Here is a 120,906-nt window from a genome sequence, read left to right on the forward strand (position 1 = left end):
CATGTGATTTTGATGAGCCATTGACACTTTGGGAATGGAGTTTGAGGTGTTACTAAGTTTCGGGGGACCGGATACTCGGGACCACTTTACCGGTTGCCTCTAGACCGAAATGGCGGAGAAAGGAATCTACGTCTTCAAAGATCTGCTCGTTGGTCAGAAAAATGGTGGAAACCTTTTGTTAGCTCTTGACATCACTCAAATCTATTTCCATGTCTTCTCTAAAGGCTTCACTTCCAGTCCGTCATGTCTCCATGAGGTTGCGCATATGGTAGATTGCACGTAGAAGTCGGATGGGAAGAAGGAGATCCTTCCCGTTTTCTTCGATGTGGAGCCGGATGATGTCAAAACCAAACTATATAGAGATACCCTGTCTATACATGAGGAGAAGTATGGCTCCAGTAAGGAGAAGCGCTGGTAAACCGCTCTAGTTGAGGTTTCAACTTGAGTATCTTGGAAGCTGGAACGAAAAGGGTAAGTTTTTCCGCGACCTGTTCTACGTTATTAATTTTAATATAATCTGCGAGAACTCTGCGTGTTGGATATGGTAAGTTCCAACTAGGGCTCCTAATTTCCATAATTTCCTCTTAATCACTGTTTAAACCCAGTAAATGAGAAAATGGGCAACAATTATTTTTTAAACCTAATTATAGAGAATCTGGACAACGACAACAACTAATTCTAGGCCTTTTATTATGATTTAGATTACTTTCATTGCAACTTGAGATTGTTATGTTTAAAATGGAATCAGATTTGTTATATGAAAAGCTATCATCTTTTGTAATTCGGCCTTCATAAATTTAGTTTATGCTATTTAAATCTCGTATGCTTGAAAGTTAGGAATAGTACGCTGCCCTCATTCTCTCATTCTAAATTCCTGCACCATCGCGGTCTAGCAGGAATGGGGAGTTTATGAAATCGATTGTTCGGGAAGTTCTTCTTAAGGTGAAGGGGAAGAACATACTTTTTCCCGATTATCCAGTTGAAATGGATGATAAAGAATGTATAGAGGGATTGTTGGATGTTGACTCGGATGATCATGTACTTTTCGTTATAATCCATGGGAAGGGCGATATTGGTAAATCAACTCTTACTAGCATTATCTTCAATCATTCAGATTTGAATTCAACTAAAGTAGTTTCCTTGAAGATGTCTAATTGGATGCCTTCTAGACATGCAAAAGAAACTACTATCTAAAACACTAGGCTCAACCTCTACTCAAGAAATCTCTGACACCAACAATGGGATCGACCGCATAAAAAGATGACTTGGCAAAAAGAAAGTTCTAATTGTTCTAAATAACTTGGACGAAAAGAAGCAACTCAAGAAACTTGTAGGGAGATGTGATTGGTTTGGTTCCAGAAGTAGGATCATTGTCACGGTTAGGAACACAAGGACAATATTAGATGAGGACAATCAACGAGCAATTGCTTGGCCTACCTAGTAATGGAGATGCCATTGGGTTGAGCCATTTAGCATGCATGTCTTTAGAAGCAATGCTCCTCCAGTGATTGCTACAATTTCTCGGAACAAGTCGTTTCAAGCATAGAGAGGCTTCCTTTGACTTTGGAAATCGTGAGTTCTCTTTGTGCCCGCAGTGGTAGATCTAAGTGGAATGAGACATTGAGGGACTTAAAGCAAGTCCCGTGCAGAGAAGTCCTAGAAACATTGATGACAAGTTTGAACCAATTGAACTGTAGACAAAAATTCTATTCCTACAGATAGCATGTTATTGTATAGGGCAAGATAAGTCAAATACGTATTACATGTAGGATGATTACGGATATTCTCCACGCAGTGCGATTCATGTTCTTCTCCTCATGTCGCTAATAAAGATCGATTAGTACATTTCTAGATGCATGATGAACCTCGAAATCTAGGATGGTACATTATCAAGGAAGAGAATTTTAAAGATGCTGGAAAGCGTGCTTGAGCGTGGATTAATGATAATACTTTAGACATATTTAGGAGCATCGAGGTAAAAGTTATCAAGAGTAGAAGATACAATCAATCGAGCAAAATATTTCCTAATGTGATTTAAAATTGAGAATATCAAGGTTGATGACCTGCTTTGTTTTCTAATTTATTAAAGCACCATTCGGTTAGTTGAAATTTTTTTGTTTCGTGCTTCAGTGAGAATGAATTATGAGTTTTTTGTTCCCTTGAAAATTTGTTTAAAGACGGAAAATTCGACATTTATGAACGTTTTAGACTTGCTTCATTTTGTCTTATTTTCAAATTGGTAAGGGGAAACAGGTGCTTGTTTTGTTACAACATGCATTTGATTTATTTAGTTTTTGGTTGAAGAACTACTCACATTATAGACTAGTTCCTTCACTTACACTACAAAAAAACAATGTTTTAGCCACGAAATTTTGGCAAAATTCGTCGCTAATGGATTTTGCGACGAATTTTGCCACAAAAAAAAATTCGTGGCTAATACGGCATCGCAAAAATTAGCGACGAAAAAATGAAATTTCGTCGCTAATTTGCGACTAAATTTGCAACGAATGTTGTTCGTCACCAATTTGTGACGAAATCCTATCATCACCGATTTACGATGACATTTGCGACGAATTTACTTCATCGCAAATTTGTGACGAAATTAAGTTTTTCGTCCCTAATTAGCGACGAACTTTGCGACGAATAAATAATTCATCGCCAATTCGTTGTGGCAATTTAGCGACGAAAAATTAAAGTTCGTTGCAAATTTGCGACAAAATTTGCAACGAACTTTATTCATTGCAAATTAGTGACGAAAAGTATTCGTCACTAATTTGAATTTGCGACGAATCAAGTTCGTCGCAAATTTCGTCGATAATTTAATTTGCAATGAATGTGTTCGTCGCTAATTTGCAACGAATTTTTCTATGTCAAATTAGCGACGAAAAACTTGTGACGAATTTATAAATAATTTAGCAACGAATTTTGCTACAAATGTTATTCAGTGATGAAGTTTTATTAATTATTTAGCGATGACTTTTGCGACGAATATTGTATTAAACGACGAGATTTTGTTTTTGTCATACATTTTTAGCGACGAATTTTGCAACGAATATTGTTCAGCGACAACTTTTGGCGACGAGTTTTGCGATAAGATTGCACACAACAAAGATATTAAAGAATATTCAAAACGTGGGCGGTTGCGCCATAGCTAGGAGAATCTTTTATATACGATCAAGTGAACAAGAGGTCAAATATGCACACTCCAACAATCCAAAAGGCATCCAATGAAAAATGAAATACTAGTAAATATGAGAGGACAAATATGCACCCTGTTTCAAAAATATATACTAGTAAATACCATGTCAAATGAAAAATGAAATCAAAAGAGACGAACCCCCTATAAAAAACACAAACCAATGACTAGCATAAGAAGTTCAATATGAGAAGCAAAAGTACCTACTGAGCAAAACTAATGACTAGCATCGGGACCTTAGAATTGGTATTAAAACTGTCGAAACCTCCTCTATTTGATCCTGCAGGATTTGTTTGATAGGTAGGAATTGGAGTCATTGAGGGGACGCTACTAGAAGAGGTTGGGATTGGTCCACTCCCAGGAACTGTAGGAAGGACGTTGAATGCAGGAGGCCTTGGCATGCCATTCAGTTGATGGATAGAGGGAGCACCAGGCGGTGGAACCATTGAAGGCATCGTTGAAGGATTATAGCCTGCCAAAAGAAGAAAAAAACTATAAAATAAAATTCATGTTTCTCCATTTATAGCCATTTTATACATGGGCGAGAAAGAGACATATATGAGTAGATGTAGATGACACAAGCTTACCAAAATGATATCAAACTATTGATGAGAACATATATGGAACTGCTTGCTTGTCAAAAGATCTCCCACATCCAATGCAATGAGTCAAAGCATTATAATAAAATGGTGTGGCATGGAAAACTAAAAAAAGAAAAACAAACTATAAGTCAAGCACATATAAGAATCATGGGTGCAAATAAGATAAATAGAGCATGTACTTATAATAAGGACTAATATAAGAATCAGGGGTGCAAATAAGATAAATAGAGCATGTACTTATAATAAGGACTAATGAGTATCCATAACACAATGTTTTTAAATCCACTTAGATGAGTCAAATTGGTTTTGGAAAAAAAAACATTAATCAAGAATAATATGATGTCGTTTGCCATGTAATGATTATAATTGACTTGTATGTTAATCAATCGTCCTCCTTGCCTCTTAGGAACTGAGTATTAATTTACATGTTTACGTAAAATAAAAACAATGAACCTCTATAAGATGGGTATTATTATGAGTATTTCATTCCTTGGCAACAGCTGGATCTTAATCCTAATTCAGCTCCTCCACCTACTTGACCAACTGAGCAATTTTCAAGGGAAATGGCACATGAAAACCTGTTACTTGTGTCCTATCCTTTTGCTTGTAACAGACAAGGAGGGCCACAATTGGGTAGTCATGAAGTTTAAAGAGAGAAATCTACTAAGGCTTGCTGTCAAACCCCGCCGCCACTAAATTAATGATACTCGTAACCTCAACAGAATTATATCTCAGCATCTGACTTCCACACATACAAAAATCACCTATCACATTTGTAGTATGTTGACTGTTTGTTTGACCTTTTATTGAACCCCTAATACTGATCAAGGATTAATACCAAACATTTACCGTCGCATAAAGGTAAGAACTCGTAATTGGATATGATGACCAGAAGTGCCTCGGCAATTCTTGTATGGACGGCCAATGCTGTCATAAAAAATAGTTGCAATGACAACTAAGAGAATATGACCAAATTTGCATCAGGAGACATCGAAATCAAATTGCCTTTAACAAGAGCAGTAGAGACAATGTACCTGATTCACAACAAAGTCCTTCAACATATTTAAGAAGTCTGCATGCCTTTCCTTATGCAGTCGTTCAAGTTCAGTCCAGTTATTTTCCTGCAATAATACTGCCTCAGTTAAAGGTGACAATGCTAAAAACTGAAAATATACTAGTGGCCCTGCCTTCAAGAAAATATCAAAAACAAATCCGCATATTTTAAATTCAACCTCCCTCTACGCAAATAAGTTTCTTAGGAGGTACTAAAGATACCCTAACAGTTAACAGAAGCTTGAAACTCAGAAACAAAACCAGAAAATTCAGCAGCCCTTGCGCTTGTTAAAGTGCCCATCTCTTGGAATCAATTAGTGGAGACTCAATACGATCACACGAAGACGAGTGACTAATGATGCACATGTATTCGGGGTAATTCATTCACCTGAGAACCTGAAGAGCATGCTCTTTTTCCTAACCAGAATTTTCGTGAAAATAAACACAATAACAAAGAAGAATAAGAAATGAAATGAGGCTAGAGTGCACAGATTCTCAAGGCAAATGTGAAAAAAGAGAACTTTGTAAGCCATCTCGATCAGAAGGACACATAAGGAGCAATGTCATGACAATTGCCTGCATTCTCCTGACTTCACTAGAGTAATGGAACATTTTGCATCTAGAATTATTTCTCGTATATAATCTTGGAGATCATCAAGCCAGTGGTAGAATTATTGAACAATTTTTTTAAAAAAAAAGCAAAGTTCAACTACAAGAGACATACTAGGTTAAAGAGCTCTTGACACACAAATTAGAAGCACAAGGCTTGTTCCAGTGTTAGAAAGGTTAGAGACTGGCTGGTTAACCAGTTACAAAATGCAAATTATAAGATTTTTCTAATTCCAAATTTAACCAAACACTTGGTCAACCTAAATGTCAAGTACTCTCAATCACAGCATTTTTCTATGTGTACAATGAAAAAGAGTTATTGAGGGCTTGTGATTCCACTGAACAACCTAATTTTCATAATCATTTAGAAATGCCCATGTCCATATAGACATCTTCTTTCGTTTGTATTTTCGTTAAGAAGATATATATACAACCTACCAGAATAGAGAGCAAGTTTTGTTGATCAAAATAACCAGCAAGGGAAAAACAAAATATTGCATTGAAGACCAGCCATGTTTGATTTCAATTGAACATCTGATTTCAATGGTTCTTTTTGCACTTTCTACAATAGATAGAACAATAAGCAAATACCTGCGTACTAGTATGTATGTATTGAAAAGAGAACATCACCCCACAACAGGATAAAAACGTAGAGCTTTAGGGATAATGAACAAAGAAAGAAGTTACTGAAGTCTGATGAATACAACAGAAACAACATGAAATAGTGATGAATTCCAATAACAAATAAAGTAAGCCTTTTTATCAGCACAACAGCCAGAACAAGAACAGATGATTATCCACATATATTTCATGAAAAAAAAGAACAATTTCCAAATTTGTTTCAATTGAAACAAAGCATAAGCATGAGGGATCAATAGCACGAACGTCTTAGCTGCACTCATGAGCTCAGTGACCAAGTATAAGCAATCCGACCTGACATTACGAAAATCACCTAAATGGGTACGTGAGGCATGGATTCCACAATGACGAATTGACTCGAGGCTCAAAATCAACCGCACCCACATACATTTCAACAACCCAATTCGACCTTCGGACACATTGAACGAACGAAATGCGACCCCGAGAGAGATGGGACCTTGGAGAGAGAAACGGCGAGAGAGGCGGCCTTCTTGGCAGTGGCGAGCTCCTTATCGTCCGACATGGAGGCGGAGGAGACGACCAAAGCCCGAGAGGCAAAGGAGGAGGGAAGAGAGTTGAGGCTACTGACCGCCTGAAGCCATCCACCAATTCTCCACGGCTGTTTTGGCAAAGGGAGTTGAGGCGCGGGGCCAATTGGTTGGGGATGGAGAGGGAAAAGGAAAAGAAAGAACGCGGCATAGATTAGGTCAAAATTAGCAACGAACCTTTATTTGTGGCCATTTATTGTCACAATTAGCGACGACAAATTTTGCGACGAATAGACTCCGTTGCTAATTAGCAACGACTATTACTTTCGTCGCTAATTTGCTAAATTCTTTGCAACAAATTTGCGACGAAATTTGGTTTTCGTCGCTAAATGCTCAATAGAGTTAGCGACGAAAAACACTGTTCGTCGCTAATTGTTATTATTATTTTATTTATATCATATTAGCAACAAATAATACGTTTCGTCGCTAAATTATATTAGCGACGAAAACTAGGATTCGTCGCTATATAGTGCTAATTTTGCGACAAACGACAATTTTCGTCGCTAACTTTTAAAAAAAGAATTTGCGACGCAAAACGTGGTTCATGGCTAATTAGTGATGAACAAGGTTTTCGTCGCTAAATGCTTAGCAACAAATTTGCGACAAAGTTTGGTTTTTGTCGCTAATTGCTTAATAGGAGGTTAGCAACGAAAAACATTGTTCGTCGCCAATTATTTTTTTATTTTTATTTTTATTTTTATTTTTATTTTTATTTTTATCGTATTAACGACGAATAATACACTTCGTTGCTAAATTAGCCACGAAATTTTTTATTCGTAGTTAATTTTAATTTTTTTCTTTGTTATTTTTATTCATAATGCTAATTTCGTGACGAAAATAACAGTGTGTCGCTAATTAGTGACGAATGTTGATTTTCGTCGCTAAATTTTAAGAAAAGAATTTGCGATGAAAAAGGACGTTCGTGGCTAATTAGCGATGAAACGTGGCCTTTCGTCGCTAATTAGCTACGAATCCTATTTTCGTAGCAAAGGATATAGCAACAAATAATATTTTCATGGCCATTTTCGTCGCTAATGTGCGACGAAAGTTTTTTTGTGGCCATTTTCGTGGCAAATTAGCGACGAAATCTTTTTCGTAGCTATTTTCGTTGCAAATTAGCTACGAAAACTATTTTGTGGCCATTTTCGTCACAAATTAGTGACGAAATTTTTTTCCGTCGCTATATTCGTAGCTAATTAGCGACGAAATGTTTCATCACTAATTTTGTCACAAATAGCGACGAATCTTACTTTTGTCACTATTTTCATCGGAAATTAGCAACGAATTTTTTTCGTCGCAAATTTTTCGTGGCTAAATCCTTTTTTTTTTTTAGTGTTATCTTTATACTCTACCGCTTTCGGTAGAAAAAATCGGGTGTACAAGCACTTAGCTTGGGTATTAGTTCTAACTTAACACTTGAAGGATTAGTCTGTTTCTCAAGCCTAAGGTTACTTGGATGGAAAAGAATGAATTTCGTAAGCGACTTCGACAATCTTTCATAGTCTACGACGGTTTCTTGGCGTCATTCAAATCTTTCAGCAACGAATCTTCACCCGATAAATTTGGTCATGCACAACCTTTTCTAGAGCAACATTACCCATGACTAGGGCGGATGGAGGCAAATCGAGCTACCGACACACTTTGCTCACAGTCACTTGAAATTCTATCAATTGAGCTTTCACTAGCAAATTATATGCTACTGTTTTCTCTATTTTTCATTAGCATTTGATTCGCAATTTTATTCCACTGCAAATAATGAAAAAGTTGAAATTTCTAGATTTGATGCTTTGCGAAGAGTTACTCAAGACACTTGATTTTTCTGAGTTTGGCAAGTTGGAAAAATTGATTCTCACATTGTGTGTGAAATTGTCTACTATTATTAGCTCAATTGGTAAGCTAAACTAATCTTACTTTGGATGTCCGAGGATACCATTTCCTCTGAGGGTTGCCGGATGAAATCGATTCTCTAGAATGCTTGTCAAAAATTTATATGCCCTTATAAGGCAAACCGCTTTCTGAGACTCTAAGCAATCTAAACTATTTGACAAAGTTTGAAATTCGATTTCATTATGGTATCAGCCTACTTCTTCACTCCATTGGAAGGTTAATGAATATCACAAATTTGTGTTTGCGTGCATGCAAGAATCTACGTGAAATTCTGAACTCTATTGAGGAATTATAATCTTTGATCGAGTTGGATTTACAATTATTGAGATGTCCATTCTCCCTAATTCCATTGGAGGTCTGAATAGATTAAAAGTCATTGGAGTGGGACACACAAAGATACGCACCATACCTTATGCTCTTGAGTGCGTGGAGACACTTGAAGTGATCGATACCTCGTTTTGTCCTTATCTTAACAATGAAATCTCCCAAGATATGAGAAGCCTAACTCGTTTGAGGTTCCTGGACTTATATGAGACCCCCATCACTAGAGTGCCGGCAAAGATCGGTAGTTTTTGGAGCCTCCAAGAGCTTAAACTCTCAAGTTCCCGGCTTTGGCCGTTGCCAGAGCTTCCTTCAAGTGTGAAATGCCTTGTAGTTGAAGTTGCTCAATATTCTGTTCTTCCCGACCTCTTGAGCCTAGTTCGTTTACATCATCTCGAAGTGTGTAGAAGCGAACTAAACTTTGCATTTACGAGCAGGGACGAGCATGTCTAGCCAAGGGAGGACGAAGAAGCTGGGCATATTCTCTAACGCAATTTGCAAAATTTTTAGACTCCATCAACCAAGGGTGGTCCGTACACTTGCCTGCCCTTGAATATTTGGAGAGATTAAGGGAATTAACGATATCGAGATACGAATTGCTAGAGAGCACACCTAAATTTGTTGCGCTTGAAAAGGCTGCAAAAATTGCAGCTCAATGACTTGTCAAAATCGATAAAGATTTCAGGTTTGGGGGAATTCGAATCACGAGGTGTTATGCAATCCGATGATTACCTAACCCGTGAAAGTGGAAAAATATGCGGTATCTCAAGCTAGATGGTTGTCGACGGCTAAGAGCGGTAAACGATTTGAATGAATTGGATTCTTTGAAGAAGGTGGAGATCAAACAATGCATGTTGCTTAAAAGTTTATTCAATGTACCTACATTTACCAAGATGGAGATAGATTGGGTGCGGTTAGAAGTTGCAGAGCATGGCATTTAGCCGAGAAATCAATTGTGACTTTCGAAATAGTAGTTATTATGCTCAATTCATTTTGATTATCCCAGTCATACTTTGGAGATGAATTGAGCATAATAACTTCATTCATCACAAGAATTCCTTTTCTCGGCTAAATGGTGTGTTATGCAACTTCCAAGCTCACCCAATCTATATCCATCTTGGTAAATGCCGGTACATCGGGTAATGCAGGTACATCGGGTAAACTTTTCAGCGACATGCATTGTATGATCTTCATCTTCTTCAAAGAATTGAATTGATTCAAACCTTCACCGCTCTCATCCGCCAATGACCATCTAACTTAGAGATACCGCAAATTTTCTAACTTTGACAAGTTAAATAATCGTTCGATTTCATAACTAGAAATGCCTAGAAACTTCATTGATTCCAATTCCCTCAAACCTGGAATCTCAACCAGATTTGATAAGTCACCGAGCTGTAACTTTTGTAGCCTCTTTAAGCGTGATAAATCAAGTGTGCTCTCCAGCAATTCCGAACTCGATATCTTCAATACCCTTGACCACTCCAAATATTCAAGAGTGATCAAGCGTACAAGCTAGTGTTCGTTGATGTAGTCTAAAAGTTCTACAAATTGCATTAGGGAATATTCCCCAGCTTCCTCATCCTCCTCCGGCTAGACATCCTCATCCTCACTAGTAGATACAAAATTCGGTTGGCTTACACACACTTCAAGATGATGGAAATGAACTAAGCTCAAGAGGTCTAGCAGAACAAAGTATTGAGCAGCTTTAACTACGAGGCATTTCAAACTCGAGGGAAGCTCCGGCAAAGGCCAAAGCTAGAGATTTGAGAGTTTAAGCTCTTAGAGGCTAGATAAACTACCGATCTTTCCGGCAATCTAGATTGGGATCCCATATAAGTCCAAGATCCTCGGACGAGTTAGGCTCTACTTATCCCATGGATACCATCCTTGATATACGGTCAAATCGAGGTACCAATCACTTCAAGTGTCTCCACCCCTCCAAGAGCACAAGGTATCGTGTGTATCTTCGTATGTCCCACCCCGATGACTTTTAACCTCTTCAAATTTCCAATGGAATCGGGGAGGATGGAGATCCTCGATAATTGTAAATCTAACTCGATCAATAATTTGAGTTCTCCAATATAATCTGGAAGCTCATGTAGATTCTTGCATGCACGCAAACAAAAAATTGTGAGATTCATGAACCTTTCAATAGAGCGAGGGAGTAGGATATTACCGTAATGAAATCGAATTTCAAATTTTGATTTTTAGATTACCTAGGGTCTCGTAAAGATTGAACGGTTTACCTCCGAGGACATTGATTTCAAGCAAGCATTCTAGAAAATCGATTTCATCCGACAACCCTTAGAGGGAATGGCATCTCCGGATATCCAGAGTAATTGGCAGCTTTAGCTTACTGATTGAGCTATCAATTATACACAATTTAACACACCATGCGAGAATCAATTTCTCCAACTTACCAATCTCAAAAATGTCAAATGTCTTAGTTAACTCTTCGCAATGTGTCAAATCTAAAACACTCAACCTTTTCATTTTTCTGTAGTGGAATAAAAAAACCAATCAAATGCCAATGAAAAGTAGAGAAAACAGTAGCATACAACTAGCTAGCAAAACTTAATTGATAAAAGTTGAAGTGATCGTGAGTGAGATGTGTTGGTACCTTGATTTGCCTCCATCCGACCCAATTGTGGGTGATGTTGCTCTTCGAAATGTTGACCATGACCAAATTCACCAGGTGAAAATTCGTTATCGAAAGATCTGGCGAGTAATAACACCAAGAAAGCCATCTCAAACTGCGAAGAAGATTTTTGTAGCCGCCCATGAAATTTATTGCTTTCCCTCGGAGGAGCCTTAGGTTTGGGAAACAAGCTAATCCTACAAGTGTTAAGTCATGACTTAGTGACCAGCCTATGTGCTTGTATATCCGGTTTTTCCTTCTAGAAGCAATAGAGAATATGAGTGTTGAACATAGAAAGCACTAATCCAAGAAACTAGTCTACAATATCTGTAGTTCTTCTTCGACCCCCTAAACTAATTAAATCAAATGCATGTTGTAACAAAACAATCGCCCCTTCTCCCTTTATGTCATTTACAACAACTTTATATAACCAACATACGGACTTGTCATAAACTAGTAAAGTGACATAAACAAATTTGAGGGGACAAACAAACGAGATAAAACAATGATTCAATTCGAATGTCAAAATACACAGTTAGTCCAACAGAGAAAAAGATCCAGCATCCTAGTCCCACATCCACGTCGGACTATGCGGGCAAAATCATACTTGTTTCGGGGTCAAAATCTATTAACGTAAAACAAGCTCTGAAAAAAATACAGTTCATAACAATCTACCAGCATTATCACAATTAGTCCACAAGGAGTATAAGTTGTCATCTCGTGTAGTTTTAAAGTTGCCTCTTTTCCAAAAATTCGAATGCACTTCATTATTTTACCGAAGAAGAAAATGAGAAAGAATATAGATCTTTAAATCTGTTTCCCATTTACACTCCAAGGAACACTGGATCTCACTCCCCGTAACACGGGGCCGTGGGTTTCTTACACAATTCAATAAAGAGTTTAGACAATACCATTTCATAACTTGTGTCACTCCTATCGAATTCATAACCTCTTTAGTTATCACATTTTTATCTCAACATCGTAAGGCGGGCCTGCAATTATCGATGTTCTCCTCGTGGTCATTATGTATTTTTCTTACCATTCACTAAAAGATATGGAAACATATTCATTCGCGACAAGATGTGCTCGTGAAAGATTGATGATAGTAACCATTCAATTAGATGATTTCGGAAAACAAGCGAACCCGAGGAATTATATTCGCATGCCTATTGGACCTCATTTTTTTTTTTTGTACGAGACCTCAGTTGAAGGGGTGATTTTTTTTTTTTTGGAACCAATGTTCAGGCATCAGAGTTGCTTCTATTTGCTCATAATGTCAAACTGAATTTGATTTATAAAGATCAAATTCGAGATTGCAATAAAAGATACTTGCTCCTATTTGCCCCCTAGTCATTTATAGCCCCACCTAACAATTTAGGTAAATAACGGACCGAAGTTAGGCTCAGTATCCGTGAGCCTACCTCATCATCCATTCTCTTCTAGTTCCCGGACAACAATATCTGGTGAAGGTAATGGCTTCGATTTGGACAACATCGACCACGTCTTCGACCTCCCGAACGGCTTCTTTTGTGCCGTCATGGATCGAAGACATGGAGCCACACCCCTCAGAGGGAAATCGGGTATTGCCAACAATGCCCTGGCAAGGTCTAATGGACCGACCACGTCGGTCCAAAGCCATCTCTCTACTTCAACGAGGGCATGTTTGTGTACCAGCCAAACCTCAACACTTACCACGATTTGCTAGGAACCCTCAAGATCACACCTTCGACTCCATTTGTAGAACAAGACTTCTTGAACATGTACTTCAAGGACATCTACAAACCAATTCCTAATGTGTAGAACCTCGTGCTCGTGATGCTGTGACGTCACCCCGAGAACATCGAATTGGACAAGGTGAAGGTCGTTCACTATTGTGCCGCGGGGTCGAAGCCATGGAGGTACACGGGCAAGGGAGAGAACGTGGACCGGGACGACGTCAAGATGCTGGTGAAGAAGTGGTGGGATATCTATGATGACGAGTCTTTGGACTATAAGAATATCATGGCCAGAGATGAAGCGGCGAAGCAAACGAAATGGGATCGGTTCCTTGCGGCCTTGGCGAAGGCCGGAGCTTTCCTCTTCATAACCGCCCTGTTCGCAGCCTAGCTGTTTGGAATTAGGGTTGTGGTTTTAAGTGTGTAGAGCAATTATAGAGACAGACACGATTGGAATTGGTTGCTCTTTTCGTTAAGTCAAACGGAATTTCAAATTAACATGTATGTTATACTTGTATTGTATATGTGGTAGTGGAATTTCTCTTTAAGTGAAGTAAATTATCAATAGGGACCATTATATTAAAATAATGGAGACCTACGTCTATAGATCATTTACCCTATGTTTTCTTATGTAATTTGGAAATCTTGGAAATTTGGACGACTCTTTTGTAAATTATGTTTATGAAGTAGCATGTATTATTTATTCACGTTCCGTATATATGATTCATGCATTCATATCATTTTATGGGTTGTCACATCATCTCGAAATCGGTTTTTAAAATCAAATCGAAAATAGAATTATCTAGATGATAGTTCAACGTTCACGAGAAAATTATCAAAATAATCACACATCTATTGAATTGGGACATCTTAAATATTTCAATTATGACAATTCAATTCTAAATATTTTACATATTTTTCAATTCAATCCTATTGATTGGAAAAGCTCGACATGGAATATTTAGTTAGCGCCGACCATCCCAAGTGGCATGGTTAGAGCTGGCGTGATCGTCGAAAAATGTTAAAAGTAGTGTCTTTCATTACCACCAAAAAAAAAAAAAAAGAAACTCCAATAGGAAATGCTGTCATTCTCCCTTTTGGCTCCGATTTGGATTCGATCAATATCGCGAACCCTAAAATCATGAACAACCTGAATTTCTTTCAGTTATTCTCCCAAATTCGAGCACTCCTTTCCATTTCCCTCAAGCCGAGTTCTTCTTCCGTCGCCCACACCCGCCCGACCCGAGAAAAAGAGTTGTGTACCGGCGTCGACAACAATCGGGCCTTGGCTTGCAGTAAAAGGCACAAAGGTTGGGCCATTTTCAGATTCTTTGGGCCTTGATCAAGAACGGGCTCAACTGCAAAAAATTGGGCCCATTCTCATAAGTTTCGGGCCTATGATTTAGTCCCGTTCTGTAAGTTCGGAGATGGGAATAATTGCAAAATATTAAAATAGCACTTTTGCCCCCCAAAAGTACACTTTTGTTCTACATTGCTCTTGGAAATTCATTGGGTCTTACTTTTACGTCCTCCACAGCCACATTCACGGCATACCCATCGGTGAATTTTCTTCGCAATAAACTCCATACCTCAAATCAAGTGCACTTTAGTCCAAAGATATTCATTTGTGCTAATCTTTTATCATCGAGAGCATCATCACGCCCTTAATCCTATATAGCCGTGAAACAACAATAACTCTCGATCGTTAACCCCGAATTCACAAAATATCTATATAAGCGGATATGTATTTTGTGTAGATTATTTCTTATATCAACAATGGGGATGATTCCTTTTTACACCCAATGAGCTCCTTGGTTCGTCAACCGAAAAAATAATAATCGAAAGTAGCATAATTATACTAATGGTAATACCACCTTAGTTGTTTTTTTTTTTTTTTTGTGAAAATAATACCACCTTATTAAAGACACATTAAATTTGCCTTAAGAAAGATTCACACACTCAATCATTATCTCATGGTAATTTCTTTTTCACTCACAAAAGTGGAAATCAAGGCACATAAAAGTTCAAGCATGGACTTGGTTGACAATTTGACCATTGAGTTACCTAGGCGGAGTTGATGGCGTTTCATCCCTTATTTCCTACACAAGATAAGCTCATGTAGGCTTATGAGTATCGATTCCGCCGTTTGGCGGGTGGCCTTGTGCGGTCACTCTTGATGAGCGAGGATGAGAGGTTTTGTGTTTGTTTGGCATAACACTCTTTTGGACATTTGAAGTCAACGCAGAGATTTGTTGAGTTTTGACTTTCAAATTGGGATGAGGGTACTTGTGCTTCGATTATATGCATTATATCTCATGAGTTTTTGGATTTTACTTTCATCCTTTGTTATTTATGCTTCGATTGTGTATCTTTCGATGTTGTTCCGCAACAGATTCACGCCCGCCAACGCCCATGCACATGCCGGGCATCAAGGATAAACTTCTGACCATCTTCAAGACTGCAGTTGCTTGTGTGTCTACTCGAGCCGTAAAAGGGCATGGTTTTTCAAGCGCTATCAGCTCGTTCAATCATTTTCCATGATGTTCAAAATTCACAATCGCCTATCGATCCTAGAAGAGATGCAACGACTTCAAGCCGTTCATCGGATTAATTTGTAGAGGATGTCGTCTGATAAAAGATGTCGCTCTCTCAGTCAATCACATGCAATTTCTTTAATGAGAATTAGAGTCGTTGCAACTATTTCGTTATGTCTCAAGCCTTTTTCCATTCTGCTTTTTTGGATTTTCTTTTATTTTTTAATGCATTCTTGCTTTTTTGGAGAATGCGGTAATTAGTGCCCAGGTTGTAGGGGGCATTCTCCTCATTTATTTTAGCAATATGTGTTGATTACTTATCGTCGTTTCATTTGCCAGGCCCTCCTTTTACGTGTGTTGATTTCGCGATGGTAAAGACCTTGGAAGTTTCGATCTCGGGACCGAGACTAATGAATCGTTCGAGCTTGGAATCTTAGGAGTCTCGTCGATAAATGTTCTTGGAGCGCGTGTAGGGGCAGAGTCAACAGTTGACCGCGAGGGTCGAAGTCTAGGACGACGACGTATGGCAGAGGATGTGTTTCCATCGCAAACGTGCGCCGTCTTCCTCTTTTGCGCCAATGGCGGCCGGGCAAAAGGCACGTTTGCTCCCCAACTCGCTGAGCTGGAACAAAACATCGGATTTTTTTGTCGCGTTCACGGCGATCGCGAAGTTCCAGCTTGGGTCTTGTGGTTTTTTTTAGGGGGGGTTGGGGGTCAAAATACCGCTATCCACGTGGATAGAAAGCACGTGGATAGAAAGCACGCTTTCTATCCACGTGGATAGCGGTATTTTGACCCCCCCCATAATGAGTGTGGCATCTCTCCCAATCAGCGCCCTTCAAATGATAAAAAGAATATCGGGATCGTTCCCCAAACATTCTCGTCAGTATAAATACCGACAATCAGCAATCAGACTCCATCGCAAACATCTCTCTCCCTCCCTCTCTCATACATTTCTCCTTCATACGCACACTCTCTCTCAAAACCATCCTGACGAGCAGAGATCATGGCGTCCAACCCTCTGGTGATAACCATTTTGTCGGTCGACAACCTCAGGGCCCACGATTTCCGCCTTGTCGTCTCTCTCTCCGGCGACGAGAAGCAGTGCACCCCTGTGCACAAGAAAGGCAGCACCACCAACCCCTGGTCGGGCCACAGCTTCGAATTCACCGGGGAAAAGGCCGCGCTTCACGACACCCGCCTCGAGTTCAAGATCGAGAAGGAGGAGCCCTTCTTGAAGCACACCTTCTTCTGCTGCATGAAGGGGCCCTTCTCTCGCCGCAAGACTACTTACGTGGTCGGCAAGGTGGATGTGCCCGTCAAGGATCTGCTTGAGAAGGGCTGCGCCGGCGACATGGAGGCCAAGTTGCTGAGCTGCCAAGTGTGGACCAAGGGGAAGACCATGGCAGTTCTCGAATTTTCCTACAAGTTCAGCGAGCAGTTCCCCGTCGAGGTGCCCCCGGAGCTGGAGGAGGAGACAGTCACGGCTCCTCAAGCTGCAGCGACGCCGCTTGAACCATACGTGCCACCCATGCCCCGCCCTCTGGTTGCATATCAGCAGAATGCCACGCCCAATTTTCTGGCGGCGGACCCGTACCCGCCACCCGCACCCGCACCGCACCATCAGACGGCATATGTGCCAAACGCCACTCCCACCTATTTGCTCCCGGAAGTATATGGGCCAGCAGCCCCCCCGCCGCCGCAGCACCCCGGCTGGAACTTCCTGGGGAGGGTGGGGATCGCGGTCACTGTGAACGCGATAACGAGTGCGTTCAATAACCTCGGATTTGATGGTGGGGATTTCACCGATGCCTGGTTTTGAAATGTGAACTGAGTGTTCTTGCTCGCTCAGAAATGAGTTCATTTGCATGCGTATTTGTTTTGTTTTAAGGTATGTTAAGTTGGTTTGAGTTCCGTGTCGACTTGTTAGATTTGGATTGTTAAAGAGATTTTGTCCGATCTCTTATCGTGCTTAAATTATGACGAGTTTTGATGCTGTCTTGCTACTTCTCGATTCACAAAGTTATCTGAAACTTGAATTTTCCAATGTTGGTTTTCACTTGGGATTGTTGTGAGAGCGGGATCAAACCTTGGTCGTCTACTGTGGTTTCCTATTCTGAATTCACGACAAACTCCGAGCTCTCTCATAGACTCTGTTTATCCCCGAGGTGAAATTGTTCTGACATGTTTTGCGCAAATTGAGGCAACATAAGTTCACTGCACTGAAAAACTGAAAAGATGGGGGTTGGTTTATGGTGAGCTAAGCCATAGATGAATTTACCATTTCTAACTTTGACATGGGCACTTAGCTTTCACTACGATGGCCGTGCCCTGATTAAGACTAGGTGCAGAAACAATTTCGTGTGCCTGCCTGGGCACTGGTTTCTGGTTCCAAAATAACTTGAAGAAAGGATCTCCTTTTGTTTCAGGTGAACTACCTTATTTACTATGAATCCAACCTCTCTTTGTCCATCTAATCTTGATTTGCTGTAAACAGACGATAGTGTCGTGAAGTCGTATGCCGACAATAACGAACCAGCCGTTATGCCTCAGGATCGCCAAAGTTTTGTCCCGAAGTTGATCTTGGATGCTCAATTTTGCTCTTTTCGGTTGATGCGCACAGTTTTACAGAAGAGTCACAAACAAAGAAACCACATTTAGAGGTTCATGATTATGTAAAATTGCATCAACAAAAAACCTCTCCTGAACCTGAAGCACTCTGCAGTCAAGAATTACATCAATAATCAGCCATAGCATCACAGAGAATACTTCCAACTGAATTGCGCCAAGATCATTTACCAAAAACAAAATAACGTTCCTCCACACAATCCCCAGTTTCTCTGAATAAGAAAGCCTCCGAGTTAGAACCACACCGTGAATTAAAGCACATCACGCCCTCACTTCATAGTGCCCTGCTTGAGTGAGAGCTCTGAAACCTTTGTAAGGACGATGAGCGGGAGTCGCGAAATGAGGCTTCCCCCAACCCAGAGCTTCCGATTCGGACCGGTTCTGGTGATTTTGTGGATTCCAAGGCTTCTCCGCCGGTAACCAGCGAGAAACAGAGAGGAGAATTCGGTGAAGGAATCGTCTACGAAAGGGGACAGCCATTCGAGGTCGGCCAAATCATCATCCTGCAAAAAAAACTTACAACTTTGGCTCATCAACCACTGACCACTTCAGAGAAAAACCCAAGCATAAGAAAAAGGTAAATAAATGAAGAACCCATTTTTAGGCAACGATAGAGGATTGTGATTGTTACCGGAACGCTGAGTTCACTGGCGAGCAAAGGCCCAAGTTCGTCTTTTTCGGCTGAAAATTGCTCCCTCTAAAGCGAGAGAGCGACATCCTCCCGTCGCTTTCCACTAAAGCAAGCTCCCGTCGCTTTCCTCCCTCTCTCCATATATAGAGACAACCCCCTCTCAGTCCCTCAGAGACCAAATTTCTCGTTTCTCCTTTACAAACTCCCTCTCTCTCTCAAAACCATCCTGAAGCGCAGAGATCATGGCGTCCAGGCATCTGGTGACAACCATTAAGTCGGTCAAGTGCCTCAAGGCCCACGGTGTCTACCTAGTCGTCTCCCTCTCCGGCGACCAGAGCGACAAGAAGCAGCGCACCCCCGTCCACAAGAAAGGCAGGACCACCAACCCCTGGTTGGGCCACACCTTTGAATTCACCGTGGAAGAGGCCGCGCTTCTCGACGCCCGCCTCGAGTTCAAGATCGAGAAGAAGAACACCTTCTTCTGCTTCAAGAAGGGGTCCTTCTTTGGCCGCAAGACTACTTACGTGGTCGGCGAGGTGGATGTGCCCGTCAAGGATCTGCTTGAGAAGGGCTGCGCCGGCGTCATGGAGGCCAAGCTGCTGAGCTGCCAAGTGTGGACCAAGGGGAAGACCATGGCCGTTCTCGAATTTTCCTGCGAGTTCGGCGAGCTGTTCCTCGTCGAGGCGCCCCTGGAGCTGGAGGAGGAGATAGTCACGACTACTGAAGCTGCAGAGCGCCATCAGACGGGGAACGCCACTCCGCCGCCGCCCCAGCATCACCCCGGCCGGAACTTCCTGGGGAGGGTGGGGATCGCTGTGGCCGTGAACGCGATAGCAAGTGTGTTCAGTAACCTCGTATTCGACGGCGGGAATTTTACCGATGCCTAGATTTGATACGTGAACGAGTAATTCTCGTTCATTTGCACGCGTGTTTGTTTCGTCTTAAGGTATGTTAAGCTGGTTTCGAGTCCTGTGTCGGTTTGTTAAGTCAGGTTTGTTTGGAAGAGATCTCATCCGATGATGAGATTGATGTTTGTCTTGCTACTTCTCGATTCCGAAAGTGATATGAAAAACTTGGATTTTAATGATCCGACACATGTCGCCTGATCGGGCACCGGCTTGAGTCCCGAGAAACCATTTCACAAAATCTTTAAGTCCTACAAAATCTGTGTTTTTTATTCTGACCAAAAGAAGAAAAAAAAAAAAAGCTAAGGTGGTATTATCGTTAGTATAATTATTCTGCTTTTTTTTTTTTTTGGTCGACGAACCAAGGAGCTCTTTAGGAGTAAAATGGAATTTTCCTCATTGTTAATATAAGAAATAATCTACGCAAAATACATATTGGCATAATATCTTGAATAAATGGGTATATAGATATCTTATGAATTTGTGGTTGACGATCGAGAGTTATCGTTATTTCACAATTATATAGGATCAAAGGTGTGATGATGCTTTCGATGATAAAAGTTCAAGACAAATTAATATCTTTAGATTAAAAATGCATTTGATTTGAGGTATGGAGTTTATTGCAAAGAAAATTCACCGTGGCAGGAACTTGGGGTAAAACCTATGTATACGTCGTGAATGTGGCTGTGGAGGACGTAAGCGTAAAGACCCAATGAATTTCCGAGAGGAAGAAGGGATAGAAAAGACCAAAAAAAGATGAATTTGGGACTTGAACGGAATTTGACAAAAGATTGGGGGTACAATCGCGAAAGTGAAGAATTATTGTTTGTGAGATTTAATCGTTTAGAGCTAAGATACGAGCAACAGAAAGACCTCGTGAAAACCTCTTTAACATTTCACCCTCAAAATCAATTCTCTCTCTCTCCTTCAGGAGCGTCAGATTTGTTCATGAAGATTGCCGTTTGACCGGAGAAATCAGCCGCTGATCCTTCTCTTTCACCCTCTCATCGTTCGCCATGGATCCCAGCCAGGTGAGTCGAGTCGTCTCTTGTTCTTGTTCGTCTCTGAGTTTGATTTCTGTCGACATCTCCGGGGTCGATTTGGTCGATTTTCTGTGCTTTTGCCCAAGTTCGGTTCTCGAGCGTTTCCGTAGGGCGTCGTTCGTGCTTTGGATGTTATCGGTTGGCTCGGTTTTGCATGACAGCGAGATCTGCCTGTGTCGCGGAGTTAGAGCCAGGTCGTTGAGTTGCTCCTTCAATTGAGTTCGATTTGAATTTGCGTTATATCGTTCAGATGTAGGCACAGGGTGCATTCGTTGGATCTGGAATTAAAAGTAAGAAGGAGACAAGGAAATGGGGAAGATTTCACCTGAATTTTATAATCTTTCAGAGTAGAAGTTAATTGCTACCTCTTCCTCTAGATGGAGGAAGCTCCTTAAGCTGAGAACTGAATTTAAGCCCTTGATTAAGTATGTTGTCGTTGGTGGTAACACAATTGCTTATGGCTGGATCCTTGGCTTCCTATGGAGACTTTTGTTGGATGTGTTTCCTCCAAGGATAGTCTATGATGCTGGGTTATCCCTCAGTTTGAAGGGATCCGATGTGACTGGGAAGGGGGCATGGCACTGGTTTAGAAATGTGATTGTGATTGTGAAGAGCATCCTATGAGGTGTGGCCCTCCCAGGTGTTAGCGGTGCTGCCTTTCTTGTGGACGGGGGTGCGCTGCTTGTTGTTGCTTTCGTCGCTGGAGGGACCGGCGGCTCATATGAGGTACACTGCTAACTACAGACCTAATGTCTCTGAACCTGAAGAGAGATATTGGAGGGACCTGGAGATGTGTTCGCAGGTCCGTCTTTATGGTCAGCAAGATCCAAATGTGTCTACAAGAAATTACGTGGCGGGCCATGATCCCGGGTATGGCTTTGGACTCATGGGTTCCATGTCTGTATCGTCCCAGCGAGGAGATGTGTCTGCGATGCAACGATATGCTCCCCGTTTGGATGAACTGAATCCAATGAGAATGAACAATGTGAGGCCCGAGGCACCCCTGATTCATAGAAACGAGTACCTTGATCCTAACAGGGGACTGCAATCTGGATATCGAGGCGATGCTTTTGGTTTTGCTGCTGGTCCTCGTTGGCCATACTCTCGATAGAATACTTTTGGCTGGCTTCAAGAATAGGTGCTTGCAGAAGTGATACTAATCTTTTGTTTTCTTCTTTAAGTGAATGCCTTACGCACTAAAGTTATGATTGGGTTGAATAAACCCCCTCCCCCCTTCTTTTGACTTCGAATAGTGTATGGCTGAAGAAAACCTCCCCTCTCCCCATCTTTGGACTTCAAGTTGGCTATGCGTGGAATTGGCTCGTCTTTTGCATTGATCTCCCTCTTCTGTCGGATTTCAGCTCCAGTTTAGTCATCGCGAGAAGGATTTTGAATAGTTCAAAAGTTGGATCATGTGGAATCGGCTCATTGTTTCTGCATCGCCGATTCCAGCTTTGTCTAGCATCAGTTCAAGTGCTAGAATATGCGAAAACTGCTCTTCACTCATCTTCTGCGCTGATCGCTCTTATCTCAGATTTCAGCTCTGTAAACAGTTATTAAGCCTTTGTTAATCACGAGATGGATGTGCAACTATTCCTGCGGGAATTGGCTATTTATGCTAGCTTCTGTGTTGATCATTCTTCTCTCATTTTTGCTTGATATTGCACTTAAATGATCATTTTTCTTCAATGCGACACTCTGGAGCAAAGTCTTGGCACTAAAGCGAGTGTCGTACGAAAATTTTGACATTTCTAGTGTCTTTTTCCCTTTTTATTATATGTTAATGTGGTTATATTGAATTGGAGCATAGACTATACGTGTCATGAATGCTATGAGTTTATTCGGCTTGAAGAGAACATATAGGGTACTAGCTAGGATCTTAATCAAGGTTCATGGATCTCTCGATTTTCGCATGTTTCATCATGCTGGACTTACTAGGACTGGTTTATGAAATTGATCTATTAAGTCATGTGTCAAATTGCGAGTGGTCTTTTAAACAAGTGGGTCATATTCAATGAACCAATCACGGACACATTACTTCGTAAAAACCGAATTCATAAACTAGACTTAGTAAGTTTAGCATTGCTTTTTGTACTTTGATGAAATAATACGTGTAATCCGAGGAAAAATCCGCGTATATGTGGAATGAATATATAGTAATGCTGAATGAAAAGCTTATTCTTGCAAATAAACGCCCAGTGGCATTTGTTAAGCAACCAATTAAGTAAACTTTACAACTTGTTAAGCAACCAATTAAGTAAACTTTACAACTTCCAATGCCATTGATTGTCCTCGCGTCACGCACAATCAGTGCCTTGAAAGTTGAATAATTTCAAAGAAGATATGCTGCTATCAAGACCACACAAAAATTGGTGCCATTTCACTTGTTTAACATGAAGTTCCCCGAGAAAAAGCGAAATTTTGTTGTGGTAAACATAAAAAAAAAAAACGTAAAATAGTTTTTCGACCGAAGGAAATGCAAAATAGCTTGTGCGATTTCGGGATTTGTATATTCCTCCTTTTATACCGAAATTAAAGGATGAAAGATGCTCCAGAGTCCAGACTACTATCTTTGAACTCCATAAAAGAGTTCTAACGGAGGCATTCTTGATCATAGAATTACATCAATTCATCAGAAGAAGAAGAAGAAGAAGAAGAAGAAGAAGGGGTTAGAGCAATGCATGAGTGGACTGGATATGCAGAGTGATTCATGGTCGTAGTGGGCTCAAATCTCGAATAATTAGTGAGGAATAAATGATCTCAAATCTTTAGTGTCATTGGTTTTGTTAATTGAGCAGCCCAAGCATGGTCTTCTTCTACTTTACTAACATAAACAGGACGGATTAGTTCTGATCCCAAATCTTTTAAAGTGACAACTTCCTTTCACTCCACAAGTCAAAATGACACATGACATAGATAGATCCAATGGCTCGAAGAACTCCTCTATGAGACGGACAGAATGATTCATACCGGGACTCTTGTAATTGCTTTCCAATTCAAACAAATCCGTAACATAAATATTCACGAAAATATTTAAATATAAATTATTTAAAATTAATGAAATTATTATTATTTTATTATTTTAAAAAAAATGTACGCCTGCAATTCTTGATCCAAAGAGAATATCAGCTCAGCTGAGAGATATAAGTGGTTACCGTCCGTTGGTGGCTGATGTGATGAGCTGCAGCTCCAGGTTGTGGTTTTGTAAGAAGAGGGAGAATGTCGCTGCGATTGCCGCTGACGAGTGCTTTTGTGGGGTCACAATCAACAATCGAAGAGAGTGCCACTATGCATTGACTTGGGAATAATCCCAGGTCAAGGTCGACGATTGCAGTAGGATTCGTCGGTCTCGCATGTATTTTGAGGCGGACAAATTGCAAGTCAGGAATGGTTAGGTTCCTCTCCAATTGCCTCGGCGAAATATCCAAGTGCAGCGGAAGCATCGCGCCCGTCCACCCGATCAATCCGGTTCGGTGAATCGCATCGTTTTTTTGTTCAGTGAATCGCATCTTTTCTTTTCTTTTATTTTTTATAAGAGAGAAACTTCGCCGCGAGGTTTTTCCTTTTCTTTTTTTTGGTCGGATTCACCGCGAGGTTTAGGGCGTGAATGATAACCATTCTGTTTCAGAAATAGATTTACGGCTAGAAATAGTTTTTTCTATTTCTGTTTTTGGATGAGTTTCTGAGCAAAAAAAAGTGTTTGATAACAACATAAAATTTCTACTTCTGAAAAATGTGTCGGCCGGCGGGAGGGGGCTGTGGAGACCGGCGCCGCCGGCGACTTGTCAGCGGCGGTGGGTATTTGAGAAAAAATGAGATTTCTATTTCTGTTTCTTGGAAAAGTAGAAAATTTTTGTTTCTCATTTCTTTTTCAAATCTATTTTCGAAACAACTTTTTGTTTCAGAAATAAAAAAATAGAATTGCGTTACCAAACGGATTCCTGTTCCAGAAATAGGTTTGAAACAGAAATTCTGTTTCGGGATGGATTTTATGCACCCCCTTACTAACTGGATAGATGGTCATGCGATGCCCCGAGATCACTTAAAGATCAATGTTTTGTTTAATCCAATCCCGAGAATTCAACTAGCCTTTGTATATGGAGAGGACTTTAAAAAAGAAGGAAAAAGAAAACCCTGTGTAAGGAATGGAATTTATAGAAGTTATGAAGGTAGGGATAAGGATACTATAAGTATCATAATTTTAGTACGGCGCTCAATTAAGTGTAATATTTTTTTTCGACCATTGAAGTGCCATAAATTCTATAAAAAAAAAAATTCACTTGAACGCTATATCTTTCAATCGATCATTAAAGTGTTAAATTTTTTTAAAAACGTAAACTTAAGTGTTGGGAATCTTATGTAATATAGCACTTGTGGTAAATGTTTTTTAAATGTTATGGCATGGCGCTCAAGCGATCGATTGAGAAGTTATGTAGCACTTAAGTGATTAGGAAAAAAAAAGGTTACCGCACTCAAGTGAGCATTGGACATAAGCTATGACACTAAAGTAGTTGAGAAAAAAGTGAGCGCCGTATAAAAGTTATGGCACTTATGATGTCATTTTTCCTCGGATTGTGTCCATCGCGCGATCTTTTAAAGCTGAAGAATATATTCTACCGCGACTTTCTTCTTTTTTAGGATTGTCAATGTCAATCACATTTAAATGATCATTTTTCTTCAATGCGACACTCTGGAGCAAATGATATCTGGTTGGCTATTTGTGCTTCGATTGTGTATCTTTCGATGTTGTTCTGCAATAGGTTCACGCCCGCCAAAGCCCACGCACACGCCGGGCATCGAGGATGAACTTCTGCAAGACTGCAGTTGCTTGTGTGTCTACTTAGGCCATAAAAGGGCATGATTTCTCGTGCTCTATCGGCTCGTTCAACCATTTTCCATGGTGTTCAAAATTCACAGTTAGCCACCGATACTAGAAAAGATGAAGCGACTTCAAGCCATTCACTGGATTAATTTGTTGGAGATGTTGTCCGATAAAAGATGTCGCTCTCTCGGTCAACCACATGCAATATCTTTAATGAGAATTAGAGTCATTGCAACCATTTCATTATGTCTCAAGCTTTTTTCCATTCTACCTTTTTGGATTTTCTTTTATTTTTTAATGCATTCTTGCCTTTTTGGAGAATGCGGTTGTCTCTGAAAAAAAAGTAAATAATGCCCAGGTCGTATGGGGCATTCTCCTCACTTATACCGCATTCTCAAAAAAAAAAAAAAAAGCAAGAATACATAATAAAAAAAAATCCAAAAAAGCAGAATGTCTTTTCGCTCTTCATACCGAGGGAGTTCGTTCAGTATAATTACCCTCCGGCCAAGAGTTCAATCTCCATCGCAATCTTTTTCGGATAATTCGTTCAATTCAAGGATAGCTATAATGCCTTGAAGTTCTTTACAACGTCGTTGTAAAGTTTGCTTAACTTTTCGTGCAATTTCATAATATTCCTCACTAATTATTCGAGATTTGAGCATAGTTGACCTTGAATCTAAAGGATCTATTGCTGAATAGATCCATTTAGCAGCTAAATCCTCTTGATATCGGAATGCATTGATTCGTGTCAATGTACCTCTCAAGGGCACCGTCTTGAGTCACCATATTCCAACCTGTCGGATTGTTTAGGCACATTCGTGTCTATGTACCTATCAATAGAATTTCTTCCATGTGCATTATTTTTCATTTTTTTTTTCAGTTTCCAAATTTTCACGTGTACTAGGAGTATGCTTTATTTATTTATTTATTTTTGGTAACGTGTGTGTTTTGTTTCCTGGTAAGAGAAAATAATTAAACCAGCATTCGTTGGTTAATTAACCATAGTTGGTACTCCACCCGTGTATTTATACAAATTGCAACCATTTCATTATGTCTCAAGCTTCTTTTCAATCTGAATGCAGGGGATTTTTGACAGGGGACAGAATTTGAGTGCTTAAACCCATATCAGCATGAGTACCGAGGATTCCATTTCGTTCATGCCCAAGCAAATATAGATCTGCCTTTTGTTCCAAAAAAAGTAAAACCTGAATTTTCTGGCATCTCGATTCGTTGGTTGAGAGAAGACAGCTGAACTCTAGTGATACTTCCAAACTGTTTCTGCACCTAGTCTTAATCAGGGCACGGCCATCGTAGTGAAAGCTAAGTGCCCATGTCAAAGTTAGAAATGGAAAATTCATCTATGGCTTGGCTCACCATAAACCAACCCCCATCTTTTCAGTTTTTCAGTGCAGTGAACTTATGTTGCCTTAATTTGCGCAAAACATGTCGGAACAATTTCACCTGGAGGATAAACAACGTATATGAGAGAGCTCGGTGTTTGTCGTGAATTCATAATAGGAAACCACAGTAGACGACCAAGGTTTGATCCCGCTCTTAGAACAATCCCAAGTGAAAACCAACATTAGAAAATCCAAGTTACAGATAACTTTGTGAATCGAGAAGTAGCAAGACAACATCAAACTCATCATTATTTAAGCCCGATAAGAGATCGGACAAAATCTCTTCAAACAACCCAAATCTAACAAATCGGCATGAAACTCAAACCAACTTCACATACCTTAAGACAAAACAAATACGTATGCAAATGAAATTCATTTCTGAGTGAATAAGAACACTCGTTCACATATCAAAACCAGGCATCGGTAAAATTCCCGCCATCGAATCCGAGGTTATTGAACGCACTCGTTATCGCGTTCACGGCGACCGCGATCCCCACCCTCCCCAAGAAGTTCCAGCCGGGGTGCCGCAGCGGCGGCGGGGCTGCAGGCACATATGCCGTCTGATGGTGCAGTGCGGGTCTGGGTGGTGGGTACGGGTCTGCCGCCGGAAAATTGGGCGCGGCGTTCTGCGGATATGCAACCGGAGGGGGGCGCATGGGTGGCACGTATGGTTCAGACAGCGTCGCTGCAGCTTGAGTAGCCGTGACTGTCTCCTCCTGCTCGCAGAACTTGTAGGAAAATTTGAGAACGACCATGGTCTTTCCCTTGGTCTTCTTCCAGGACGAGGACCACACTTCGCAGCTCCGCACCTTGGGATTCATGTCGCCGGCGCAGCCCTTCTCAAGCAGATCCTTGACGGGCACATCCCCCTTGCCGACCACGTAAGTAGTCTCGCGGCCAAAGAAGGGCCCCTTCATGCAGCAGAAGAAGGTGTGCTTCAAGAAGGGCTCCTCCTTCTCGATCTTGAACTCGAGGCGGGTGTCGAGAAGCGCGGCCTCTTCCACGGTGAATTTGAAAGTGTGGCCCGACCAGGGGTCGGTGGTGCTGCGTTTCTTGTGGACGGGGGTGCACTGCTTCTCGTCGCCGGAGAGAGAGACGACGAGGCGGACATCGTGGGCCCCGAGGTTCTCGACCGACAAAATGGTTATCACCAGAGGGTTGGACGCCATGATCTCTGCTCGTCAGGATGGTTTTGAGAGAGAGTGTGCTTATGAAGGAGAAATGTATGAGAGAGAGAGAGAGGGAGAGAGATGTTGAGATGGAGTCTGTGCTTGGGATGGCTCTTGGGAATGTGAGGAGATCTTCTTATATAGGCATTGCCAGTACCCACAACTAGTAAGAAAACTACTAATTTACTAAAACTGTATCTACATATCAGGAAACGACTCTGTTCAAGTGACCCCCTAATTATTATTCGTCAACGGGCTGGCAAAAATGTATAAAATATCGTTCAAGTGACCCCTCAGAAGCTTCACTCTCTCTCTACACTCTGTCTCTGCACTTCCTCGTCGCTCTCGTGTTTTGCTGCAACACCTCGCCAAAAGCCAAGGCGAGAGGAGCTGGGGAAAAATTGCGGAAGCAGAGAGGAAGCAAAGCAGAGCATGTTCTCTCTCTTCTTCCTCCTCTCTCTCCCTCTCCTCTCTGCTTCCACTTCCACTCCATATCCATACGGTAAGCTCAACTCTCCCTCTCTCTCTCTTCTCTCTCTCTAACTGTAATTAACTGACTCGCCCATTTCTCCATTTGCGCAGGCAATGTCTCCTACCACATAGACTGCGGCGGCCACACCCTCGCGGTCGACTCCTTCAACACCACGTGGCTCCCCGACCGCTTCTTCACCGGCGGGGCCGCCGCCGTCGTCTCGGAGCCCCTCCACTTCCGGCAGCCCCAGGAGAAGACCCTCCGCTACTTCCCCCTCTCCTCCGGCAAGAAGAACTGCTACGTCGTCCCCGATTTGCCCCCCGGCCGCTACTACGTCCGCACCTTCATCGTCTACGACAACTACGACGGCAAGTCCCACTCCCCGAGCTTTGACGCCTCCGTCGAAGGCACCCTCGTCTTCAGCTGGCGCTCCCCCTGGCCCTCCGCCATCGCTCGCGACGGTGACTCGATCATTCGCCCCTTCGCAATATCTTAACCGCAGTGGGAAGTGGAGGCCGTAGATTTCTAGACTCAACGACGGTTAAGAAGCAACCCAACCACGGTTAGCGCCCCCACCTACGCCCTCTCATAAAAAGAAGCTCCCCACTGAACTCTGCAATCGCATCGCCTCTCGCACTCAGAACTGGACTCCATGTTAGGCGAGTGAAAGATCGCGAAGAGTAGGAAGAAAGAGGAAGCGGAAATGATGATGATGACGATGGCCGGCGACCACCACGCCCGCGCACATCCGACCGTCCAGATCCCCCCGTGGGAACCCCTCGATGAGCAGGCCTCCGGCGGGCCGTACTCTCCGTATTCCCCCGCCGGGTTCGGCGGCAATGCCGGGGCGGGAGGGGAGTGAGGCTACGACCTGACGGCGCTGAGGCGGTACCTGCCGTCGAACGAGGAGGAGGAGGAGGACGTGCGCGGGCCGGGGGAGGACGGGGTGCTGGGTTGCGACGAGTTCCGGATGTACGAGTTCAAGGTGAGGAAGTGCGCGCGCGGGAGGTCGCACGACTGGACGGAGTGCCCCTACGCGCACCCCGGCGAGAAGGCCCGCCGCAGGGACCCGCGCAGGTTCCTCTACTCCGGCACTGCATGTCCTGATTTCCGCAAAGGTAAGAAAAATTAATAACATGGGATATGGGAAAGGGAAAAAAAAAAAAAAAGAGAACTATATTTGCTTGCGTAGTTTTGTTTGGATCTGCAAATTATATTTGGATTCAGGTGCCATATTCAGGTGCCCTATTATGGCTAGCAGTAGATCCTTTAGATTCATCGTCAACTATGCTCAAATCTCGAATTATTGGTGAGGAATATTATGAAATTGCACCAAAAGTTAAGCAAACTTTACAACGACGTTGTAAAGAACTTCAAGGCATTATAGCTATCCTTGAATTGAACGAATTTTCCAAAAAAGATTGCGATGGAGATTGAACTCTTGGCCAAAGGGTATTTACATTGAATGAACGCACTCGCCACTCGGTATGAAGAGCGAAAAGACCATTCTCGCTTTTCTCGGGACGAATCGGGAAATTCACTAAAGACCATCTTTCTCGACGGATGGTCTTTAGTGAATTTCTTCAAGGGTGGGGAAATGGGTAGTCTTCTCTTCGCGAACACAGAGACAGTTGACGAGAGAAGAAATTGGGACGGACGGGGGCGTGTTCGCGCGTGGAAACAACTCGCTCGCCACACCACAACTTGATAGAAATGAGGATGGCTGGAGCCTTGCTGAGAGATAGTGACTTCTTCGGCCTCCTCGGTACTCGTGTTGATATGGGTTTAAGCACTCAAATTGTTGATATAAGAAATAATCTATGCAAAATACATTTGTCTGCGCAGATATTATCATATTGGTGATGCGACCATCCGACAAGAAGAGTAGGAAGATGTGATCACATTGGTGATCCGCGCGGATATTATTATAAGAAACGTTTGATTTGATCACAATGACTCCGCATTTTACAAGATCCGTTATTGTCGGATCGCAATGGTGCCAGCAGGAATAGAGCCGTAGTTATCCTATCGGTGGCGTGATCGAACCTATGCCTGCGGATGAAGGGGTTGTCGGAAGTCGGGAAGGGATCGGGGAAAATCGAATCTATTGATCGGGAGATTCTTTGCATATTTGAGAGTTATCACCGGGCGAACCGCTGCAATTTCGAAATCGAGAATTCCTTAGTCGCTGAGGAAAAGGGAAAGGAGGAGGAGGAGGAGGATGAGGATGAGGAGGAGGAGGAAAGGGGGGGAGGTGTTGACGAGTCCTAATTGGCATTTTTCGTTGTCAGCATCTTTGACTATGACTGGGGCTTTGCCAGCGCACGAGTCTCACAGGCCATTGGGACGCAACACTCGGCCGCACATACAGAACGGGACTAAAGCATAGGCCCCGAAACTTATGAGAATGGGCCCAATCTTTTGCAGTCGAGCCCGTTCTTAATAAGGCCCAAAGAATCTGAAAATGGACCAACCTTTGTGCCAGTTTCTGGAAGCCAAGGCCCGATAGTTGTCAACGCCGGTACGCAACTCTTTTTCTTGGGTCGGGTGGTTGCGGGCGACGGAAGAAGAACTCGGCTCGAGGGAAATGGAAAGGAGTGCTCGAATTCGGGAGAATAACTGAAAGAAATTCAGGTTCTTCATGATTTTAGGGTTCGCAATATTGATCGAATCCAAATCGGAGCTGAAGGGAAGAATGACAACATTTTCTATTGGAGTTTTTTTTTAAATGTTTTTTCGGTAATGAACGACACTATTTTTAACATTTTTCTGACAATCATGTTAGCTCCGATCGATGGTTAGCACCGACTAGACATCTCACGTTAGACTTTTTTAATCAATAGGATTGAATTGGATAATATGTAAAAGGTTTATGACTGAATTGTCACAATTGAAATATTTAAGATGTACTAATTCAATAGATATGCGATTATTTTGATAATTTTCCTGTGAACGTTGAACTATCTTCTAAATAATTCTATTTTCGATTTGATTTTAAAAACCGATTTCGAGATGAAGGGACAGCCCATAAAATGATACGAATGAGTGAATCATATGTGCGAAACGTGAGTAAATAATACGTGCTCCTTCATAAACATAATTTACAAAAGAGTCGTCGAGATTTCGAGTATTTCCAAATTACGTAAGAAAACAGAGGGTAAAAGATTTATGAACACAGGTGATCCCATTTCGATTACACGAAGCCATTGGCGGCAGCATCGGAGGCGATGATCGGAGCCATTTCTATGGTAGAAAGATTTGTGATTTTCTGTGAGTGGAATGGAGAGTTTGCGTTTGAGAAAGTTTCACAATTGCTTGGCTTGGTTTGCGTTGATAAGAAAAGATTGTGAAGTATAATTTATAGTGGGAAACCAAACCCACCTCCACAAAACGAAAAAAAGGCCAAAAAAAAAAAGGGATATATTGATTAAAAAAAAACGTATGGATTTATATCGTCCCGCCCTTTTATAAGGAAAACTTCGTCGACGAAAGCGATGTAAAGTCAAGAAGCACATTAGTTAGGAAAACTAATGTGCTTCTTGACTAGTTAGGAAAACTAATGTGCTTCTTGACTAGTGTGCTTCTTGACTAGTTAGGAAAACTAATGTGCTTCTTGACTAGTTAGGAAAACTAATGTGCTTCTTGACTTTACATCGCTTTCGTCGACTCCTTATAAAAGGGCGGCAGCACACAAACTCAGTCCTCACGCACTCTAGCTCTCTCATTTCTCGTCCTCTGCCCATACACAAAAACTCCCTCTCTCAATACTCCTTCACATTCCCAAGAACCATCCTCAAGCGCAGACGTGATGGAGTCCAGGCCTCTGTCGATTACCCTGATCTCGGCCAAGAACCTCAAGGCCTGCAATGTCCACCTCGCCGCCTCCCTCTCCGGCGACGAAAGCGACGACAAGCAGCGCACCCCCGACCACAAGAAAGGCAGCACCGCCAACACCTGGTTGGGCCACACCTTCAAATTCACCGTGGAAGAGGCCCCGCTTCTCGACACCCGCATCGAGTTCAACATCGAGAAGAAGGAGGCCTTCTTGAACCGCTTCTTCTGCTTCAAAAGGGGCTCCTTCTTTGGCCGCAAGACTTCTTACGTGGTCGGCAAGGTGGATGTGCCCATCGAGGATCTGCGTCCGGATGGCTCCGCCGGCGACACGAATCCCAAGGTGCTGAGCTGCGAAGTGTGGTCCTCGTCCCCGAAGAAGACCAAGGGGAAGACCGTGGCCGTTCTCGAATTTTCCTACAAGTTCGGCGAGCGGTTCCCCGTCGAGGCGCCCCCGGAGCTGGAGGAGGAGACAGTCACGGCTACTCCAGCTGCAGAGCGCCCTCGGACGGGGAACGCCACTCCCGCCTATTCTTTTGGGCCCCCGGCAGGATACGGGCCCGCAGCCCCACCGCCACTACGCCGCCCCGGCTGGAGCTTCCTGGAGAGGATGGGGATCGCGGTCACTGTGAACGCGATAACAAGTGCGTTCAATAACCTCGTATTCGATGGCGGGGATTTTACCGATACCTGATTTTGATATGTGAACCGAGTATTCTTGTTCATTTGCATACGTACTTGTTTCGTCTTTAAGGTTTGTTTAGTTGGTTTTGATTACTGCATCGACTTGGTAAATCTGGTTTGTTTGGGAGAGATTTTGTCGGATCTCTTATTGTTCTTAAAGGATGCACGTTATAAACACTTCGGCATGTAACAGGATTTTGCATCTGCATAAATCTGAAATAAACGTTACAAGAGAACTAACACTGGACAAGATTTTAGACTTGTTATCAATGTTCCATTTCAACTTCACCCGAACCCTTTCGCATTTAAGATGATATACACCACATATATCGACTTTACATCCATATGAAGGTTATATTTTTTCCAATTCTAACCTTGACATGGATACTTAGCTTTCACTACGATGACGGTATCCCGATAAAAGTCTTGGTGCGGAAACAGTTTGAAATATGACTTGAGTTCGACTGTCCTCTCTCTAAAAACGAATCGAGATGCCGGATAGTTCGGGTTTTACTTTTTCCGAAACGAAAGGCGGATCTATATTTAATTGAGCATCAACGAAATGTTACGTATGTCACGAAAATTCCAATATTAGACGATCCAAATCTCGGATGGAGTACCAACTGTGGTTAATTAACAAACTATGGTTAATCAACCAACGAACGCTGGTTTAATTATTTTCTCTTATCGGAAAACAAAACATACACGTTACCAAAAAACAAAAAAACAAAAAAACAAAGCATACTCCCAGTGGACGTGGAACTTCGGAAACTAAAAAAAAAAATTGAAAAATAATGCACGTGGAAGAAATTCTTTTGACGGGTAGATCGACACGAACGGGCCTAAACAATACGACGGGATTGGAATATGATGATGACTTAAGATTGTGTGCTTGACGGGTCCAACGACACGGATTTCTCTAATCAGAAATCAACTTCTATTTCTCAATGAGCTTAAATTTCAAGATATGAAGCCCAATATCCTACTGAAAGATAGAAACGTTTTCCCATACCCAACCCGATCGATTTAACTTCTCGTTCCGAGGTCCTAAAAGAGTCGCGCGATCGGCGGTGCTCCACGATTCCATGCTCCAACTTTTGGGATCGATTAACAAAGAAAAAGAGTCGCGTACTGAGGTTCCAAAGGAAAAATGGACAAAGCCTTCGTGTAACCGTCGATAACTATCGGGCCTTGGCTTCTAGAAACTGGCACAAAGGTTGGGCCATTTTCATTCTTTGGGCCTTGATCAATAACGGGCTCGACTGCAAGCTGAGTAAAAGGATTGGGCCACTCTCATGTGTTCCGGGCCCATGCTTTAGTCCTATTTTGTGAGTTCGGAGATGGGAATAATTGCAAAATTACTAAAATTGCATTTTTGCCCCCAAAGTGTACCTTTAATCTACTTTAATCTCGGGAATTCATCGGGTCTTACTTTTACGTCCTCCACAACCACATTCACGACAAGTATGAAGTATCATTTATTTCTTATGTCGACACCGAGGAAGATTCCTTTATACCCAAAGAGCTTCTTGGTTCGCGGACAAATAAATCGAAAGTAGCATAACTATAATCAATGATAATACCACCCTATTTAAGATACCTTTAATTTTCCTTAAAAAAAAAAAAGGTGCACACTCAATCATTTTTTTTTCAGAAAAAAAAATCATAATTTTTTGGTAATTTCTTTTCACCCACAAAAGTGGAAATCAAGAAAGGTAAAAGTTATACGATTAATTTTTTTAAGAGTAGACATGAAAATCAGAATACTTGTTACCGGTACTAATATAAAACGCGAGTGTTTTGCCGATTCATGTTTCCCAAAGCCACGTATTAACGGGTAAGTAGGGTTAAATGTTTGACATATTCTAACACATAATCCAACCGACCTGATTTGGTCGAACTCGATTGAGACACTTTTGGCCTTTGGGGATTTCTCTCGAAAAATCTTCCTTTGAGGCGAGTAGGAGAATCCAATTGTGCAAATCTGTAAGTTGAAATATTTTCAAATTCGGGATGATCCAGGTGTCTTCAAATAAAAAAAAAATAATAGAGCGAATCTACATAAATTTGACGATTTGAAACCGCATACTAAAAAGGAAAGTTTTCAAATAAGGGCACGAAATACCTCATTTTTTTTTTCAAATAAGGACGTGAAATGGACAAGTGGAATGTTGTTTTCGGGAAGCCAGGCAGAAGGAAAAGAGGCTCTTAGCTAAAGGTAGCTTGTCTCGCCTAGAAGGTGGGACACCTTGGAAGTCTCCTAAAGAAAGGAAAGTCCCTCATGGAGAAACTTTTGAGCTTGGCCAAAAACCTAAATATCGATGCCAATGTTGGCCCATAAACCCTTTCTCAATGAATGGAGAGAATGTTCGCAAATCACCTTCGTTTGGATCGGAACTTCGTGAACTAAATGTTGGCAAAGCCAATTATTCCATCTTTGGTTTTATTTCAAATAAGGATATGAAGTGCTCTCATTATTTTAAATAAAGGCTTACAATGGACAATATTTCAAATAAAGACATGAAGTGATCGTATCAATCTCAAGAAGGATCTCAATAAGGGGCTTGACTCACCGGTTGGTTAGGCATTTTCGTCCTTCATTTTTTTTCTTTGTTTTTTCCTTTTTCAATTATCTAAAATAAAAAAAATTAAAATAAAAGAAACATAGGCGATGGGGCCGCCTCTCGCCAATGGAGTGGAGTAGCGACGATGGCCATCGGGGTCGTGATGCCAACGACCCCGCTGTTAGAGGTGAGGGCCTACACCGGCGGTGTGGCGACGACCATTGGCGGGAGGGCAAGCATTTCCACCGTATTTCTTTTTTCTACCGCAAGTATTTCCTTTTTAAATTTTTTTTAATTTTAAATTTAATTTAACCAAAAATATATTGAAATTATATTTTAACGAAAATATCCTTAATTGACCGGCGAGATCAAGCCCCTATTTGAAACAAAAACGATCGCTTCAAGCCCTTATTTGATATAAACATCACTTCTTGCTTTTATTTAAAATAAAAGATATTCCGAGTTTTTATTTGAATTTTTTTTTTATTTTAAGAAATTTTCCCTATTGAAAATCATGAACGGAAAGCAGAATTCCACCGGTTCCTGACACGGACATAGACATCCTCAAAGGACAAGGATCTCATGGTTTTCACTAATTCGAAGTGAGAGGTGAATGATGATCTTCCGAGCTGCGAAAATGGCAGACTGGCGCAACTTAGCAGAGATACGATTAATTATCACTCCAACGTCTCTCTCTCTCTCTTCGATTCGCACAAAATCCAACTCAAAAATTTCCAAAAGAGTAAAGTTTTTTTTTTTTGGTCATGCAAAAGAGTAAAGTAAGATAATAGCAACTGACCCCATGAAATTAATGTAGTAATCGATAAAATTTAAACAAGGATTACATTTAACAAACTTGAATGTACTTTTGACAACACGAACTATGAAAAATAATAAATAATAATTTACGATCTCTTTCTTTTAAGAATTTATGGCTTGCGATATGATGTTATTCTCACGGTCGGTTAAAAAATGGTTACGTTAGGAAAGTTCTTTTTAAAAATTATTTAGCAATGAGTTATTAGAATCTGATCATGTCTCTGGACGTCTCAATTACGTAAAATAGCGGTAAGATATATTAAGGCATTATTCCCTCGCAAAAAGAAGGAGCGAGATGAGAAGTGACTGCTGCTGGCATAGGAATTCGAGTCACCGGGAGACCACCGGCTATTTCCGGTAATAATTCGTGGGGGGAACTCCTCTCCAGCTGCCCCTATCTCCTGACGCAGGTTTCCCTAATTGTCGTCTTGCAAATTTTGCAGCTCCCTTTTTTTTTCCCTTAATTATTGCAAGTCTTCTCTCGCCCGCTTTTTTTTTTTTTAATTTTTTCGTTTTTTTTTGTGGTCTGAGAGTTCTCTTACCTTTTCCCCCACCCCCGCGGCTGAACTCTCGAAGTTCTTTTCCTCAGTGGGAATCCCAAAATTGGGATTCCCAATCCCAAATTGGGGAATCCAATTTGGCTCCTTACGCCCTCATGCTCAACGCCTTGCTCAGATAGCTGATAGCGAACGGTTTATCGCACGTTCGGAAGCTCCGAGGAACCGGGCACCAGCTCTCGATTCTTCCTTTAGCCGGCCGAGAAAGCGATTGAGAAAGCCAACAATTCTTTTCGGATCTTTTTTCCGAATATCTTAGATAGAACCTCACAAACCTTATCACCGGAATTCACAACTAACTCTCGACCGATAAGAGGCTCCATGTAATTGACCTCGATAGTCTTGAATGCTCCTTCCATCTACGAAAATGAATCCCAGCCATATTTAGATTTAGATGTTCAACCGGAAAAGCATCTCGAAAAAAAAAAAAGAGAAGATTATCGAGTGAGCCAATAAGAAGCTCTTTTTTATATGATTAAGACAAGACATTGAATTGGATCTCTATTCTCGGGGAGAATCCATGCTCTGTCAACCAGCTTACTTAAGGGTTCAGATTGAGCTAGTTCTAAAGTGGAAAGAAGGGAAATGAAATGGACTACTTTCATCCTATCCTCCATGGGGCGGGCTCTCGTATAAGAAGGAAATGGCTGCTCCTAAGGAAGGTATGGATTCCCAAATTGGGATTCCCACTGAGGAAAAGAACTTCCGACTTCACAGTCATAATCTTAGAGTTCAACGGGATTCCTACTGGAGAAAAGAACTTCCGACTTCAGAGTCATAATCTGAGAGTTCAGCGGGGGATGATGTGGCTACTCGTATCTTCGGTGGGGAAAAGAACTTCAGAGTCATAGTCTGAGAGTTCAGCGGGGGATGATGTGGCTCGCTCGCTCCCTCTCTCTATATATAGAGACAACCCCCACTCACTCCCGCAGAGACCAAATTTCTCGTTTCTCCTTTACAAACGCCCTCTCTCTCTCTCTCTCTCTCAAAGCCATCCTGAAGCGCAGAGATCATGGCTTCCAGGCTTCTGGTGATAACCATTAAGTCGGTCGAGTGCCTCAAGGCCCACGGTGTCTACCTAGTCGTCTCCCTCTCCGGCGACGAGAGTTACAAGAAGCAGTGCACCCCCGTCCACAAGAAAGGCAGCACCCCCAACCCCTGGTTCGGCCACACCTTCGAATTCACGGTGGAAGAGGCCGCGCTTCTCGACACCCGCCTTGAGTTCAAGATCGAGAAGAAGAACACCTTCTTCTGCTTCAAGAAGGGCTGCTTCTTTGGCCGCAAGACTACTTACGTGGTCGGCAAGGTGGATGTGCCCGTCGAGGATCTGCGTCCGGATGGCTCCGCCAGCGACATGAATCCCAAGGTGCTGAGCTGTGAAGTGAGGTCGTCCTCCCCGAAGAAGACCAAGGGGAAGACCATGGCCGTTCTCGAATTTTCCTACGAGTTCGGCGAGCAGTTCCTCGTCGAGGCGCCCCCGGACCTGGAGGAGGTGACAGTCACGACTACTGAAGCTGCAGAGCGCCATCAGACGGGGAACGCCACTCCGCCGCCGCCCCAGCATCACCCCGGTCGAAACTTCCTGGAAAGGGTGGGGATCGCGGCGATAGCAAGTGTGTTCAGTAACCTCGTATTCGGCGGCGAGTAGTATTCTCGTTCATTTGCATGCGTGTTTGTTTCGTCTTAAGATACATTAAGCTGGTTGGTTTGTTTGGAAGAGATCTCATCGGATGATGAGACCGATGTTTGTCTTGCTATTTCTCGATTCCGAAAGTGATACGGAAAACTTGGATTTTACCGATCCGACACATGTCGCCCGATCAGGCAGTGGCTTGAGTCCCGAGGAACCTATTCACAAAATCTTTAAGTCCTACAAAATCTGTGTTTTTTATTCTGAAAAAAAAAAAAAAAAACCAAGGTGGTATTATCGTAAGTATAATTATTCTGCTTTAGATTTTTTTTTTTGGTTGACGAACCAAGGAGCTCTTTAGGAGTAAAATGGAATTTTCCTTATTGTTAATATAAGAAATAATCTACGCAAAATACATATTGGCATAATATCTTGAATAAATGGGTATATAGATATCTTATGAATTTGTGGTTGACGATCGAGAGTTATCGTTATTTCACAACTATATAGAATCGAAGGTGTGATGATGCTTTCGATGGTAAAAGTTCAGTACAAATTAATATCTTTAGATTAAAAATGCATTTGATTTGAGGTATGGAGTTTATTGCGAAGAAAATTCACCGTGGCAAGAACCCGGGGGTAAAACCTATGTATATGTCGTGAATGTGGCTGTGGAGGACGTAAGCGTAAAGACCCAATGAATTTCCGAGAGGAAGAAGGGATAGAAAAGACCAAAAAAAGATGAATTTGGGACTTGAACGGAATTTGACAAAAGATTGGGGGTACAATCGCGAAAGTGAAGAATTATTGTTTGTGAGATTTAATCGTTTAGAGCTAAGATACGAGCAACAGAAAGACCTCGTGAAAACCTCTTTAACATTTCACCCTCAAAATCAATTCTCTCTCTCCTTCAGGAGCGTCAGATTTGTTCATGAAGATTGCCGTTTGACCGGAGAAATCAGCCGCTGATCCTTCTCTTTCACCCTCTCATCGTTCGCCATGGATCCCAGCCAGGTGAGTCGAGTCGTCTCTTGTTCTTGTTCGTCTCTGAGTTTGATTTCTGTCGACATCTCCGGGGTCGATTTGGTCGATTTTCTGTGCTTTTGCCCAAGTTCGGTTCTCGAGCGTTTCCGTAGGGCGTCGTTCGTGCTTTGGATGTTATCGGTTGGCTCGGTTTTGCATGACAGCGAGATCTGCCTGTGTCGCGGAGTTAGAGCCAGGTCGTTGAGTTGCTCCTTCAATTGAGTTCGATTTGAATTTGCGTTATATCGTTCAGATGTAGGCACAGGGTGCATTCGTTGGATCTGGAATTAAAAGTAAGAAGGAGACAAGGAAATGGGGAAGATTTCACCTGAATTTTATAATCTTTCAGAGTAGAAGTTAATTGCTACCTCTTCCTCTGGATGGAGGAAGCTCCTTAAGCTGAGAACTGAATTTAAGCCCTTGATTAAGTATGTTGTCGTTGGTGGTAACACAATTGCTTATGGCTGGATCCTTGGCTTCCTATGGAGACTTATGTTGGATGTGTTTCCTCCAAGGATAGTCTATGATGCTGGGTTATCCCTCAGTTTGAAGGGATCCGATGTGACTGGGAAGGGGGCATGGCACTGGTTTAGAAATGTGATTGTGATTGTGAAGAGCATCCTATGAGGTGTGGCCCTCCCAGGTGTTAGCGGTGCTGCCTTTCTTGTGGACGGGGTGCGCTGCTTGTTGTTGCTTTCGTCGCTGGAGGGACCGGCGGCTCATATGAGGTACACTGCTAACTACAGACCTAATGTCTCTGAACCTGAAGAGAGATATTGGAGGGACCTGGAGATGTGTTCGCAGGTCCGTCTTTATGGTCAGCAAGATCCAAATGTGTCTACAAGAAATTACGTGGCGGGCCATGATCCCGGGTATGGCTTTGGACTCATGGGTTCCATGTCTGTATCGTCCCAGCGAGGAGATGTGTCTGCGATGCAACGATATGCTCCCCGTTTGGATGAACTGAATCCAATGAGAATGAACAATGTGAGGCCCGAGGCACCCCTGATTCATAGAAACGAGTACCTTGATCCTAACAGGGGACTGCAATCTGGATATCGAGGCGATGCTTTTGGTTTTGCTGCTGGTCCTCGTTGGCCATACTCTCGATAGAATACTTTCCGCTGGCTTCAAGAATAGGTGCTTGCAGAAGTGATACTAATCTTTTGTTTTCTTCTTTAAGTGAATGCCTTACGCACTAAAGTTATGATTGGGTTGAATAAACCCCCCTCCCCCCTTCTTTTGACTTCGAATAGTGTATGGCTGAAGAAAACCTCCCCTCTCCCCATCTTTGGACTTCAAGTTGGCTATGCGTGGAATTGGCTCGTCTTTTGCATTGATCTCCCTCTTCTGTTGGATTTCAGCTCCAGTTTAGTCATCGCGAGAAGGATTTTGAATAGTTCAAAAGTTGGATCATGTGGAATCGGCTCATTGTTTCTGCATCGCCGATTCCAGCTTTGTCTAGCATCAGTTCAAGTGCTAGAATATGCGAAAACTGCTCTTCACTCATCTTCTGCGCTGATCGCTCTTATCTCAGATTTCAGCTCTGTAAACAGTTATTAAGCCTTTGTTAATCACGAGATGGATGTGCAACTATTCCTGCGGGAATTGGCTATTTATGCTAGCTTCTGTGTTGATCATTCTTCTCTCATTTTTGCTTGATATTGCACTTAAATGATCATTTTTCTTCAATGCGACACTCCGGAGCAAAGTCTTGGCTAAGAAGAAGAAGGGGTTAGAGCAATGCATGAGTGGACTGGATATGCAGAGTGATTCATGGTCGTAGTGGGCTCAAATCTCGAATAATTAGTGAGGAATAAATGATCTCAAATCTTTAGTGTCATTGGTTTTGTTAATTGAGCAGCCCAAGCATGGTCTTCTTCTACTTTACTAACATAAACAGGACGGATTAGTTCTGATCCCAAATCTTTTAAAGTGACAACTTCCTTTCACTCCACAAGTCAAAATGACACATGACATAGATAGATCCAATGGCTCGAAGAACTCCTCTATGAGACGGACAGAATGATTCATACCGTGACTCTTGTAATTGCTTTCCAATTCAAACAAATCCGTAACATAAATATTCACGAAAATATTTAAATATAAATTATTTAAAATTAATGAAATTATTATTATTTTATTATTTTAAGAAAAATGTACGCCTGCGATTCTTGATCCAAAGAGAATATCAGCTCAGCTGAGAGATATACGTGGTTACCGTCCGTTGGTGGCTGATGTGATGAGCTGCAGCTCCAGGTTGTGGCTTTGTAAGAAGAGGGCGAATGTCGCTGCGATTGCCGCTGACGATTGCTTTTGTGGGGTCACAATCAACAATCGAAGAGAGTGCCACTATGCATTGACTTGGGAATAATCCCAGGTCAAGGTCGACGATTGCAGTAGGATTCGTCGGTCTCGCATGTATTTTGAGGCGGACAAATTGCGAGTCAGGAATGGTTAGGTTCCTCTCCAATTGCCTCGGCGAAATATCCAAGTGCAGCGGAAGCATCGCGCCCGTCCACCCGATCAATCCGGTTCAGTGAATCGCATCTTTCCTTTTTTTTTTTTTTTTTTTATAAGAGAGAAACTTTGCCGCGAGGTTTTTCCTTTTCTTTTTTTTTGGTCGGATTCACCGCGAGGTTTACTAACTGGATAGATGGCCATGCGATGCCCCGAGATCACTTAAAGATCAATGTTTTGTTTAATCCAATCCCGAGAATTCAACTAGCCTTTGTATATGGAGAAGACTTTAAAAAAGAAGGAAAAAGAAAACCCCGTGTAAGGAATCGAATTTACAGAAGTTATGAAGGTAGGGATAAGGATACTATAAGTATCATAATTTTAGTACGGCGCTCAATTAAGTGTCATATTTTTTTTCGACCATTGAAGTGCCATAAATTCTATAAAAAAAAAAAAAATCACTCGAACACTATATCTTTCAATCGATCATTTAAGTGTTAAATTATTTTAAAAACGTAAACTTAAGTGTTGGGAATCTTATGTAATATAGCACTTGTGGTAAATGTTTTTTAAATGTTATGGCATGGCGCTCAAGCGATCGATTGAGAAGTTATGTAGCACTTAAGTGATTAGGAAAAAAAGGTTACTTGCACTCAAGTGAGCATTGGACATAAGTTATGATACTAAAGTGGTTGAGAAAAAAGTGAGCGCCGTATAAAAGTTACAGCACTTATGATGTCATTTTTCCTCGGAATGTGTCCATCGCGCGATCTTTTAAAGCTGGAGAATATATTCTACCGCGACTTTCTTCTTTTTTAGGATTGTCAATGTCAATCACATTTAAATGATCATTTTTCTTCAATGCGACACTCCCGAGCAAATGATATCCGGTTGGCTATTTGTGCTTCGATTGTGTATCTTTCGATGTTGTTTTGCAATAGGTTCACGCCTGCCAAAGCCCACGCACACGCCGGGCATCGAGGATGAACTTCTGCAAGGCTGCAGTTGCTTGTGTGTCTACTTAGGCCATAAAAGGGCATGATTTCTCGGGCTCTATCGGCTCGTTCAACCATTTTCCATGGTGTTCAAAATTCACGGTTAGCGACCGATCCTAGAAAAGGTGAAGCGACTTCAAGCCATTCATTGGATTAATTTGTAGGGGATGTTGTTTGATAAAAGATGTCGCTCTTTCGGTCAACCACATGCAATATCTTTAATGAGAATTAGCGTCATTGCAACTATTTCATTATGCCTGAAGCTTTTTTCCATTCTGCCATTTTGGATTTTCTTTTATTTTTTAATGCATTCTTCTTGTTTTGGAGAATGCGGTTGTCTCTGAAAAAAGTAATTAATGCCCGGGTCGTAGGGGGCATACCGAGTGCGTTCATTCACTATAAATACACTCCGGCCAAGAGTTCAATCTCCATCGCAATCTTTTTCGGATAATTCGTTCAATTCAAGGATAGCTATAATGCCTTGAAGTTCTTTACAACGTCGTTGTAAAGTTTGCTTAACTTTTTGCACAATTTCATAATATTCCTCACTAATTATTCGAGATTTGAGCATAGTTGACGTTGAATCTAAAGGTTCCACCGCTGGATAGATATCTTTAGCAGCTAAATCCTCTTAATATCAGAAAGCATTGATTCGTGTCGATGTACCTCTCAAGGGCACCGTCTTGAGTCATCACCATATTCCAATCCCGTTGTATTGTTTAGGCCCGTTCGTGTCGATCTACCCGTCAAAAGAATTTCTTCCGAGTGCATTATTTTTCATTTTTTTTTTCGGTTTCCGAATTTCCACGTGCACTGGGAGTATGCTTTATTTTTTATTATTTTGGTAACGCGTGTGTTTTGTTTCCTAATAAGAGAAAATAATTAAACCAGCGTTGGTTGGTTAGTTAACCATGGTTGGTGCTCCACCCGTGTATTTATACAAATTGCAACCATTTCATTATGTCTCAAGCTTCTTTTCAATCCGAATGCGGGGGATTTTTGATCGGGGACAGGATTGGAGTGCTTAAACCCATATCGGCGTGAGTACCGAGGATTCCATTTCGTTCATGCCCAAGCAAATATAGATCTGCCTTTTGTTCCGGAAAAAGTAAAACCTGAATTTTCTGGCATCTCGATTCGTTGGTAGAGAGAAGACAGGAACTCTAGTGATTCTTCCAAACTGTTTTCGCACCTAGTCTTAATCGGGGCACGGCCATCGTAGTGAAAGCTAAGTGCCCATGTCAAAGTTAGAAATGGAAAATTCATCTATGGCTGGGCTCACCATAAACCAACCCCCATCTTTTCTGTTTTTCGGTGCAGTGAACTTATGTTGCCTTAATTTGCGCAAAACATGTCGGAACAATTTCACCACGAGGATAAATAGAGTCCATGAGAGAGCTCGGAGTTTGTCGTGAATTCAGAATAGGAAACCACTGTAGACGACCAAGGTTTAATCCCGCTCTCGGAACAATCCCAAGTGCAAACCAACATTAGAAAATCCAAGTTATAGGTAACTTTGTGAATCGAGAAGTAGCAAGACAGCATCAAACTCATCATAATTTAAGCACAATAAAAGATCTGACAAAATCTCTTCAAACAATCCAAATCTAACAAATCGACCCGCAACTCAAACCAACTTAACATACCTTAAGACAAGACAAAACAAATATGTGTATGCAAATGAACTCATTTCTGAGGGAATAAGAACACTCGTTCACATATCAAAACCAGGCATTGGTGAAATCCCCGCCATCGAATCCGAGGTTATCGAACAAACTTGTTATCGCGTTCACGGCAGCCGCGATCCCCACCCTCCCCAGCAAGTTCCAGCCGGGGTGCTGCAGTGGCGGCGGCGGGCCTGCAGGCACATATGCCATCTGATGGTGCAGTGCGGGTATGGGTGGTGGGTACGGGTCCGCCGCTGGAAAATTGGGCGCGGCGTTCTGCAGATATGGAACCAGAGGGGGGTGCATGGGCGGCACGTATGGTTCAGACGGCGTCGCTGCAGCTTGAGTAGCCGTGACTGTCGGCTCACTGAACTTGTAGGAAAATTTGAGAACGGCCACGATCTTGAGGGAGGAGGACCACACGTCGCAGCTCCGCACCTTGGGATTCATGTCGCCGGCACAGCCATCCAGAAGCACATCCACCTCGCCGACCACGTAAGTAGTCTTGCGGCCAAAGAAGGGCCCCTTCATGCAGCAGAAGAAGGTGTGCTTCAAGAAGGGCTCCTCCTTCTCGATCTTGAACTCGAGGCGGGTGTCGTGAAGCGCGGCCTTTTCCCCGGTGAATTCGAAGCTGTGGCCCCACCAGGGGTTGGTGGTGCTGCGTTTCTTGTGGACGGGGGTGCACTGCTTCTCGTCGCCGGAGAGAGAGACGACGAGGCGGACATCGTGGGCCCCGAGGTTCTCGACCGACAAAATGGTTATCACCAGAAGGTTGGACGCCATGATCTCTGCTCGTCAGGATGGTTTTGAGAGAGAGTGTGCGTATGAAGGAGAAATGTCTGAGAGAGAGAGGGAGAGAGATGTTTGCGATGGAGTCTGATTGCTGATTGTCGGTATTTATACTGACGAGAATGTTTGGGGAATGGTCCCGATATTTTTTTTTTTACGTCAGATTCTCTTTTGGGGGGTGCTGTGATCCGCTACAACCGGCCTCATTTCTCGCTCTCTGCAACTGCTTACTTGGAGCCGACGAGCTCACGCCTCGCAATGCATAGACTTTTGGGGGGTGCTGTGATCCGCTACAACGGCCTCATTTCTCGCTCTCTGCAACTGCTTACTTGGAGCCGACGAGCTCACGCCTCATTTCTCAAACGAATAATAATCATGACGAACCATTCATAAATTTCACTTATTCATGACACTCAGATATCTACGCAAGCAACGGATCGAAAATTCTTCACCATCCGCCCCTCCATGCAAGTCGAACTCTCAATCGAACCGCCCATATAAACATCGATGATTCGTGCTAAAACCAATGACAAATGAACAACCTAGTGATAAAAATAAATAATTACTTGCCTGGATCACGTACGAAGAAGAATGACGCTCGCATTCTGCCGGACAAATCATGGGTCTCCTCCACTAGTTTCGATCCAGCTCAATTTCACGAAATTCTATTCGCACGTGTGAGCCGAATAGGCATTCATGTCGAGCCACCAAACAAAAAAGCATGAAGAGGATGGAAAAAGCGGTCTAGTTATCGAAAGCAATGGAGAGAAGATGGTGGTAAGATTGAAATATCATGAAATGCGGTTTTATCGAGTATTGACTTTGCCTTCATCAACTTCTCGAAAGTGCTAAGAAAGTTAGAACCACACGATTCGATCGAACTTAGTGTTCGGTCGTTGCCTGGAACAAAACCTAGCCCCGTGCTCTCAGGATTTGACCCGCGACTTTGTTGCGGACCCTTCGTTGGGAACTATAACAACAACCTGCAAAGGAAGGGGGTGGGGGTTGACGAATCATTTCTGCGTGCCGATCCCCAAAGATGTGTGAATATTTCGAAGCGCACGTCTCTGGCTTGCCGAGCCAATGAAAAAGCTTCCGAGAAGTCCAACTGCCGAAGTTGAACCGACCTGCTTTTATTCCTTTTGTTTCGATGGAAGATTCTTGGACATTTGTGATCTAGTTCGAGATTCTTTTGTTGGTTGGAAGGCTGTCCTCGAATTTGATTTTTTTCATCACGTGATGAGAACATTCTAACGATAATCGTTTATATCGAGAAAGGGCTTTTATTTTTCGAGATTCACGTTAATCATCGCGGTACATGTATTTTCTAAAATATATCATTTTACTCCTTTTTAAACGCTTAAAATCGACCAAAAATCAAACTGCTCGAACTCACTAAAATAATTCTCTGTAGTTAATTTTAAATGCCCAAACAGGAAAAAAAAAAAATGAAACCTTTTATGATATGCATGTCCATATTTGTATTATGTACAATTCGAACGTCTCGCGGGTGCCATGTTAAACGCATGTTAATATGTTAGGAAGAATATTCAACTGCCCCACCACAACAAAAGTTTGGGTTGACAGAAAATATAGACGACCAAGGTTTGATCCCGCCCTCTTGAACAAATCCCAAGTGAAAACCAACATTGGAAAATCCAAGTGTTTCAAATAACTTCGTGAATCGAGAAGTAGCAAGACAACATCAATCTCATCATCTGACAAAATCTCTTCAAACAGATGAAATTTAACAAGTCGACACCGAACTCAAACCGACTTAACATACCTAAGACAAAACAAATACATATGTAAATGAACGAGAATACTCGTTCACATATTAGATCTACATCCGTACCATCCCCTTCATCGGATCTGAGGTTATTGAGCACACTCGTCATCCAGTTCACGAGGACCTCCCTCGCCACCCCCTTCGGGAAGTTCCAGATTGGGTGCCGTGGCGGTGGCCCATAAAAATAGGTGGGAGTGGCGTTCGGCACATGTGCCGTCCGATGGTGCGGTGCGGGTATGCGTGGTGGGTACGGGTACGCTGCCGGATAATTAGGCGCTGCGTTGTGGTGATATGTTGTCCGAGGACGGGGAGCTGATGGCCGATACGGGCACGGGTACGCCGCTGGATAATTGGGTGCTGCGTTGTGGTGATATGCAATCCGAGGGTGGGGTGTTGATGGCCGGCACGGGTACGGGTACGGGTACACCCCCAGATAATTGGGCGCTGCGTTGTGCTGATATGCTGTCCGAGGGCGGGGCGTTGATGGCCGGTACGGGTACGGGTACGGATACGTGTGTGCGCGTGTTTGTGTGTGTAAGGCAGAGAACGAGAAATTTCATGGAAATACCGTCCCCCATTAATTCCCACAATTCAGCTTGGTCATGTGGGGGGTACCCACATTCATTCTTTGGACCATAGTGCAATTAACAAAAAAATAAATATTGATTGTATCACATCTTTGTATATCTTTTATTATAGGAATAGATCAATTAGTGGAGAAAATCTCTCCATCAATTAGGAGTATTGATTGTATCACATCTTTGTATATTTTTTATTATAGGAATAGATCAATTAGTGGAGAAAATCTCTCCATCAATTAGGAGAAAATCTCTATAACTTTTGTATATATATACCCATTCTGAAGTTTAATAAGAATCATCCGATTACACTTTTTCACAATAAATAAATCAAGATACAGTGGCCATTGAGTATGCCAAATTAGCGTGCTCCGCAATCATCTCTAAATACACCTTCATTAATAGTTTCAACAGCAGTTTACCGCGTTCGTAAGCCCAATTTTGCGGCAATTGGAAAAATAAAACCTTACACTTCTCCTAAAGTGTTCTACCTCTTTTGCTTCCTTCTTGCTTCGCTCTCCCTCGGATTGGCAACCGACCAGAGGCAAGGGCCGACGAGGTCGGCATCGACATCTCACCGCTCGGCATAGCCGACCTCACCATAGCCAGTTTTGATATGATCTTTCATATCATTAAGTGCGAAAAATTTCGTGTTTCAAACATTTATATGAATTTCATTCCATTATGCCAAACACAATCAATTTGTTCATGTATAATCGTCCACCATTGATTTGGATCGATTTTTTCTGACCTTTTACCTAATTAAAATGTTGTCGCCCATGTATTTTGACCTTAAAAATCGAGGCATTTGAAATATTCATTCGTATATCTACACATGAAATTGAGCGAGCATGTGCGCACGACAGATATTCAATTGATATTTTTAAATTTCCAAAGGACAACTTGCTTAAACTGAAGTAAGCAATTGTTCAGGTTTATTCAATTTTCCTACTGAAGTTAAGAACTACGGAAATGGGAGCTAAATCTTTGACAAAAAGTCAACAAACTAAAAGAAAATATTGATCTCCATTGATGGCCAGTCAAACCATCATAGAAACACAAGACCAAATAAATAAATAAATAAATCTTCCGAGTCTTCTCCCATCATCTCTCTCATGGTTTCTCTCTCCTCCCTCCTCCTCGCAGTTCCCTCGCCTGAAGAAAACAGCAATGAGAAATCTCTGTTTTCTGGCTTATTAGCATCCCTTTGATCTGCTTCTTCTAAAGAAGACGCTAACTTAGTGGCTAACGTAAGATTCACAAATACTATATTTAACACGTTTTTAACGTTGAATTTATACGATAGAAGGGAAATGCAGGAGCCGATTCCTATTTAGAATCAATTGAATTTTGAATTATATGTGCACTCTATTTTTTATTTTATTTTTTAAGAAATGTCTTCATTTGTGGTATGTCAGTGCAAATAAGGTAGATACCACTTGTGTCGGTTCTATCGAATTCGTGACTCCTTTAGTTATCGCATTTTTATCGCAGCATGGTAAGACGGACCTGCAATTATTGATGTTCTCCTCGGGGTCATTATGTATCTTACTTACCATTCGCTAAAAGATATGGAAACGTATTCATTTTCCACAAGATGCGCTCGTGAAAGATTGATTATATTAACCATTTAATTAGATGATTTCAGAAAACAAGCAATACCGAGGAACTGTATTCGCATGCCTATTGGACCCCAGTTGAAGGGATGATTTTTTTTTCGAACTAGTGTTCGGGCATCAGAGTTGCATGCTTCTATTTGCTCATAATGTCAAACTGAATTTGATTTATAAAGATCAAATTCGAGATTGCAATAAAAGATAACTTGCTCCTATTTGGCCCTGTCATTTATAGCTCCACATAACAATTTAGGTGAATAACAAACTGAAGCTAGGCTCTGTATCCGTGAGCCTGCCTCATTATCCATTCTCTTCCGGGTTTCTGGATCTCAAACACATTGAACAACAGTATTCGGTGAAGGTAATAGCTTCCATTCGGACAACATTGACCGCCTCTTCGATCTCCCGAACGGTTTATTCTACGCCGTCCTGGGCTGCTTCTGTGAGAAGACATGGAGCCACGCCCCTCGGTACAAAATTGGGTATTGCCAACAGTGCCCCGACGAGGTCCAATGGCTCGACCATGTTGGTCCGCAGCCGTCTCTCTACTTCAATGCGGGCATGTTTGTGTAGTAGCCGTACCTCGACACTTACCATGACTTGCTGGAAACCCTCAAGATCACACTTCCGACTCCATTTGCTGAACAAGACTCCTTGAACATGTACTTCAAGGACATCTACAAACCGATTCCTAATGTCTACAACCTCGTGCTCGCGTGGTTGTGGCGTCACCCCGAGAATATCGAGCTGGACAAGGTGAAGGTCGTTCACTATTGTGCCGCGGGGTCGAAGCCGTGGCGGTACACGAGCAAGGAGGAGAACATGGAAAGGGAAGATATCAAGATGCTAGTGAAGAAGTGGTGGGATATCTATGATGACGAGTCTTTGGACTATAAGAATATCGTGGCCAGAGATGAAGCCGCGAAGCAAACAAAATGGGATCGGTTCCTTGCGGCGTTGGCGGAGGCCGGAGCTTTCCGCTTCATAACCGCCCTGTCCGCAGCCTAGCTATTTAGAATTAGGGTTGTGGTTTTAAGTGTGTAGAGCAATTATAGAGACAAACACGATTGGAATTGGTTCCTCTTTTCGTTAAGTTAAACGGAATTTCAAATTAACATGTATATTATACTTGTATTGTCTACGTGGTAGTGGAATTTCTCTTTAAGTAAAAGTAAATTATCGATAGGGACCATTCTATTAAAATAATGGAGATCTACGTTTATAGATCTTTTATCCTCTGTTTTCTTATGTAATTTGGAAATACTTGAAATTTGGATGACTCTTTTGTAAATTATGTTTATTAAGTAACACGTATTATTTATTCATGTTCTGTATATATGATTCACGCATTCATATCATTTTATGGGCTGTCACATCATCCCAAAATCGGTTTTTAAAATCAAATCGAAAATAGAATTATCTAGATGATAGTTCAACGTTCACGAGAAAATTATCAAAATAATCATAGATCTATTGAATTAGCACATCTTAAATATTTCAATTGTGATAATTCAATCATAAACCTTTTACATGTTATCCAATTCAATCCTATTGATTGGAAAAGTCTGACATGAGATATCTAGTCAGGGACGACGATCGATCGGAGCCGACGTGGTTGCCAGAAAATGTTAAAAATAGTGTCGTTCATTACCCAAAAAAAAAAAAACTCCAATAGGATATGATGTCATTCTCCCCTTCGGCTCCGATTTGGATTCGATCAATATTGCGAACCCTAAAATCATGAAGAACCTGAATTTCTTTCGGTTATTCTCCCAAATTCGAGCACTCCTTTCCATTTCCCTCAAGCCGAGTTCTTCTTACGTCGCACGCACCCGCCCGACCCGAGAAAAAGAGTTGCGTTCCGGCGTTTGACAACTATCGGGCCTTGGCTTCCCGAAACTAGCACAAAGGTTGGTCCATTTTCAGATTCTTTGGGCCTTGATCAAGAACGGGCTCGACCGCAAAAGATTGGGCCCATTCTCATAAGTTTCCGGCCTATGCATTAGTCCCGTTACGTGAGTTCGGAGATGGGAATAATTGCAAAAGACTAAAATATCACTTTTGCCCCCGAAAAGGGCACTTTTGTTCTACATTGCTCTCGGAAATTCATTGGGCCTTACTTTTACGTCCTCCGCAACCACATTGACGACATACACATGGGTTTTATCCCCAAGGTTCCCGCCACGGTGAATTTTCTTTGCAATAAACTCCATACCTCAAATCAAATGCACTTTTAGTCCAAAGATATTAATTTGTGCTAATCTTTTATCATCGAGAGCATCATCACGCCCTTGATCTTATATAGTTGTGAAACAGCGATAACTCTCGAAATTCAACCCCAAATTCATAAGATATCTATATACCCATTTATTCAAGATATTATGCCGATATGTATTTTGTGTAGATTATTTCTTATATCAACAATGAGGAAGATTCCCTTTTACACCCAAAGAGCTCCTTGGTTCGTCGACCAAACAAAAAATATAATCGAAAGTAACATAATTATACTAATGGCAATACCGCCTTAGTTGTTTTTTTTTTTTTTGGTGTGAAAATAATACCACCTTATTAAAGACACATTAAATTTGCCTTAAGAAAGGTTCACGCACTCAATCATTATCGTATGGTAATTTCTTTTTCACTCACAATAGTGGAAATCAAGGCACTTAAAAGTTCAAGCATGGGCTTGGTTGACATTTTCACTATTGAGTTACCTAGGCGGAGTTGGTGGCGTTTCATCCCTTATTTCCTACACAGGGTAAGCTCATGTATGCTTACAAGTGTCGATTACACCGTTTGGCGGGTGACCTTGTGTGGTCACTCTTGGTGTCGAGGATGAGAGGTTTTGTGTTTGTTTGGCATAACGCTCTTTTGGACATTTGAAGTCAATGCATAGATTTGTTGAGTTTTGACTTTCAAATTGGGACAAGGGTACTTGTGCTTAGATTGTATGCATTATATCTCATGAGTTTTTGGATTTTACTTTCATCCTTTGCTATTTATGCTTCGATTGTGTATCTTTCGGTGTTGTTCCGCGACAGGTTCACCCTTGCCAACGCCCACGCACATGCTAGGCATCGAGGATGAAATTCTGACCATCTTCAAGACTGCAGTTGCTTGTGTGTCTACTCAAGCCGTAAAAGGGCATGATTTCTCGGGCGCTATCAGCTCGTTCAAATATTTTCCATGGTGTTCCAAATTCACGGTCAGCCACCGATCCTAGAAGAGATGCGGCAACTTCAAGCCGTTCACCGGATTAATTTGTTGGAGATGTTGTCCGATAAAAGATGTCGCTCTCTCAGTCAACCACATGCAATATCTTTAATGAGAATTAGAGTCATGGCAACTATTTCATTATGTCTCAAGCTTTTTTCCATTCTGCTTTTTTGGATTTTCTTTTATTTTTTAATGCATTCTTGCTTTTTTGGAGAATACGGTTGTCTCTGAAAAAAGTAATTAATGCCCAGGTCGTAGGGGCCATACCGAGTGCGTTCATTCTGTATAAATACCCTCCGGCCGAGAGTTCAATCTCCATCGCAATCTTTTTCGGATAATTCGTTCAATTCAATGATAGCTATAATGCATTGAAGTTCTTTACAACGTCGTTGTAAAGTTTGCTTAACTCTTTGCGCAATTTCATGATGTTCCTCACCAAAGATTTGAGATTGGAGCATAGTTGACGTTGAATCAAAAAAATCTACTGCTGCATAGGTACCTTGAGCAGCTAAATCCTCTTGATATCGGAATGCATTGATTCGTGTCGATGTACCTCTCAAGGGCACCGTCTTGAGTCACCATATTCCAATCTGTCGGATTGTTTAGGCCCGTTCGTACCGATGACGTTGAATCAAAAAAATCTACTGCTGCATAGGTACCTTGAGCAGCTAAATCCTCTTGATATCGGAATGCATTGATTCGTGTCGATGTACCTCTCAAGGGCACCGTCTTGAGTCACCATATTCCAATCTATCGGATTGTTTAGGCCCGTTCGTATCGATGTACCTATCAAAAGAATTTCTTCCACGTGCATTATTTTTCTTTTCTTTTTTCAGTTTCCGAATTTCCACGTGCACTGGGAATATGCTTTGTTTATTTATTTATTTTTGGTAACGTGTGTGTTTTGTTTCCTGGTAAGAGAAAATAATTAAACCGGCGATTCGTTGGTTAATTAACCATAGTTGGTACTCCACCCGTGTATTTATACAAATTGCAACCATTTCATTACGTCTCAAGCTTCTTTTCAATCTGAATGCAGGGGATTTTTGACAGGGGACAGAATTTGAGTGCTTAAACCCATATCAGCATGAGTACCGAGGATTCCATTTCCTTCATGCCCAAGCAAATATAGATCTGCCTTTTGTTCCAAAAATGTAAAACCTGAATTTTCCGGCATTTCGATTCGTTGGCAGAGAGAAAGCTAAGTGCCCATGTCAAATTTAGAAATGGAAAATTCATCTATGGCTTGGCTCACACCATAAACCAACCCCAATCTTTTCCGTTTTTCGGTGCGGTGAACTTATGTTGCCTTAATTTGCGCAAAACATGTAGGAACAATTTCACCTCGAGGATAAACAGAGTATATAAGAGAGTTCGGAGTTTGTCGTGAATTCGGAATAGGAAACCACGGATCAAGATTTGATCCCGCTCTCGTAACAATCCCAAGTGAAAACCGACATTGGAAAATCTAAGTTTCAGATAACTTTGTGAATCGAGAAGTAGCAAGACAACATCAAACTCATCATAATTTAAGCACAATAAGAGATCTGACAAAATCTTTTCAAACAATCCAAATCTAACAAATCGACACGGAACTCAAACCAACTTAACATACCTTAAGACAAAACAAATACGCATGCAAATGAACTCATTTTTGAGTGAACAAGAACACTCGTTCACATATCAAAATCAGGCATCGGTACAATCCCCGCAATCGGGTACGAGGTTTTTCAACGCACTCGTTATCTCGTTCGCGGCGACCGTGATCGCCACCTTCTCCATGCAGTTCCAGATGGAGCAGCGTGGCGACGGGGAGGCTGCAGCTTGACTAGCCGTGACTGTCTGCTCCTCCCGCTCTGGGGGCGCCCCGAACTGGTAGGAAAATTTGAGAACGGCCACGGTCTTCAAGGAGGAGGACCTCACTTCGCAGCTCAGCTCCTTGGGATTCATGTCGCCGGCGGAGCCATCCGGACGCAGATCCTCGACGCGCACATCCACCTCGCCGACCACGTAAGCAGTCTTGCGGCCAAAGAAGGAGCCCTTCTTGAAGCAGAACAAGGGGTTCAAGAAGGGCTCCTTCTTCTCGATCTTGAACTTGAGGTGGGTGCCGAGAGGCGCGGCCTCTCTCACGGCGAAGTTGAAGGGGTGGCCCTCCCAGGTGTTAGCGGTGCTGCCTTTCTTGTGGACGGGGGTGCGCTGCTTGTCGTCGCTTTCGTCGCCGGAGAGGGAGGCGGTGAGGAGGACGTTGCGGGCCTGGACGTCGGTGGCTGAGATCAGGGTAATCGACAGAGACGCCATCACGTCTGCGCTTGAGGATGGTTCTTGGGAATGTGAAGGAGTTTTGAGAGAGAGGCAGAAGACGAGAAATGAGAGAGCTAGAGTGCGCCCTTTTATAAAGAAAAGTTCGTCCAGCACAGTCCTCCCCGGAGGACTGTGTGATGTCGACAGGCAATCACAGAATCAATTTCCGAACTTCGTCTTTCGGTTCGGAAATAAGAAAATGTGAGCGAGATCGTGGACGAACTTTTCTCGGAGAACACAAGTCCTCCGGAGGACTCTGTGATGTCGACGGGCAATCACAGAATCAATTTCCGAACTTTGTCTTCCGGTTCGGAAATAAGAAAATGTGAGCGAGATCGTGGACGAACTTTTCTCTCTCATTTCTCTTAAATTCTGTCCCCTGTCAAAAATCCCCCGCATTCAGATTGAAAAGAAGCTTGAGACGTAATGAAATGGTTGCAATTTGTATAGATATACGGGTGGAGTACCAACTATGGTTAATTAACCATCGAACGCTGGTTTAATTATTTTCTATTACCAGGAAACAAAACACACACGTTACCAAAAAAAAAAATAAAGCATACTCCCAGTGCATGTGGAAATTCGGAAACTGAAAAAATAATGAAAAATAATGCACATGGAAGAAATTCTTTTGATGGGTACATCGATACGAATGCGCCTAAACAATCCGACAGATTGGAATATGGCGATTCAAGACGGTGCCCTTGAGAGGTACATCGACACGAATCAATGTGTTTCGATATCAAGATGATTTAGCTGCTAAAGGTATCTATGCAGCAGTAGATCCTTTAGATTCAACGTCAACTATGCTCAAATCTCAAATCTTTGATGAGGAACATTATAAAATTGCGCAAAGAGTTAAGCAAACTTTACAACGACGTTGTAAAGAACTTTAATGCATTATAGCTATCTTTGAATTGAACGAATTATCCGAAAAAGATTGCGATGGAGATTGAACTCTTGGCCGGAGGGTATTTATACGTAATGAACGCACTCGGTATGCCCCCTATGACCCGGGCATTAATTAATTTTTTCAGAGACAACCCCATTCTCCAAAAAAGCAAGAATGCATTAAAAAATAAAAGAAAATCCAAAAAAGCAGAATGGAGAAAAGCTTGAGACATAATGAAATAGTTGCCATGACTCTAATTCTCATTAAAGATATTGCATGTGGTTGATCGAGAGAGCGACATCTTTTATCGGACAACATCTCCAACAAATTAATCCGGTGAACGGCTTGAAGCTGCCGCATCTCTTCTAGGATCAGCGGTTGATTGTGAATTTCGAACACCATGGAAAATGGTTGAACGAGCTGATAGCGCCCGAGAAATCATGCCCTTTTACGGCCCGAGTAGACACACAAGCAACTGCAGTCTTGAAGATGGTCAGAAGTTCATCGTCGATGCCCGGCGTGTGCATGGGCGTTGGCAGGGGTGAACCTGTCGCGGAACAACACCGAAAGATACACAATCGAAGCATAAATAGCAAAGGATGAAAGTAAAATCCAAAAACTCATGAGATATAATGCATACAATCTAAGCACAAGTACCCTTGTCCCAGTATTCAATGGCGGGGATTTTACCGATGCCTGATTTTGATATGTGAACCGAGTATTCTTGTTCATTTGCATACGTACTTGTTTCGTCTTTTAAGGTATGTTTAGTTGGTTTTGATTACTGCATCGACTTGGTAAATCTGGTTTGTTTGCAAGAGATTTTGTCGGATCTCTTATTGTTCTTAAAGGATGCACGTTATAAACACTTCGGCATGTAACAGGATTTTGCATCTGCATAAATCCGAAATAAACGTTACAAGAGAACTAACACTGGACAAGATTTTAGACTTGTTATCAATGTTCCATTTCAACTTCACCCGAACCCTTTCGCATTTAAGATGATATACACCACATATATGGACTTTACATCCATATGAAGGTTATATTTTTTCCAATTCTAACCTTGACATAGACACTTAGCTTTCACTACGATGACGGTATCCTGATAAAAGTCTAGGTGCAGAAACAGTTTGAAATATCACTTGAGTTCGATTGTCCTCTCTCTACAAACGAATCGAGATGCCGGATAGTTCAGGGAGGCAGATCTATATTTACTTGAGCATCAACGAAATGTTATGTATGTCACGAAAATCCCAATATTAGGCGATCTAAATCTCGGATGGAGTACCAACCGTGGTTAATTAACAAACTATGGTTAATCAACCAATGAACGCTGGTTTAATTATTTTCTCTTATCGGAAAACAAAACATACACGTTACCCAAAAAAAAAACAAAGCATACTCCCAGTGCACGTGGGACTTCGGAAATTGAAAAAAAAAATAATGCACATGGAAGAAATTCTTTTGACGGGTAGATAGACACGAACGGGCCTAAACAATCCGACGGGATTGGAATATGATGATGACTCAAGATGGTGTGCTTGACTGGTCCAACGACACAAATTTGCGTGTTTCGATATCAAGAGGATGTAGCTGCTCAAGGTACTTATTTAGCAGTAGATCTTTTAGATTCAACGTCAATTATGCTCCAATCTCAAATCTTTGGTGAGGAACATCATGAAATTGTGCAAAGAGTTAAGTAAACTTTATAAAGTGGCAACAAACTTTAGGATATTATAAATATCCTTGACTTGGACGAATCGAAAAAGATCACTTAATCATAATAAGAGCATGAAAAATTGAGCGTTTCTTATCCCTGAAGTTGCTAGCTCTAACACCAATGTCCAGAATAGAAAGTTGAATTTGACATGGGTCAACTTAGAATGTATATGGTAGCACTTTTAGAAATGAATATTTGCTCAAAAATATGCTTTTAGAACAGAAATTCATTTAATAAAAGATACTATGATTTATTAAAAGCGGGACTTCAATGAAGGCAGGAGAAAAACACACGCACTCTCTCTCTCTCTCTCTCTCTCTCTCTCTCTCTCTCTCTCTTTCTCTCTTTATGGGGGTGGGGTTGTAAGCGAGAGTTCATTTTCTCTAGGGCGCTTTTTCTTCTCTTGTCGGGGCGTCCGCGGAGATGAAATCCCACTTCTGCCCCTACCTTTCCTCGCCTTTCCCCGAGGTCAGTCCCAGTACCTTCCGAGACTTCTGGGGGCCCCGCGTTTGGAACGCGGGTTTTCTCTATCCGTTCTCCGGAATAAAGATAACTCTCCGCCCGGAGCGTTATTCCTCAAGTCCGGTTTTGATTTCCGACTTCATTTTATTGTCACCCACAACCGCCACCAACCGCCCACCGCCGGCACCGCTGGTCGCCGCCGAGTCATTATCTCCAGCTGCCAAAGTAAAAGATAAATAATATTTTTTAATGATAAAAAAGTATTTTTAAAAAAAAATTAAATTTTTTGAAAATGAAGTAAAAAAATTTTCAACCCCCAATAACAATTTTTCATAAAATATTTTGTTTTAATAATGTTTCAGAAGTGAAAATATTTAACTGTTAGCAAACGAATTTCTCTGATCGTAAATCAACTTCTATTTCTTAGTGAGCCCAAATTTGAAAATATGAAGCCCAATATCCTCTTGAAAGATAGAAACGTTTTCCCATACCCAACCCGCTCGATTTAACTTCTCGTTCTGAGGTCCTAAAGGAGTCGCGCAATCTTCGGTGCTCCGTGATTCCATGCTCCAACATTCGGTATCGATTAATCGAGAAAAAGGGTCGCGTATCGAGGTTCCAAAGAAAAAATGTACAAAGCCTTCGTGTAACCGTCGATAACTATTGGGCCTCGGCCACCAGAGACTGGCACAAAGGTTGGGCCATTTTCATTCTTTGGGCTTGATCAATAACGGGCTCGCTGCAGGCTGAGTAAAAGGGTTGGGCCACTCTCATGTGTTCCGGGCCCATGCTTTAGTCTTGTTTTGTGAGTTCGGAGATGGGAATAATTGCAAAATTACTAAAATTGCATTTTTGCCCCCAAAGTGTACCTTTAATCTACTTTAATATCGGAAATTCATCGGGTCTTACTTTTACGTCCTCCACAACCACATTCACGACATGTATGAAGTATCATTTATTTCTTATGTCGACACTGAGGAAGATTCCTTTATACCCAAAGAGCTTCTTGGTTCGCGGACAAATAAATCGAAAGTAGCATAACTATAATCAATGATAATACCACCCTATTTAAGATACCTTTAATTTTCCTTAAAAAAAAAAAGGTTCACACTCAATCATTTTTTTTCAGAAAAAAAAATCATAATTTTTTGATAATTTCTTTTCACCCACAAAAGTGGAAATCAAGAAAGGTAAAAGTTATACGATTAATTTTTTTAAGAGTAGACATGAAAATCAGAATATTTGTTGCCGGTACTAGTATAAAACGCCGATTGTTTTGCCTATTCATGTTTCCCAAAGCCAATTCATGTTTCCCAAAGCCACATATTAACAGGTAAGTAGGGTTAAATGTTTGACATATTCTAACACATAATCCAACTAACTTGATTTGGTCGAACTCGATTGAGACACTTTTGGCCTTTGGGGATTTCTCTCGAAAAATCTTCCTTTGAGGCAAGTAGGAGAATCCAATTGTGCAGATCTGTAAGCTGAAATATTTTCAAATTCGGGATGATCCAGGTGTCTCCAAATAAATAAAAAAAATAGAGCGAGTCTACATAAATTTGACGGTTTGAAACCGCATAGTAAAAAGGGAAGTTTTCAAATAAGGGCACGAAATACCATCATTTTTTTTCAAATAAAGACGTGAAATGGACAAGTCAAACATTGTTTTCGGGGAGCCAGGCAGAAGGAAAAGAGGTTCTTAGCTTAAGGTAGTTTGTCTCGCCTAGAAGGTGGGACACCTTGGAAGTCTCCTAAAGAAAGGAAAGTCCCTCATGGAGAAACTTTTGACCTTAGCCAAAAACCCAAATATTGATGCCAATGTTGGCCCATAAACCCTTTCTCAATGAATGGAGAGAATGTCCGCAAATCACCTTCGTTTGGATCAGAACTTCGTGAACTAAATGTTGGCAAAGCCAATTATACCATCTTTGGCTTTATTTCAAATAAGGATATGAAGTGCTCTCATTATTTTAAATAAAGGTGCGAAATGGATAATATTTCAAATAAGGACATGAAGTGATCGTATCAATCTCAAGAAGGATCTCAACAAGGGGCTTGACTCACCGGTTGGTTAGGCATTTTTGTCCTTCATTTTTTCTTTGTTTTTTCCTTTTTCTATTATCTAAAAATTAAAAAAAAGTTAAAATAAAAGAAACATAGGCGATAAGGCTGCCTCTTGCCAATGGAGTGGGGTAGCGATGATGGCCGTCGGGGTTGTGATGCCAACAACCCCACCTGTCGAGGTGAGGGCCTATACCGGCGGTGTGGCGACGACCATTGGCGGGAGGGTAGCCTTTCCACCTGTATTTCTTTTTTCTACCGCATGTATTTCTTTTTTATTTTTTTTAAATTTATATTGAAATTACATTTTAACAAAAATATCCTTAATCGACCAGCGAGATCAAGCCCTTATTCAAAACAAAAATGATCTCTTCAAGCCCTTATTTGATATAAAGATCACTTCTTGCTTTTATTTGAAATAAAATATATTTCGAGTTTTTATTTGAATTTTTTTTTTATTCGGAGAAATTTTCCCTATTGAAAATCATGAACGGAAAGCGGAATTTCAACCGGTTCCCGACTTAGATTATACCCAAACCTAAAGTGTTTACAAATAAAATAATTTGATCGGATATATAAAACTCACGAAGCATAAAATTGAATCGCGTTCAGAACTCCTCGCAATCAAAGAGAGAACCCAAAGAAGAGCTTCGTCCTCTTATCCTCGCAAGGCGAACCTGCGGTGCAGCTCTTGTCCTCTCAGTCTCATCTTAAAAACAAGCCCACAAAAGTTCCTTTCTTTTTGTACGGCTTCTACCGGCGCTAGTGGAAGCCAAAAAAAGTAAAACCCTACTTTTTACTTTCCTTCTCTTCCTCCATCATAGAAAAAATATGTGAGTCCCTTTTTTTTTTTTTTTTCCTGTAGCGCCAATGCTTATCTACAGCAGAAGTAGTCCACCGCACGCCAATTAAAAGATATCCGAAGTCAAATCGTTCAACAAGTGAATATCTTGTTCAACAGAATCAAAACATATCCTTTAATTAATTATTTTTGGGCTCAAAAGCGAGACATAATTTTAACAATACTTTTGACAACATGAGCTACGAAAAATAAGAAATAATAATTTACAGTCTCTTTCTTTCAAGAATTTATGGCTCGCGATTTGATGTTATTCTCACGGTCGGTTAAAAAATGGTTACGTTAGGAAAGTTCTTTTTAAAAATTATTTAGCAATGACCTATTAGAATCTTTTCATGTCTCTGGACGTCTCAATTACGTAAAATAGCGGCAAGATATATTAAGGCATTATTCCCTCGCAAAAAGAAGGAGCGAGATGAGAAGTGATTGCTGCTGGCATAGGAATTCGAGTCGGAGTCACCGGGAGACCACCGGCTATTTCCGGTAATAATTCGCGGGGGGAGCTCCTCTCCAGCTGCCCCTTTCTCCTGACACAGGTTTCCCTAATTGTCGTCTTGCAAATTTTGCAGCCCCTTTTTTTTTCTTTAATAATTGCAAGTCTTCTCTCGCCCGCTTTTTTTTTTTTTTTTTTTTTTTTTGTGGTCTGAGAGTTCTCTCACTCTGAAGTTCTCTCACCTTTTTTCCCCTGCTGAACTCTCTTTCTGAAGTGCTTCTCTCTCTCTCTCTCTCTCTCTCTCTCTGTCAAAACCATCCTGAAGCGCAGAGATCATGGCGTCCAGGCATCCGGTGATAACCATTAAGTCGGTCAAGTGCCTCAAGGCCCACGGTGTCTACCTAGTCGTCTCCCTCTCCGGCGACCAGAGCGACAAGAAGCAGCGCACCCCCGTCCACAAGAAAGGCAGCACCACCAACCCCTGGTTGGGCCACACCTTCAAATTCACGGTGGAAGAGGCCGCGCTTCTCGACACCCGCCTCGGGCTCAAGATCGAGAAGAAGAACACCCGCTTGATCGAGAAGGGCTGCTTCTTTGGCCGCAAGACTACTTCCTGGGGAGGGCGGGGATCGCGGTGGCCGCGAACGCGATAGAAAGTGCGTTCAGTAACCTCGGATTCAACGGCGGGGATTTTACCGATGTCTAGATTTGATACGTGAACAAGTAGTATTTTCGTTCATTTGCGTACGTGTGTATTTCATCTTAACTCTTAAGGTATGTTAAGCTGGTTTCGAGTCCTGTGTCGATTTGTTAAATCTGGTTTGTTTGGAAGAGATCTCGTCAGATGAGATTGATGTTTGTCTTGCTACTTCTCGATTCCGAAAGTGATATGTAAAATTTGGATTTTTCAGATCCGACACATGTCGCCCGATCGGGTACTGGCTTGAGTCCGGAGGAGCCTTTTCACAAAATCTTTAAGTCCTACAAAATCTGTGTTTTTTATTCTGACCAAAAGAAAAAAAAAAAAAACCAAGGTGGTATTATCGTTAGTATAATTATTCTGCTTTCGATTTTTATTTTTTTGGGTGGATAGAAGGTGAACGACCTTTTGTGTTGCGTAGATGTGGACGATTAGGAGTGTTCTTGATGCTGAGTTAGGCTGCTAGTTCAGTGTTGGAGTGAGTCCAGCGTGAAAAGGATCGATCTTTATGTCACATTAGATGTTCCGGCTTCAAGAATAGTTAATCCTGTGTTTTCATGAATTACGCGTTCGAATTCTGTGTTGAAGGAAGTGTAAATTTCCTCGCTTGATGAAGCTTCCATTTTGGCTGGCACTGTGGCTTTAGGGCAGATGAGATTGTAGGCTGAGTGGTTTTGTGCCTTGTGCATGTTGATTATGGTACAGCAATCAACTGATACCTAATGATCGCTGGCTGTTTGATAGAGGTCCTTGAAGAGGCGTTATTCATCTTCATTGTTGAAGCTATGTAAATATATGACAGTTCAAGGATTGAAAATGAGAGAAGAAATCTAGGGAATCTAGTATGTGTGTCGTTTGTGAGGCATGAATTCGCCAACCCTGTCTCACGGTAAAAATAGATTGTGTTTTCTTACTGACACATGGAAAATTGTACAGCAGAAAGCACAATCACAGTTGGAGATGAGGGTTGCCAAAAAGATGAAAAGTAACGAATTCACTAGGGGCACTCCAGTTGAGGTGAGCAGCGATGAAGATGGATATTGCGGTGCCTGGTTTGCAGCAGTGGTTGTTGAAGAGGTATCCAAGGGAAAGTACCTTGTTGAGTACAAGAACTTGAGGACGGAGGACGATGCTGAGTTTTTGAAGGGAGAGGCCGACGCTTTGCATATCCGGCCCTGTCCACCAGAAATTGTAGTTGCTGACCATTTCAATTTGTTTGATGAAGTAGATGCTTTGTATAATGACGGCTGGTGGGTCGGTGTGGTTTCTAAGGTTCTCAGCAAATCATGGTATGTTGTTTACTTCAGAGACACCAAGGAAGAATTAGAGTTTCGACACTCTAACTTGAGGCTACATCAGGAGTGGATTGGTGGAAGATGGATGATTGCTTCCTTTGTACAAAAAACATGCGCCTAGTGTAAATTCTTGATGCTGCTTAAAGGTTTGTTTGGAAACTCTACTCGTTCTAGGGCATGTGGGAACTTTGAATTCTATTTGCTTCTGCTGGTTTATAGTCGAACTTCATGAAATTTTTGCAAAACAAGAAGTTATACAGCTATAAGTAAATTCTATGATTTGAAAACTCTAAACCTCACAGGATCAAGCATTTGAACCAATCGGAGCTGAACTTTCTTAGATTTGAGTGCTCCTCCTCCCTTATCAAGAGGAGCCATGACCAAGCGTCCTCAAATTCATAATGCTTAAAAGCCCTTAAATTACTTGGTCTGAGTCTTTGGAAACTGTAGGCTGGATGTCCTGGGAAAAAAGTCAACTGATTATTTCATGAACTAGAGTCCTCATCTTTTTCCCCTGTTAAGTGAGAGACCCAATTATGCTTGCCAGAAAACCTGCTACTGTTGTTGATTGCTGATTTTGTGGGAAAATGAAGGTTGTTTTGAGAAGTCAAAACTTAACTCGGATCGGTGTGGCTCATCTGCGGGTTTTAGTTGTTCGGTGGGGTTTGTCTATATGCGTGTGTTTTGTTGCTTCTCTCATGATGGATCAGTAGGTTAGGCGTTTGAATAGCACTTATCCTCTTTTCTTCTGTTGTTTCCAATCCAGCCAACACAGAATAGATAGGCGAAGTAGCCAATAGCAATTTATTCTCACCTATCGACAGATAGCAAGTTGCTTCCAAGCTCAAATAATTTGAAACCGAATTGCTACTTCTTGTTATTGATGGAGTGGTATTCTCTGCTTGTTAAATAAAGTAGAGGGAGAGAACTGGAACAGAGAGGGATGGGGCGGGGGAAGGAAAACGATCTCAGAGACTGAGATTGGATTTTTTCCATTGAAAATGAAGAAGGCTGGGGCAAATGTTTGCACTTGGATTTAAGCAGCTGACGCGTGAACCAGAAGCTTTGGCGACATTATGCAGAGGACTTTTGGATCTGGTTGTAAATGCTGGAATAGATGTAGCTGGAGTTAATAGAAGTTAGACCAAAGAAAGCCTACGCTGGAAATTGATGTGCATCATTGACGAGGAGGTGATTGATTCATATTTTCTGTTTGTTTCGTCTTAAGGTACATTAAGCTGGTTTCGAGTCCTGTGTCGATTTGTTAAGTCAGGTTTGTTTGGAAGGGATCTCATCAGATGATAAGAAACGAGCAACAGAAAGACCTCGTGAAAACCTCTTTAACATTTCACCCTCAAAATCAATTCTCTCTCCCCTTCAGGAGCGTCAGATTTGTTCATGAAGATTGCCGTTTGACCGGAGAAATCAGCCGCTGATCCTTCTCTTTCACCCTCTCATCGTTCGCCATGGATCCCAGCCAGGTGAGTCGAGTCGTCTCTTGTTCTTGTTCGTCGCTGAGTTTGATTTCTGTCGACATCTCCGCGGTCAATTTGGTCGATTTCTGTGTTTCTGCCCAAGGTCGGTTCTCGAGCGTTTCTGTAGGGTGTCGTTCGTGCTTTGGATGTTATCGGTTGGCTCGGTTTTGCACGATAGCGAGATCTGCCTGCGTCTCGGCGTGTCGGAGTTAGAGCCAGGTCGTTGAGTTGCTCATTCAATTGAGTTCGATTTGAATTTGCGTTCTATCGCTCAGATGTAGGCACAGGGTGCATTCGTTGGATCTGGAATTAAGAGTAAGAAGGAGACTAGGAAATGGAGAAGATTTCACCTGAATTTTATAATCTTTCAGAGTAGAAGTTAATTGCTACCTCTTCCTCTAGATGGAGGAAGCTCCTTAAGCTGAGAACTGAATTTAAGCCCTTGATTAAGTATGGTGTCGTTGGTGGTAACACAATTGCTTATGGCTGGATCCTTGGCTTCCTATGGAGACTTTTGTCGGATGTGTTTCCTCCAAGGATAGTCTATGATGCTGGGTTATCCCTCAGTTTGAAGGTATCCGATGTGACTGGGAAGGGGGCATGGCACTGGTTTAGAAATGTGATTGTGATTGTGAAGAGCATCCCATGACACTGGCCTGCTGCTAGGTCGTGGAATTCAGCCAAATCTCAAGCAATTGGGCTGAATCGTTTGGGTGCCTTTTTCTACTCGAAGAGTTCCTAGTAATATTTCTTGATAGAAGTGTCAAATGGGTGAATCGGATCAAATATGATCCGATTCATATTAATCCATTTAACTCGTTTTGACTCACATTTATTTAATGTAAATTCAGTGACTCATACCTACCCGACCGATATCCGACCTATACCCAACCCGTATTTCTTAAATATTTCTATATTTAGCCTAATCATACAATACTTATTTCTTATAATTTGATTAAAAAAATGATATTGAAAATGATATTTAATCAAATCATTTAATACAATTTTTGTGATTTTTTTATTAAATTAATTTTTGTTTTATTTTCTCTTTTATTTTTTTCTTTTTTTCCTCCTCCCCGCAGATATAGAGGCCTTCGACGAAGGCGGGAAGCCCGACAATCGGCCGCGTCTCGACAATCCTCGAGCGCAGCCAATCCACGGAAGCCTGAGCTGGCCCGATCTCAGCTGGCGAGCTCGAGGCTAGATCCCGACGGGCCCCGAGCTCGTTCGATCCTGGCTGAGCATCCCCAACCCAACCCAAACCCACCCATATAACTCAAGCTTGTCCGGGAGAGCTCCCCCGATCCAGGCGCTGTCGAAGGCGAGGGAGAGCTCGAGTTTCCTCCATTTGCTACTCATTCGGGAGACGAGAAGCGAGATCAAGGGCAAGAGAAGTGGGCGAACGGAGAGTGGGTGAGAGCGTTAGATCTCGGGAGAGGAAGCCACGGGAGAGAAATGAGGAGGGAAGGAGGGGGAATGTGTGTCACAAATCGTCGATTCGGTGGTCGATACGAGAGCTACGATGTTGAGGAAGGAAGGGCTTACAGAATCAAATCAACGAGATGCTGAGGCGTGAGCCGAGGTAGAAGAGGACTGAGATGGGCACCGGTGGCTGTGGCCGGGGGGAGAAGACGGCGGCGGCGGCGGCGGCTTTGGAAAAAGGAGGACGAATTGAATGAAGACTGGAGAAAGAGGAAGCAGCGAAGGGGACGAGGATATGCAGATAGGCTTACGTAAAAGTACTGACCCATTTAAGATCCACATTTAATTGAGCTTTAAAGTTCAAACCCGTAACAACCCATTTATTAACAATAAGCTAACTCATATTTGACCCATTTAATCAAAAATGAGTTAAAAAAATGGGGCATTAACCCATTTTGACACCTCTGGTTCCTGGAGTAAAATTCAGTCTTCGGCTGGTAAAGTGCCCTGGCATGAGCTAGTTTTGTTTGCTTCAAACGTACCAAACAACTGTATTAGCTGGCTTTTTATTTTGAAAAGCTGCCTACTAGAGATAGGTCAAAGAAAAATCCTTCTTTGAATGGTGTTTGCCTTCTCTGTCGATCATTCCCTGAACCTTAGGGTTCATTAATTTCACCTTCAGTATAAACAGAGTCAATGAGAGAGCTCGGAGCTTTTCGTGAATTCGAAATAGGAAACCACAGTAGACTACCAAGGTTTGATCCCGCCCTCTAAATAAATCTCAAATGAAAACCAACATTGAAAAGTCCAAGTTTTAGATAACTTTGTGAATTGAGAAGTAGCCAATCTCATCATCCGACAAAATCTCTTCAAACGAACGAAATTTAATAAGTCCACACAGAACTCAAACTGACTTAATATACCTCGGACAAAACAAATGCGGATGCAAATGATTGAGAATCCCCGTTCACATATCAAATCTAGGCATCCGTACCATCCCCGCCATCGGATCCGAGGTTATTGCACCCACACGTCAACAACTTCTTGAGGACTCGCCAACCCATCCTCCACGGGAAGTTCCCGTAGGGGTGTGGTGGCGGCGGGAGTGCCGGCCCATATCCTGCCGGGGCCCGGAAGAATAGGTGGGAGTAGCGCTTGGCACATATGCCTTTTGACGGTTTAAACGGAGCCTTCAAGAGTAGATCAGTTTTGAGTTGGAATATGGTGACTCAAGGCGGTGCCCTTGAGAGGTACATCGACACAAATCAATGCGTTCCGATAGCTAAATCTAAAGGTATCTATCTAGCAATAGATCCTTTAGATTCATCGTCAACTATGCTCAAATATCGAATCATTGGTGAGGATCATTATGAAATTGTGTAAAAAGTTAAGCAAACTTTACAATGACGGTGTAAAGAACTTCAAGGCATAATAGCTATCCTTGAATTGAACGAATTATCCGAAAAAGATTGCAATGGAGATTGAACTCTTGGCCGGAGGGTATTTATACTGAATGAATGCACTCGGCATGGAGAGCGAAAAGACATTCTGCTTTTTCGGATTTTTCTTTTATTTTTTTTATGCATTTTTTTTTTTTTGGGGAATGCGGTATAGCCCCTACAACCTGGGCATTAATCACTTAAATGAGGAGAATGCCCCTACAACCTGGGTAATATACAACCTGGGCATTAATTACCGCATTCTCTAAAAAAAAGCAAGAATGCATAAAAAAATAAAAGAAACATCCAATTCAGATCTGAAAAGTAATTAATGCCCAGGTTGTAGGGGCATTCTCTTCATTTATACAGCATTCTCCACACACACACACACACACACACACACACACAAAAAGCAAGAATTCATAAAAAAAAAATAAAAGAAAAATCCAAAAAAGCAGAATGGAAAAAAGCTTGAGACATAATGAAATAGTTGCAATGACTCTAATTCTCATTGAAGATATTACATGTGATTCACTAAGAGAGCGACATCTTTTATCGGACAGCATCCCCCACAAATTAATCCAGTGAACGGCTTGAAGTCGCTTCATCTCTTCTAGGATCGGTGGCCGATTGTGAATTTTGAACACCATGGAAAATGGTTGAACGAGCCGATAGCGCCCGAGAAATCATGCCCTTTTACAGCTTGAGTAGACACACAAGCAACTGCAATCTTGAAGATGGTCGGAAGCTCATCCTCGATGCCTAGCGTGTGCATGGGCTTTGGCAGGCATGAACCCGTTGCGGAACAACATCGAAAGATACACAATCAAAGCACAGGTACCCTTGTCTAAATTTGAAAGTCAAAACTCAATAAATCTCCGCATTGATTTCAAATGTCTAAAAGAGCGTTATGCCAAACAAACACAAAACCTCTCATCCTTGCCACCAAGAGTGACCACATAAGGCCACCCGCCAAACGGCGGAATCAATACCCGTAAGCCTACATGAGCTTACCCTGTGTAGGAAATAAGAGATGAAATGCGACCAACTCCACTTAGGTAACTCAATGGTGAAAATGTCAAACAAGTCCATGCTTGAACTTTTACATGCCTTGATTTCCACTTTTGTGAGTGAAGAAGAAATTACTATAAGATAATGATTGAGTGCGTGAACCTTTCTTAAGGCAAATTTAATGTGTCTTTAATAAGGTGGTATTCTTTTCACAAAAAAATAAAAAACAACTAAGGTGGTATTACCATTAGTATAATTATGCTACTTTCGATTTTTTTTTTGTTTTGTCAACGAACCGAGGAGCTCTTTAGGTGTAAAAGGGAATCTTCCTCATTGCTAATATAAGAAATAATCTACGCAAAATACATATCGGCATAATATCCTAAATAAATTGGTGTATATATATCTTGTGAATTCGGGGTTGAAGTTCGAGAGCTATCACTTTTTCACAACTATATAGGATCCAGAGCATGATAATGCTCTCGATGATAAAAGATTAGCACAAATTAATATCTTTGGACTAAAAGTACATTTGATTTGAGGTATGGAGTTTATTGCGAAGAAAATTCACCGTCGCAGGAACCTTGGGGGTAAAACCGATGTACATGTCGTCAATGTGCTTGTGGAGGACGCAAAAATAAGACCCAATGAATTTCCGAGAGCAATGTAAACAAAGGTGTCCTTTTCGGGGGCAAAAGTGCTATTTTAGTCTTTTGCAATTATTCCCATCTCCGAACTCACGTAACGAGACTAAAGCATAGGCCCGAAACTTATGAGAATGGGCCCAATCTTTTGCAGTCTAGCCCGTTCTTGATCAAGGCCCAAAGAATTTGAAAATGGCCCAACCTTTGTGCCGGTTTCTGGAAGCCATGGCCCGATAGTTGTCAACGCCGGTACGCAACTCTTTTTCTCGGGTCGGGCGGGTGCGGGCGACGGAAGAAGAACTCGGAGGGAAATGGAAAGGAGTGATCGAATTTGGGAGAATAATTGAAAGAAATTCAAGTTCTTCATGATTTTAGGGATCGCGACATTGATTGAATCCAAATCGGAGCCACGGGTAGTTTGGGGTTTGGTTCATGAAGGGGAGAGTGACGAGATTTTCTGTTGGAGTTTTTTTTGTCTTTTATAAATGAACCACACAATTTTTAACGGATGAAATGACGTAGTTTAATTTTTCGGCGACCACGTCAACGTCAATTATGTCACGTAAGATGGTCGGCATTAACTAGATATCCCACGTCACACTTTTCGAGTCAATAGGATTGAATTGAAAATATGCAAAAGGTTTAGGAGTGAATTGTCATAATTGAAATATTTAAGATGTACCAATTCAATAGATCTATGACTATTTTGGTAATTTTCATGTTGAACTATCATCTAGATAATTGTATTTCGATTTTATTTTAAAAACTGATTTTGAGTTGATGGGACATCACATAAAATGATATGAATACGTGAATCGCATATGCGAAACTGAATAAATAATACATGTTACTTCATAAACATAATTTGCAAATGAGTCGTCAAGATTTCAAGTATTTCCAAATTACATAAGAAAAAAACAGAGGATAAAAGATCTAAAAACGCAGGTCTCCATTATTTTAACTTATACAACCGCCGAAGGCCGATTGCGGTAGAGGGAGAAAGAAAAAAATAGGGAAAAAATAAAAATATAATTTAAAAATTCAACTTTTTTTAGCATGAAATGAGATCATGAGATTGAAATCATTTTCTAAATGAGATCCAAATACCAGAAAACGTTTTCTTGGTCACATATCAACAACATATCAAAACTAACTATTTTCCTGGCAAATGATTTCCAAAAAGCATTTTCCTTTTTCGTGGAGTTTTTCTCCAACCAAACGTTCATTTCATGGAAAATTTCATGAAAAAGGAAAGTGAATTCCCGAAAATCCTTTTTCGGGAAAATGATATGTTTTCTTTTGGTTGGTAATATGTGATCAAAAATATTTTCTGGTGTTTCGTTCTCATTTGAAAAATGATTTTGATCTCATAACTTTATCTTAGGCCGAAAAAGTAATCAATTTTTTTAAATTATATTTTATATGTAACCCTTTTATTCTTCTTTCTTTTATTTTTGTAAATTTTTCTTTCTTTCTTCCTTCTTTCTCCGTCACCATGTCTTGTACCGCGACGAAACAAAGGCAGACAAGGGCGAACTCCAGGCCGAGGCTCACCCTCAAGCTCGCTAGGATCCGGAGAGCTTCGATGTCATCGGCCAACCATGTAAGGACCTCGGCCCCTCGATCCTTGTGCTCCGATACCAACTCATGGGAGGAGCCGTCCTTACTCGCTCACTAACTCACATTCTGTTTTAATATTACATTATATAATACAGAGGCATAGGCAGAAGACTGAAAGGAAAAGAATACAAGTGCATGACAAAAACAGATCGCAGGCACAATGCCTACTTCGATGCACGCCCTCGAGAAGACACGAGACAATCGCTATTCCCTCCAACAAAACAAAAATGAATCTTCATTAGTCCTTTCCCCCTAGCTCTACGACCAAACCTCCTTACCACATGGTCGAATGCCCATGATTTTAGTTCCAATCCGCACCAAACCAGCTACTCACCGGGCGAACCAACCTCAACTTCCACTTATCCAAAGTTAGATGACCATCACTTATATAACGAACATACCACGCAAGTACCACTAACCCATATATTCTTACCCTTACCCATAGGACCGAACACCCCCCATTCAGTTCATCTCAAACGAACAATAATCATGACGATCCATTCATAAATTCCACTTATTCATGACACTCAGATATCGATGCAAGCAACGGATCGAAAATTCTTCACCATCCGCCCCTCCATGCAAGTCGAACTCTCAATCGAAATACCCATATATAAACATCGACGATTTGTGCTAAAACCAACGACAAATGAACAACCCAGTGATAAAAATAAATAATTACTTGCCTGGATCACATACGAAGAAGAATTAAGCTCGCATTCTGCCGGACAAATCATGGGTCTCCAGCACCAGTTTCGATCCAGCTCAATTTCATGAAATTCTATTCAAACGTGTGAGCCAAATAGGCATTCATGTCGAGCCACCAAACAAAAAAGCAAGAAGAGGATGGAAAAAGCGGTCTAGTCATTGAAAGCAATGGAGAGAAGACTGTGGTAGGATTGAAATATCATGAAATGCGGTTTTATTAAGTATTGACTTTGCCTTCATCAACTTCTCGAAAGTGATAAGAAAGTTAGAACCACACGATTCGATCGAACTTAATGTGAACTTAGTGTTCGGTCGTTGTCTGGAGCAAAACCTAGTCCCGTGTTCTCCGGATTTGACCCGCGACTTTGTTGCGGGCCCTTCGTCGGGAACTATAGCAACAACCTGCAAAGGAACGGGGTGGGGGGTGACGAATCATTTCTGCGTGCCGATTCCCAAAGATGTGTGAATATTTAGAAGCGCACGTCTCTCGCTTGCCGAGCCAATGAAAATGCTTCCGAGAAGTCCAACTGCTGAAGTTGAACCGACCTGCTTATATACCTTTTGTTTCGATGGAAGATTCTTGGATACTCGTGATCTAGCTCGGGGGTTTTTTATTGGTTGGAAGGCTGTCCTCGAATTTTTTCATCACGTGGTTAGAACATTCTGACGATAATCGTTTATATCACTAAAGGGCTTTTATCTTTCGAGATTCACGTTAATCATTGCGGTACATGTATTTTTTAAAATATATCATTTTTCTCCTTTTTAAACACTCAAAATCGACCAAAAATCAAACTACTCGAACTCACTAAAATAATTCTCTGTAGTTAATTTTAAATGCCCTAAAAGAAAAAAAAAAAAAAAGAGAAACCATTTATGATATGCATGTCCATATTTGTATTATGTACAATTCAAACGTCTCGCGGGTGCCATGTTAAACGCATGTTAATATGTTAGGAAGAATATTCAACTGGCAAGAGTCATCGAAAAGAACAAGAACTAAAAAAAAAAAAAAGTATTGAGTCCAACTAAATAAAAATGGATCGTCGGAAACATACATGACGATTCGAAAAAAGGTACCGAAAATCCGTGCTTCTGGAACTCTCCATATACGAAGCCAAATATTAATATGTCAATCGTCAATCATTAATAGCCAATCTTTACTAACTAAATACGCTTTTCCTTCGGGTCGGTTGGCCAACCGAGAGGGAGAGAGAAGAAGAAGAAGAAGAAGAAGAAGAAGAAGAAGAAGAAGAAGACGAGTAAAACAAAATTGACCTCTACGGAAAAAGATCGAACGAACCCCAAAAGCTATCCAATTCCGCAGTAGGTCGGAGTTCTAAAAGGGAGGCCAAGCCATCATAGCGAGCTCCTTGTGGAAGTCGAAGTGAAAAAAGAAAAAAAAAAATGATCATGGGATCTTTGAAGAAAAAGAAAACGAAATTGGCCCGGACGAAAAAAGATCTATCGAACCAACCGCAGAGCTGTCCAAATCCAATCTGCCCCACCACAACGAAAGTTTGGGTTGATAGAAAATATAGACGACCAAGGTTTGATCCCGCCCTCTTGAACAAATCCCAAGTGAAAACCAACATTGGAAAATCCAAGTGTTTGGGATAACTTCATGAATCGAGAAGGAGCAAGACAACATCAATCTCATCATCTGGCAAAATCTCTTCAAACAGACGAAATTTAACAAGTCGACCACGAACTCAAACCGACTTAACATACCTATGTCGCGACCCTCTCCGTCGGATCCGGTCCCGGCGGGGCGAGTAGGGTTAACGAGCCGATCCCCCTTTTATATATATTTACTTTTTTTTTTGGGATCGCGGGTCTCTCCCAAGACCCATTACTCGAATCGCGATGTCGGATAAAATTTATAAAATATCGAAATTGACCTTGTGTGGTCGGGTGGCATGTGCGATGTGTACATGCAATCTTGGAGTCGCCACCGATCGATTTATTGGAAGGTACGATCGGAAAACCTTACCGAGCGGTCGGGAGAAACCGTTCGGTTCCGCGAAAACCGGAGATTTTTGGGTCCGGGGACTTGGTTACGCCAAATTTCATATTTGACGCCCTTTCGGTTACCGATGTTGATTGTTTTTCTAATCTAGGATTCCATGCGGATGTAATATCGGGTGAGGTAGGCCCTAACGGTTCTAAGTTTTCATGCAGATGGGAATTTTCTATCCTAATCAATCACAATCAGAAAAATTAATGCGCAATCAAAATCATTACAATCGATCAAATCAATCAATCAAGGTTCGATATGTCTAAAATGGCCCTATCGGCCCATACAAAAATCAAATTTGGGTGTCGAGGTGATTTGGGTAAAAATTTGGGGCGAATGGCCCAGAAGGGTAGAATGGTCATTTTTGGGGTTTGGGACCCGAAAATCACAAAATTTCGATTTGACCAGTTTAATGTGGCCATTTCTCATTTTTTGTGATTTTCTTGAATTTTTTCTAATTTTTCTGTTTTTTTGGAATTTTTATTTATTTTTCGAAAATATTGGGAATTTTCCGGATCGAAATTAATCGACCCTTGAAGTCTCAAAAATTTTCGATCCAGACTTTATGAGTCCCGAATCGATCTAGAAATTTTTAAAAATTTTTTATGAAAATCTGGGAATTTTTATGAATTTTCTAAGTATTTTTGCAATTTTTTTGAATTTTTGGAAATTTCTTTTTTTATTTTTTTATTATTTTTTTATTAATAGACCGGACCGGTTCGACTCGGTCAACGGCCGGTCAACCCGGTCCAACCGCGCCCAAACCCTCTCTACACAAAAACGGTACCGTATATGTATATATACTATATTTTTTGATTTTTCAAAAATGTTTTTCTAATATCTGAAATATACTAAAATGAATGGACGGCCGAGATCAATCGGCGAATCAATCTCAGCCGTCAACTCTTCCCTAAACAAAACGACGCCGCTTCTGTCTAATATACGGACGGGCAAGATTAAATCCCAAGAATCCATCCCGGCCGTCGAAGCTTACTAAGCTAAACGACGCCGCATCGCGCGCCGAACGGACGGCCACGATTCAAAGCTAAAACTAATCTGGGCCATTGAAAGTCCTAAACTTCAAAACGACGCCGCTTCTGGCCCTTTACACAAAACGGCACCGCATCACTTAAAAGCACGGACGGCCGGGATCAAAACGTGATTCAATCTCGGCCGTCCATTCCGTCCAAAGCCAAAACGATGCCGAATCGCCTATCTTGAACGACACCGTTTTACATTTTCTGTATTATTAATTAATAAAAGAAAAATCTAAAAATACAAAAAAAAAGGATCCAACGGCCCTAAATCAAACCTAACAAATTATCTAAGCCGTCGGATCAAGGTTGACTCGGCCTCTTCGCGCCAACGACGAAGCCGAGTCAGCAATGACCTGGACCACTCGGCGCACGACACTCGGACTTTGACCTGTTGACCGCGCCACGTAGACTTCGTCTTCTTCGCGGCGACGACACGTAACGGACGGCCGAGGCTTCCTGGCGAGATCCGACGGTGAAACCTCGGCCGATCAACCCCAAACCAACACCAAACTATTCCTAATGATCTCCAGATTAACATACTAAAGAATCAAAACACTTCAACGGCTAAATCACAAGAAATAAGCCATATACAGTCACGGCATCTCAAACTTCAATCATGCAATATCGAGCATAACAATGCAATCAAAGCTTCAGGTACGTTAATATCAAGTTAAGGACACTTACCTCGGGCTCCGATCGAGCCCGGCGTTGCAGATTTTTCTGGCCGAAGATCGGCCGAACCGAGAAATGTTGGAGGTTTGATTCGGGTGACTCGGGCCAAATCAATGCAGAAAAAGGATGCAATTATGGTCGGAAGTGCTTTAGGAGTAAAAGGCACACGCTAATTCAAAGAATGATGCTCGTGAAATGGATGTGCCATGATCGCACAGCAAGGAGAATCGAAGTTCAACTCACCGTTTTAGGGGATCTCGGTGCGATCGAGCTAGTGCGATCGTCTCGTCCAAGCTCGGGCGAGCTTCCGGTGGTGGTGCGGTGATCCGATTTGGCCTTGATCGGCGGCGACGAAGTTGCACGCCTTCGGTCTGCAACTCGCGCCCGAGCCTTGCGCGAGAGCTTCTCTCTCTTGCTCTCCCTCTTTCTCTCTCTATTCCGTTATGTGAATGAGCGAATGAGCCACCCCCCTGTTCTAGAATCCTTCTCGCTATTTATACTCGCGTTTGAACTTGAGCGCGCACGGACGTGAGCTGGCCGAGCTTCCTCCGCACGTGCTCGAGCATGCCAAATGGTCTAAACGGCGTTAAGAACGAAATGCGATTCCGTTGGACTCCGTTTGGTACTCCGGCGATGCCAATTATGCGCGAATTGAACCGAGTTTGCGAGAATGTTGACTTTTTCGTATGGCCGGAACTTTGGTGCGCTCGCCGGAGCTCCTCCGGCGACCATTGGCTCCGAGGTCGAGCTCAATCGACGGGTAATTACCTCGAACAATAAAACGCCCGAGTCAATTGATCTAATTGTCGCCGATTGCCCCATCAATTTGCTCATTAAAATTCACCCAAGATCTTGTTCATGTGCGCAGATATTCGAGGAAGACGAAGTGCGTTTGGACCGGTTCGACCGGTCCGACCGTGATCGAGGCCGGGTCCGAATCGGTTCAGACGAGTAATTTTTTGCAAAATTTCAAAATTAATCCAAATTGAGTGGGAATTTCTGCAATTAAACCTCAAAATTGGACTCAGGGGCCTAGATATTATCTAGAAATGTGTTTTTACTCAAAATTTCCCATCAATTTATACGAAAACCCCAAAATTTTCAATTTGCCCAAATTGGGGAAAGTTCAATTGGATGTGTCAATTTGATCAAATTGGACCACGAGACCCACACCAATCGATTCAGCATATGTGAAAACATAAGGGACCAGTCCAATTTTGCCACGAAAGTCCCTCAATTGAGATTAATTTCAAAAATTGGCAAGTTGAGGGACTTAATTGCAAATAATTTGGGGATTTTGCCTAATTTGTGCAATTCGTGCAATTGGGGGTGCAATTGATCAAATTGAAGTTCAAAGGGACCACAATTGAATGTCTAGACTCCAAATGTGCAAAAATTGCAAATAAAAAGACTCAATTGGTATTTTTTATGCAAATTCAACTCTAGGCATAGTGAAGAAACACCTAAAATTGAACTTAATTTTCAATTTTTCTTGAGATCAATATGAAAATTGAATTAAAATAAAAATATTGGATATTTTTGTGTATTTTTGTGACCTCGAAAAGTATTTTTTATGGATTTTCAAGTATTTTCCTATTTTCGAAAATATAAAAAAAATGCGAAAAATATGAAAAAATATTTTTTGTTCCAAATTGGTTCCTTAAGCTTGGCCAAGGCTTCCAATGTTGATTTTATAATTTTTTAATTTTTTATGAATTTTTAATGAATTTTGGAAAATAAAACTAAAGAAAACCGATTAAAAATTCGGGTGTCAACAGCTGCCCCTCTTTGAAAGTAATCTCGGTTAGAGGTTGCTTTCAAAGACAAGGTGACACCTGGATCCTTAATCGACCCTTCTGGGGAAAAATCTAAAGAAAATAAGTCTTGACATTCAATTGCTTTACCTTTCTTTGTTAAAGCTCGACTCCGTGAGGAATTATTTCAATTCATGCTCGTCTTATGTGAAAGAGAAATGAGAAGAGAGAGACTTACCCGTAGCTCACCTGTCTATGGTTTGAGATTTGTCGATCCGAGGTTGAAAAATTCAGTGTATGAAATTACCCGTGGACGGTTCGGCGTGATTTTGCAATGGTCGGCGTCCGTATGATGTCGAGTGGTGGTTTGAAGATTTGTGGGGAAGGTTCACCCTTGTAACAAAGGGGTTTCACCTATTTAAAATGGGTTTGACTATCCACTAGGGATTCATCATCTAAAAAGGGGGGCAGATCGGCTTTCGTCTCTTCGACTACTCACCGTCTGAGGGGGAGGTTCACCCTTGTAACAAAGGGGTTTCACCTATTTAAAAGAGATTGGCTATCCTCCATGCGGGGACTCACCATCTAAAAAGCGAGATCGGCTTTCGTCTCTCCGGCTACTAACCGTCGAGGGGGAGGTTCACCCTTGTAACAAAGGGGTTTCACCTATTTAAAAAGATTGGCTATCCTCCATGCGGGGACTCACCATCTAAAAGGTAGATCGGCTTTCGTCTCTCCAGCTACTAACCGTCTGAGGGGGAGGTTCACCCTTGTAACAAAAGGGTTTCACCTATTTAAAAAAGATTGGCTATCCTCCATGCGGGGACTCACCATCTAAAAGGCGGATCGGCTTTCGTCTCTCCAGCTACTAACCGTCGAGGGGGAGGTTCACCCTTGTAACAAAGGGGTTTCACCTATTTAAAAGAGATTGGCTATCCTCCATGCGGGGACTCACCATCTAAAAAGCGAGATCGGCTTTCGTCTCTCCAGGCTACTAACCGTCCGAGAGGGTGCCATCGAGGACCTAGGTTGACTAGTGTACTTAGTAGCTCAAACCCTATTTCAAATTTTCAAATAAGCGAGATCGGGTTTCGTCTCTCCCGGCTACTAACCGTCGAGAGGGTGCCATCCGAGGACCTAGGTTGACTAGTGTACCTACTGAGCTCAAACCCTATTTCAAATTTTCAAATAAGCGAGATCGGTTTTCGTCTCTCCAGCTACTAACCGTCCGAGAGGGTGCCATCCGAGGACCTAGGTTGACTAGTGTACCTACAGAGCTCAAACCCTATTTCAAATTTTCAAATAAGCGGATCGGTTTTCGTCTCTCCAGCTACTAACCGTCCGAGAGGGTGCCATCGAGGACCTAGGTTGACTAGTGTACCTACGAGCTCAAACCCTATTTCAAATTTTCAAATAGTGGGGGATCCGAGGACCCGGGGACTCCCGGAAGACCGCGAGAAAATCCAAGTTAATCAAATCTTAAAATGCAACTTTTCTGAGGATTTGGGATCACCGGGGGACCTGCAGAAAGTTCAATCAAACATCATTAGAATGACAATTCTAAGTTCTGGGAAGAGATTTAAGAATTCTTAGACAAATTTTCAAAGTGTATTTGCAAAGGAAACATGTCCAATCTCAATTTCAAATTTTCACTAGGGATGGATTTTGAAATGACATACCCCGAGTGTTCTACAAAAAGGGGTGTTTTAAAAGTTTTTCAAAAGGGTTTTCCTTCATCCAAGAGGGCTTCTCACCATTTGGGAAGGCTTTTCTTAAAATTCAAATCTGCTCACGGGAAACCTAACCTTGAGGTTTCGGGATCATTCGAGATGCATACAATCTGACTAATCGGAGAAGGCATTTTAAAAGGGACCGTAATTCGGGCCAGGTCAAAGGCTCATCAAAGGATATTCATTTTGAGGTTTAGAAATGAATTTTGATCAGAAATAGCTTCCTCGGGTCTACAAGTCAAGAACCCCGAAGTCATGATAAGACAGGATTGTACTTACCTCTTTAAGCGGTAGCTTCCTGTATGATTTCTTGCATCAACCCGAAACACCTCTCGGATCGGAAAATTTTTGGTGACGGGTTGTATCTTGGTTTAAGGTGGGCTCTTTAAGAACGGCCATATTTTCAAAGTGGGGTAAATTTTGGTAATCACCTTGACATTCTTCCAGCATTCATTTGCTTTTGCAATTGATTCATGATCATTCTTTCTTCAATTGATTTTGAGGATTTTCCTCTTTTCATCTTGTTGATTTTTTCTTGGGAATTTGCCCCTTTTCGGGATGCTCTTTTCATGGGCTTTGGCCTTGCTTTTACCAGGCACTTTGCTTTTTCTAGCCCTTTCATTCTTCATCATTTTTACATTGACCGGCTCTTTTGAGACCAGTATCAAAAATTCTTCCAAATTATGCATCTTGACTTATTGCCGGTAATTCCTTTGCTTGCCCCGGTGTGGGGAGGGTGATCACCAATAAGGGTTTAGAAACGAATATTCAAAGGTTCAAATTGACTCTTCAAAGGGTAAGTATTTGGGGATATAGAAATGAAGTACTTTTCTTCACTTTGAGGTGTTCCGAGTCTCTGCTAGAAATCACCTGAAGCTATCACAAAAAGATTAATGCGAGTTAGCACAATAAAGTCTTACCTCATCTTTTCTCCAAGGAATCATCCAATGAACCTCCAAATATGCCCCGGTGTGGGGTGGTCCTTGACAGGGTTATATTCAAAAAATTCTCCCTTTTGGCTCAGATTGGTTGTCAAGGGATATAAATGTGTATGGATAATTTTGAAATGGAAACGCCTTTCGTCATCTCAATCTATGTAATCACCGCGAACGATCCCTACGTCCCAAAATTAAGCTCTTTCGCTCCATCACTCTCACTCATCACTCAAGTGTATCGGGGACGTGTTTGAGGACAATGTTTGCCTCTTCTCATTTGAAGGATCATTCTTTTGAAAAGCTTTCAAAGCATGCCCTTTTATAGAAACTCGGGGTATTTCATCAAAAATTCATCATTCGCAAAAATCTTCATTGAGAGGGTATTCAAAAGACGTTTCTGAAATTTGAAAGGAATGTTTCTTTGAAAAAGCTCTGTTGCTTTGCAAATCCAAATTTTTCTTAATTTCAAGCACGACGATGTACGAAAATACTTTGTAAAGGAGGAGAACCTCAAACTTGTCTTCTTCAAATATTGACTTTTGTCCCCTGTAAAAACAAAAGGAAACAAATCAGTTAAAGATATTCAAAATTTTCAAATCCCGGAGCGACTCCTTTCTACTTCCTTCGGATGTCGACTCCCGTTTCCCGTAAAAATAAAAGGAAACAAATCGATTAAAGATATTCAAAATTTTCACATCCCGGAGCGACTCCTTTCTACCTCCTTCGGATGTCGACTCCCGTTTCCTGTAAAAATAAAAGGAAACAAATCAGATAAAGATGTTCAAAATTTCAAATCCTGAAGTGATTTATTCTCATCTACTTCGGACGTTGACTCCTGTTTTCTGTAAAAACAAAAGGAAGCGATCGGTTCAAGATATTCAAAATTTGTAATCCAAAATACCAGATAACTTCCCTGTTTTGATCGGTTGCTCTACAAAATTCTTCATGATTCCCAGTTCACCTACAAAATACAGACATATGCAAATGCATATATGCAAATGTCATGCGAATGCAAAACCTTATGTGACTCGGATCTGTCCATCAATCGCTCCGAAGCTCAATTTATTTCAAGGAAAATATCTCTTCACGGCATCCGAATTTCTTGGACTTGCCAATTCTTCTCCATCCATGTTTACAAGTATAAGAGCTCCCCCGGATAAGACTTTCCGAATCACGTAGGGGCCTTCATAATTTGGCATAAATTTGCCTCCTGGGTGTTGTGCATTTGGAAGCATTTTCTTCACAACTAGCATCCCCGCTTCAAAATTTCTAGGCTTAACCTTCTTGTTAAAAGCTCTGGCCACCTTCTTCTGGTAGCTTTGACCATGACAGATAGCCCTTAATCGCCTTTCATCAATCAAATTCAATTGTTCGTGTCTCGCCGGTCCCACTCATCCTCTCGTGAGTTCTATTTGAGACAGGATCCTTAAAGAGGGGATTTCCACCTCTACCGGTAGGACTGCTTCCATACCGTATACCAAAGAATAGGGAGTTGCCCCGGTTGAAGTACGAATGGAAGTTCGGTAGGCCATGAGAGCATACGGCAATCTTTCATGCCAATCTCTATATTTCTCGGCAGTTTTGGCCAATATCTTCTTGATGTTCTTGTTTGTCGCTTCCATGACTCCGTTCATTTGTGGGCGGTAAGGTGAAGAGTTAAGGTGTCGTACCTTAAATTGTTCCAATAATTGATCGACAACCTTGTTATTCGGATTAGAGCCATTGTGCGTAATGATGGCTCTTGGCACTCCATATCTTGAGATGATATCTCGCTTGATAAACTTAGCCACACTATTCGCGGTGACATTGGCATATGAGCTGGCTTCAATCCATTTAGTGAAGTAGTCAATAGCCACCAAAATAAAGCGATGTCCGTTTGAGGCCTTTGGGTTGATAGGGCCAATCATATCAATTCCCCACATGCAGAATGGCCATGGCTCTGACATTTGATGTAGCTCGGTTGGCGGCGCATTTATCCTGTCGCCGTATACCCGGCATTGATGACAGGATCTAACATCTTGGTTGCAATCCGACTCGATAGTCAACCAGTAATACCCGAGTCTCATGATCTTCTTGGCGAGGAGGTGGCCATTCATATGCGGCCCGCACTCTCCTTCATGAATCTCTTTCATAATGAGATTTGCTTCTTTGGAATTCACGCACCTCAGCGGGACCGAGTCAAAAGATCTCTTATATAGGATCTGTCTGTTGAGGAAGAATTTAGATGCCATCTTACTTATGTATTTCTTATCTTACGGTTGGATCGTCTCCGGGAATTCGCCCTTCGGTAGGTAATTCTCGATGTCGTGGTACCACGGTTCTTTATCGGGTTCTTCTTCAATGACCATGCGGTATGCGGGTTGCTCAAGGATGTCAATCCTTAACGGCTCTATCTCAAGGCCGTCTTGCACTTGTAACATGGCTGATAGTGTGGCCAAAGCATCAGCAAAGTGATTCCGAGTTCTTGGCGGATATTCAAAAGTGATCTCCTCAAAATGTTGGATCATCTCCTCGAGGTACTTATGATAAGGAATAAGCTTGGGATCCTTTGTCTTCCACTCCCCTTGAGTTTGTAAAATGATTAGCATGGAATCTCCATATACCAGCAACTTCTTCACCTTTAATGAGATAGCCAATTGTAATCCTAGTATGCGGGCTTCATATTCAGAAATGTTGTTGGTGCGGGGGAATACCAACTTGGCTGAAACTGGATAATGTTGATCTTCGGGGGATATCGAATGCCCGGTGCACGATCCAGGTGAGGTTCATTGCACCGTCAAAGTACATTGTCCATTTGTCTTCGATATATTCGAGGATTTGACCTTCTTTGTTTCGCTCTAAAACATCCTTAGGAGGATTCTCGGCTAGCATGTCAGCAATTGCTCTTCCCTTGACAGACTTTTGGGGAGAGGTTTTGATATCAAACTCCGAAAGCGTATTTGCCATTTAGCCATCTTTCCCAACAATGTTGGCTTCTCCAAAAGGTACTTGATAGGGTCATTTTCGGTGACCGGTTCTATATGATAATGCGGTGTATACGCCTCAATGCAATGGAGGACCCAAACCAATGCTACGCAAGTCCTTTCCACTTTTGGGTATTTGACTTCAAATGTTGTGAACTTTTTGCTCAAATAATATATGGCTCGCTCTTTGCGATCCTTGGGGTTAGTTTGGGCAAGTAAAGCCCCCAAGGATTCATCATTGGTATCGGATATAGAGTTAAAGGAACGTTAGGGATAGGAGGTACCAACATTGGAGGTTGCACCAAATATTCCTTGATCTTCTCAAATGCTTGTTGACATTCCGCATCCCATTTGACTTTTGCACCTTTCTTTAACAACTTGAAGAAGGGTTTCGCCGTTTCGACGGTTGGGATATGAATCTGGATATATAATTCAACCTTCCCAAGTAGACCCCTTACTTCCTTAACGGTGGAAGGAGTTCCTATTTCCCATATGGCTTTAATCTTGGAAGGGTCAATTTCAATACCACGATTGCTCACCACAAATCCTAGCGGCTTTCCGGATCTTGCGCCAAATACGCATTTCGCAGGATTCAACTTGAGCTTATACTTTCTTAATCGATCAAATAACTTCTTCAGCACTTTAACATGGTCTTCTCCAGGTCTGGACTTGGCAATCATATCATCCACATAGACCTCAATCTCCTTATGTATCATGTCATGAAAAAGGGTCACCATAGCCCTTCGATATGTTGCACCTGCATTTTTCAATCCGAAGGGCATTACCTTGTAGCAGAAAGTTCCCCATTGTGTAGTGAATGAGGTCTTGATCTTATCTTCTTCCTTCAACATAATCGATTATATCCCGAGAATCCATCCATAAAGGAGAACAATTCAAAACCCGCGATGCGTCGACGAGCACATCAATGTGCGGTAGGGGAAAATCATCCTTGGGACTAGCTTTGTTCAAGTCCCGATAATCCACGCATATTCTAATTCTCCCATCCTTCTTCTTAATCGGTACGATGTTGGCGACCCAATCAGCATATGGGGACAGCCTCGATAAATCCAACTTTAAGGAGCTTCATCACCTCTTCCTTGATCTTATCCGCCGAGTTCGGGATTCATCCTTCTAGGTGATTGATTTCTTGGTGTGCAAGAAGGATTGGTGGGCGAGCATGCTCCACAATTTCACGATCTAGCCCCGGCATGTCGGCATATGACCCAGGCGAAAATATCTTGATATTCCTTGAGTAACGCCGTTATCCTTAAAACATACGCTGCGGAGAGGTGTCCTCCTATTTTCACTTCCTTGACGTAGTCGGAATCTCCCGAATTAATAGTGATAGGTTCTTCGGAAATAGGGGGTTTAGATTCTTCAAAACAATCCCATTCTTGCTTGATATCGCTCACATCAACCTCGTCTATATCAACTTCACATGCATAGTCATCGAGCTGATCCGAGTCACATATTAACCTGTTATGTATGGGTGGGATGACATGCCCGAAATGCACCATGAAAGGTTAGTATTCAAAGATGATAAAATTGAAGGATGCATGATTCCTATCATGAAAACATTTTTCAAATTTCGATTTTCTTAGATAAGGAAAGGAGAACTAGTCCACGATCTTCCGGACATCCTGGTTCTCAAAAGCTGTTTAAAACCCTAGATCATATGGCGGATCGGGCCTCAAGTTTCATGGTAGAATCAATTGTCATCATCGGACCAATCCGTTGCTCCACATGTACGTAATCAAATTTGAAATGTTTTTCATTAATAAATGCAACATAGAACAATACAGATCTGCACTTCCTGGATCACGACATGTGACCCAAAGGGTGCTAAAACATCAAAAAGCTTTAAAGCAAATGCAGTAATCAAAATGCATTAAAAGATAAAGTTCGGAAAGAGCCTTTTACTCGGGGGTGGGGAAATCATCGTCCGGCCACTCAATTATCACGTTCACCCGATTATCCAGGAACGGGTTGAATAAGTCTAGCTCTGCATCCTCAGAGATGTCTTCATCTTCCAGCCATTTGCCTCCCTTAGAGAATACCTCGAATAAAGGGTTTAGGAGCATTTTTCCTCTAGCTTTCCATACATCGGTACCTATGAAACGGCCACCTTGGCGTCCACGGCGTCCACGGTCTCCATAACGATTGTTTCAACCTCGGCCTCGACCTATGTTATTTTCCGCTACTCCATTATAACCCGGACCAACCTTGTGATCGTTTGAGCCCAAATTCAAAGGGTTACGGATTCCTCGACCATATTTCCCTAATCCAGGCACTGGAATAAATCCATTCGAGAGTAGCACTTTTCCCGCCATAGTTGCGGGTCTCGAAAGCTCCGGTATAGCCACCTTTGCATTTGGTGACACATGCATGACAGATACAATGTCAAAGGTGTGATAACTCAGCTCCTCCTCTTTTGAGGGTTCAATGTAAGGGACCATCCCTTTTAAAGTCGCTCGATGTCCCGTCTCGCCATGGACGGTGATCAAGCGACCCTTGACCACAAATTTTAACTTTTGATGCGAGAGAGGAAGGTACCGCTCCGGACACATGAATCCACGGTCTTCCCGGGGAGCGGGGTGAAGGCGCTTGGAATATCCAACACTTGGAACGGTATAGAGAAAGTTACCGGTCCAATGTCAATGTCCAGCTCAATCTCTCCTACAACATTCTTGGAGACTCCATCAAATGATCGGATGGTGGCCTTGGATGTCTTCACAAAATCTTCATTGATCCCCAAGCTTCTCAAAGTGCTTAGTGGATACAGGTTGAAAGCGGAACCATTATCAATCAAGACGTGAGGAACCTCCTTCCCGTGACACCTCACGGCTATGTAGAGGGCTCTGTTGTGAACTCGCCCTTCTTTCGGGAAGTCTTCGTCCGAGAAGGATATCTGGCCCTTCGGAAGGATAGCACCCACAAAGTTTCCTAATTGCACTTCGTTAATTGTTTCCGGAACATGCACCTCATCCAGCACTTTCAAAAGGGCATCTTTGTGCTTTTCAGAATTTTTGAAGAGATCCAGTAAGGAAATGCGTGCGGGCATCTTCCGTAGTTGGTCAACGACCTCATATTCACTTGGTCCTCACAACCGATTGCAACTTCTCAACCTCTTCCCGAGTTGGGACTCTCTTTTCAGAATCCGCTTCTCTCGGGGGATAACATCTTCCGGATCTCATTATGGCGTCAATCTCGCCCGTTCCATAATTCCAGTGAAGCGCCCTTGAGTTGTACTCTTCCACGGGCGGTAATTTAATCCTCACCGGTATGATCTTTTCTGGTAGTGATTCAGGTGTTGATGGTTTTTCCGAACTAGAAGCTTCCAACTCCCAGCTATCAACTTTGTTCAAATCAATCACGAAACGAATTGGGGCATCTATCATCCCAATCATTTCATCCTCATGAACATCCTCGGGGTTATGTTACGGACCGGGCCTTATCAGCGTGGCATTTTCTTCATCCAGATCTCTCTGCCTTTCCCTTTTGACTCTTAGGATAATCCCCTCAATTCTCATACCGATTTCCACCGGATGTTGGAATGAGGAGTAGGTATATGCATACATACGGTCAAAGTATTCCGCCGGAAGTGACTTCGATACGAACTCCAACATTTCTCTCTCTGACGGCGGCGGTTGCACCATCACGGCGTGTTTCTTCCACCTTCTAGCGAAAAGTTCAAAACTCTCGTCTTCCCCTTTCCGGATATTCAACAGATTAGCCTTAGTGAAATAACCTCGATTCCCGGCTTCAAAGTGTCGTATGAAGTGCTCGATAAATCCTCCCGGCTCGGGACCCGGTCTAGATCGATTGATTGAAACCATACCCGTAGCGAGGCCCGTTAAACTTTGTCCAAAGTTCCGGATCGGTGTTTCGTCATCTTCATGATGGCCAACCATTTGGCGAAGATAGTATGAGACATGCGCCGGAGGACACCCGGCGCCATTATACTTCGTGCGGAAGACCACTCTCGGGTTCACACCTTGGGGCGGGATATTTCTCGCTTGGGTGAGTGGCGTAATCAGCTCCTTCAACTCATCCATTTTCCTCGACACGTCATCTCCTTGCTCTTGCAGTAGAGCGATCTTTCGATTCCGTGTCTCCATGGTCCGCCGTATCTCCGGAATCTGCATATTCTCTTCTATTCTTGTGGTGTTGTTCCTGGCCATTAATTGCGATAATTCTGCTACCATAGTCGTCAAATGACGTATATGTGTTTCAGTTAGAAAGTCGCATATCAACCTCTTGGTTCTTCTGTTCATCCCGAGGAGCCGCTTGGTCCTTAACTTCATCGATCGTTCCCACAAATTCGTCACTTGTGGGGTCATCCATTCCACCCCACCCATCGGGGACTACATCTCCGAATTGACAAAAAAGCTTGGGGGTGCCGAATACAACACTTTAAAGTTGTAACCCCCACTATCTCCCCCCAGGTTATCAACTATTTCGCCCCTCTCTAGGGCTTTCTGCAAAAATCTTCTATCGCCTCGGCGTGCTTTGTCCAGACGGATCTCATATTCGTCTATCTCTTCAATTTCTTGACCATCTTTGATGCTCATCAAATATCCCGAGGGTATTTTCAAAAGAGCTCCCCTCGTAGGTTTCATTGCGAACTCCTCGGACAGCATGTCTACCGCCACCTAGGTCCCCTTGAAAGTGACATTTTCCATTCTTCCTATGACGCCCAAGCTAATCAATTTTTCCAAGCAAGCCTCTTTTTGCTCCCGGGAAATACTCTCTCCTTCCGGGTATTGCGAGGCCAATGTCAAGATATCCCGCATTTTATCCATATTCACTATGAACTCCGGAACCTCCTCCTCTTCATCTCCAAAGATCGCGTTCACCTCACGATGCTCGGGTAGTGGGTTCTGCTGTACATTCGGTTCGGCTTTATCAAACTCCAGAACTTTTCCGTCGATCAATGCTTGCACCTTGAACTTCGGAGCGAGACAGTTATCCGCGTTATGCCCCCTTTCTCCCATATGGTATACGCACGTCCGGGTCTCATCATACCCAGGAAATCTTGGCGGGTGAGCTCGAGGTGGCTCTTTTGCAACTAAACGATTCTCCAAAAGCATGGGTAACAATTTGGATAAGGGTCGGGGTAGTGGGGTGAAAACAACTGGGTTCTTCTTTCTGAATTCCGGTGGTTTGGAAGCGGTCCAGGAGGACGTTCCTTGGGTAGGAATTGAAGGCGAGAAATTTCTGGGTTTTGGCGGATTAGGGACAAAAGCTACTTCTCCAGTTTGCTCCCTAATATCCCTTCTCAAAGGGTATTGGCGTTTGAAAGGCGCCTCGGGTATCTTCTTTTCTCTTAATGCCCACTCGTGGCGCTCTGCCACCTTGATCGGGTGCGCAAATGTCTGACACCCAGAAGTGTTCGGTTTGTCGAAAAAATCAAATGGAAGGGCCTTGAGAAAAAGGTCTATTAGTTCTTCTTCCGGGACGGGCGGCTTTACCCGCACGCCCAATGCTCTCCATCTGCGGGCGTAGGCGCGAACGGCCTCGCTCTTTCCTTTTATGGTCCTTAAAAGGTCCTCTCTAGTTAGGGCGGTCAAAGTGTTAAACTTGTATTGCCGAAGGAACTCGTCTGCGCGTTTATCCCAATCGGCGAGCCTCTCTGGTTCCAATTCAATGAACCACGCCGGGGCTGCCCCGAGATAGGCTTTCCTGGAAGGTGTTAACCGATAGTGGAATGTTGTCCGAGAATTGCGACATTCGGCGCGAGATAATACTTCAAGTGCGCCTTGGGACACCCGGTCCCATTATATCTCCTTACAAAGTCTCGGTTCCTTGTAATCGGCGGGAACCTCTATCTTTTCGAACGGTGCAACCTTATCGAATCTCGAGAGCTCATAACCCCGACTCGCCAAACACTCTTCGATCTTAGCGAGCCTCTTAATTTCCTCTTCCATTTTGAGGACTTGCTTCTCCTTTTTCTCTAGATCAATCACAATGGGAGGATCTTTAGGCGGTCTCTCCGGATTCAGAGTTGGATTAGCGGTGGGCGCCGGATTAGCGTTCGCTCCATCGGATAGCCCCGCAGGAGCTTGAGAATTAGGGTCAACGGGGTATCTCCCCCGGCTTGCAATCATCATTGCCTTCATCTCCGCCACCATTGTGGCGATCACATTCATTTGATTCTCCGGATTACCCACACGAGGTGCGAGCTCTTCTTGTTCCATCCTTAACTTGCGCGTTTTGCTACGAGTCCTCGTATTTATCGCTCACCTGTTTTTAGGATATCAAATCAGTATGGGAAATATTAAAGGATTGGAGACATTGATCCGTGGTAATTGACTTTTCTATATGTATGCATGAAATGCTCATAAAAGAAATAGTATGTATTTATTACAAACCAAATTGTTCAAAGGTATCTAAAAGATAACAAATATATAAAATCTAAATGGGGGAATGGATCTATCCAAGTCGGGGACGCTTCCACTCTTCTTGCTCTTCTGATCCGTCGGAATCCCACTGGTATGGGTCTTCTCCTTCCTCCGACATCCACTGCTCTGGATCTTCGGGAATGTACGGCTCTACTCCCGGTACGTAGGGTACTATATACTCTAGCTCATATGACTCTACTTCTTCAATCCGAGGAGATACGCACTCGGGTACATATGGCTCTACCATTGATTGGCGATACTCCTTAAAATTCTGGATATACTCCTTGGAGGCCCCGTGAACGTTCATCTCATCGTCCAAATAGTCCGGCCATTCGACTTGTTGCGGTGGGAAATTCTTCAAAGCGTGAAGAATAAGCTTGATCCGGGCCCGATATAACTCCTTTGTTTCCTTAGTGAGCTTTCCTCGTGTCATATCAAATGAGAAAATCCCGGGACAAACATCCGGTGGTATCTCTTGTAGAACTCCAAATTGTCTCACCACTCGAATGGGGTAATACGCCACAGCGCCGGTACATCCCAATAAGGGGATAGGGCTATCTTCAATACCCGCAATGCGAGCTTCTAGGATCTTGGGCCAAGTCAAACGCTATCTAATATGTTCGGGTTTCAAATTGTCCAATAGCTCAACCCACTTTTTGAATGAGTACTTGGGTACAAGGGATTGACACTTAAGAAAGGATCTAAGAGGGTGAACGTGCTCGTTGATCTCATAACACCCCACTCGGAGTTGGAAAGTTTTTATATGAGAGGTGAACCACAAGTGGAGTAATCCACTAGACGCTTGGAAAACAGCCTTCTTTGAAGATTTGGAACGATTCGGGGAGAGAAAAGTCTCGGCTAAGATCATGTACGAATAATCCCAGCGACAACACGCTTGTCCGGCTATATGGGTTATGGAGGGGTCAAAAGTAGTTCTAGAAGTCGGGAATAGAACGAATGCAAAGAAAGCCAAAATGAACACTTTTCCCGATTTATGACCGGTTTCGGTGGGTAGAGAGGAATAATTATCGAAAAGGAACGAGAATGTGAATTTGTTGGAATTGAACTTGTAAACTTTTTCAATCTCGGAAGTTTTAAGGCGAAGGAAACTCGATAACGAACGAGTGGAGTCCATGTCCAAAGGGGGTTGAGCTATACGTTCTTCAAATTTGGCCCCGATAATAGCGGTATACTCCTCCAGCGTAGGGGTCAATTCCAATCCTCGAAAGTTGAATGTCATTGTTCGCGCGTCCCATGCCTTGGTTAGTGCTTGAATGAGCGCCGGTTGGTATTCCACTTTGATCAAATCTACAAGTCGTCCCAAACGTCCTTCCACATAGGCTTTGTTGACGATGTCGAGGCGATCCCACCATATAGCGAGTTCCTTGCGCGGTATTGGGATGACTTTGATGTCTCCATTCCCCATAATCTAAAAATGCAAAAATGATGATCCTAAAGTCAATTACCACAGTTTAATATGCATATACATGTAATGTGATGTAAATGTGCTAACCAAATTCCATGTCATCTTTTGGTAACATGAGGGTCAACTACTCCCACTTGACCCAAATAAGCCAAATAGGGTAGTTATGGACCTAATCTCACCCAAAGATGCCATGTAATTTGATTAGGATCGTTTAAGCGTAATCGGGGTAGAAAGTCGCTCACAAATTGACAACTCATGGAATTTACAAGTCAAACACAATAAAGTCAAAATAGGTAGAACATGACAGTATCTAGAGATGTTCGGACAATAAATGTCGATTAAAGTACAAAATATAATGAAACCTAGAAAATGCCCCAAAGTCGTACTAATCTAGACGGTCGGAATGGTATCCTCATCCGATGAAATCTCTACTATCTCGGGAAGCTTGATATCTTCTTCATCATCGGAGGATATGGTGATGACTTCCTTCTTCTTAATCGGGGAATGCTTTGGGGCTGTCTTGGTCGCACGTGGCTTTCTTGCCAACTTCATGTACAACTCCCAGATTCTTTCTTTCTCGCGCTCAAGCTCCAAATATCGTCCACATCGGGTATAATCGCAGCTCTCACTACGGATGCGGTTCCGTCCGTTGAGCTCTCGTCCGTGAACAAATCCGAAAACTCGGAATGTAGCGGGTACTCGGTCCTCGCGTCGAATGGTCCTCCGCTCCCATGTGAATACATCGGGTACATCCACACGACTTTGAGGCGCCATCTATCCTAAAAGGGAAAATTGACTTTCAACCCCGATCGCTTAAACGATCTTACAAATTGTGATGAAATGTAGTGCGGATGTATGATATGCAAAATTTAAATTTACAAGTTCAAAATAAAAAGGGTAGAAAGCCTTACCAACCGATGTTACTCTTTTTTTTTTGGTTTTTGGTTTTAGGTATACCAACCATCCATTTCACATGCGCATGAGACAGGTGAGGTTTAACTCTAAAGAAATCAAAAAGGCTCGGGTATGGACCTAAAAAGGCTCCCGCTATACAAATCGATGGGCCGCCCACAAGCGCAATCAAACAACAAGTGGGTAGGACCATCAATCTTGCATAGCGAGCGGGATCAAATATGGTCAACCCAAGTGCAATCAAACACAAGAGCTTCGCATACCGATCCCTATCTATGGCGACCTAAAAGGTGATTTCGCGGCTCGGGTTTAGGCGCTTGTGTGTGCGGTGTCGTGATCCTCAAAATATGCAAGACATGCACAACAATTTATATTCAAAACACCGCTTCAAAATTTGCACAAATAAACAAACAATCCAAAACTCCATATCTGCATCAAAATGATTAGCATAGACGCCACCCCTTATAACTCCCATCTGCATCAACATTTAACACTTTTTGTTAGTGGACGTACCTCATCTTCAAGAGCATCCGTAGAAAACGAGGTTAGAGAACAATCAGCATTTTTATCGGCTTAAATCCTCTTAAAGATGTCCCCGGTGGAGTCGCCGGTCTGTCGCGACCCTCTCCGTCGGATCCGGTCCCGGCGGGGCGAGTAGGGTTAACGAGCCGATCCCCCTTTTATATATATTTACTTTTTTTTTTTTTGGGGATCGCGGGTCTCTCCCAAGACCCATTACTCGAATCGCGATGTCGGATAAAATTTATAAAATATCGAAATTGACCTTGTGTGGTCGGGTGGCATGTGCGATGTGTACATGCAATCTTGGAGTCGCCACCGATCGATTTATTGGAAGGTACGATCGGAAAACCTTACCGAGCGGTCGGGAGAAACCGTTCGGTTCCGCGAAAACCCGAGATTTTTGGGTCCGGGGACTTGGTTACGCCAAATTTCATATTTGACGCCCTTTCGGTTACCGATGTTGATTGTTTTTCTAATCTAGGATTCCATGCAGATGTAATATCGGGTGAGGTAGGCCCTAACGGTTCTAAGTTTTCATGCGGATGGGAATTTTCTATCCTAATCAATCACAATCGGAAAAATTAATGCGCAATCAAAATCATTACAATCGATCAAATCAATCAATCAAGGTTCGATATGTCTAAAATGGCCCTATCGGCCCATACAAAAATCAAATTTGGGTGTCGAGGTGATTTGGGTAAAAATTTGGGGCGAATGGCCCGGAAGGGTAGAATGGTCATTTTTGGGGTTTGGGACCCGAAAATCACAAAATTTCGATTTGACCAATTTAATGTGGCCATTTCTCATTTTTTGTGATTTTCTTGAATTTTTTCTAATTTTTCTGTTTTTTTGGAATTTTTATTTATTTTTCAAAAATATTGGGAATTTTCCGGATCGAAATTAATCGACCCTTGAAGTCTCAAAAATTTTCGATCCAGACTTTATGAGTCCCGAATCGATCTAGAAATTTTTAAAAATTTTTTATGAAAATCTGGGAATTTTTATGAATTTTCTAAGTATTTTTGCAATTTTTTTGAATTTTTGGAAATTTCTTTTTTTATTTTTTTATTATTTTTTTATTAATAGACCGGACCGGTTCGACTCGGTCAACGGCCGGTCAACCCGGTCCAACCGCGCCCAAACCCTCTCTACACAAAAAACGGTACCGTATATGTATATATACTATATTTTTTGATTTTTCAAAAATACTATTTTCTAATATCCGAAATATACTAAAATGAATGGACGGCCGAGATCAATCGGCGAATCAATCTCAGCCGTCAACTCTTCCCTAAACAAAACGACGCCGCTACTGTCTAATATACGGACGGGCAAGATTAAATCCTAAGAATCCATCCCGGCCGACGAAGCTTACTAAGCTAAACGACGCCGCATCTGGCGCCGAACGGACGGCCACGATTCAAAGCTAAAACTAATCTGGGCCATTGAAAGTCCTAAACTTCAAAACGACGCCGCTCTCGGCCCTTTACACAAAACGGCACCGAATCACTTAAAAGCACGGACGGCCGGGATCAAAACGTGATTCAATCTCGGCCGTCCATTCCGTCCAAAGCCAAAACGACGCCGAATCGCCTATCTTGAACGACACCGTTTTACATTTTCTGTATTATTAATTAATAAAAGAAAAATCTAAAAATACAAAAAAAAAGGATCCAACGGCCCTAAATCAAACCTAACAAATTATCTAAGCCGTCGGATCGGGGCGACTCGGCCTCTTCGCGCCAACGACGAAGCCGAGTCGGCAATGACCGGACCACTCGGCGCACGACACCTGGACTTTGACCCGTTGACCGCGCCACGTAGACTTCGTCTTCTTCGCGGCGACGACACGTAACGGACGGCCGAGGCTTCCTGGCGAGATCCGACGGTGAAACCTCGGCCGATCAACCCCAAACCAACACCAAACTATTCCTAATGATCTCCAGATTAACATACTAAAGAATCAAAACACTTCAACGGCTAAATCACAAGAAATAAGCCATATACGATCACGGCATCTCAAACTTCAATCATGCAATATCGAGCATAACAATGCAATCAAAGCTTCAGGTACGTTAATATCAAGTTAAGGACACTTACCTCGGGCTCTGATCGAGCCCGGCGTTGCCAGATTTGTCTGGCCGAAGATCGGCCGAACCGAGAAATGTTGGAGGTTTGATTCGGGTGACTCGGGCCAAATCAATGCAGAAAAAGGATGCAATTATGGTCAGAAGTGCTTTAGGAGTAAAAGGCACACGCTAATTCAAAGAATGATGCTCGTGAAATGGATGTGCCATGATCGCACAGCAAGGAGAATCGAAGTTCAACTCACCGTTTTAGGGGATCTCGGTGCGATCGAGCTAGTGCGATCGTCTCGTCCAAGCTCGGGCGAGCTTCCGGTGGTGGTGCGGTGATCCGATTTGGCCTTGATCGGCGGCGACGAAGTTGCACGCCTTCGGTCCGCAACTCGCGCCCGAGCCTTGCGCGAGAGCTTCTCTCTCTTGCTCTCCCTCTTTCTCTCTCTATTCCGTTATGTGAATGAGCGAATGAGCCACCCCTGTTCTAGAATCCTTCTCGCTATTTATACTCGCGTTTGAACTTGAGCGCGCACGGACGTGAGCTGGCCGAGCTTCCTCCGCACGTGCTCGAGCATGCCAAATGGTCTAAACGGCGTTAAGAACGAAATGCGATTCCGTTGGACTCCGTTTGGTACTCCGGCGATGCCAATTATGCGCGAATTGAACCGAGTTTGCAGAATGTTGACTTTTTCGTATGGCCGGAACTTTGAGTGGCTCGCCGGAGCTCCTCCGGCGACCATTGGCTCCGAGGTCGAGCTCAATCGACGGGTAATTACCTGAACAATAAAACGCCCGGGTCAATTGATCTAATTGTCGCCGATTGCCCCATCAATTTGCTCATTAAAATTCACCCAAGTATTGTTCATGTGCGCAGATATTCCGAGGAAGACGGCAATCTTTCGGGACCGGTTCGACCGGTCCGACCCGTGATCGACCGGCCCGAATCGGTTCGAGACATGTAATTTTTTGCAAAATTTCAAAATTAATCCAAATTGACTGGGAATTTCTGCAATTAAACCTCAAAATTGGACTCGGGGGCCTAGATATTATCTAGAAATGTGTTTTTACCCAAAATTTCCCATCAATTTATACGAAAACCCCAAAACTTTCAATTTGCCCAAATTGGGGAAAGTTCAATTGGATGTGTAATTGATCAAATTGGACCACGAGACCCACACCAATCGATTCAGCATATGTGAAAACATAAGGGACCAGTCCAATTTTGCCACGAAAGTCCCTCAATTGAGATTAATTTCAAAAATTGGCAAGTTGAGGGACTTAATTGCAAATAATTTGGGGATTTTGCCTAATTTGTGCAATTCGTGCAATTGGGGGTGCAATTGATCAAATTGAAGTTCAAAGGGACCACAATTGAATGTCTAGACTCCAAATGTGCAAAAATTGCAAATAAAAAGACTCAATTGGTATTTTTTATGCAAATTCAACTCTAGGCATAGTGAAGAAACACCTAAAATTGAACTTAATTTTCAATTTTTCTTGAGATCAATATGAAAATGGAATTAAAATAAAAATATTGGATATTTTTGTGTATTTTTGTGACCTCGAAAAGTATTTTTTATGGATTTTCAAGTATTTTCCTATTTTCGAAAATATAAAAAAAATGCGAAAAATATGAAAAAATATTTTTTGTTCCAAATTGGTTCCTTAAGCTTGGCCAAGGCTTCCAATGTTGATTTTATAATTTTTTAATTTTTTATGAATTTTTAATGAATTTTGGAAAATAAAACTAAAGAAAAGCGATTAAAAATTCGGGTGTCAACAACCTAAGACAAAACAAATAAGTATGCAAATGAACGAGAATACTCGTTCACATATCAGATCTACATCCGTACCATCCCCTTCATCGGATCCGAGGTTATTGAGCACACTCGTCATCCAGTTCACGAGGACCTCCCTCGCCACCCCCTTCGGGAAGTTCCGGTAGGGGTGCAGTGGCGGCGGCCCATAAAAATAGGTGGGACTAGCATTCGGCACATGTGCCGTCTGATGGTGCGGTGCGGGTATGCATGGTGGGTACGGGTACGCTGCCGGATAATTGGGCGCTGCGTTGTGGTGATATGTTGTCTGAGGACGGGGAGCCGATGGCCGATACGGGTGCGGGTACGCCGCCGGATAATTGGGCGCTGCGTTGTGGTGATATGCAATCCGAGGGTGGGGTGTTGATGGCCGGCACGGGTACGGGTACGGGTACGGGTACACCCCAAGATAATTGGGCGCTGCGTTGTGCTGATATGCTGTCCGAGGGCGGGGCGTTGATGGCCGGTGCGGGTGCGGGTACGGGTACGGGGTACGGGTACGGGTACGTGTGTGCGCGTGTCTGTGTGTGTAAGGCAGAGAACGAGAAATTTCATGGAAATACCGTCCCCCATTAATTCCCACAATTCAACTTGATCATGTGAGGGGGTACCCACATTCATTCTTTGGACCATAGTGCAATTAACAAAAAAATAAATAAATCAAGATACAGAGGCCATTGAATATGCCACATTAGCGTGCGCCGCAATCATCCCTGACTACACCTTCATTAATAGTCTCAACAGCAGTTTACCGCGTTCTTAAAGTCCAATTTTGCGGCAATTGGAAAAATAAAACCTTACTCTTCTCCTAAAGTGTTCTACCTCTTTTGCTTCCTTCTTGGTTCGTTCTCCCTCGGATCGGCAACTGGCTAGAGACGGGGGCCGACGAGGTCGGCATCGACATCTCGCTCCTAGGCACGGCCGACCTCGCCCTAGCCAGTTTTGATAAGATTTTTCGTATCATTAAGTGCGAAAAATTTCGTGTTTCAAACATTTATATGAATTTCATTCCGTTATGCCAAACACAATCAATTTGTTCATGTATAATTGTCCACCATTGATTTGGATCGATTTTTTCTGACCTTTTACCTAATTAAAATGTTGTCGCCCATGTATTTTGACCTTAAAAATCGAGGCATTTGAAATATTCATTCGTATATCTACACATGAAATTGCGCGTGCATGTGCGTACAACAGATATTCAATTGATATTTTCAAATTTCCACAGGACAACTTGCTTAAACTGAAGTAAGCAATTGTTCAGGTTTATTCAATTTTCCTACTGAAGCTAAGAACTACGGAAATGGGAGCTAAATCTTTGACAAAAAGTCAACAAACTAAAAGAAAATATTGATCTCCATTGATGGCCAGTCGAACCATCATAGAAACACGAGACCAAATAAATAAATATATCTTCCGAGTCTTCTCCCATTTTCTCTCTCATGGTTTCTCTCTCCTGCCTCCTCCGCGCAGTTCCCTCGCCTAAAGAAAACAGCAAGGAAGGAGGGGGAATCGATCGCCACTGTGTCGGCGCAGCCCCAACAGGAGGAGCTGCAGGACGCGCAGCTGGAGATGACGCTGTCGGCGCAGGAGAAGAACAGCGACCCGGTCCGCTGGGCTATTCGGCTCAACTCCAGCCTCACGCTCCGTCGGCGTCTCCCTCCCCTCTGTCGGCCTCGCTCACCTCCTCGTGTCCCACATATGCTGGGACAACCACGTCCCAATCGCCTGGAAGTTCCTCGAGAAGGTCCTCACTGTCGAGATCGTCTCTCCCATGCAAGTCCTCGCCATTCTCTCTTCCAGGTTCTTGTTTCTCTCTCTCTCTCTTCCATTATCTATATGACATATGCGAATTGTCACCAATATTTAAATTTCTACGGAACTAAGTTGGGCTCTTTGGTCTATCCATGCTTATTACAGGGAACTGCTGTAAGTATTAAAGTTTCTTTCTCTGATATATTGGTGTCATTAGTAGGGTCATACCTTTTGGCATGTGATCCTAATGAATTCGGCAAACATTGATGGACCAGATCAAATAATTGATGATATAGCTTCATTTTCTGCATTAACACCTTACAGAGATCCCGATGGGCAGTATCATAGTCCTTGGTGTCTGTAGCTGACCGATTTCTTAGTATTATTGTCCATTACGGCGCAATGAGAAATCTCTGTTTTCTGGCTTATTAGCATCCCTTTGATCTACTTCTTCTAAGGAAGACGCTAACTTAGTGGCTAACGTAAGATTCACAAATACTATATTTAACACGTTTTTAACGTTGAATTTATACGATAGACGAGAAATGCAGGAGCCGATTCCTATTTAGAATCAATTGAATTTTGATTTATATGTGCACTTTATTTTTTATTTTTTTTTAAGAAATGTCTTCATTTGTGGTATGTCAGCACAAATAAGGTAGATACCACTTGTGTCGGTCCTATCGAATTCGTAACTTCTTTAGTTATCGCATTTTTATCGCAGCATGGTAGGACGGACCCGCAATTATTGATGTTCTCCTCGGTGTCATTATGTATTTTTCTTACCATTCACTAAAAGATATGGAAACGTATTCATTTTCCACAAGATGCGCTCGTGAAAGATTGATGATATTAACCATTCAATTAGATGATTTCGGAAAACAAGCAATACTAAGGAACTGTATTTGCATGCCTATTGGACCCCAATTGAAGGGATGATTTTTTTGGAGCCGGTGTTCGGGCATCAGAGTTGCGTGCTTCTATTTGCTCATAATGCCAAACTGAATTTGATTTATAAAGATCAAATTCGAGATTGCAATAAAAGATAATTTGCTCCTATTTGCCCCCGTCATTTATAGCCCCACATCACAATTTAGGTGAATAACAGACAAAAGCTAGGCTCAGTATCCGTGAGCCTGTCTCATTATCCATTCTCTTCCGGGTTCCCGGATCCGAAACACATTGAACAACAATATCTGGTGAAGGTAATGGCTTCGATTCGGACAACATTGATCGCCTCTTCGACCTCCCGAACAGTTTCTTCTATGCCGTCATGGATCGCTTCTGTGAAAAGACATGGAGCCACACCCCTCGGTACAAAATCGAGTATTGCCAACGGTGCCCCGATGAGGTCCAATGGCTCGACCACGTTGGTCCGAAACCATCTCTCTACTTCAACGCCGGCATGTTCGTTTAGCGGCCGAACCTCCACACTTACCAAGATTTGCTGGAAACCCTCAAGATCACACCTCCGACTCCATTTGCTGAACAAGACTTCTTGAACAACTTCTTGAACATGTACTTCAAGGACATCTACAAACCGATTCCTAATGTGTACAACCTCGTGCTCGCGTTGTTGTGGCATCACCCCGAGAACATCGAGCTGGACAAGGTGAAGGTCGTTCACTATTGTGCCGCGGGGTCGAAGCCGTGGAGGTACACGGGCAAGGACGAGAACATGGAAAGGGAAGATATCAAGATGCTGGTGAAGAAGTGGTGGGATATCTATGATGACGAGTCTTTGGACTATAAGAATATCGTGGCCAAAGATGAAGCGGCGAAGCAAACGAAATGGGATCGGTTCCTTGCGGCGTTGGCGGAGGCCGGAGCTTTCCGCTTCATAACCATCCTGTCTGCAGCCTTGCTGTTTGGAATTAGGGTTGTGGTTTTAAGTGTGTAGAGCAATTATAGAGACAGACACGATTGGAATTGGTTGCTCTGTTCGTTAAGTTAAACGGAATTTCAAATTAACATGTATATTATACTTGTATTGTATACGTGGTAGTGGAATTTCTCTTTAAGTAAAGTAAATTATTGATATTAATATAATGGAGACCTATGTCTATACATCATTTACCCTATGTTTTCTTATGTAATTTAGAAATACTCGAAATTTCGACTACTCTTTTGTAAATTATGTTTATGAAGTAACACGTATTATTTATTCACATTCCGCATATGTAATTCACGCATTCATATCATTTTATGGGTTGTCACATCATCTCAAAATTGGTTTTTAAAATCAAATCAAAAATAGAATTATCTAGATGATAGTTCAACGTTCACAAGAAAATTATCAAAATAATCACATTTCTATTGAATTGAGACATCTTAAATATTTCAATTATGACAATTCAATCCTAAACATTTTGCATATTTTCCAATTCAATCCTATTGATTGGAAAAGTCTGACATGGAATATCTAATTAGCGCCGACCATCCTAAGTGGCATGGTTGGAGCCGGCGTGTTTACCGGAAAATGTTAAAAGTAGTGTCTTTCATTACCACCAAAAAAAAAAAAAAAAAAAAAACCTCCAATAGGAAATGTAGTCATTCTCCCTTTCGGCTCCGATTTGGATTAGATCAATATCGAGAACCCTAAAATCATGAAGAACCTAAATTTCTTTCAGTTTTTCTCCCAAATTCGAGCACTCCTTTCCATTTCCCTCAAGCCGAGTTCTTCTTCCGTCGCCCGCACCCGCCCGATCCGAGAAAAAGAGTTGCGTTCCGGCGTTTGACAACTATCGGGCCTTGGCTTCCAGTAACCGGCACAAAGGTTGGGCCATTTTTCGATTCTTTGGGCCTTGGTCAAGAACGGGCTCGATTGCAAAAGATTGGGCCCATTCTCATAAGTTTCTGGCCTATGCTTTTAGTACTGTTCTGTAAGTTCGGAGATGGGAATAATTGCAAAATATTAAAATAGCACTTTTGCCCCCCAAAAGTACACCTTTGTTCTACATTGCTCTTGGAAATTCATTGGGTCTTACTTTTACGTCCTCCACTGCCACATTCACGACATACCCATCGGTGAATTTTCTTCGCAATAAACTCCATACCTCAAATCAAATGCACTTTTAGTCCAAAGATATTCATTTGTGCTAATCTTTTATCATCGAGAGCATCATCACGCCCTTGATCCTATATAGCCGTGAAACAACAATAACTCTCGATTGTCAACTCCGAATTCATAAGATATCTATATACCCATTTATTCAAGATATTATGCCGATATGTATTTTGTGTAGATTATTTCTTATATCAACAATGAAACCACGGGGTTTAATTTTAAACAAATATATAGAAACATAGAAATTAGAAGGTTCGGTGAGGGTTTAATTTTTGTGTGTTGGCAGAAGAGAGAGCTACAGAATGGGGCCCTCAATTTTGCAGCCCCTTTTTTTTCCCTTAATTATTGCAAGTCTTCTCTCGCCCGCTTTTTTATAAAAAAAAAATTCGTTTTTTTTTTATGGTCTGAGAGTTCTCTGACTCTGAAGAGTAGCCACATCATCCCCCACTGAAACTCTCAGATGATACTCCCATCCGACATCCCCCCACTGAAAGTCTCACCCCACTGAAACTCTCAAATGATTCTCCCATCCGACATCCGAAGCGGATGTCGGATGGGAGTATCTGAGAGTTTCAGTGGGGGATGATGTGGCTCGCTCGCTCCCTCTCTCTTATATATAGAGACAACCCCCTCTCAGTCCCTCAGAGACCAAATTTCTCGTTTCTCCTTTACAGACTCCCTCTCTGTCTCTGTCTCTGTCTCTCTCTCAAAACCATCCTGAAGCGCAGAGATCATGGCGTCCAGGCGTCTGGTGATAACCATTACGATTAAGCCGGTCAATGGCCTCGAGGCCAGCAATGTCGGCCTCACCGCCTCCCTATCCGGGGACGAAAGCGACAACAAGCAGCACGCCTCCGTCCACAAGAAAGGCAGCACCACCAACCCCTGGTTGGGCCACACCTTCGAATTCACCGGGGAAAAGGCCGCGCTTCTCGGCACCCGTCTCGAGTTCAAGATCGAGAAGAAGGAGCCCTTCTTGAACACCTTCTTCTGCTTCAAGACTACTTACGTGGTCGGCAAGGTGGATGTGCCCGTCAAGGATCTGCTTCCGGATGGCTGCGCCAGTGACATGAATCCCAAGGTGCTGAGCCTCGAAGTGAGGTCCTCCTTCCCGAAGGAGACCAAGGGGAAGGCCATGGCCGTTCTCGAATTTTCCTACGAGTTCGGTGAGCGGTTCCTCATCGAGGCGCCCCTGGAGCTGGAGGAGGTGACAGTCACGACTACTGAAGCTGCAGAGCGCCATCAGACGGGGAACGCCACTCCGCCGCTGTCCCAGCATCACCCCGGTCCAAACTTCCTGGAAAGGCCCGGTCCAAACTTCCTGGAAAGGGCGGGGACCGCGGCGGCCGGGAACGTGATAGCAAGTGTGTTCAGTAACCTCGTATTCGGCGGCGCGTAGTATTCTCGTTCATTTGCATGCGTGTTTGTTTCGTCTTAAGATACATTAAGCTGGTTTTGAGTCCTGTGTCGATTTGTTAAATCTGGTTTGTTTGGAAGCGATCTCATCATGTTTGTTTCGTCTTAAGATACATTAAGCTGGTTTCGAGTCCTGTGTCGATTTGTTAAATTTGGTTTGTTTGGAAGAGATCTCATCGGATGATGAGACTGATGTTTGTCTTGCTACTTCTCGATTCCAAAAGTGACATGTAAAACTTGGATTTTTCGGATCCGACACATGTCGCCCGATCGGCTACTGGCTTGGGTCCGGAGGAGCCTTTTCACAAAATCTTTAAGTCCTACAAAATCTGTGTTTTTTATTCTGACCAAAAAAAAAAAAAAACCAAGGTGGTATTATCGTTAGTATAATTATTCTGCTTTAGATTTTTTTTTTTGGGTCGACAAACCAAGGAGCTCTTTAGGAGTAAAATGGAATTTTCCTCATTGTTAATATAAGAAATAATCTACGCAAAATACATATTGGCATAATATCTTGAATAAATGGATATATAGATATTTTATGAATTTGTGGTGGACGATCGAGAGTTATCGTTGTTTCACAACTATATAGGATTAAAGGCATGATGATGCTTTCGATGGTAAAAGTTCAGCACAAATTAATATCTTTAGATTAAAAATGCATTTGATTTGAGGTATGGAGTTTATTGCGAAGAAAATTCACCGTGGCAGGAACATGGGGGTAAAACCTATGTATACGTCGTGAATGTGGCTGTGGAGGACGTAAGCGTAAAGACCCAATGAATTTTCGAGAGGAAGAAGGGATAGAAAAGACCAAAAAAAGATGAATTTGGGACTTGAACGGAATTTCACAAAAGATTGGGGGTACAATCGCGAAAGTGAAGAATTATTGTTTGTGAGATTTTGTCGTTTAGAGCTAAGATACGAGCAACAGAAAGACCTCGTGAAAACCTCTTTAACATTTCACCCTCAAAATCAATTCTCTCTCTCCTTCAGGAGCGTCAGATTTGTTCATGAAGATTGCCGTTTGACCGGAGAAATCAGCCGCTGATCCTTCTCTTTCACCCTCTCATCGTTCGCCATGGATCCCAGCCAGGTGAGTCGAGTCGTCTCTTGTTCTTGTTCGTCTCTGAGTTTGATTTCTGTCGACATCTCCGGGGTCGATTTGGTCGATTTTCTGTGCTTTTGCCCAAGTTCGGTTCTCGAGCGTTTCCGTAGGGCGTCGTTCGTGCTTTGGATGTTATCGGTTGGCTCGGTTTTGCATGACAGCGAGATCTGCCTGTGTCGCGGAGTTAGAGCCAGGTCATTGAGTTGCTCCTTCAATTGAGTTCGATTTGAATTTGCGTTATATCGTTCAGATGTAGGCACAGGGTGCATTCGTTGGATCTGGAATTAAAAGTAAGAAGGAGACAAGGAAATGGGGAAGATTTCACCTGAATTTTATAATCTTTCAGAGTAGAAGTTAATTGCTACCTCTTCCTCTAGATGGAGGAAGCTCCTTAAGCTGAGAACTGAATTTAAGCCCTTGATTAAGTATGTTGTCGTTGGTGGTAACACAATTGCTTATGGCTGGATCCTTGGCTTCCTATGGAGACTTATGTTGGATGTGTTTCCTCCAAGGATAGTCTATGATGCTGGGTTATCCCTCAGTTTGAAGGGATCCGATGTGACTGGGAAGGGGGCATGGCACTGGTTTAGAAATGTGATTGTGATTGTGAAGAGCATCCTATGAGGTGTGGCCCTCCCAGGTGTTAGCGGTGCTGCCTTTCTTGTGGACGGGGGTGCACTGCTTGTTGTTGCTTTCGTCGCTGGAGGGACCGGCGGCTCATATGAGGTACACTGCTAACTACAGACCTAATGTCTCTGAACCTGAAGAGAGATATTGGAGGGACCTGGAGATGTGTTCGCAGGTCCGTCTTTATGGTCAGCAAGATCCAAATGTGTCTACAAGAAATTACGTGGCGGGCCATGATCCTGGGTATGGCTTTGGACTCATGGGTTCCATGTCTGTATCGTCCCAGCGAGGAGATGTGTCTGCGATGCAACGATATGCTCCCCGTTTGGATGAACTGAATCCAATGAGAATGAACAATGTGAGGCCCGAGGCACCCCTGATTCATAGAAACGAGTACCTTGATCCTAACAGGGGACTGCAATCTGGATATCGAGGCGATGCTTTTGGTTTTGCTGCTGGTCCTCGTTGGCCATACTCTCGATAGAATACTTTCGGCTGGCTTCAAGAATAGGTGCTTGCAGAAGTGATACTAATCTTTTGTTTTCTTCTTTAAGTGAATGCCTTACGCACTAAAGTTATGATTGGGTTGAATAAACCCCCTCCCCCCCTCCTTTTGACTTCGAATAGTGTATGGCTGAAGAAAACCTCCCCTCTCCCCATCTTTGGACTTCAAGTTGGCTATGCGTGGAATTGGCTCGTCTTTTGCATTGATCTCCCTCTTCTGTCGGATTTCAGCTCCAGTTTAGTCATCGCGAGAAGGATTTTGAATAGTTCAAAAGTTGGATCATGTGGAATCAGCTCATTGTTTCTGCATCGCCGATTCCAGCTTTGTCTAGCATCAGTTCAAGTGCTAGAATATGCAAAAACTGCTCTTCACTCATCTTCTGCGCTGATCGCTCTTATCTCAGATTTCAGCTCTGTAAACAGTTATTAAGCCTTTGTTAATCACGAGATGGATGTGCAACTATTCCTGCGGGAATTGGCTATTTATGCTAGCTTCTGTGTTGATCATTCTTCTCTCATTTTTGCTTGATATTGCACTTAAATGATCATTTTTCTTCAATGCGACACTCCGGAGCAAAGTCTTGGCTAAGAAGAAGAAGGGGTTAGAGCAATGCATGAGTGGACTGGATATGCAGAGTGATTCATGGTCGTAGTGGGCTCAAATCTCGAATAATTAGTGAGGAATAAATGATCTCAAATCTTTAGTGTCATTGGTTTTGTTAATTGAGCAGCCCAAGCATGGTCTTCTTCTACTTTACTAAAATAAACAGGACGGATTAGTTCTGATCCCAAATCTTTTAAAGTGACAACTTCCTTTCACTCCACAAGTCAAAATGACACATGACATAGATAGATCCAATGGCTAGTAGAACTCCTTTATGAGACGGACAGAATGATTCAAACTGTGACTCTTGTAATAGCTTTCCAATTCAAACAAATCCGTGACATAAATATTCACGAAAATATTTAAATATAAATTATTTAAAATTAATGAAATTATTATTATTATTATTTTTTTTTTTTAAATGTACGCCTGCGATTCTTGATCCAAAGAGAATATCAGCTCAGCTGAGGGATATAAGTGGTTACCGTCCGATGGTGGCTGATGTGATGAGCTGCAGCTCCAGGTTGTGGCTTTGTAAGAAGAGGGAGAATGTCGCTGCGATTGCCGCTGACGAGTGCTTTTGTGGGGTCATAATCAACAATCGAAGAGAGTGCCACTATGCATTGACTTGGGAATAATCCCAGGTCAAGGTCGACGATTTTAGTAGGATTCGTCGGTCTCGCATGTATTTTGAGGCGGACAAATTGCAAGTCAGGAATGGTTAGGTTCCTCTCCAATTGCCTCGGCGAAATATCCAAGTGCAGCGGAAGCATCGCGCCCGTCCACCCGATCAATCCGGTTCAGTGAATCGCATCTTTCCTTTTTCTTTTTCTTTTTTATAAGAGAGAAACTTCGCCGCGAGGTTTTTCCTTTTCTTTTTTTTGGTCGGATTCACCGCGAGGTTTACTAACTGGATAGATGGTCATGCAATACCCCGAGATCACTTAAAGATCAATGTTTTGTTTAATCCAATCCCGAGAATTCAACTAGCCTTTGTATATGGAGAGGACTTTAAAAAAGAAGGAAAAAGAAAACCCCGTGTAAGGAATGGAATTTACAGAAGTTATGACGGTAGGGATAAGGATACTATAAGTATCATAATTTTAGTACGACGCTCAATTAAGTGTTATATTTTTTTTCGACCATTGAAGTGCCATAAATTCTATAAAAAAAAAAAAAAGTTCACTTGAATGCTATAACTTTCAATCGATCATTTAAGTGTTAAATTTTTTTAAAAACGTAAACTTAAGTGTTGGGAATCTTATGTAATATAGCACTTGTGGTAAATGTTTTTTAAATGTTATGGCATGATGCTCAAGCGATCGATTGAGAAGTTATGTAGCACTTAAGTGATTAGGAAAAAAAAGGTTACTGCACTCAAGTGAGCATTGGACATAAGTTATGATACTAAAGTGGTTGAGAAAAAAGTGAGCGTCGTATAAAAGTTACGGCACTTATGATGTCATTTTTCCTCGGAATGTGTCCATCGCACGATCTTTTAAAGCTGGAGAATATATTCTACCGCGACTTTCTTCTTTTTTAGGATTGTCAATGTCAATCACATTTAAATGATCATTTTTCTTCAATGCGACACTCCGGAGCAAATGATATCTAGTTGGCTATTTGTGCTTCGATTGTGTATCTTTCGATGTTGTTCCGCAGCAGTTCACGCCTCGCCAAAGCCCACGCACACGCCGGGCATCGAGGATGAACTTCTGACCATCTTCAAGACTGCAGTTGCTTGTGTGTCTACTTAGGCCATAAAAGGGCATGATTTCTCGGGCTCTATCGGCTCGTTCAACCATTTTCCATGGTGTTCAAAATTCACGATTAGCCACTGATCCTAGAAAAGATGAAGCGACTTCAAGCATTCCATTGGATTAATTTGCGGGGGATGTTGTCCGATAAAAGATGTCGCTCTCTCAGTCAACCACATGCAATATCTTTAATGAGAATTAGCGTCATTGCAACTATTTCATTATGTCTCAAGCTTTTTTCCATTCTGCCTTTTTGGATTTTCTTTTATTTTTTAATGCATTCTTGCTGTTTTGGAGAATGCGGTTGTCTCTGAAAAAAGTAATTAATGCCCGGGTTGTAGGGGGCATACCGAGTGCGTTCATTCAGTATAAATACACTCCGGCCAAGAGTTCAATCTCCATCGCAATCTTTTTCGGATAATTCGTTCAATTCAAGGATAGCTATAATGCCTTGAAGTTCTTTACAACGTCGTTGTAAAGTTTGCTTACTTTTTGCACAATTTCATAATATTCCTCACTAATTATTCGAGATTTGAGCATAGTTGACGTTGAATCTAAAGGTTCTACTACTGGATAAATATCTTTAGCAGCTAAATCCTCTTAATATCAGAAAGCATTGATTCGTGTCGATGTACCTCTCAAGGGCACCGTCTTGAGTCATCACCATATTCCAATCCTGTTGTATTGTTTAGGCCCGTTCGTGTCGATCTACCAGTCAAAATAATTTCTTCCGTGTGTATTATTATTTATTTTTTTTCGGTTTCCGAATTTCCACGTGCACCGGGAGTATGCTTTATTTTTTATTATTTTGGTAACGCGTGTGTTTTGTTTCCCGATAAGAGAAAATAATTAAACCAGCGTTGGTTGGTTAGTTAACCATGGTTGGTGCTCCACCCGTGTATTTATACAAATTGCAACCATTTCATTATGTCTCAAGCTTCTTTTCAATTTGAATGCAGGGGATTTTTGACAGGGGACAGAATTTGAGTGCTTAAACCCATATCAGCATGAGTACCGAGGATTCCATTTCGTTCATGCCCAAGCAAATATAGATGTGCCTTTTGTTCCGGAAAAAGTAAAACCTGAATTTTCCGGCATCCCGATTCGCTGGTAGGGAGAAGACAGGAACTCTAGTGATACTTCCAAACCTGTTTCGCACCTAGTCTTAATCAGGGCACGGCCATCGTAGTGAAAGCCAAGTGCCCATGTCAAAGTTAGAAATGGAAAATTCATCTATGGCTTAGCTCACCATAAACCAACCCATCTTTTCGGGTTTTCGGTGCGGTGAACTTATGTTGCCTTAATTTGCGCAAACCATGTCGGAACAATTTCACCCGGAGGATAAACAGAGTCTATGAGAGAGCTCGGAGTTTGTCGTGAATTCGGAATAGGAAACCACTGTAGACGACCAAGGTTTAATCCCGCTCTCAGAACAATCCCAAGTGAAAACCAACATTAGAAAATCCAAGTTATAGATAACTTTGTGAATCGAGAAGTAGCAAGACAGCATCAAACTCATCATAATTTAAGCACAATAAAAGATCCGACAAAATCTCTTCAAACAATCCAAATCTAACAAATCGACATGGAACTCAAACCAACTTAACATGCCTTAAGACAAGACAAAACAAATACGTGTATGCAAATAAACTCATTTATGAGGGAATAAGAACACTCGTTCACATATCAAAACCAGGCATTGGTGAAATCCCCGCCATCGAATCCGAGGTTATCGAATGCACTTGTTATCGCGTTCACGGCAGCCGCGATCCCCACCCTCCCCAGCAAGTTCCAGCCGGGGTGCCGTGGCGGCGGCGGCGGGGCTGCAGGCACATATGCCATCTGATGGTGCAGTGCGGGTATGGGTGGTGGGTACGGGTCCGCCGCTGGAAAATTGGGCGCGGCGTTCTGCAGATGTGGAACCAGACGGGGGTGCATGGGCGGCACGTATGGTTCAGACGGCGTCGCTGCAGCTTGAGTAGCCGTGACTGTCGGCTCGCCGAACTTGTAGGAAAATTTGAGAACGGCCACGGTCTTCAGGGAGGAGGACCACACTTCGCAGCTCCGCACCTTGGGATTCATCTCGCCGGCGCAGCCATCCAGAAGCACGTCCACCTCGCCGACCACGTAAGTAGTCTTGCAGCCAAAGAAGGGCCCCTTCATGCAGCAGAAGAAGGTGTGCTTCAAGAAGGGCTCCTCCTTCTCGATCTTGAACTCGAGGCGGGTGTCGTGAAGTGCGGCCTTTTCCCCGGTGAATTCGAAGCTGTGGCCCGACCAGGGGTTGGTGGTGCTGCCTTTCTTGTGCACGGGGGTGCACTGCTTCTCGTCGCCGGAGAGAGACGACAAGGCGGACATCGTGGGCCCCGAGGTTCTCGACCGACAAAATGGTTATCACCAGAGGGTTGGACGCCATGATCTCTGCAGTTTCAGGAGATGTGATGTGAGAAAATATGTTGAAGAGGGGAAAGATCCGAACGGTGTTGAATGGAATGAAAATATGATAGCCAGTGAATCCTCACTAAGGTGTTTATATAGACACGGGGACGCTGGCCTCGTGGTACACAAGCAACACCGTAGATTCAATTTCAGTCACATCTTAAGTGCTAAGAAACTTACTACAGGTCCATGATTATGTTTCCCAAAGATTCTCTCTTGGGTGGAGGTTGGAACTTTGAGGGGACTGCAGGCGGAAGGGGGTATATTCTCTACTCCGCCATAGTCGGCATTAGAGCTTGTTGCAGAAAAATTTGCATGTCCCATGCAACTACGTGCCGCTAACTACCATGATTATGTTTCCCAAAGATTCTCTCTTGGGTGGAGGTTGGAACTTTGAGGGGACTGCAGGCGGAAGGGGGTATATTCTCTGCTCCGCCATAGTCGGCATTAGAGCTTGTTGCAGAAAAATTTGCATGTCCCATGCAACTACGTGCCGTAGTTAGCTTGTAGTCGGAAATTGAAAAAAAAATTAAAAATAATGCACATGGAAGAAATTCTTTTGATGGGTACATCGGCACGAACAATCCAACATATTGGAATATGGTGACTCAAGACAGTGCCCTTGAGAGGTATATTGGCACGAATCAATGCGTTCCGATAGCTAAATCTAAAGGTATCTATCCAGAAGTAGATCCTTTAAATTCATCGTTAATTATGCTCAAATCTCGAATTATTGGTGAGGAATATTATGAAATTGTGTAAAAAGTTAAGCAAACTTTATAACCACGTTGTAAAGAACTTCAAGACATTATAGCTATCCTTGAATTGAACGAATTATCCTAAAAAGATTGCGATGGAGATTGAACTCTTGGCCGGAGGGTATTTATACTGAATGAAGGCACTCGCCACTCGGTATGAAGAGCGAAAAGACCATTCTCGCCTTTCTCGGGACGACCGGGGAAATTCACTAAAGACCATCCTTCTCGACGGATGGTCTTTAGTGAATTTCTTCAAGGGTGGGGAAATGGGTAGTCTTCTCTTCGCGAACACAGCGACAGTTGACGAGACAAGAAATTGGGATGGACGGGGGCGCGTTCGCGCGTGGAAACGACTCGCTCGCCACACCACAACTTGATAGAAATGAGGATGGCTGGAGCCTTGCTGAGAGATAGCGACTTCTTCGGCCTCCTCGGTACTCATGTTGATATGGGTTTAAGCACTCAAATTGTTGATATAAGAAATAATCTATGCAAAATACATTTGTCCGCGCGGATATTATCATATTGGTGATGCGACCATCCGACAAGAAGAGTAGGAAGATGCGACCACATTGGTGATCCGCGCAGATATTATCATAAAAAACGTTTGATTTGATCACAATGACTCCGCATTTTACAAGATCCGTTCTTGTCGGACCGCAATGGTGCCAGCGGGAATAGAGCCGTAGTTATCCTATCGGTGGCGTGATCGAACCTATGCCTGCGGATGAATTTAGGGGTTGTCGGAAGTCGGGAAGGGATCGGGGAAAATCGAATCTATTGATCGGGAGATTCTTTGCATATTTGAGAGTTATCACCGGGCGAACCGCCGCAATTTCGAAATCGAGAATTCCTTTGCTTAGTCGCTGAGGAAAAGGGAAAGGAGGAGGAGGAGGAGGGGGGGTTGACGAGTCCTCATTGGCCTTTTTCGTTGTCAGCATCTTTGACTTTGACTGGGGCTTTGCCAGCGCACGAGTCTCACAGGCCATTGGGACGCGACACTCGGCCGCACATACCGAACGGGACTAAAGCATAGGCCCGAAACTTATGAGAATGGGCCCAATCTTTTGCAGTCGAGCCCGTTCTTAATAAGGCCTAAAGAATCTGAAAATGGACCAACCTTTGTGTCAGTTTCTGGAAGCCAAGGCCCGATAGTTGTCAACGCCGGTACGCAACTCTTTTTCTCGGGTCGGGCGGTTGCGGGTGACGGAAGAAGAACTCGGCTCAAGGGAAATGGAAAGGAGTGCTCGAATTCGGGAGAATAACTGAAAGAAATTCAGGTTCATCATGATTTTAGGGTTCGCCATATTGATCGAAATCGGTGCCGAAGGGGAGAATGACAACATTTTCTATTGGAGTTTTTTTTTTAAATGTTTTTTCGGTAATGAACGACACTATTTTTAACATTTTCTGACAATCACGTTAGCTCCGATCGATGGTTAGCACCGACTAGATATCTCACGTTAGACTTTTTTAATCAATAGGATTGAATTGGATAATATGTAAAAGGTTTATGACTGAATTGTCAAAATTGAAATATTTAAGATGTACTAATTCAATAGATATGCGATTATTTTGATAATTTTCCTGTGAACGTTGAACTATCATCTAAATAACTCTATTTTCAATTTGATTTTAAAAACCGATTTCGAGATGATGGGACAACCCATAAAATGATACGAACGCGTGAATCATATATGCGGAACGTGAGTAAATAATACATGTTCCTTCATAAACATAATTTACAAAAGAGTCGTCGAGATTTCGAGTATTTCCAAATTACATAAGAAAACAGAGGGTAAAAAATCTATAAACACAGGCGATCCCATTTCGGTTTCACGAAGCCATTGGCGGCGACATCGGAGGCGATGATCGGAGCCATTTCTACGGTAGAAAGATTTGTGATTTTCTGTGAGTGGAATTGAGAGTTTGCGTTTGAGAAAGTTTCACAATTGCTTGGCTTGTTTTGAGTTGATCAGAAAAGATTGTGTAAGTATAATTTATAGTGGGAAACCAAACCAAACCCACCTCCACAAAACGACAAAAAGGCAAAAAAAATGGGATATATTGATAAAAAAAACATATGAATTTATATCGTACCAGCCCTTTTATAAGGAAAATTTCGCCTTTCGATGGAGAGACGAACGAAAGCGATGGAGAGGCGAGGAAAATTTCGCCGACGAAATAAAGCGATGGAGAGGCGAGGAGAGGAGAGGATAAATAAAGCGAAAGCGATGGAGAGGCGAGGAGAGGAGAGGATAAATAAAGCGAAAGCGATGGAGAGAGGGCGAGGAAAATTTCGTCGGCCAAATTTTCCTTATAAAAGGGGCAGAACACGAACTCAGTCCTCACGCACTCTAGCTCTCTCATTTCTTGTTCTCTGCTGCCTATACACAAACACTCCCATCTCTCTCAAAACTCCTTCACATTCCCAAGAACCATCCTCAAGCACAGAGGCGATGGCATCCGTCGACATAACCATGATCTCAGCCACGAACCTCAAGGCCTGCAATGTCCGCCTCGCCGCCTCCCTCTCCGGCGACGAAAGCGACAACAAGCAGCGCACCCCCGTCCACAAGAAAGGCAGCACCGCTAACACCTGGAAGGACCACACCTTCAAACTCCCCGTGAGAGAGGCCGCGCCTCGCTGCACCAACCTCAAGTTCAAGATCGAGAAGGAGGAGCCCTTCTGGAACCCCTTCTTCTGCTTCAAGAAGGGGTCCTTCTTTGGCCGCAAGACTACTTACGTGGTCGGCGAGGTGGATGTGCCTCTGGATGGCCGCGCCGGCGACATGAATCCCCCGGTGCGGAGCTGTGAAGTGCGGTCCTCCACCCCGGGGATCGTGGCCGTTCTCCAATTTTCCTACAAGTTCTCCGAGCAGTTCCCCGTTGAGGCGCCCCCGGAGCTGGAGGAGGAGACAGTCACGGCTACTCCAGCTGCAGAGCGCCCTCAGAGGGGGAACGCCACTCCCGCCTATTTTCATGTTCCCCAGGCAGGATACGTGCCCGCAGCCACTCCACCGCCGCCCCAGCAACACCCCTGGCGGAACTTCCTGGGGAGGGTGACGAACGCGGTGGCCGTGAACGCGATAGCAAGTGTGATCAGTAACCTCGGATTCGACGGCGGGAATTTTACCGATGCCTAGATTTGATACGTGAACGAGTAGTATTCTCGTTCATTTGCATACGTGTGTATTTCATCTTAACTCTTAAGGCGTTTGGATCACCTGCCATAAAGGCAGGTGACATACCCCAATCCCCACCCTCCATTTTTTTTCTTCTATTTCCCTCCCCCCCTATAAACAAGGATGGAGGGTGGGGATCTAATGCATCCCCTTAAGGTATGTTAAGCTGGTTTCGAGTCCCGTGTCGATTTGTTAAATCTGGTTTGTTTGGAAGAGATCTCATCGGATGATGAGATTGATGTTTGTCTTGCTACTTCTCGATTCCGAAAGTGATATGTAAAACTTGGATTTTTCGGATCCGACACTTGTCGCCCGATCGGGAACCGGCTTGAGTCCAGAGGAGCCTTTTCACAAAATCTTTTAAGTCCTACAAAATCTGTGTTTTTTATTCTGACCAAAAGAAAAAAAAAACCAAGGTGGTATTATCGTTAGTATAATTATTCCGCTTTCGATTTTTATTTTTTTGGTCGACGAACCAAGGAGCTCTTTAGGGGTAAAAGGGAATCTTCCTCATTGTTGATATAAGAAATAATCTACGCAAAATACATATTGGCATAATACCTTGAATAAATGGGTATATAGATATCTTATGAATTTGTGGTTGACGATCGAGAGTTATCGTTATTTCACAACTATATAGGATCAAAGGCACGATAATACTTTCGACAGCACAAATTAATATCTTTAGATTAAAAATGCATTTGATTTGAGGTATGCGGTTTATTGCGAAGAAAACTCACCGTCGCAGAACCCCGGGGGTAAAACCTATGTATATGTCGTGAATGTGGCTGTGGAGGACGTAAGCGTAAAGACCCCATGAATTTCCGAGAGCAATGTAGAACAAGAAGGGATGGAAAAGACCAAAAAAAGATGAATTTGGGACTTGAACGGAATTTGACAAAAGATTGGGGGTACAATCGCGAAAGTGAAGAATTATTGTTTGTGAGATTTAATCGTTTAGAGCTAAGATACGGGCAACAGAAAGACCTCGTGAAAACCTCTTTAACATTTCACACTCAAAATCAATTCTCTCTCTCCTTCAGGAGCGTCAGATTTGTTCATGAAGATTGCCGTTTGACCGGAGAAATCAGCCGCTGATCCTTCTCTTTCACCCTCTCATCGTTCGCCATGGATCCCAGCCAGGTGAGTCGAGTCGTCTCTTGTTCTTGTTCGTCGCTGAGTTTGATTTCTGTCGACATCTCCGAGGTCGATTTGGTCGATTTTCTGTGCTTTTGCCCAAGTTCGGTTCTCGAGCGTTTCCGTAGGGCGTCGTTCGTGCTTTGGATGTTATCGGTTAGCTCGGTTTTGCATGACAGCGAGATCTGCCTGTGTCGCGGAGTTAGAGCCAGGTCGTTGAGTTGCTCCTTCAATTGAGTTCGATTTGAATTTGCGTTCTATCGTTCAGATGTAGGCACAGGGTGCATTCGTTGGATCTGGAATTAAGAGTAAGAAGGAGACAAGGAAATGGGGAAGATTTCACCTGAATTTTATAATCTTTCAGAGTAGAAGTTAATTGCTACCTCTTCCTCTAGATGGAGGAAGCTCCTTAAGCTGAGAACTGAATTTAAGCCCTTGATTAAGTATGGTGTCGTTGGTGGTAACACAATTGCTTATGGCTGGATCCTTGGCTTCCTATGGAGACTTTTGTCGGATGTGTTTCCTCGAAGGATAGTCTATGATGCTGGGTTATCCCTCAGTTTGAAGGTATCCGATGTGACTGGGAAGGGGGCATGGCACTGGTTTAGGAATGTGATTGTGATTGTGAAGAGCATCCTATGATACTGGCCTGCTGCTAGGTCGTGGAATTCAGCCAAATCTCAAGCAATTCGGCTGAATCGTTTGGGTGCCTTTTTCTACTCGAAGAGTTTCTAGTAATATTTCTTGATAGAAGTGTTAAATGAGTGAATCGGATCGAATATGATCCGATTCATATTAATCCATTTAACTCGTTTTGACTCATATTTATTTAATGTAAATTCAGTGACTCATACCCGACCCGACCGACATCCGACCTATACCCAACTCGTATTTCTTAAATATTTATATATTTAGCCTAATCGTACAATACTAATTTCTTATAATTTGATTAAAAAAATGATATTTAATCAAATCATTTAATACAATTTTTGTGAATGTTTTTTTATTAAATTAATTTTTATTTTATTTTCTCTTTTATTTTTTTTCTTTTTTCCTCCTCCCCGCAGATATATAGGCCTTCGACGAAGGCGGGAAGCCTGACAATCGGCCGCGTCTCGACAAGCCTCGAGCGCAGCCGATCCACGCAAGCCTGAGCTGGCCCGATCTCGGCTGGCGAGCTCGAGGCCAGATCCCGACGGGCCCCGAGCTCGTTCGATCCTGGCTGAGCATCCCTAACCCAACCCAAACCCACCGATATAACTCAAGCTCGTCCGGGAGAGCTCCCCCGATCCAGGCGCTGTCGAAGGCGAGGGAGAGCTCGAGTTTCCTCCATTTGCCACTCATTGGGGAGACGAGAAGCCAGATCAAGGGCAAGAGAAGTGGGCGAACGGAGAGTGGGTGAGAGAGCGTTAGATCTCGGGAGAGGAAGCCACGGGAGAGAAATGAGGAGGGAAGGAGGGGGAATGTGTGTCACAAATGGTCGATTCGGTGGTCGATACGAGAGCTACGATGTTGAGGAAGGAAGGGCTTACAGAATCAAATCAACGATATGCTGAGGCGTGAGCCGAGGTAGAAGAGGACTGAGATGGGCACCGGTGGCTGTGGCCGGGGGGAGAAGACGGCGGCGGCGGCTGTGGAAAAAGGAGGACGAATTGAATGAAGACTGGAGAAAGAGGAAGCAGCGAAGGGGACGAGGATATGCAGATAAGCTTACGTAAAAGTACTGACCCATTTAAGATCCACATTTAATTGAGCTTTAAGGTTCAAACCCGTAACAACCCATTTATTAACAATAAGCTAACCCATATTTGACCCATTTAATCAAAAATGAGTTAAAAAAATGGGTCATTAACCCATTTTGACACCTCTAGTTACTGGAGTAAAATTCAGTCTTCGGCTGGTAAAGTGCCCTGGCATAAGCTAGTTTTGTTTGCTTCAAACATGCCAAACAACTGTATTAGCTGGCTTGTTATTTTGAAAAGCTGCCTAATAGAGATAGGTCAAAGAAAAATCCTTCTTTGAATGATGTTTGCCTTCTCTGTCGATCATTCCCTGAACCTTAGGGTTCATTAATTTCACCTTCGGTATAAACAGAGTCTATGAGAGAGCTCGGAGCTTTTCGTGAATTCGAAATAGGAAACCACAGTTGACTACCAAGGTTTGATCCCGCCCTCTAAATAAATCTCAAATGAAAACCAACATTGAAAAATCCAAGTGTTACATAACTTTGTGAATCGAGAAGTAGCCAATCTCATCATCTGACAAAATCTCTTCAAACAAACGAAATTTAATAAGTCCACACAAAACTCAAACCGACTTAATATACCTCAAACAAAACAAATGCGGATGCAAATGAATGAGAATCCCCGTTCACATATCAAATTTGGGCATCCGTACCATCCCCGCCATCGGATCCGAGGTTATCGCACTCACACGTCAACAACTTCTTGAGGACCCGCCAACCCATCCTCCACAGGAAGTTCACTCACAAAAGTGGAAATCAAGGCACGTAAAAGTTCAAGCATGGACTTGGTTGACAATTTGACCATTGAGTTACCTAGGCGGAGTTGGTCGCATTTCATCCCTTATTTCCTACACGGGGTAAGCTCATGTAGGCTTATGAGTATCGATTCCGCCGTTTGGCGGGTGGCCTTGTGTGATCACTCTTGGTGGCGAGGATGAGAGGTTTTGTGTTTATTTGGCATAACGCTCTTTTGGACATTTGAAGTCAATGCTGAGATTTGTTGAGTTTTGACTTTCAAATTGGGACAAGGGTACCTGTGCTTTGATTGTATGCATTATATCTCATGAGTTTTTGGATTTTACTTTCATCCTTTGCTATTTGTGCTTCGATTGTGTTTCTCTCGATGTTGTTCCGCAGCAGATTCACACCTACCACCGCCCACGCACACACCGGGCATCGAGGATAGACTTCTGACCATCTTCAAGACTATAGTTGCTTGTGTGTCTACTCGGGCCGTAAAAGGGCATGATTTCTCAAGCGCTATAAGCTCGTTCAACCATTTTCTATCGTGTTCAAAATTCACGATCGCCCACTGATCCTAGAAGAGATGAAGCAGCTTCAAGCCGTTCACTGGATTAATTTGTAGGGGATGTTGTATGATAAAAGATGTCGCTCTCTCAGTCAACCACATGCAATATTTTTAATGAGAATTAGAGTCATTGCAACCATTTCATTATGTCTCAAGCTTTTTTCCATTCTGCTTTTTTGGATTTTCTTTTATTTTTTAATGCATTCTTGCTTTCTTGGAGAATGCGGTTGTCTCTGAAAAAAGTAATTAATGCCCAGGTCGTAGGGGGTAGAGGGGGCCATTTGGGCCCGTGGGCCCGGAACCGGCCCGTTGACCGGCCCGGAACCGGCCCGTTGATCGGGCCCACGGTTCCGAACCGCAAAAAAAAAAAAAAAAGTGGGCCCGGGCAGAGAGCCGTGGGCTCTCTACCCCCGGGCCCCCCCCCCCCCTCCTTCCGGGCCGGTTCCGAACCGCCCAAAAAAAAAAAAAAAAAAAAGTGGGCCCGGGCATAAAGCCGTGGGCTCTCTGCCCCCGGGCCCCCCCTCCCCCCCTTTGGGCCGTTGCCAACGTGCAACGGCCAAATTGGCCGTTGCTTTACATTTAAAAAAAAAAAGAATTAATAATGATTCTTGCCTATAAATGCATATGCTTCCCCTTTCATTTTTATCACAAATTCTCTGAACAATCTCTCGAATTCTCTCTTAAATCCTCTCAAATCGCTCAAATTCTCCCAATTCTCTCAATCCCGACTCAATTCTCTCAATCGGATTTCCGATCAATTCTCTCAAAAATGGCAAGTGGAAGCGGAAATGCCGACAAGGGCAAGATGGCTATGGGAGATTCCGAGTATCCCATTCATGAATACGATCATCGTGAGTATGCAAGTTGGGAAGACGACGACGATAATATCAACTATGTCCCGATTCCGAACGTCGAGCACATCCCAACACAAGAAAGTCTTCATCCTCCCACTGGTGTCGAAGAAACGTCAACGGCAAATGAGCCGGAACGGAAGGGCCGAGATAATACATCGGACTTGTGGCTACACTTCGATAAGGTACGTGATGAAGTCGAAGGTAAGTATAATGTAAAATGTAAATATTGTTCGCAAACATATAAATTCACGAAAGGAGACGGCTACGGAACATTCCGTCGGCATTTGACGAAAAAACATCCAACGCAAGCGGGGATCGACAATACGCAACAACAAATTTTCGGGTACGCCACTTCTAAGCCTCATCCTTTATTTCGTTTCACTGAAGCACTTTATAAACAAACATTAGGTGAATATGTTGCCCTTGATCATGCTCCGTTTAATACTGGTGAAAATTTTAATATGAAATATTTGATAAATACTGCGTTGGTTCCGCAAGCGCCAACTATTCCAAAAAATACTCTTAAACGCGAAGTTTTTCATCTTTATAAAAAAGGAAAAAATCTTTAGGAAAATTTTTTGCGGAATTCAATGGACATGTGCATATAGGTAGCGATATTTGGAGTGATCCTTGGCAAATTCATTCTTATATGGGTGTCACGTGTCATTAGATAGATGACAATTGGATGATTCAAAAAAGACTTATTGCATTCCGAGTTTTTGATGAAAGCCATTCGGCTCATAATATTTATAGAATAATTAGGCAAGTTTTAGAAGAATATAATTTAATAAATAAAGTATTTTCAATTGGTTTTGATAATACCGCCGCAAATACCGCTTCTATTCCCGAATTAGAAAATATTTGCAAACCCACTTTTGGCGGACAATTTTTTCACATTAGATGTGCTTGTCATGTTTTAAATTTATGTGTACAAAATGGTTTACGAACTTTTGACACTTCTCTCGCCCCAATAAAAAGTGCAATTAAATTTTTATGGAGTCGTCCCCAATGTATGAAATCATGGGGAAAATTTTGTAAACAAAATGGGAGAAGGCCAAGAAGATTTCCAAAAGATATTCCGACTCGTTGGAATTCTACGTACGAGTTGCTTCGGCAAACTTTTGAATATAAAGATTTATTATGTATGTTTATTTCACAAAATATTCCCGAAATTACTTTACTTCCTCAGCATTGGGACGTTTGCAAGAAAATTTTAGATATTTTGAAAATTTTTAATGATGCTACTAAGACTTTATCTGGTATTTATTATCCTACAACGCATTTATTTTTAATAGAGTGTGTTAATATTAGTAGTGTTTTTAGTGAATATGAAAATGATACCGAATTAGGTCAAACTATTTTAGTAATGCGAGAAAAATGGTTACATTATTATTTGCAAATTCCTCTTGTCTATTTAGTTGGTATTGTTTTTGATCCACGTATTAAATTAGACGGTTTACAAGATTATTTGAATGTGTATTATCATGATTGTTTACATTTGGATGATTCAATAGATATTTCAAATATATTAGGACATGTTAAAGAATCTATAGTAGCATTATATGGAGAATTTTGTAGTAGATATGGTTTAAGTGATTACTGGATCTTTACAATCTACGCCTCACGTAGCGAAGGTGGTAGTTCACTTAGTAGAGGGTATAATATGCTTAAGAGTAGGCAAAAAAAACAAAAAGGGGCAACATGTAATATTTCTGAATTAGAAAAATATTTAACCACTCAATTTGAGTTTCGTGATGCAGAACATAGTACGGATTTCGAAATCCTGAAGTGGTGGAAGAGTCACCAAATCGAGTATCCAATTCTCGCTCTCATCGCTCGTCAAATATTAGCAACCCCTTCTTCAACGGTTGCGGTTGAACAAGCATTTAGTTTTGGAGGATTAATTTTGGACTCTCGCCGTTCAAGATTAAGCCCGGACTCTGTGGAAGCTCAAGCTTGTGTCGGCGATTGGACGAGGGCGAAATATCGACACCAAGAGTTAGATCGTGAACACGAATTTTTTAGCGATGATGTTGGAGATACCACCGCCACGGGTACCACAACGGGTAGCGACGATTGACGATGAGGTAAGTTGGGGTTGTCAAAGGTAAAAAGAACTACATGGGCTTTGATTCTTCTATCTCCAAGAAGATATGTAGGCCGCTTAATGATAATTCATTAAGTTCAAGCCCATTCCTTTTTTTTTTTCCCATATTTTATTACAATGTACAATTTAATTGTATTTTATAATTTATAATTTATTATATTTATTTTATTAAATAAAAATTATTATTAAAAATGAA

General features: G+C 42.4%; 5 protein-coding genes and 2 pseudogenes across 5 annotated transcripts; 6 read left to right on the forward strand and 1 right to left on the reverse strand.

The window, feature by feature from the left end:
- Window positions 1-9,927: 9,927 nt before the first annotated feature.
- Window positions 9,928-13,640, forward strand: LOC115756170 (annotated as a pseudogene).
- Window positions 13,641-28,665: 15,025 nt separating this feature from the next.
- LOC115733076 (receptor-like protein 4) lies at window positions 28,666-29,308 on the forward strand. Its single transcript, XM_048280660.1, has 3 exons — window positions 28,666-28,721; window positions 28,753-28,842; window positions 28,923-29,308. The coding sequence occupies exons 2-3, from the start codon at window positions 28,773-28,775 to the stop codon at window positions 29,306-29,308; spliced, it is 456 nt and encodes a 151-aa protein (XP_048136617.1). The 5' UTR covers window positions 28,666-28,721; window positions 28,753-28,772.
- A 3,312-nt stretch (window positions 29,309-32,620) lies between these two features.
- On the forward strand, window positions 32,621-33,337 carry LOC115732448 (protein SRC2-like). Its single transcript, XM_030663094.2, has one exon. The coding sequence runs from the start codon at window positions 32,621-32,623 to the stop codon at window positions 33,335-33,337; it is 717 nt and encodes a 238-aa protein (XP_030518954.2).
- Window positions 33,338-38,279: 4,942 nt separating this feature from the next.
- On the forward strand, window positions 38,280-38,915 carry LOC125315499. The gene has a single exon (XM_048280661.1). It carries the CDS (start codon window positions 38,280-38,282, stop codon window positions 38,913-38,915), a length of 636 nt encoding a protein of 211 aa, XP_048136618.1.
- Window positions 38,916-45,096: 6,181 nt separating this feature from the next.
- LOC125315500 lies at window positions 45,097-45,825 on the reverse strand. Its single transcript, XM_048280662.1, has one exon. It carries the CDS (start codon window positions 45,823-45,825, stop codon window positions 45,097-45,099), a length of 729 nt encoding a protein of 242 aa, XP_048136619.1.
- Window positions 45,826-47,935: 2,110 nt separating this feature from the next.
- On the forward strand, window positions 47,936-100,031 carry LOC115733367 (annotated as a pseudogene).
- A 12,802-nt stretch (window positions 100,032-112,833) lies between these two features.
- LOC125315501 lies at window positions 112,834-113,520 on the forward strand. Its single transcript, XM_048280663.1, has one exon. It carries the CDS (start codon window positions 112,834-112,836, stop codon window positions 113,518-113,520), a length of 687 nt encoding a protein of 228 aa, XP_048136620.1.
- Window positions 113,521-120,906: the final 7,386 nt, after the last annotated feature.

Source organism: Rhodamnia argentea, chromosome 6, assembly GCF_020921035.1.
Source record: "Rhodamnia argentea isolate NSW1041297 chromosome 6, ASM2092103v1, whole genome shotgun sequence".
Taxonomy (NCBI): Eukaryota; Viridiplantae; Streptophyta; class Magnoliopsida; order Myrtales; family Myrtaceae; genus Rhodamnia; species Rhodamnia argentea.

Coding starts and splice junctions, on each gene's coding strand:
- LOC115732448 (XM_030663094.2), top strand. CDS start 32,621: ATGGAGTCCAGGCCTCTGTCGATTACCCTGATCTCGGCCAAGAACCTC.
- LOC125315499 (XM_048280661.1), top strand. CDS start 38,280: ATGGCTTCCAGGCTTCTGGTGATAACCATTAAGTCGGTCGAGTGCCTC.
- LOC115733076 (XM_048280660.1), top strand. CDS start 28,773: ATGTTCTCTCTCTTCTTCCTCCTCTCTCTCCCTCTCCTCTCTGCTTCC. Junction 28,843..28,922: donor TTCCACTCCATATCCATACG/GTAAGCTCAACT, acceptor CCATTTGCGCAG/GCAATGTCTCCTACCACATA.
- LOC125315500 (XM_048280662.1), bottom strand. CDS start 45,825: ATGGCGTCCAACCTTCTGGTGATAACCATTTTGTCGGTCGAGAACCTC.
- LOC125315501 (XM_048280663.1), top strand. CDS start 112,834: ATGGCATCCGTCGACATAACCATGATCTCAGCCACGAACCTCAAGGCC.